Source organism: Hyperoodon ampullatus, assembly GCF_949752795.1.
Source record: "Hyperoodon ampullatus genome assembly, chromosome: 7".
Lineage (NCBI taxonomy): Eukaryota > Metazoa > Chordata > Mammalia > Artiodactyla > Ziphiidae > Hyperoodon > Hyperoodon ampullatus.
The window spans coordinates 17,734,198-17,878,376 of record NC_136920.1 but is presented as its reverse complement, the minus strand read 5'-3'; positions in this window follow the sequence as shown (position 1 = coordinate 17,878,376).

The following is a 144,179-nucleotide window of genomic DNA, read 5'->3' as shown; positions in this document are numbered from 1 at the left end:
ACGATTAAGAGAAAGTTTGGTGTACAGTTGAGGGCACACTAAACAGCGAGCCAGGAGTCTCTGGGTGACCTCTGACAAGCTACCCTCTTTTTAGGGCCTCAGTTTCCCTGACTGTCAAGGAAGAAGTTGGCATTTCTCTTTTGAGTCTTCTTTGCCTGACACACTGAGAATGAATAAAAAGGTGGCCAATGAGGCTAGTCTTTATTCGTTCATGTTTCAAGCTAATAATCATTTATGAAGCATCTTTATTTTCAGCAGCTCAAGTTCCATGAGCTCCGTTATCTGGCCAATGCGGGTATTTGTGTGTGCATTTGCCATCAGCTCCATTTCACAGATTGGAGAAACCCAGGCCTGGAAAGGCGGTATATAGGCAACCTCCTAGCCCATCACTGACCACAGTCCAGGGGGGCAGTTTGGAGCACAGGCTTAGAGTCAAGCAGACCTGGGTCAAATCCATCTCCACCCCTTACTAACTACAGGACCCCTGGCAAGAAGCTTGTCCCAGAGCCTCAGTTTCCTTATCTGTAGAATGGATTAATAATACTTACTGCATAATTGTTGTCAGGATCAAAGGAGGCAATATATGAAATGTTCTTAGCACATGGCCTGGCACCTGGTTAGCAATCAAAAAATGGTAGCTAGCAATACTAGTAGTGGCGGTAACCAGTGGTGACAGTGGTGGCATTGGAATGGGGCAGGAGATGTGTGATTATCCTGTGGATCCTCTTATAGGGGGCAGCTGAGATGAGCAAAATTCTCTGACTTCTGAGGGACTTGCAGACCCTCAGAGACCTGCCACCAATGTCTTTTTGCACGTGACACCAGGCAGTGTCCCAACAGTGATGAAGAAGCCACAGTCTGTGATGGGTGTTGAAGACTCGGCATGTAAGGCAAGAAGAGGTGTCTGGGGTGAGCTAGAGGTCCAGACAGTTGGAGCCAGAGGGACCTTCCAGGGCACCATCCACCAGGACGGCTCCCTAGAGATGTCTGTAGGACTCTCCTGAGAGTGAGAATATTTGGTCCAATTCCCTCCAAAGAGATTGGGAGAAGTGATGGGGGAGGCTGATTCTGGCTCATTCCAGCCTGAGGAGAAGCTTCCCACATCCGAGCACCCACCAACAGGACAGTCTGCCTTGTGGGCAGTGAGTCCTCTGTAATTTTAAGAGACAAGGGACAGAAACCCATCTTAGCCTAGTTCAAGCAAAACAGGAAAACAGTTAACTCACCCACCCTACCCAACGAAAGGCAGGGGCAGAATTATCCTGAGGGTCTGTGGGATCCAGGGATGCGAGCAGGATCAAGATCCTTTGTTTTCATCTCTCCACATTTCATCTTGACCTCCCCTTCCTTCAGAATCCTCTGACAGGTCTGGAGGCCAATCCTGAAGCACCTGGTTTAACAGGAAAGAACAGTCTTCTCTTGGCCAACACCCATGTGCAAAATCCTAGGGAAGGTGCCTGATTGGCCCAGCTTGGGTGGTACGCCAGCCCCTTGGACCAATCACAGGGCCTGAGGGAAGGACTATGTGAGGGTCCGTCTCTTCATGAGAAACATGTGGAGAGCTGGCAGACCCGAGATCAAAGGAATGGCTGTGTGCCTTTACCAGACAAGAGGGGACGCAAGCACTAGGCAAGCGCTCCAAGTACCTCTGAAAGCTGTGAGGGAATTTCTACCAGGGGACAGTTGGCATAGACATGCTGTAAACCCCTTTCAGCTGCTCTCTGGACATCACATTTCATGCTCTGCGGATGGGCACACTGTCCTCCTCCCTGTCACTCCAGAGACTGCAGAGGCAGTATGGGGGTGGGGGGGTGTGCCTGTGGATAGATGACCAGAGGGCTCTCCACAGTGGGAACCTCGGAGTTTTCACAGCAGCGAGTCTGGAGAGGTCCTCAGAGGTTAGTCTGTCCTGGCTGCAGTCACACACCCAGTCCCAGGGAGCTGTGAGCTCGGACTCGGTCATCTGCTCTGCAAAAGCAGAGATGCCTGTGGATGCAAGACCACCTCCCTGCACAGCTCCCGGACACCACCTTCACCTTGGAGTACAGGTATGAATGTGCCCTGGAGCTGTGCGTCATGGTCAGAGCCCGTGCCGTTCTCTGCATCGGCCCTGCTCAGTAGAGTCCTGGCCTTTTGGTTTCATTCTCAAGGACACTCAAGGTGACTCCTGTGAGGGTCCTGTAGGGCCTTCTTATGCTCTGAAGCCAACGGTGACAAATTAAATGAACTCTTCCTCTGGCTCGCCATCCCTCATGCTGGCAAGTGGATGAGCTTTTTATGAGACTGAGGTGGGTAGATAGATGGGTAATTAACATATACAGACAGGCAGGGGGTCATCCCGGGACATATTACCCTGTCTTCATCAAAAAGGTCATGTCATACACCCAAAGCTTTAAGCTGCATTTGTGAGCCCTGGGATGTGATACATGACTGCCCCTGCTAGCTGGATGCACGGAGGGTACCTCATGACACCTCACCAAGGAGTTGGTACAGCTTTCTCCCAACAGGATAGTGAGCGGCTTGGGCAGGCTTTCTTTGTATACACCCTCTTTCTCCAAGTATAGGTCCCAGAGTGCTAGGACCATTCTAAATCTATGCTCTCCAATGGCTTCAGGCTGCACCAAGAGCTCCTGCAGGGCTGGGAGCGAGCAGTGAAGTCAGCTCCAGTTAACCTCCCAGACTTCTGGGACCTCCTTTGACTCTGGCACCTGGCACTTTCCCTTTCTTTGTTCTCAAGTTCAGCCCTGCAGTCCCATGGAGGTAGGCATCCAGCACTGTGTGTGTTGAGGGGGAGGGGCTCTCCAATGGAAGTTCAGACCGCCATATGGACCAGAAGTCTCTCTAATCGCTTCCGCATGGGCAAGGTGGGTGGGGTTTTTCCCATTTTCCTTCCTTCCCTCCCTCCTTCCTTTCTTCCTTTCTTTTTATGGAAGCATAATTTACCTGCAGTAGAATCTGCCCCCTTTTAGTGTGCAGTCCTATATGTTTTGATAAAAGCATATAATTGTGTAGACCCTCTCACAATCAAGATAGAGAACATCTCCATTGCCCCAAAATGTTCCCCACCCTGTGCCCCTTTGTAATCAACAGCATCCCCCTAACCCCAACACGTGGCAACCACTGGTCTATTTTCTGTCCTATAGTTCTGCCTTTCCCAGGATGCCATATGAATAGAATCATACAGAATGAAGCTCTTTGTGCCTGGCTTCTTTCACTTAGCAAAATACATTTGAGTTGTATCCATGTTGTCACGTATAGCAGTAGTTTGTTCCTTTGATTTATTTATTGTACATGTATTCCACAGATTGTTTGATTGTTTATCCTTTCCCCTGATGAAGGACATTTGGGTTGTTTCCAGTTCTTAACCATGATAAATAAAACATCCATGTACAGATTTTTGTGTGAACATAAGCTTTCATTTCTCTTAGGTCATATGCTAAATATATGTGGAACAGCCAAGCTGTTTTCCAAAATGTCTGTACCATTTTGAATTCCCACCATCAATGGAGGAAGGTTCTGGATGCTCAGCATCCTGGCCAGCACTTGGTATTGTCAGCAGAGTGAACTTCTCAAGATACAAATCTGATTATGTCAGAATAATTTAATGTCATTTTATTGCTCTTACGCTAAAGACCTTTACATGTCCTAGGAGACCTTGCCTGACCTTGCTCGGTCCCCTCTCCTGCTTCCTCTGGCCTCACCCCTCTGTGGCCTGTGCTCCACGCCCACTGCCCTTCCCCCAGCATCTATCTCCAGGTGCTTCTTCCTGCCTGGAACCCTCTGCCTTGAATCCTTTACCCTGTTCTTTGTTGGGTTAATACCTTCTCATCCTTCACATCTCAGCTCCAATGTCCCTCCCTCAGCTAACTTTTCTGACCCCTAAACCATATGTGGGTGACCTTGTGGGCTTTCTCATAGCACCCTGTGATTTTTCCATCATAGCACTTATCACAACCTGGAAACACATATTTATTTCTGTGACCATTAGATTAAGGCCCATCTCGGCCTCTAGCCTGTCATCTCAATGGCAGAAACTGTGTCCATTTCCCTTTCTATTGTTTCTCCACTTTCTTGGTCCCATAATGACTAGTCAATAAATATTTGTCATAATTGCGAATACATGACTGGTAAGATTCCCTATAGCTGGGATGGGCCTGGAAAGGACTTCAAACAGTTCATGACTTCTGGCAGGTGGCTGAGCTTTGTGATGTAACAGAAGTTTCCCGCTATCCCAGGGCTCACCACCATCCTGTGCATCAAACACCTAAGCCAGATGAAGAGTGTGTTCTCCATTTTCCTTCCTGCCCAAGGTGGGACCAGTCATCTGGCAGCATCCTCTCCATGCCCTTCAGGGTGGAGCCAGTCTCTACCATTTACAAGTAGCTTTGTTCATTTTCTATCAGGTTTTGTGTTTTATTTTATGTTCTTTATTTTTTATTATGAAATATTTTGACATAGCAAAAATAGTACAGAGGAGAATATAATATGCATCTGTGTTCCCACCCCCAGGATAAGAGAGAAACCATTACTGATACAAATCAAGCCCTCTCCTCCCTCCAGTCCTTATCTTCTCTCTAAAGGGAATCGGGAAAGTCTGGGATTTGATGCTTATTATTTTCATGTGTGTTGTTGTATTTTTCCTACATACGTGAGTATCCATAAACCATTTATAGTGTTTTTCAAATTTTAAAACTCCATATATATATTATTAGATTGTATGCATTTTTTATTAACTCTGGCTTCTTCCCAATTTTATGTTTGTGAGATTTATTCATGCTGTATTTATAGCCTTGGTTCATTTATTTTTATTGGTGTATAATAGTTTATTTTTCCAGTGTACCCAAAGTAGTTGTTTGTTCTCCCGCTGACGAAGAGTGAACTTGTTTCCAGTTTTTGCTCTAATAAATAATGCTGACTTAAACATTCTTGTATGTCTTCCTTCTGCACAAGTTTCTCTAGAATGTACCCGAGAGTGGATGGCAACGTTGTAAGATATGCACCCCTTAAATTATTGAGAAATGCTGTCTGACAAGTTGTACCCATGGTGGCAAATGAGATTTTCCATGGCTCTTCATCTTTGCCATCACAGAGTGTGATCTGACTCTACAGTTTTACTAATAATGAGAGGAAAATGGAGACTCATAATGCGACTTAATTTGTATTTCCCTAATGACCAATGAGATGATCATCTTTTTATCGGTGATTTTCATGCTCCTGAGAAATGTATTTTCGTGGATTTTGCCCACTTGATGGTTGCTTGTTTTTTTCCTACTGCTTCACAGAAGTTGTTCATGTGTCACTGACCCTCATTCTGTGTCTGTCATCTGTGTGACAGATTCCCTCTCCCAATTAGAGATCATCTTTTCACTTTGTGGTGAGTTTTGGCACACAAACATTTTTAATGTTAAGATGGTCAAGTTTTTTCTTTCATGCCTTGTACTTTTTGTGAATTGCTTAAGAAAACCTTTCCTATTCTAAAGTAATGAATACATTACCATATTTTTATATTTTTAATATATAATTTATATATATTTATAAATATTTTATTCCAGAAATTTTAAACTTTTTCCCCCACGTTTAAGTCATGAGTTCACCAGGGTTTACTGATGTGCTTGATTGGAGGTGGGACCTGATTTTATTTTTTCCATCAAGATAATCGATTAATTGACTAGCCTGTCCTTTTCATATTGATTTGCCATGCCACCTCTGTCAAGTGTAAAGTTTCCATATTCAGATGGGAATATAAAGTTTCCATATGTGTTTCTGGGTTCACTATTCTGTTCCACTGGTCCTCGTTTCTATCCTTGCACCTAACACACTGCACTATCTTAATTATGCTGGCCTTATATTAAGTCTTAACACCTGCCAGAACAAGCACCACTAACTTCGAAATTGTCTTGGCTATTCTTGCTCTCCTATATGTATTTTTAGAATCCATTTGCCAAGTACAATGAAAAACCTTTTGGAGATTTTGATTGGAATTGAATCAAATTTAGAAATTAATTTGGAGGAACTTGACATATTTATGATGCTGAATCTTACCATCTCTGAAAAAAGCTTATCTCTCTGTTACTGTGGCCCTCTTTAAATTTTTTTAAAAAAATAAAGTCTCACTGGTTGTTACATAAAGCAACTTGTAAATCTTTTGCTAGATTTATTTTTTGCTTACTTATTTTTGTTGCTATTATAAATGGAATCTTTTTTAAATTACTTTTTCTAGCTCTATTGTGCTAGGATATAGAAATGCATTTTATTTTTGCTGATTGATCTTATATGCAGCAATCATGGGCAAACTCTCTTAGTTCTAATAATTTGTCTGTAGAGTCTTGGGTTTTCTGTGTAGATAATTTTGTTTCTTCCTGTTCAATCTTTATTTCATTTCTTTTTTCTTTTATTACTGAGTGACTAGAACCCCCAATTCAATATTAAATCAAGACAAGGATAGCAGATATTCTGCTCTACTGATGCAATTTATTTTCAGGTTATAACCATAAAAAGTCTATTTGGATTTTCTGTTCTTTTTTTCTTTCTTTATGTTTATTTTACACATTTTGTATAATTGGCAGGCATTGCATTTGTCTTTCCTTTAACTATCTTTTGAAAAAAATTCAAGCTCCTGGAAAAGTTAAAAGAATAATTCAACGAGTACCCATGTACCTTCTCACCTAGATTCACTAGCTGTTAACATTTTGCCACACTGACACCATCTCTCTATATATAAATACACACACGCATGTGCACACACACACACACACACTTCCTTTTTACCAAACCATTTAAAAGTGAGTTGCAAACATCATGGTATTCACCCCTAAACACCTCAGCCTGCATCTCCCAAGAATCTTCCTATTCAGCCTCATCACTTTTACCACACCTAAGAACATGAGTATTATATCAATAACTTCGTCCAACATACAGTCCATCCAAAAACTTCTCCAATTATCCTCAAAACGTATTTTATAGCTTTTTAAAAAATCTGAAATTCAATCGGATTTCACGGCATTTGCCCATTATGTCTCTCTAGTCTCCCCGAATCTAGAGCTGTTTTCCTATCTTCCCCAGTTCTGATTTGACTTGGTTCAACGTTCATCATGCTGCGAACTTCATCCAAGCTATTGCATGTAGCAAGAGCTCATTTATTTTTATTGCTGTGTGATATTCCATAGTGGGTGAATACTCCACAATTTATTTACCCATTTAAATGGTGGACATTTGGGTAGTTTCTGGTATTTTGCTCTTATTAATAGTGTTGTTAATAATATACTTGCACAGGCTTCCCTGGTGGTGCAGTGGTTGAGAGTCCACCTGCCGATGCAGGGGACACGGGTTCGTGCCCCAGTCCGGGAAGATCCCACATGCTGCGGAGCGGCTGGGCCCGTGAGCCATGGCCGCTGAGCCTGCGCGTCCGGAGCCTGTGCTCCGCAGCGGGAGAGGCCACAACAGAGAGAGGCCCGTGCACCACTAAAAATAAAAAAATAATAATAATAATAAAATAATAATAACATACTTGCACATGCCTCTTGGTGAACACGTGCATCTACCCAGGAAGGGATTTGGGGGTCATTGGATGGGTGCACGTCCAACTTCAGTAAATACTACCAAACAGTTTTCCAAAGTAGTTCTACCAATTTATTATCCCACTAGCAACGAATAAATGCTCTGTTTGCTCTGTAGATATTGTCTATCTTTTAAATATTGGTCATTCTGGTAAGTGAGTTATAGTTTCTTATTGTGTTTTAGTTTGCATTTCCTGATAACAGAGTTAAGCACCTTTTCACATGTCTTTGGATCAATTAGAGAAAATTGACATCATTGCAATATTTACATCTTTAATTCATTTCAATAATTTTTCATGGTTTTCAGTGAAAAGATTTTGCACACATTTTATTAAATTTATTCCTAGATATTTAATGTTCTGTGGTGCTACTTTAAAAGGTTTCACTTTAACATTTTTGTTTTCTGTGTGTTGTTGCTGGTACATAGATTTATAATTGAGTTTTCATATTAAAAGCTTTGAATCCAGTGACCTTGCTAAACTTACTAATTAATTCTAATAGCTTAGCTATAGAGTCTTTAGATTATCTACATATGCAATCATATCCTCTACAAATAATGATAGTTTGATGTCTTCTTTTCCAATATTTACATCATTTATTTTGTTTACTTGCCTTATATCATTAGTCTAATGTTGACTACAACACAATGTTGAAAAAGTGACTATAGCATGCATCCTTGACTTACATCTGATCTCAGAGGGAAAAGCTTTCAATAATTCACTGTAGTAATTCACTGTATGGCTGGTAGCATAACTGACGCCATCTTGGGCCCTTACAGCCCTTTCACTAACCCTACCCAGAACTGTACTGTGCAGTAAATCACTTCTCTGTCATCAAGAGCTTTGTAGTTGATAGATATTGTTTAATAATCATTAGGACCAGGTGACCTCTACCCTCTGTTAGTCCCCAGACAGTGATGAAAATCTTCCCTGACATATTCCCGGCACCCACGAGACTAGTTACCCATCTGTAAATCTTGATTTAGGAATGCATGTCCTGTTTCCAAGCACCTACCCCATACCCTAGGTTAACTATAAAACTGTCCCAGTGGCCCCTTGGCAGTGCGGAGTGCAGCTGGGAATGCTTCTGGATCCCTGTCTTCCCGATCCAGATCCCACCCTGTGAGTAAGTTGCCCTACAATAAACTGATCCATTGCTCTATGGAGCTGCCTGTCTCGTTTTTCAGTCTCAATATGCCTTCTCAGTTCGGTGAGCACTTTTCCTTCCCCCTGTCCTCCAACATTCACCGTTAAGTATAATGTTCTCTGTAGATCTTTTGTAGCTACCCTTTATCAAATTAGGAAATTCCTTTCTATTCCCAGATTGCTAAGAGTTTTATTTTTTATTGTGATTATTAATATTTATCAAATGATTTTTCATGTACCTATCAAGGTGGTCATATTAATTTTTTCGCCTTGGATCTACCAATGTGATAAATTACGTTGATCCATTTTTAGATGTTAAAGCAACCTTGCATACCTAGAATCAACCTCTCTTGTCTATGATGTGATGTCCTTTTTATAGATTGTTTTATTTGATTTACTATTTCAAGATTTTTGTATGTATGTTTATAAATAAGAATTATCTACAGTTTTTTTTAAGGGTTTTTTTTTTCAGTTTTTGGTATCCAAGTTTCGCTGGTTTTATAAAATGAGTTGGAAAGTGTTTCTTCCTTTTCTACTCTCTAGAAGAATTTATGTAAGATTGGTGTTATTTCTGTCTTAAATGTATGAAAGAATTCTCCCATGAAGACAGTTGGGACCGAGGTTTTCTTTCTGGGAAGATTTTTTACGAACAGATTAAATGTATTTAACAGATACAGAACAATCCCCAAAATTTCTATTTGTTCCTTTGGTCATTTGGCAAGATTTTATTTTTAAGGCACTTGTCTGTTTCACCAAAATTTTAAAAATTTACTAAAATAAAGTTGTTTATAATGTCTTCTTCATATATTTTTAAGGTTTGTAAAACCTGCAATGATGTCATCCTTTTTGTGTCTTACAGTTGATCCTTGAACAACACAGGGGGTTAGGAGCACTGACCCCCAGTGTAGTTGAAAATCCACTTACAATTTTCAGTCGGCCCTCTGTATATGTGGTTCAGCATCCAGGGATTCAGCCAAACTAGGGATGGTATAATCCCATGATACATATTTATTGAAAAAAATCCACATATGAGTTCAGAACTGTGTTGTTCAAGGGTCAACTATGTCAATAATTTGTGTTTTCTCTCTTTGTTCTTGATCAGTTTTGCTAGAAGTTTAAACATTTTATTAATCTTTTCAAAGAAACCATTTTGGTCTTAATTTATCTCGATTCTTCTCGATTTTGAGTATGCATTGATTTCTGATTTTGTGTTTATTATTTCCATTCTACTTTCACTGGGTTTAATTAGCTGTTTTTTCTATCTTATTGAGATAGGAGCTTAGACCATTGATTTCATTCTTATGTTTAATATACGCATTGAAGGCTATACATTTTCCTCTAAGCATATCTTTGGCTTTATCTCACACATTTTATATGCCTTATCTTTATTGTCATTGTTTTAGTCAGGGTTCCCCAAGAAACAGAACCAATAGGATATGTGTATGTTTATAAAGAGAGATTTATTTTAAGGAATTGCCTCACGTGATTATGAAGACCTAGGGAAGAACTGGTGCTGCAGTTCAAGTCCAAAGGCTGTTTTCTAGTAGAATTCCCTCTTGCTTGGGGGAGGTTAGCCTTTGTTCTACTCAGGCCTTTAACTAAATGATTGAGGTCTACCCACATTATGGAGGGTAATCTGCTTTACTCAAAGTCCACCAAGTTAAATGGAAATCTCATCCAAAAAAACCCTTTGCAGAAACATTCAGAATAATGTTTGACCAACTATCTGGGCACCATGGCCCAGTCCAGTTGACAGATAAGGTTAACCATCATACAATTTATTTTAAAATATTTTCTTTTTTTTTTTTTTTTGCAGTATGCAGGCTTCTCACTGCTGTGGCCTCTCCCGTTGTGGAGCACAGGCTCCGGACGCGCAGGCTCAGCACGGCCATGGCTCACAGGCCCAGCCGCTCCACGGTATGTGGGATCTTCCCGGACCAGGGCACGAACCCGTACTCCCTGCATCGGCAGGCAGACCCTCAACCACTGCGCCACCAGGGAAGCCCCTAAAAATATTTTCTAATTTCTGTTGCTATTTCGTTTTTGACTAATGGATTATAAAAATATATTGTTTGATTACCAGGCAGTTGGTAATCTTCCAGTTATCTTTTTGTTATTGACTGCTAGCTTAATTCTATAGTAATCAGCAAATATACATGTACCTTAAATGCTTTCAATCTTTTGAAAAAATTTGAGGCTTTTTCTAATGAACCAGCATACGGTAAATTTTGGCAAATGTATCACATGTACTTGAACAATCTGTGGATTTGGTCACTGTCAGTTGCAGTGTTCTAAATAGATTAATTGGGTCATGTTTGTTAAGTGTATTTCTCAGATCTTTTATAATCTTAATTTTTTTTTTTTTGGTCTGGTTGTTTTATCAGGAACTGAGCAAAGTATATTAAAGTCTCTTGCTAGGATTGTGAGTTTGTTTCTTCCTATTATTTTTGAAGTTCTATCAACTTGTGTTTTCTACATTTTAAAGTTAAGACATTGAGGACACATAGATTTAGGGCTGTAAAACCTTCCTCGTATATCTACCCCTTCATCCTTACATAATGTCCCTCTATCTGGAAATGCTTCTTGTTGTAAAGTATACTTTCTTTGACCTATTGTCTTTGAGGTATAGTCACATCAGTCTTTATCTGGTTCAAATTTGCATACTGTATCATTTTCCACTCTTTTCATTTAAACGTTCTGTGTCTTTATGTTTAAGGTATATTCTAGTTCACACACTCTCTTGTGGAATTTGACTTCATGTGGGATTTCTAATGTGACTTCCCTACCCCTTGTGTCCCAGGCTCTGTGTCCATCCTTCGCACCTCCTGGCCTGTTAAAACTCAGGCTTTAACCACCAGGAATAAAAAAGATGTTTTTTAAAAAAATTATTTTATTTTTAGATCACATTATTGAGGTATAGTTGACATTTAAAAAGCTGCACATATTTAATGTATACAACTTGATGAGTTTGGAAATGAGTATACATCTGTGAAACCATCACCACAATCTATTTCGTAAACATATCCGTCACCTCCAAAAGTTTTCTTCCACCCTCTATATTATTATTATTTCTTTGTGAGAAGAACACAACAGTAGATGTGCCAAACTTTTAAGTATACAGTACACTATTGTTAACTACAGACACTATGTGATATAATAGAGCTCTAGGGATTATTCATTGTGTATAACTGAAACTTTATACCCTTTGACTAACACCTTCCCCCCGACAACCCCCAGCCCCTGGCAACCACTATTCTATTCTCTGCTTCTATAAGATTGACTATTTCTGATTTTCCATATAAGTGGTATCATATAGTTTTTGTCCTTCTGTGTCTTATTTCACATAGCATAATGTCCTCCAGGTTTATGCCATGTTGTCAGAAGTGGCAAGACTTCCTGCTTTTTAAAGACTGAATAATATTCCATTGTATGTATATACCGCATTTTCTTTATCCCTTTCTGTGTTGATGGATTTAGGTTGCTTCCATGCTTTGGCGATTGTGAACAATGCTGCAATGAACATGAAGTGCAGGCATCTCTTTGAGATCCTGACTTCAATTCTTGTGGCTTTATACCCACATACGGGATTGCTGGGTCATAGGGTAGTTCTTTTTTTCATTTTTTAAGAAATCTTTGAGTAAACACTGACTCCAGCACTTGCTTACCCTCTGGTCAGCATTTTCTTATAGTTTCTGCCCTCTCATTGCTTCCCTGACTTTACTGCCAGATCAGTCATGCTTTTAAAAATATTTTGCTTACATTTGGTTGTGTATATATGTCAATGCCTCTCTCTCACTTCATCCCAGCTTACCCTTCCCCCTCCCCATGTCCTCACATATATACACTACCAAATGTAAAACAGATAGCTAGTGGGAAGCAGCTGCATCACACAGGGAGATCAGCTCGATGCTTTGCCACCACGTAGAGGGATGGGATAAGGAGAGTGGGAGGGAGATGCAAGAGGGAGGGGACATGGGGATATATGTATATGTATAGTTGATTCACTTTGTTATACAGCAGCAACTAACACAACACTGTAAAGCAATTATACTCCAATAAAAATGTTAAATAAAAAAGAAAAAAAAATTTACTTATACTCTCTCACGCATTTTTAGATCTGTACGTACTGAGAAGGGTTCCTCTGAATACTTGTTCCAAAATATTTCCGAAGATGGAAGTCTCTTCTTCATCTATTCTCTAACTGGGTTGTTTGTCATTTTCTTTCCAATATGTAGGAGATCTTTACAAGTACACTTTTATTTAGTATATGTGTTAGAAAAACATCCTCCCAGTATAGTAGTCATCTTTCAAATTTGTTAGTAGCGTCTTTATTTATTTTTTTTTTTGCAGTACGCAGGCCTCTCACTGTTGTGGCCTCTCCCATTGTGGAGCACAGGCTCCGGACGCGCAGGCTCAGCGGCCACAGCTCACGGGCCTAGCCGCTCCGCGGCATGTAGGATCTTCCCGGACCGGGGCACGAACCCGCGTCCCCTCCATCGGCAGGCGGACTCTCAACCACTGCGCCACCAGGGAAGCCCGCATCATTTTTTATAGAGAAAAATCAAACACTAATAAAATTAAATCTGTCCGTCTTTTTCTTTATGGTTTCTGTGTGTCATACCTTATCCAATTAAATACTTCCCACTCCTACATTTTATTTTAATTTTCTAAAGTTTAAGTTGTTACATTAAGATTTTAATTCATCTGGAATTTATTATTGTAGACAGTGTACAGAAAAGACTTAACTTTATTCAATCCAGGTGTACTGCCAGTTATGCTGGCACCATTTAGTAAATAAACTATTTAACCCGTTGAATTGAAATGTCACCTTTCCTTTGGTGGCAATATCAGACTTATTTTCATTGTGGTGCCTTTAGATCTAAGTTTTAATATTTCCTAGGGCAAGTTCCTCCTCACTATGACTTTCCAAAAATTTTCTTGGCAATTCTTGAATATTTATTCTTCCATCTAAACTTTTAAATTATTTTTCCTGTTCCAGAGAATTATATTATTATATTTTCATTGTATTTTATATTAATTTGGGAAGCTTTTTTCTTTCCATGCCCTTCTTTGAAAATTTTTTTCTGCTATACACATATAGTTGAAATTGCAGAATTAATTTGCTTCTGTACATGTAATATGCCGACTCTTCTGTACATCGTTCCATTTAATTCTCACCACGATCTCTGTGAAGGGATTATTGATATCCCCACGTTAGGGTAAAAAAGAGAAGGATAGAGAAAGGGAGTAATGTGCCCAAGATCACTAGTTAGAGTGGGCAGGGGTCCAGCTCTGATATTCTATGTGACATGCTCCCAAGGTGACGTGGGCATCTGAGAATTCATTTCCAGTGGTTTGGGATGCATTCTCAGGGCCACATCTTCTTGTTTGAGTGCTTGGCTTATTAAATGAGAAACAGTCAAAAATCCACTTTGTATAGACCAAAAGATCTACTCTGCCACCTCTTGGGACACTGATTTCATCTTATAGCATAGACCAACTGTCTGCTGGGGTCTAGGCATTCATTCTTTCTTTCTCTCCCTTACTCAGCAGTTATGTGGGGAGATGCCTAGTGCACACAAGTGCCGATATGCATATGTCACTGTTATGGGCACTGTCACATGTCTATATGTCACTGTTATCGGCACTGTCAGAGATCAAAGAAGAACAAGGCTTTGCCCCAGTGAACTTACAATACATCTGAGGACTTACAAATGTGCATAGACAGGTAAAGAGTAAAGTACAGACTAAAACAGCCAACACGGGACTAGCTGCTGGTGTTCCTGGTGAGTCCTCATGTCCAATGCCTAGTAGGTATAACATTTTGGAGAATGAAGGAATGAACCAAATCTACAACACAGGAGACTAAGGGACAAAGGGGATGAAAGGGGTCTATTTTACATCAATGTAAAACAATTCTCTCAATTGGAAAAAGAAGCCCAATCAGGAACACACCCAACTGAGATCAGTTCTGTAAAATCATCTTTAAAATAAAGGAGGGGCCTTTTAGAACAATGTTCTCATGAAGATGAAAGGAGGTGATGGTCTCTGGGCAGCCCTTTCTCTCTCTCTCTCATTACCTTGTCCAGGTTCCTGCCTGAGAAGAGGGCACTGCGTTGGGCCAGGGGCCCAGGAAAGGAGCTGGGACATGTGGGCTGGTTCTTGCCTCCCCCCCCGCCCCAGGCAGGCTGGGTTTCCTCTTCCACCTGCTGGATGACTCTGTTTTGGGGTCAGCACTGATGTTTCTTCTGGTTTATCAACTGCCCACTTGTCTTATAATGAGTTCATTTTTATACTGAGACAGTATCTCCTAACTTAGGACTCCTATTTTTCAAAAGTATGGTGAGTTTAAAGCTTAAAGCAAATTTAGCAATCAGTTCATTTATAATTTCCCAAATCAATCCATTGCAAATTATATTCTTTAAGATCTTAATTGATTTTCCACATAAAAGGAGGGGAATGCTCTGTGGTCAGTAAAGCTTGAAGATGTCAGATTGAAGAAAATTGGTTTCTTTACTGTAGGACAGTTTTAGGTCTCTTAACATCCTCATGTGCATTGGAATTGCAAAGAGGGGGTTACAGTCAAAATTACTTATTTGACCTTGGAACTTATTTTCCCCTAAGTTTCACCATCTTCTTGGGATAGAGTGTTCCACAGGAAACTCTGGTCCAGTCCAATCCTTTTCACAGCTGTAAGATCTGAGCCTCAGAGCAGGGAATGATTTACTCAAGGTCTCTTGTTCACGGGTGGCCAATTCTGGAATGCTGTCCCTGAATCTGGGGCTCTCTCAGTGAAATTGATCATCCTTTCTGAGCCAGAGTGGGCTGAATGGTGGACACAGTTGACATCTAGATTTTATGTGAACTAAATAGAAAACCATGATGGCTTTGTCCAGAGAAGAATGGCAGGATCTGCTAGGTTGGATGGTGGGATTGGGGCAGTGGGTTCACCTCCTCTCTGCGTCCCGCCCCCTCCATCAAGAACGCTTTGTGATGGTGCCACAGCTCTGTGATGTGGGCCTAGAACTCAGCTCTCCAGTTCACATTCCCAGGGCCCAGCTGCCTGAGGCTGGCAAAGACTCTTTTCTGAGGGGGCGAGTGCCCCATGGCTGATTTCAAGCCCGACTTCTGGGAGAATTGATTCTGTCTTCTACTTCCTGTGTGGCAGGGCTCCTCCATCTATTTCTTGCTTCCTACAATGGAACCCATTTTTACTAATATTGAAGAAAAATGGAGACACAGATTGGGTAAGGAAAGCCTAGGCCCAGTTCCAGCAAAGACTGAGTCTTGTTTTCTCCCTGACTTTCTAAGTCAGTTTTGGTGGAGAGGGATACCTGGGATTGGAAAGATGAGATCAGCATCCATACTTCCAGGGAACAGACTGGGCAAAGCAGGGGTTAGAGAAGGGACTAGGATTTCCATTCATGGCTCACACACTGAGCATGGCACGGAGCCTCAGGGTAAAAACCCAAATAGTGTGATTCAGTAGATCCGATCTGATTGGATTCTGATTTCTGATTGGATTCAGAAAACCCAGTCCATGGACTGGATTCTTAAGAGAGTTTGGAACAGAGTCTCCTGGACATCAATGAACCTTGTGCATCGATTGACTTTTGTCTTGGGTATCTCTGAATACAGCTTTTCCTTTGCCTTAGGGCTGATCTAGAGAGCAGCCCTGAGCCCTGAGCCTCGGAAAGTCTCTAATCAGATATTCTAGCAAAGCCCCTGGAGGAGAGGCTCACAGATTACCCGTTCTGCCCAAGCAGGGGACTGAAGGAAGGGTGGAGCTGGGCAAGGGGTCTCGCCACTGGGTGGCGCTGTGAGCTGCAGAGGTTGATTCTGGAGGAAGTCTCAGGCTCCCGCTCCGAGATGGCACCTGGTCTGCATCCCTCATCTGCCATTGTGAGGCTCACAGGAGAGACCACAGTGAAAACGACTCCGCATGGTACACGAGAGCCTCATTCTCACCAGTGGTCGTTGATCATTTTATCCCGTATGCGAATTCCTGGGGCTCTCGGGGTCTAATCTGAAAGGAACATTCTTCTAGGACTCCTATAAGACCCCTTTGCTCCTGCCTTCGTCTGCTTGCCCGGAGGAAGCTGAGGTGGTGCGGGGCCCCCTTTCTCGTAGGAAAAGGTGGGTCATTGCTCTCCCTTCTTCCCTGATCCGTCCTCCTAGCAGGTGACACGGAAGGGGAACCTCTAGAGAAGGGGATGTGAAAGGAAACCTTAGGATGAGGCATAGAAGGGTCCTGGGAAGTCATGGGTGTGGGGTATGTGACCTCGGCCAGGCCCTCCTGTCCCCGTCCTGATTCTGGCCATAGCTGTGTATCCCGCAGACACAGGAGCAAGGCCCCATGTGAGGGCAGCTTTCTGCAACAGTCGTGGCAATATCCCTGCTGCGAGGCATGCGACAGAGGGACCGGCTGTCCTTTGGGGGGCTCGTGATGGGGCTGATCCCGCTGTGCCCCTGTCGGCATCCCGGCTCCTCGGCCTGAGCCTTCGCCACCACAGGCCACTTCACCTCCAGCCTCTACCTACTCCCGGGGCCTGAGTAGCCCTTCACGTAGCTTTGGTTCTCAGTCAGCAAGAGGGGCCTCTCTTCCACCAGCGCGCTTCTGCCTCCGGACCTCACATTCTTCACCTCCACGCCTTGACTTTCCTGTTCACCGACCCCAGCGCACGCTCAGCTCCTAGAGCCTAAACCCCGCCCAGACCCCTCCCATCTCTGGGCTCCACCTCCTCAGCTGACCCCACCCTCTGTCAGGGTCTCAACCTTTCACCGAAAGGAGCCTCCCCGTGGATCTGATTCGTTTGCCTGCCATCACCCACCACCAACCCTCTCCCCATTGCCAGACCCCACTTTGTGAGTCATTCAGGCTGACCCGGTCCCATCCTCTCTGTCCCAACAATCCCAGGCAGGGACCACTCACGTCTACTGGTATTCATTTTATTTTCTTATTTTCTCTAGTCTAGATGTATCTGGGTCCTTGCTGGCCTGGGAGAGTTTACCCCTCCCAAGGGTGACCAATTCTTAGACACAGCAAATGACTCGCCTGTGAGAGTCTGAGCTCCTTCATTGGCACCTGCTCAAACGTCCTATTTTTAAAACACAGTACTTTTTCATAATACAGTCATTGAAAGAAAGACAAAAGAGAAAACTAAGATAAAAACATTCATGGGCTTGTCAAAGTGAGAGCATCCAGTAGACCCAACCCCAAGACTGGCTTACCCAGTCCGTCCTCTCCAAGACTTTGTACAGCTGTACCAGTGGGTAGGGTTGCACAAGAAAACTATGAAGAACACTTTGTTGATAGTGAGAACTTTAGAGTATGCAATACTTCTTGGAATTCAATGTTAATAATATCGAGTTGACACAAGAGTTAGCAAATTTACTTAACTTGGCCATAGTTTTGAAACCGATATGCTTTTGTTTTGAAGCCATATCATTCCTCTGAAAGATGTGAACCAGTTGTGTCAACATGGATGCATATAACAAAGGAAAGTTCTTTTAAGTACTAGTTTTAATTATTGGAAAACTTTTTTTGGTGGTAAAATAAATATAACAAAATTTTTAACCATTTAAAAAGTTCACAGTTCAGTGGCATTGAGTACATTCCCAATGTTGTGCAGCCTTCACCACGATCTAGTTCCAGAACACTTTATTTTCCCTAAAAGGAAACCTCACACCCATTAATCAGTGATTCCTCATGCCTCCCATTCCCGTGACCCAGCATCTGACACCTACTACTCTGTTTTCTGTCTCTAAGGATTTTCCTATTCTAGATATTTCATAGAAATGAAATTTTAAATTATGTGACCTTTTGTGTTTGGCTTCTTTCACTTAGCATGATGCTTTCAATGTTAATCCTTGTTGTACCCTGCATCAGTGCTTCATTCCTTTTTATGGGTGAACGATTTTCCACTGTTTGGATAGCCTACATTTTAATTCATTCATCAGTAATGGATATTGAGGTTGTTTCCACCCATTTGCTACTGTGAACTGTGCTGCTATGAATTTTGTATACAGGTTTTGTTTGAACACCTGTGTTGAAGAGGCTATTCTTTCCTCCACTGAATAGTCTTGGCACTCTTGTGGAAAATCAATTTATCATATATGTATTAGTTTATTTCTAGACTTTCAATTCTATCCCATTAATCTATATGTCATCCTTATGTAAGTACCACATTGTTTTTTATTATTGAAGCTCTGTAGTAACTTTTGAAATCAGGAAGTATGAGTCCTCCAACTTTGTTCTTTTAAAAAATTTTTTTTTTACTATTTGGGGGCACAATTCCATATGAATTTTAGGATAAGCTTTTCCATTTCTGCAAAAAATGATCCTGGGATTTGGAAAGGGATTTCATAGAACCTGTAGATCGTGTGGCATTATTGCCATCTTAATGATACTAATTCTTCCAATCCATAAACACAAGTTATTTTTCCATTTTTTAAGATTTCTTTTAATATCTTTCAGCAATCTTTTTCATTTTTTGTGTACAAGTCTTCCCAAAGATAGAAGAGATGGGAACCTTTTTAAACTAATTACATGAGGCCAACATTATCCTGATATCAAATCCAGTCAAAGGCATCACAAGGAAAAAAACTACAGCTCAATATCCCTTACAAATACAGATGCAAAATTCTCAACAAAATAGTAAACTGAATCCAATAGCATATTAAAGGACTATACACCACGACCAAATGAGATTTATCCCAGCAATGCAAGGATGATTTAAAATATTAAAATCAATATAATACACCACATTAATAGAATGAAGAAAAGAACCACATGAATTAATGCCAAAAAGCATTTGATAAAACCCAACACAACTTTCATAATAAAAACAACCAACAACCAGAAATGGAACTCCTCAACCTACTAAAAAAAAAACCCCACAGCTAACGTCATCCTCAATAGTGAAAGACTGAAAGTTTTCCCTCTAAGATCAGGTATAAGACAAGGATGCCCGCTTTCATCACTGTTATTGAATATTGTACTGGAAATTCTAACCAGAGCACTTAAGAAAGAAAAATAAATAAAAGGCACCCAAATTGGAAAGGGAGAAGTAAAAGTTATTTGTATTCTTTTGGGGGAGGTTTGTTAGTAGCTCTGTTTTATATTTTGCTTTTGTGGTTGAAAGATTATTTCATTAGTTGTACAGCTCTAGGTTGACAGTTTCTCTCAGCACTTTTAAGACAATATTCTACTATCTTCTGACTTCCATTAGGGTTTTAGTGAGGTCCCATGTCTCTATAATTGTCTTTCCTGTGTAACAATTTTTTCTCCCTTGTTGCTTTAAGATATTCTCTCAATCTAAGAGGGTGATCTGTGCTTCTCAGCTTTAAAAGAAAATAATTACACTGGGGAAAGTGGGCAATTTTCCAGAAAAGAGAAAGACCACAGTCATCCTGAACCCATGCAACACAAGGAACACTTGCTAAAATTATACTTGCCTCTTAACTCAAGATTCTCCCTTCAGCCAGGTGAGCAAACAGCTTCTAAACTAAAGCCCAGATCAGGTGAGGTGGGCCTCTGGCAGGCGAGGGTCCCAGAAGCTGGTGGGATAAGGAGAGGGAGTGGTGGACTTTTGCTTTCTGTAGTGCAGTTTTGTGCAGGGCTGGAGATACTACGTAAACGTGCTCCATCAGCCTGGGGACAATGACACCATACTGACATCATCGCTACACGAACAGCACTTCTGGCAAGGACCTCAAACACTAGTTATTGGCAGGGTGGGGTTGTGGTCTCTAGGGGTGAAAACAAGGTCACACAGCAGACATAAAATATTATTATTCTGATGTTACGTCCAGAAGGTGTTTTATGGGCTCAAGAACTAACCCTCTCAGCTGGCACAGAGGGCTCCCCCTGTGCTTTCTGAATACTGTGAGGGCCCCCCTTCTGCATCATTTCCAGCCCAGACACAGGTCTAGCTCAGAGCTCAGGTCTTTGTCCTGTCCTGGATCTTCCCAATACCCCAAAAGTGCCTTGTCACCCATTATTCTTTGTTCTGGTAGTGATGGAAAAAACAATCAGCACCATTTAGTACCACCAGTGTGTCCACACATCACTGAGTCGCTAAGGGGTATTTCCTGCTATGACCCCATTTGTCAGATGAGAACACTGAGGCACTGAGCAGTCACATGGCCCATCAGAGTTGAAACCAGTGTAGCTGTCCTTTCTCTTTCCACCTCTATGGACTTACCCACCCTCCTCAGCGCTGGACCCATTCTTTTTTCTCTATTCTTCTTCAACCAGATGTATCCCTCACACTTGTACACACCCCACCTGGCTCAGCCATGGAACTGACTCTGAGGGTGAAACCAATCTCCTTTCTTTTCAGTGAAAAACTACCTTGACCTTTCAACCTGATGCCTGACATTACCTAATGAGGACAAGCTGCCTTGGGCCTGAAACCAAACAAGATGATGCTACATCCTGACTGCTTTGCTGGCTGTTTATCTCCCTCCTGCATGCGGGCTGTTGTGTAACTTGCACTCCTCAGCTCTGACCAGTGATCACCTCAAGCCTGATTTTAGTGAAGCAAAATGCGGACTTTGCGATAATTGGTGGTTTCTGCCAAAAGCCTGTTTATAACAGAGAGAATTGGGGGAATCTGAAAGCAGAAACAAGTTTGGTCAAGTTGGAGAATGCAGCGTGGCAAGTTGGGCCGCCAGCCCTAGAGGCCTGAGGGAAAGGGTGACTGATCTTTCTACACTGGGGTTTCTGTTCTTGTGTTGGATACGTTTCCACAGTTTAACCTCAGACACAACCTCTAGATGCACAGCAGTAATAGCTCCTATCAACTGAGTGCTTACAGTGTCCCTGGCTCTGTGTTGAGCATGTGACATGCATTCATTTTTTGGTTGTAGTGGGGTGAATGGTGGCCCCTAAAAGCCGTGTTCACATCCTAACCTCCAGAACCTGTGAATATGACCATATTTGGAAAAGGGGCCTTGGCAGACATAATGAAGTTAAGGCTCTCAAGATCATTCCTGATTATCCAGGTGGGCCCTATATCCAATTCCAAGAATTCATATAAAAGACACATAGACAGGTGAGGAAGCCCATTGAGAAGAGAGGGGCAGAAATTGGAGTGAGGCAGTCACAAGCCAAGGAACAGCCAGACCCACTAGGAGCTGGAAGAGACAAGGAAGGATGTTCCCCAGAGCCTTCAGAAGGAGCACAGCCATGCTCATACCTTGATTTTGGACTTCTGGTCTCCAGAACTGCGAGAGAATAAATATCTGTTGTAAGCCACCCAGCTTATGGCAATTTGTTATGGCAGCCCTAGGAAATAAATGATTTCTTCAGTAACTCTGGGAAACGGGCATTGTTATTATCTCCCATTTTGGAGATGAGGAAAGTCAGGCACGGAGCTCAGATAACTTGTCCAGGGTCCCAAAAGTGGGAAAAGACAGCACCAAGGTGAAAATCAGACAATGATGTGCCCAAAGTCGCAACCTGACCCCTGTGGGATTCCATTTTTTCCATCAGAAAAATGAGGATGTTGGAATAAAAGGCTGAAACATATTCTTCCCCCAAGTTTCCCATAAACTTGTATGAAGGAATTCAATGGAACCAGGGAGAAAAGGCTACAAGCTGCTTCGGCCCATGGCCTCTTGCTGCCCTCTAGTGACCAAGGTGATGAATGTCATGGCATCATTTCTCTTGGTCTTGTTTCTAGCTCCACCTAGAAGAGGTAAAAAAAAAAAAAAAAAAAAAACAGCCCACTTTAGTAGAATAAAACTTCAGAAAAGAAATGTCTCTGTGTGCTCTGCCAGGGTTCCCTTGCACATATTCAGGGGCTGAAGAAGAGGGGTCATGTCTACCTCATTAGGGCACACCAGCGCTGAGCCTTGAAGCATGAGAGGAGGTGAGTTGTGGCAGGAAGTGCTGGGTGGGACTGGTGCCCCCCTTCTACTCCTGGGTGAACCTGGGCGTGGTGCAGCCCTCTCAGAGCCTCCAATTCCTCATCTGTGAAATGGGAATAATATCCGCCTCACGCTTGTAAGATTAAATAATGTAAAATGCCTGGCATGTGGTAGGTCCTCAATGAAGGTGAATACTCGATATATTTTGTGTGAATGAAATGCAATCACCTACATGAAGGAAAATGTCACAGTCTAGAAGAAAGGGAGCCATAAATAGTGTGTGAATGAGCAGGAAGCAGGACTGTATCCTGGGGAAAATCCTGGACTTGTCAGGAGCTTTGCAACCTAGATTTATTAGCCCTGACACACACTCGCTCTGTGTCACTTCTCTGGATGCTTTGTCATCTGTGAAATGGAAAGTTGAATAACAGAATCATCTAGAAGGCACTCAGCTTCCAGTAACTGAAAACCCACAGACAGTGACTTAACCCAGGGGCCAAATCTGGCTTACCGTTTGTTTTCATGCAGCCCATGAGCTAAGAATGACTTTTACAGTTTAAATGGCTAGAAAAAAAGTCAAAAGAAGGAACAGTTCGTGACATATGAAAAATATATGAAATTCAAATATCCGTGTCTGTAAATCAAGTTCTGTTGGAATCCAGCCATGCTCATTCTTTTATGTGTCGTTTATGGTTCCTTTCCTGCTACAACAGCAGAATTAAGGAGTTGGCTTGGAAAGCTGAAAATATCTGGCCATTTACAGAAAAAGTTAGCCAACCTCCAACTTAACCAATAAAGCTATTTAATTATCTCACATAAGTAGTTGAAACTGACAGCACTCTGGGTCTATACTCCCACAATTCTCTTGGCCTTTCCTCCTGGTCACAAAGTGGGAACCTCGGTTCCGTGAATCACAATCTACGTTCAAGACAGGAAGTAAGAAGCAGAGGGAAAAGATTTTCTCCTGCCACGTCACTTTTATCTGAGAACATATTTCCCAGAGGCCCTACCATTTGATTATAAGAGGGCAAGAGCACGGGAGAACAGAGAGGCAGTAACTGCAAGAACCTCAGTGAGTGACGGGGGGAGGGGGTGGCTTGAATTCAGAGGATGAAGACGGCGAGATGTGGACAGATTCTGGATACAGTTTTGAGGAATTGCTTCTGGGCTGATTGGGTGGGGGTGGGAGGCAGAGAAAGGGGGGACCAAGGGTGGTACCCACATATTTGGCTTAAACCCTTGGGGAGCTCCTGGGAAGATTGGACAAGTTTTACAGAAAAGGTAACACTTAGGAACTAATCCAAATGCACTTCTTGTATAAGAGCTCTGAGTGTGTGTGTGTGTGTGTGTGTGTGTGTGTGTGTGTGTGTCTGTGTGTTGGCTTTAGCTGGCAGACCTCCTCCTCTCTCACTAGGATGCTCCTGTGCCCTGCAGGTTGGGCAGGAAGCAGAGGGGTGGAGTGGTACTCACCAGTAGGAGGTTGGCACAGGCTTGCCCACTGCAGCTACTTATTCCTACCTGGCCTCACAGCATGCTCACCACATGCCACGCACAGCGCAAAGCGCTACCGATATTAAAAGATGTAATCCTCGGAACAGCCCTATGAGATAAGTGCCATTAACAATTCCTCATTTTACAGATGGGGAAATTTGGGGTTCAGAAAAGTGAGGTGACATGCCCAAGGTGAAACAGCTGGTGGGTGGCAAAGCCAAGATTTGAACTGGGGCCAACGGATTTCAGAGTCTAGGTTTATCAACCATCCCTTCCAGCCATGCTAAGGAAAGGCAGGGCAGAGGGCTGAGAAGTTTATCTTCCTTTCAGCACCTCTAAAAGTAAAGGCACTTGGCAAAGTGCTGGCACATAGTAAGTGCTCGATAAACTATAATCATTGCTGTTATTTTTATTAACACCCAGGAACCAGGCAGGCTATGGCCCTCCTGAGCTCCCATGTTCTGTAGGAGACAGAGGATGCAAGTTAGGGGGAAAATACTGATTTACATCAGATGCCAAATCTTCAAAAATAACTGGCAGGAGAGGAGAGATCAGACAGAATGTGTAAGTCTCTCTGTTTTTCTTTATTTGTTGTCACACTATTATAGTTGAAGAGTGGAAACTTAGCAAGAAAAAGAGCATACGTCTGCCCACATTTTTCTAGATTTACATTCTTTTTGCTTATTGGAAAAGGGAAAAAATAGGACCAAATGTTAAAGGCACGAAAAAAAAATTCAAAAGGCAAGAAATATGGAGGGAACAAAATCAGACTGGCAGCTATGTGGAAATTGAAAAATGCAAATGACATGGAGCTTGTTTCAATTATCTGACACCCCCGTGTTGGAATTGATTCCTGCTGTTGGGAGGGAAAAAATCGGATGAGAAAATTCTGCAAGCGAGATCCTCAAAACTTTGGAGGGAAATTCAATCCCAGACACAAAAGTGAGCCTGAGGGGTGGGTTGGGAAGTGGAGAATGTGGGAATCCGTTTAGGAGGTGAGCTGGCAAGAGTTCCTGCCTCTAGGGTTGATGTCCCTGTAGTAATAAGGATTCACCTCCAGGGGGCCGTGGACTTTCTGTACTGCAAAGATGTGGCCCCAGGGCCGGCCGTGGGAAAGTGAGAGGCACTTGTTGGACCCACACGGAGGGGAGAGAACAGATTTGGAACCCCAAGGCAGGACAGCCCTGGCTGCCCCAGCAGTGCGCTCTCCATTCAGAATGGACTTCAGCAAGGCCTTCTGTAGTCAAAACCAAACCATGAAAGAGTAGCTGTACAAAAGAAAAAGAAAGTGGCCAGTTGGGCAGAAGGGAGCCACACACTTCAAGAAAGCCATTCCAGAAGGGAGTCTGCGGTCAGTGATGTTTGCTCATGAGAAATGCTTTTCTGGGAATGACAGGCTCATTAAGGAGGAAACTGAAATGATGCCATAAATCAGAGGTCAACAAAGTTTTCTGTCAAGGGACAGTTAGTAAATATTTTAGGCTTTGCGGGCTGTTGGGCTCTGTCGCAACAGTGCTGATATAGCATGAGATTAGCCATAGACAATGAGTAAACGAATGACCATGTCTGTGTTCTGATAAATTTATTTATGAACATTAAAATTTGAATTTCACGTTAAGAGAATGAAAGGACATGCCACAGACTGGGAGAAAATATTTGCAAAATAAGTCTGATGGAGAATCTGATATCTAAAACATACAAAGAACTCTTAAAACTCAACAATAAGAAGATTAAACAAGCCAGTTAGAAAATAAGCAAAGGATCTGGACAGACACCTCAACAAAGAAGATATACAGAAGGCAGGTAAGCATATGAAAAGATGCTCAACATCATAAGTCGTTAGGGAACTGCAACAATGAGGTACCATTACATACCTACCAGAGGGGCTAAAATCCAAAACACTAACACCAAATGCTGACAAGGATGTGGAGCCACAGGAACTCTCATACATTGCTGGTGGAAATGCAAAATAGTACAGCTACTTTTGGAAGACTGTTTGGCAGTTTCTAACAAAACCAAACATACTTTTACCATACAATCCAACAATCACACTCCTTGGTATTTACCCAAATGAGTTGAAAATTTATCTCCACAAAAAACCTGCATGAAAATGTTTATAACAAACTTATTCTTATTTGCCAAAACTTGGAAATGACCAAGATGTCCTTCAATAGGTGAATGGATAAGCAAGCTGTGGTCCATCCAGACATGGGATGTCATTGAGCAATCAATAGAGATGAGCTAACAAGCCACGAATATACACAAAGGAAACTCAAATGCATATTACCAAGTGAAAGGAGCCAATCTGAAAAGGCTACATACTGCATAATCCCAACTACATGACTTTCCAGAAAAGGCAAAACTATGCGGACAGTAAAAAGACCAGTGGATGCCAGGGATTTGGGGGGAAGGAGGAAGGATGAATAAGTGAAGGCTATGTACATGTGCAGATGACTTTTACAGCAATGAAACTATGCTGTATGATACTGTAATAGTGGATACATGTCGTTATATATTTGTCAAAATCCACATAATATATATCACCAGGAGTGAACACTAATGTAAACAATGGACTTTAGCTAATTATAATGTATCAATATTGGCTCACCCATTGTAACAAATGTGCCCCGCTAACGCAAGATGATAACAGAAGAAACTGGTAAGGTTTCTTACTGGTGGTAAGGGGGTATGTGGAAACTCTGTACTTTATGCTCAATTTTTCCATAAACTTAAAACTAGTCCAAAAAAAGTGTATGTAAAAAAAAAGAAAAATAATTTAGATTTCATACATTTTCATGTGTCAACATGTTCTTTTTTGATAGTTTTGGAACCATTTAAAAATGTGAAAGGCATTTTTAGCTTGTTCATACAAAAAGAGGATCATACAAAAATAGGCAGTGTGTGGATTTGGCCCGCAGGAGGTATTTTGCTAACCCCATCCCTGTGAAATTGTCTTTATAAAGGTGAGTCTCCTCTGAGAGCTCAAGCCTGAGAGGGGGGGACAGAGGGCAAGGGGAGGAGCCGCTCCCTGACGACACACTTCATGCACGTTATTCCTGCCACAGTCACAGCCAGCCTACAGGCTGGAGTCACCCCCACATGTGAGGGTTTTGCTGACTCAGAGTGACCATGGGAAGCTGGGAGTAGAATGAGCTTGAGCAGGGTTTCCCGAGCCAGGTGGCCTGGGTTTCAATTCCAGCCCTGCCACTTGCTGGCTCTGTGGCCTCACAGTGATGACTCAACTTCTCTGTGCAGTGTTTGCACATCTGTAGAACACAGATGACAGTGGTCAGATATTTTACACAGGTGTGTTGTGCAAATCAGATGGTCTATACACTGTTATAGTATATCCAGCCCCTAGCCCAGTCCTGGCACATAGTCAAATATTTTTGGAAGGAAAGGAGAGGAAACTGTGTAAGTCAGCTATTTCTTCAACAGTGCTGCATAACAACCACCCTCATACTCAGTGGCTTAAAACTAAAATCCTTTATTCTCATACTCATGGCCAGCAGGTCAGCTGCAACTTGGCTGGGCTGGGCTGGACCCCTGACTCCAGGCTCCTGTTTCTCCAGTTTGCAGTGTGAGTTCAGATCTGCACTGTCTCTCTTTCATCTTCTTTGGCCCAGTGGCTACTTGGTGTGGGTGGTCTGCTCTCCGTGTCTCACCTTGGTACCCAAGGGAAGGGGCCGTGGCTACTGGGGGCATGTCGTCTTGTGGCGATCAGTGGAGCATAAGAAGACATGCGCAGTGCACAAGCCCAGTTCAAGGGTGTGAGCACGTCACATCCACTAATAGTGTCATGTCATGTCCATTGACCAGAGCAAGCCCTGTGGCCAGGCCCAAAGTCATGTTTCCCTGTATGTGACAGAAATCCACGATCCATATTCCACAGTTGATGCTGCCTGTGTCCCTGCAGGCCTGGAGTTCCTCAGGTTCAGAGATTGCCTTTTATCTTGAATTCTGCCTAGAAGAGGTTTCCTAAGACTGAGTCCAAGAGGCCAGACACCAAGGTGCTAGACTTCTTATTGCAGGAGGAGAACCAAACTCAGATCTGTCTGAGCCAGGACTGAGCTGGCTGTTCCATAATTTGCACTGAGCAAGAAGGAGGGTGTGGCTTTCTGAAACCAAGAAATAAAGCCCTAGGCAGGGCTGGAAGGGTCAGACGAGGGAGGACAGAGGTGACAGCAAAGCACAGACAGGACACCTGAGTGTCCACCAGAGTCCATCCTTCCTTCCTGCATAGACTGCTGCCCTATAATGGCCCACAGACAGATTCTTCCATTGATTTTGCATTAAAAATAACTTTTTTGGGGCTTCCCTGGTGGCGCAGTGGTTGAGAGTCCGCCTGCCGATGCAGGGGACGCGGGTTCATGCCCCGGTCCGGGAGGATCCCACATGCCACGGAGCGGCTGGGCCCGTGAGCCATGGCCGCTGAGCCTGCGCATCCGGAGTCTGTGCTCCGCAACGGGAGAGGCCACAACAGTGAGAGGCCCACGTACCACAAAAAAAAATTAAAAAAAAAATAATAATAATAATAACTTTTTTGGATTTTCTGATTTCAAAAGCAACACCTCATCTCTGGAGAAAAGTTAGAAAATGCTGGTAAGCAAAATAAAAGCAAGAAAATAAAAATGCATCTATGATCCTACCGCTCAACAATAACCACTCTTTACATTTGCTTAGTGTCCTGGCCTTTTCCCTATGAGCACAATATATTCATATGTTCGTTTACAAAAATGGAATCACACACTGCATCTCCACTGTAACCTTTTTTCCTCATGTGGCAGTGTATAATCAACGTCCTTTCATGTCAACAATCTATAGTCTCATTCTTAGTGGCTATATAATATTCCACTGCATGGGCTGTCAAAAGTTCAGAAAGAATAGAAGCAAAACAAATGAATCACTGAAGTTGTAATTAGTAAAAGTTTATTGTGCATACACCAAACAGACAGTTTGCGAAGTGGGAGCACTCAAGCCAAAATGTGGAGTGAGGCTCAAAGTTATATTGTTTATAAAGCAGCTTATATAAGGACTTCCCTGATGGTCCAGTGGTTAGGACTCTGCGCTTCCCCTGCAGGGGGCACGGGTCCGATCACTGGTCAGGGAACTAAGATCCCACATAACAAGCAGTGCAGCCAAAAAATAAAAATAAATAAAATAAAAATAAAGCAGCTTATATAGTGTGGAGGCAGTGGATGTTTATTCTTCACAGTGATTGGTTACAATATTAGAGTTTTCCTAAAAGAAAGGGAATTGGTTAGTGGTTACCTCTTTTCAATTTGGGGGAAAAATTTAAATTTCAATTATGATTTTCAGAGGCAGAAGCAAGAAGTGATCCAGGTCAAGTTAGCCTCATTTGTCTTGCAAAATAAGCTAAATTAAGCTTTGCTTGTATGACTAAACTGGTTTTGTCTGCTCAGGGAATTTTCAAGTCTGGTCTCTGTGTGTGTTTTCTTTGAACAGAGCATACAGTTACCTTAATTATCAATCCCTTACTATTGAATATTTAGGCTATTTCCCACTTTTCATTATTTTAAACAACTGTGATGAACATCCTTTTGGTTAGGTATTAACCTGCGTCCTCATTTACTTGCCTAAGTTACATTTCTAAAGACGGAGTTACCCAATCAAAGGATATGCATGTTTTTAAGGCTTTGCTGAACATTGCTTAATTAACCACAAGAAAAGTAGTAGTAAATTATACCTCAGGGAGGAATATTTAAGGGGACCATGCTGATCTTCATACGCAGGATTTAGAACAAAGCTTTGCATGTAGCAGGAGCTTAATAAATATGCATGGATTGTAATTTGAGCATAATCAATTCAGACTCTCCCAAGCACCCTCTCTGCAGTTCTGCTGCTATATTCTGTTAGCTCCCAGAGATAGAACAAAGATTTGCTCATAAAAATGAAAGAAAGGGAAGAGGTCATGAAGAGGAAGAGGGACAGTATCACAGGGGAGTGATGCCCTTGATCATTACACAGCACCTTCATTGAAATACAGGTGTTAGTGGTCCAGTTATGAACGTATCTGTTCCAACAGAAATTAGAGTCTAAATTATTTAAAACAGCCTAATGTAACTATGCCAGGCAAAAATCATGCACGTAAAAGTACCGGACTCAGAGGTTAAAGACCATGCACTAAAGAACTACTGCAATATCCAACCTCGGAACAAACATCATAGAATTTCCACTCAAGAATACACTCTCCCTTCAATAGCCAACATAACCAGCCTACGGAAAGCACTTCTCAGAAGTGTGGGTGCAAAAATAAAGGAGCACTTAGATATAATCTGAGCTCACCCTCTAAGCTTTGATTTCTATTTTTTAGACTCATTTTTTTTTTTTTTTACAAATCCTCAGACTAGAGGGCTTGGTTTGTTTTGACAGAAAAAGATAATCATTGAAAAACAGAAGGAGGTTTGGTTCAGCATTACAACGGTTTCTATGTTAAGCCTCACCAATGAAAGTCATGTTAAACTGGATTTATACAAACCCTGACATCAAAGAGAGGAGAATGAAGGAGAAAACTGTATTAAAACATGCAAGAATAATCTTTCTATAAAACCTGACATTTATGAACATAGCTCAAAGAAATACCTTAAAATTAATCTGTGGATTACAGCAATTTGGGAAGAATACGAGAATGAACAGAAGGAGGAAAACAAACAAAATGAAATGTATTGATATTCTGAAGTCTCTTTTCATTTAACAACAAATATTTCCAAAGAATACAGGGCTATCTCAGTTATTAATCATTCTTTTTTTTTAAAGCTACATTCAATTTCAATCATACACAATAATATGAAAAATCCTCTTTAGGATTACCTGCACAAAATTGCAAAGAAAAGAATTATAAGATCATATGACAGTTTCAAAGCTGAATGACTGACGTGTGCACCTAGCAGCAGATAAAAATGAGGGAGAAGGAGGGAATGATTAAGTTTTCAATTTCCCCACAAGGACTTGATGTTAATTTCAATTCACTCATGTGCCTTTTTGTAAAGGATTATTAAAGAAAACAAATAACCTGATGGTTTGATGATATGAAGGGAGAGGGAAATGATTTCCCTGAGGGATTGTCACTTAGAAGCTTGGTGTGTTTCTCAGTCACTCAGAGCCTCCGTTTCTCATCTGTAAACTGGGAAATGACACTGCCTCTCCCCAGTAGGGTTCATGTGAGGATTTCAATAGATGATGGAATGCAAGTGCTGGACACATGGTGGGGACTCCCTGAAAACTGGTGATTTTTATTGACATGAGCGTAGCAAAAATTTATTCTCCAAGTGCCTGTAATAAAGATCATCAACAAGTCTAATTTAATATACTTTTCTAAAATTCCTTTAAATTCTTTGATGTCTACAGTGCAACCAGGGGTAAATTCTGCTCAGAGTGTTTGAAGATGGAAGACATCAACAAATAAGAGTAATTTTTATTGAATGCGTACCACATGACAGGTGCTTTAGATTTTCCTGAAGAATGTTCATAACAACCCTACAGCGTAAGTACTATTATTCATCTTAGTTTGCCAATGGAAAAAATTGAGATCTATAGAAGTTTAGCAGTTTTCCTAATGACTGGAAGAGGCAGAGAGGTTAAGAGTATGAGATCTGGAGCCAGGCTGCTCCCGTTCCCCCAGTGAGGGGAATTAGAAGAGGTGGGGACTTCCCTGGTGGCACAGCGGTTAAGAATCCATCTGCCAATGCAGGGGACACGGGTTCAAACCCTGGTCTGGGAAGATAGCACATGCCGCTGGAGCAACTAAGCCGTGCACCACAAGTACTGAGACTGTGCTCTAGAGCCCATGTGCCACAACTACTGAAGCCCATGCACCTAGAGCCCATGCTCCGCAACAAGAGAAGCCACTGCGATGAGAAGCCCGCGCACCACAACGAAGAGTAGGCCCTGCTCGACGCAAGTAGAGAAAGCCCACGCGCAGCAACAAAGACCCAACGCAGCTAAAAAAATTAATAAATTAATAAGTTAATTTTTTTTAAATGCACGTTAATAAAAAGAAAAAAGAAAAGGTGGGAGTATTTGTAAGGGTTCTCCAGAGAAACAGAACCCATAGGATATATATCTTAAATGCATAGTATATGTGTGTGTATATATGCATATACATATATGTGCATACACATATGTGTGTATGGGTGTGTATATATGGAGAGAGAGAGAGATTTTATTTTAAGGAATTTGTTTATGCGAATGTGGGGCTGAAAAATGCAAAATCTGTGGGACTGGCTGGCAGGCTGGACCTTCCAGCAGGAGTTGATGTTTCCATCTAAGTCAACAGGCACTCTGGAGGCAGAATTCCTTCCACTTTGGGGGACCTCAGTCTTCTTTCTTAAGGCCTTCATCTCATTACATGAAGACCACCACATTGTGGAGCATAATCTGCTTTAATCAGTCTACTGACTTCAATATTAATTATAGCTAAACAGTACCTTCACAGCAACATCTAGACTGGTGTTGGACCAAGCAGTTGAGCATTGGAGTCCAGCTAAGCTCACACATAAAGTTAACTATCACAGATGGTAAGAATATTACCCTCTCAACAGGTTTGGGCAGGATTAAATGAGATAATGCATGTACAGTACTGGTATGCCTTAAGTACTCAGGATCTTTAGTTCTTATGGACAGAGCCTGGCATGGAGGAAGCAGTTCATAGAAGTCAGCTGTTGTTGTTAAGTGACAGAGCCATATTGGAACCTAGGTCATTTGCCACCAGAGCTCCTTGTCAGCCTCTCAACCTGTGCGATCTGCTGTGATAGCCACCAGACAGATATGGCTACCAAGCACTTGTCATGTGGCTGGTGTGACTAAAATTTAAATTGAAACACTAAAGCAGGGAAAACTTTCAAATATGAAAGTGATCTGGGTTCCAGAATATGCTGGCTTAAATAAAATATTCCACCAACACAAAGTTAATTTTGTTTGCTTTTTTACTTTTCTTAAGTGTGGCTACTAGAAAAATTTAAATGACCCATGTGGCTTGCATTATATTTTTCTTGGGTAATAGTGCTCTAAAGACCATGCTCTCCTAGCAACACACAGGCCTCTCCTGTGTACCTAAGTCCTACATAAGACAGGCTAAGCAGACCAAACCCTGCATCAACACATCTTAATTTCAGTGAGGCTGCCCAAATGCATTCTTAAAAATTCCTAACAGCAGCAACAATCACAAAGGAAAAAAAAAAAACTGGATTTTTTTCAATTAAGAGCTTTTGTTCATTAAAAGACACTGTTAAGGGAGTGAGAAGGCAAACCATATATTTGGAAGATACTTGCAATTCATATACCTGACAATGGAATACTATTGTATTGTTATCTATCCAGGATTTATAAAAAAATTCCTGCAAATCAACAGGAGAAAGGAATACAAAGCAACAGAAAAATGTGTTAGAGATTTGAAGAGGTACTTTAAAAAAGAGGATGCTAAATGAGCAATAAACACATGAAATGCAAATGTCAACATAATGGCTAAAATGAAAGTGACAGAAAACACCAAATTCTGACAAAAAGGTGGAACTAAAATTCTCACATACTGCTGATGGGATATAAATGGATATAACCATGTTGGAGGATCTTTTTTTTCTTATCTGTGTTTTCCAATTTTCCTACCAAGAGCAAGTATTCTTCCCTCGTCCCCACCAAAAAGGCCGTAAAATTGATCTTTAATTTAAAAAGCCAGCTTTTCAAAATATATAAAATAATGAGGCAGAGAGAAGAGGGTCTTGGGCCCTGGCGCGCTGGAAGGAATTGTCAGCAGTTAATTGAGCCACAGGGAGACTGAGAGTTTCACAAATGACAAAACACAGGGCCTGATCTGTTTAAAGTAGAGCCTGTGTGCTCCCCGCAAACTGCAGGGCATTCTTTGAGGCCAGGAACCAGAGGGGCTCTGCCAGGGGCTTTGGTGGAAGCAGCAGGCAGTAGGCTGGGTGGTTACTTTCCCATTAAGCCATAAAATAATTTTCTTTGGAAAAAAAGTATGTCTGTAATAAATGCCCCACGGAATTAGACCAGATCACTGAGAATTGGAAATTTGCAAAGCTTTTGCTTAGGCCTTTGATGTCACACTCTGCCCTGAATCTAAGAGTTAAAAGTTATTCTTGCCAGGCAGCTGATTTTGAAGTTCCTCGGAATGTTAAGCAGTGCGTGAAGCCCCGCTGTAGCTCTTGATCAGGGAAATGGAGAGATGATTGTCGTGAACTTAAAACTGGGGCTCTGGGATCAGCTTTCTCTCTGCCTGCAAACCCTGCTGCTTCCAAACTGTTCTGCTCCACGGTTCTGCTCTCAGGGCCTCTTATTCTGGGGCCCACAGGCCGCTAACGTGGTCGTGAAGGGGATACAAGGGGTCTGTGAACGTGGATGGGGGAAGATATATTGATGTTCACTAACTTCTAACTGAAATTTGGCACTTTTGCAAAGTAGGCAGCAAAGCATAGTATATTATCAGTCTCTACTGTCTTCCATAGAAATCACAGATATTTTCCTATCATATTATAGTTGTTGCAGATAGCTGGAAATTAAGTTTCTGCTCATCTGCCCTTCAAAACTGGTTAGAAAACCCACTGTTAGGAATAAAGATGCAGACATAGAGAATGGACTTGAGGACATGGGGAGGGGGAAGGGTAAGCTGGGACGAAGTGAGAGAGTGGCAGGGACATATATACACTACCAAATGTAAAACAGACAGCTAGTGGGAAGCAGCCGCATAGCACAGAGAGATCTGCTCGGTGCTTTGTGACCACCTAGAGGGGTGGGATAGGGAGGGTGGGAGGGAGATGCAAGAGGGAGGAGATATGGGGATATATGTATATGTATAGCTGATTCACTTTGTTATAAAGCAGAAACTAACACACCATTGGAAAGCAATTATACTCCAATAAAGATGTTAAAAACAAAAACAAAACCCAGTGCTAAAACTTGTTATTTAAGATATTAATAAAGAAGCATACATACTATTCTACCACAATTTTAAAAAAGATTTTGATAATAGTACTTCAGTATAACTGTAATCTTAGGTATCAAAAGCATTTAAAAGTATGATTCTGAAGTGCCAGTGAGTTTTGCCAGATGGACAAAGGGGTCCCTGGCACAAAAGAGGTCAAGAACCCCTATCAGGACAAGAAGAGGCGAGATTGATTAGGACAGGGAGAACCAAGTCAAAGGAGCAAGGCAGGGTGCAGGGGCTGGGCTTCGGCTCTGGCACAAAGTTGGATACAGCAAGGAGAAGCATGACCCAGTCTGAGAGAGCCAGGCAAACCAGAGAGGTCCAGAAGAGCAAATAACCTGGAAGAAGGCCGCTCCTGGCAGCACAAAGAAGCACAACTAAGGCAGCCCAGAGGGAAATCTCCCTGCCCTTTAAGGGGCCCTGTGGTCACTTTTTGAAGCTCCAACTTTGACTTAGGTCAGCTCTGGTTGAATCGTGGTAAACCTCAGTTTCTCCATCTGTAAAATGGTAATAATAATACTTGCCCCAACATTTTGTTCATTTATTAATAAATATGTTGAACAAAGAAAGCAGTGTTCTCTTGCCTTCAGCGATTATAATTAGAGGACACTTGGAATCTTTGTAAAAATTTAGGCAGATGGTGAAATGAATTTGGTTAAGGGATCCTATAAAATGCCTCTTGAAAGCTTCCACATCTAGTTCAGCATCTCAAACAAGAAATTCAAACCTGAACCTGCAAAGAACTATATAATCCAAAAATTCTTTAATTTTCAAATATTTTCCTCTGATAAATAGTGCTAACCTCATTAGACTGAGATTTTCATGATAAAAAATCTTGATTGTGGTGTAGCACTATCTCATTGTGGTTTTAATTTGCATGTCCCTAATGGTTAATGATGTTGAATTTTTTTCATGTGCCATCAGTATGTCCTCTTTGGTGAAATGTCTCATGTGTTTTGCCCATTTTCTAGTTGCATTTTTTTTTTTACTGTTCAGTTCTGAGAGTTATTTATTCTAGATACTAGTTCTTTATCACATATATAGTTTGCAGATATTTTCTTCCAGTCTGTAGCTTGTCTTTTTATCCACTTCACAAGGTCTTTTGCAGAGCAAAAGTTTTTAATTTTGATGAAGTTCAATTTATCTTTTCATAGATCATGCTTTTGGTATCAAGTCTAAGAACTCTTTGCTTAGCCCTAGATCCTGAAGATTTTCTCCTGTTTTTTTTCCCCTAAATGTTTTATAGTTTTATGTTTTACATTTAGGTTTGTAATCTATTTTGAGTTAATTTTTTGTGTGTAAGACTTAAATTGAGCTTGTTTTGTTTTTATTCATTTGTTCATTTCCTGTGGATGACCAATTACTCCAGCACTGTTCATTGAAAAGGCTATCCTTCCACTGATTTACTTTTGTACCTTTCTCCAAAATCAGTTGAGTATATTTGTGTGGGTCTATTTCTGGGTTTTTTATTCTGTTCCGTTGAACTCTGTGTCTTTCCCTCTGCCAATACCACTTTGTTTTGATAGTGTGGTCTTGAAATCAAGTAGACTGATTTTCCCCACTTTATTCTTCTTTTTCCAAAATTGTTTTAGCTATTCTAGTTTGTTCTTCCATATAATTTTTAGAATAATCTTGTTCATATGTACAAAAAACCTGTCTGGAATTTTGGTAAGAACTGTTAAAGTTGTATATCAATTTAGGGGAGAACTGATGTCTTAGGCATGTTGACTCTTCCAATCCATGAACATGCTATGTCTTTCCACTTACTTAGATCTTTGATTTCTTTCAACAACATTCTGCAATTTTTAGCACCGAAATCCTCCAAGTTTTATTAGATTTACACCTATTTCATATTTTTGAGTGATTATAAGTGGTATTGTATTTCTAATTTTAATGTCCAAGTGTTCATTGCTAGTATATAGAAGTATAATTGATTTTTGTATGTTTCATTTGACTTTGCAGAACCTCACTTATTAGTTCTATGAAATTTTGGGGGTTTTTTCCTTGTAGGTTCCTTGGGATTTTCTATGTAGACAATCATTTCATCTGCAAATAGTGACAGTTTTATTTCTTCCTTTCTGATCTGTGCACCTTTTATTTTCTTTTTGTGCCTTATTACACTGGTTAGAACTTCCAGCATTATGTTGAATAAGAAGGGTAAGAGTGGACATCCTTGCCTTGTTCTGACCTCAGAAGGAAAGCATTCAGTGTTTCACCATTAAATATAATGCTAGCTATTGGGTTTTGTAGATGTTCCTTATCAAGTTGAAATTTCCCTCCATTTCTATTTTTCTGAAGCTTTTTTCCATGAATGGTTGTTGAATTTTTTTCAAATGCTTTTTCTGCATTAATTGGTGTGATCATGAGATTTTTCTTTTTTAGCATGGCAATATGTTGAATTACATTGATTTTACAATATTGAACCAGCCTTACATCCTTAGAATAAACCCCTCTTGTTCATGGCACATAATTCTCCTTACATATTGCTGAATTCTATTTGCTAATATTTTGTGAAGGATTTGTGTGTGTGTGTATTCATGAGGGATGTTGGTCTGTGGTGTTCTTCATATCTGTATGGTTTTTGTATTAGAGCAATGTTAGATTCATAAGAAGAATAGAGAAGTATTCCCTCCTCTTCTATTTTCTAGAAAAGATTGTATAGAATTTGTGTGAATTATTCTTTAAATACTTAATAGAATTCTCCAGTGAAATCATTTGGGCCTGGAGATTTCACTGTTGGGAGATTTAAAGTTACAAATTCAACTTTTTAAATAGTTATAGAGCATTCAAATGATCTATTTTATATTGCGTGAGTTGTGGTAGTTTGCATTTTTTGAGGAATTGGTCCATTTCACTTAAGTTATCAAATTTATGTGTGTAAAGTTGTTTGTAGTGTTCCCTTATTATCTTTTTTATGTCTGCAGAAGCTGTAGTAATATTCTGTTTCATTCCTATATTGGTAATTTGTATCTCCTCTCCCTCTCTCTCTGTAAGTCTTGCTAGAGGTTTGTTCATTTTAAAAAATCTTCTCAAAGAACCAGTTCTTTCTTTAGTTGCTTTTCTCTATTGTTTTTCTGTTTTCTATTTTACTGATTTTTGCTCTTTATTATTTCCTTCCTTCTGCTTGTGATGGGCTTATTTTTCTCTTCCTTTTCTAGGTTCTTGAGGTGAGAGCTTAGGTTATTAATTGGGGAGTTTTCCTCTTTTCTAATGTTTGCACTTAGAACTATAAATTTCTTTCAACACTGTTTAACTCTGTCCCACATATTTTGATATGTGTACTTTCATTTTCCTTTAGTTCAATGCATTCTTCTGTTTCCCTTGAGACTTCCTCTTTGACTCATGTTATTTAGAAGTGTGTTGCTTACTTTTAAGTGTTTGGAGATTTTGCTGTCATCTTTCAGTTACTGATCTCTAGTTTGATTCCTCTGTGGTCAGAGCACTCTGAATGATTTTTAGTGTTTAAAAATTGGTTGGAGGGCTTCCCTGGTGGCGCAGTGGTTGGGAGTCCACCTGCCGATGCAGGGGACGCGGGTTCGTGCCCTGGTCCGGGAGGATCCCACATGCCACGGAGCAGCTGGGCCCGTGAGCCATGGCCACTGGGCCTGCGCATCCGGAGCCTATGCTCCGCAACGGGGGACGCCACAGCAGTGGGAGGCCTGCGTACCGCAAAAAAAAAAAAAAAAAACAAAAACATATATATATATTGGTTGGAGTGTGTTTTACAGCCAGGATATGGTCTATTTCGATATATTTCCCATGGGCATTTGAAAAAAATGTACATTCTGCTGTTGTTGGCTGGAGCGTTCTATAAATGCTGATTAGATTCCAGTTGTCCTATTGATTGTTGACACAGAAGTCTTTAATTGTGTATTTGTCTATTTCTTTTTGGCATTTGTCTATTTCTCATTTCAGCTTTTGTTTAATATATTTTGTAGCTCTGTTGTTTGATGCATGCACACTTAGGATTGCAATGTCTTCTTGGTGGATTGATCTTTTGCCATATTCTGCTCTATCTCTGGTCATTTTCTTTGCTCTGAAATCTACTTCATCTGATGTCAATATAGCCACTCCTGCTTCCTTTTGATTGTTTGCATGATATATATTTTTCCATCATTTTACTTTCAATCTGCCTGTATTGTTATATTTGAAGTGAGTTTCTTACAGACAACATACAGTTAGGTCATGTTCTTTAACCCATGCTGCAATCTATGTTTTAGTTGGTAGATTTAAATGTAAATTTAGACTATTTATATTCAATATAATCATTGATATGTTAGGGCTTAACATATCGTTTTATTTGCCAGTTTTTGTTTGTTCTTTGTTTTTAATTTCTTTTTCCTGCCTTTTAGGGAGTTACCTGAACTTTGAAGAATAATTCCATTTTGATTTTTCTATAGTATTTTTGATGTCTCTCTGTATAGCTCTTTTAGTGGTTGCTTTAGGTATTAAACTTTATATTTATATTAGATTCAACTGGTGTTATAGTTTTATCTGTTTAAGTGGAGTAAACTTATCATCCTCTGATTCCCTTTACCCTCTCTCATTTATAATATAATTTTCTTAAACATTTCCTCTACATACATTTAGACATAGGCATGCCTTGTTTAATTGCACTTCACTTTATTGCACTTCAGATACTGCATTTTTTTAAAAATTGAAGGTTTGTGGCAACCTGTGTTGTCAGATCATGGTTAGCATTTTTTAGCAATAAAGTTTTTTTTTTTCCAGTTCAAACTCAATATATTTTGCCAATTAATTTTCCCCCTTACATCGCCTAGACCCACATGCAGAGGAGGTAAGAAGTAAGGTCAGCACCTAAATATCCACTTCTCTTAAATATTGTTCCTTGTGGTATTCCTGTTTTCTCCTTCTTTGGGATTCTTAGAGCTATTACTGTCCACATTCTTCTGAGAAGGGGAAAGACCAGCAATAAAGTATTTTTAAATTAAGGTATATACACCTTTTTTTTTTTTTTTTGCTGTATGCGGGCCTCTCACTGTTGTGGCCTCTCCCGTTGAGGAGCACAGGCTCCGGACGCGCAGGCTCAGCAGCCATGGCTCACGGCCCAGCCGCTCCGCGGCATGTGGGATCCTCCCGGACCGGGGCACAAACCCGCGTCCCCTGCATTGGCAGGTGGACTCTCAACCACTGCGCCACCAGGGAAGCCCCCTATGTACACCTTTTTAAAGACATAATGCTATTGCACACTTCACAGATTACAGTATAGTGTAAACATAACTTTTATATGCAGTGGGAAGCCAAACAATTTGTGACTCATTTTATTGCAATACAAACTTTATTGCAGTAGTCTGGAACCAAACCTGCAGTATCACCAAGGTATGCCTGGGTGAGCAGGCATGGGTGAGAGGGCACTGTTTTTTGTTTGTTTCATGTATGGTGTTTGGCTGGAGTAGAGCAGTTACTGTCAAAAGTTTTCCTGTCTTGCCAGGCTGTCCCTTTCCTGCTCCTTTAGTTAGAGAGAGCAGGCTTTTGTTGGGGCTTTATTCTTGGTCTGAATCACTTAGCATTTCTGGGCCACTGGTTTCTTCAGCTCCAATTCTAGGATATGGAGGCAAAACAAAACAAAACAAAAAAACCCAGGTACCTTGTCCCCATGCTGCTTGTTGGGTCTCATGGCTCCTAGTTACTGTGTCTTCTTTCCACATTTCAGAGTCTTCTTATACTTCTTTCATATACAATGTCCAGGGTTCCTAGTTGTACTTTGTGGGAGAAAGAGGGGAAAGTACATCTACTCCATCTTCCTTGAAGCAGAAGTCCTGATGCATTTTTAAAAAGCTGGTCTATGGTTTCACTTTCACAAAAACATTTCCCTGTGAAATAGGGGCAGCATCCCAGTGTCCTTCAAAAGAAATGGAGGGCTTCCCTGGTGGCGCAGAGGTTGAGAGTCTGCCTGCCGATGCAAGGGACGCGGGTTTGTGCCCCGGTCCAGGAAGATCCCACGTGCCACGGAGCGGCTGGGCGCATGAGCCATGGCTGCTGAGCCTGTGCGTCCGGAGCCTGTGCTCCGCAACGGGAGAGGCCACAACAGTGAGAGGCCCGCGTACGGCAAAAAAAAAAAAAAAAAAAAAAAAAGAAATGGAAAACAAGATTGCAGTAGGAGACAAGATGATTAGCAAGGTTTAGACCATCCCAATCCGCCTGCCAAGACATTACACCACTAGCAAAAAGCTAACTCTCTTTACTAGAAGTGCCTCAAGAAAATGAGATCATGTGAACATTGGTGAATTCATCCATTGCCCATACAGACGTCACTTGTCTGGGATCTGCATGGCTATAATCTGCCTTCCCCTGACTTCAGCAACTACTGACATCTTCTCCACTGTCCCCAAACCTCTCAGAGACTCCATTCTCTTCCTTCAGTGATCTCACCTCCTTTTCCCAGGTGAACACACACCCTGAGACCAGAAGTACCTCAACTTTCAGTACTAAACTCCCACTACCCATGGCTGCTATGGCCACTTTGTGTGAATTAGAAAGAAGCACTCTTTCCTTAATAGTCATAGTTACCATTCAAAATTAGGATGACCTGGCAGTCAGTAGTACCTTCTGGATTTATGAAATGCATAGCTTGCTCAACAGCACAAATCCTACAAATCTCCATGTGCCTGCCGCCTTCCATCTTCCTTTCCCAGTTACTGCTTGAGATCAGCCCCTCCACTTGTGCTCTGCATACCCCCTTCTCCTCTCATCCTGCCTTATTAAGGCTCTTCCTCATAAACTACTCTCGGGAGTGGGTCAGTTTGGCCACGTGATCATCACCCACCAAAAGTTCTTGGCTCCTTCTCATTGTCAGCAAAAAAAATTAATCAATTGTCAACCTTAGAAAGAAATGGAAACATTTATTTGAGCCAACCTGAGGATTACAGCCCGGGAGACAGTCTTTGAGAAAGCTCTGAGGGCTGTTCCAAAGAGGTAAGTTGGTAGGCCAGTATATATGTGATTTTGGTGAAGGGATACATGCAATCAAGCACACATCTTGGTAGAAGGTTACTGCTAGTTGTGAAGAACAGATATCACAGTTAATGGTTTTAGTGCTTTGCTAAGTATGGGAAGATGTAAGAAACTGTGTTCATAAAATTTTCTCATGAAAATATCTAACTATCTGAGGGCCAATTCCGCCAGTTTTCCCAGAGCACAAAATGCCTCATCCTGACCTTTGCCCTGAATTCCTTTCAGGGTGTATTGTAGGTCAGTGACTGTAGTGGCTATAACTTGATTCTTGTAGAATTTGATGGTGGGAAACACTCTTTTACAATCCCCTCCCTTTCAGTCTTAATTTCAACCAAGGTTTGGGAGGCATTTTGTGACCAATTTGTCCCACAGAGCTAGGAATGCTCACACCCAGGTCAGGCAAGGATTTCATTGATAGGCCACTCAATGGGCTATTACTGGACTAGGAGGCCCTATTGACAGTAGCCAAAAGCCTCTAGACCACCTGTCTTACTAGTCTGTCATCGTTCAGGAATGGTTCCGTCTTCTTGCTTCTTCCCATATCTAGAGTTACACATTACGATCACTGACCTTATAGGACTATATATTTGGCCAATTGTTTCAAGTTGCCTAGTCATTATTATTTTTATCAGAGGTTCAGTCATGTATTTGGTAATGCATGAAACAATAATATTGTAAAATAGGCAGACTACAAGTAATATACCTAATAATATTAATAAGGTCATAGGTGAGTAATGTTATCTTCTGAAGAGTTACATAGCTGGTGCCAGAAGAAGAAAAACTGAACTTTATGGTTGAGCAGCTATTGCTGCCATCGGGGAGGTATGCTTAATGCATAACGCAGATGCACAATGCACACTAGCTGGGAGGAAGAAGGCCCAAGTGGGGAGAAAAAAATTCATTAAAATTTTTCTTACCTTGCCTTAAAATATGAATTTTATTTCATCATCATCAAAAGTTAAACAAGGTCATGTCTCTCCAATCTTAAGAGAAAGAGAGAGAAGAAAAGAAAAACATTAACATCCTTCCTCCAGTATCCTTCTCATTTCTTCAAAGCAACTTTTTGGAAGGCCTGTCTGTGCTGTTTGTCTCCATTTTCTCACCATCACCCTCACCCCTCAACTCACTCTAAACTGGTCTCCTCCCACCATTCCAATGAACCTGCTCTAGCTAATGGCAATGCCTATTTAGTCATAGCATCTCTCAATCTTCATCTCACTAACTTCTCGAGAAAAATGGCCCAGTCTACTACACTTCTTTGAAGCGCTCTTCTCTTGCTTCTGCAATATCATATTCCCTGGGTTTTTCTCCTAAGGCTACCTGATCCTCCTCTTCTTCTCCTTTAAGTAGAGAAGCTCTTGGGGGGAAGGCTGGGCCTCTTTCCCAAACAGTATTTTCTCCACCAGGCAATCTCTTCCATGCTGCTGCTCCATCCCTACCCCCATGACCAACCTATAAGACACAGACTTCCAGCTCAGGTCTCTTGTCTAGAAGATGCAAACAGGCACACCCCACGGCTGCTGAGCTTCTGCACTAGTGGGTCTCACAGGCTCAACACGTCTAAAACCAAACTATTCCCACAACTCTGCTTCTCCTCCTGTGTTCCCTTCCTGTGTGTGTAACTCCAATATTCACCCAGCTATCAGCCCAGAAGCCTGGCAGTCACCCAACTCTCCACATTCCACAAATCCAATCCACCACTGCCACGGCATGCGTCCCAACTACCTCTCCAAATCTCTCTCTCCCTCTATTCTCTACGCTGTGGCCCTAGCCCAAGTAACCAAAGTCCAAAGAACCTCCAAAGATGCCCCTAGACCAACTGGGGCCTCGTGCTTCAAACCCTCCGCAGGCACCACGTGGGTAATCTTTCCGTGTCTGTTTTAGGGTTTTGTCAGGAAGGAAAGCACCCTGTGGGTCCTGCTCACCGGGTTCTGCAGCACAGCACACTGCCCTGCACCCAGTGAGCTCAGTAAATACTCGTTAGAACGACAGAACAAGAGAATGAGTGTCAGAGGCAGCGCCGCCTCCCCGGCCCTGCAGCAGGAATTCAGTACCTCGCGGCAATCCCATCCGCCACACGCAACGTGGCGGAGACCGCGCCCCGCGCCCGACTTCCGTTTCCGGTGCTGAGCCGGTACCTCTGCCTGTCCGGTTGCCCGGGAGACCCTCGGAAGCTAACAATGCGAGGAGGCTCTGTTCCTTTTCTCTTCTATTCTTGCCTAAGCTCCAGCTCTGCCTGACCCAGCGGCCAGCGGCCTGTCGGTGAGAGGAGGGGCCGAGGGGAGGGAGGAGAGGGGAGGGACGGAGGCGGGGGGAGGTGGCCGGGAGACAAGTCAAGTAAGAGTAAGTTGAAAACTGACCCCGGCACAGGTTATTATCGGGCTGTTGGAAGTGGCAGATGCAATATGCGGGCAGAGACAATGATGCTTAGTAACCAGGACTTATCTCCGTAAAATGTGTATGTACACAGGCCTTAGCAGCCTGAAAAGCATTTTCTTCTCCTTTAAGATTTAAGATTTATTCATGAAATGAGCCAGCCACCACTCACACCTGCTGGTAAATTTTCCTCCTGTTTCTGGGGTCATGTCCAGCAAGAGAAGGGGTCTGTATTGGTTTTCAATAGTGGCCGGCACCGTTCTTCACTTTTCTCACCCTTTGTTGAAATGGCAGTGAAAACCCAAGGGGAGAAAGCACTGTAAAGGGGGCTGAAAAGACTGCAGGAGACCAGAGCCACTGACTTTTATTTTTGAAATGATCTCTTTTACTTGAAGAAACATAAGGATTTTGGCTCCTGAGAGATTCTGTGGGACTTGAAAGCAGTAGACATTTTGCTATAGATGTTAAGAAAGATGGTCACCAAATGAATATCCCCCGACTTGCAGATCTAGTGAGCAGAACCATGATCCATCGTCCTCAGCAATGACCTTGACACATTGGAACGGGCTGCAAAATTCACCCTTTCTTAACTACTCATCACATCCCCACATTCAGTTTTGCTTAGTTGTTTTATGTGGTTCATGGCCTGATTGTTTGTTTGTTTGTTTGTTTGTTTTGTCAGGGTACAGCAGAAGCTCCCAAGTAGCTGAGAAGTTCATGGAATCTTCCTATTGGTACAACTTTCGCTATTGCTTGTGTTATAGCGTGGGGTAAGGGTGAGCAGACATTTCTCAAGCGCACTGTTTATGTACACAGCACGCTGTGACTTGACTTTAGAAAGTCAAGAAAAGTAGGTTTGAACAATTGATGAATGTAACGTAGAAAGGACATTTCATTTGATAGCAGGAATATAGCTTTTGCGCTAATAAAGTGCTTTAAAAATTAGTGTGCAATTTTTAGTAATTAGCATGTAATTTTAGTTATCAATTGGTTCATAACAAACAGACTAATTAGGTACCCCACTCAGTCATTTATCTAAATGAAAAGTGCTGCCAAATCGTATTTGTGGGCATTGATCAAAGCTATGGGAAAAAGAGATTAAGATGAAAATCATGGGATTAAATTTTTAATTAGTTTGCCCCCTGAACAATTGCTTGCTGTGACACCATGATTGATTGGCTACTTATGCCTGCCCAGGAAGGTTGTGGCTCTACTACCAAATCTCTGAACATAAAAGTGTTTTACAAAAGACTGAATATTTTATTCAGTAATCTTTCACTTTATTCCTGCTTAACAAGGAATTGCAAAGGAAGGCAACGTCTGGGATCTCATAGTCCTGTGTCTGGTGATACATATAAAGTATGAGATGGAAGCTTCAGTTAGTTCATTAATATCAAAAACTTAATGTGTCTAAAATAAAACTCTCCATTTCCATTTTCCACCCTCTTCCCCTCCCAGAGTTCCTTATTTTAACCAGTGGTAACACCACACATCAGTGTGCTCAAGGCAAAAACCCAAGAATAATCTTGAACCCCTCTTCCTCTCATTCCACACAGCTTGTCCATCAACAAGTTCAATCAGCTTTTCTTCCAAAACATATCCCCAAACCATCTGCTGTTCACATCTCTACCTTCTAACCCAGGCACCATCATCCTTTACCTGGTTAACTGCAAGCCCCCTTAATCTGGTCTCCCTGTTTCTAATCTCATGACTCATTTCCTCCAACGCTCCCCCCTCCACAGTCCATCCTCCACCTAACAGCCAAAATGTTTGTTTAAAACATATATTAGATTCTGTAACTTCTCTACCTAGAACCACCCATTATTGTCTTCCCACACTAATTGCTGAGCCCTATAAGACCCTACCTGATGTGGATTCATCTGTGACCATTCTCCACCTCTCCTCTCACTGTGATCCACCACACTGTCTGTCTTTCTTCAGTCTGCCAAGTTTGGACCTGCCTTAGGGCCCTTGCACTAGTTATTCCCTTTGCCCGGAACCCCAGGTGTTTGCAGAGCTGAATCTCTCAGCTTAAATACTGCCTCCTCAAATAGGCCTTCCTTCACCACCCAAACTAGTCTCCTATTACTTCCTGTCACATCATCCTGATTCACTTTTATCCCAACACTCCTCATGATGGCTGTCTTCTTGTATCTTTCGTCCTTTGTTTATTGACTAACTCCTGCTACTAATATGTAAACTTAATGGAAGTAAAGATCTGGTTTTTCTTGTGTGTTACTCTATCTCCAGGGCCCCAAATAGTCTCCAATATATGAATGAAAGAATATATGAATGAATGGATTCTGTTGTCACCATGCTGTTACCATCTCATAATAGGAAGGCTGGCAAAGGTCAGGGGACCAAATACCACTTAGAGTAGACCTTAAGACACGAGACAGGCAAGGACACAGAATGGAGAGAGGCAAGAGGAACATTGTCCGAGGTGGGGAGGGCAGGGGATCAGTGAAGGAACATGGAAATGATAGAGTGCAGCTCTTCACATATAGCCTAGAAATCCTAAAATGTGCGTGTGTCTACACACACATACCCACACACGGTCCAGCTTGAAGAACAGCGGCTCTCAGCATCTGCTATGTTGTACCTGTATCTTCCAGAACCTTTTCCTGCTAGAGATGCTTAGGCTACAGTGTCAAAAGAGTCTGAATCAGAGGTCTAGGTAAGGCCCACATGTCTGCTGCTGTGTAATGCTTGTAAGCTGGTCTCCTTCTTGGTCGGGACAATAAGGCTGCAGTAAATACTAGCAGCTTGGAGAAGACAGTGTGCCATCCTGCAGTGGTTCTATTAAACCACCCCGTCGGGTGAACCTAAGCAACTCTCCCTCCATGGACCTCAGTTTTCCTCAAATATAAAATGAAAGCCTTAGTTGGACTCCTGTGTAACTTTACAACTCAGACTTAACTGAAATTAAGTATGTGGGGTCCCCTCCTCCCTGAGGAGCAGGGGGAGCTACTTTTTAGAAAACCTCAAACCGAAGGCTACATCCTAATTTGGTGATTCCACCTAAATGACATATTTTGTCTGAGAAGCACTTTACCACATTATGCCATCTAATATTTATATTGAGAACTGATGAAAATGTCAGGAGCAAATTATGCTGCTATGAAACTATGTGGAAATGGCTCAGATTTATTCTCTGACTCAGGTGGATGGGAGGGGCTAGGGATGAAGGAGAGAAAGTGACTATCATTGGCGCTCAGGTTTAAAAAAATGAGGAAAAAATGGAGCTTAGACTTTAATCCTTTGATAAAACTTTCTCAACCCCAGCTGGTCACGAAATTCTTGGGATTAGCCTTCTCTCTTCCATTCACCCCTCGGTTGAACCTTTTGTCAGTCCTTTTCCTCTTCAAGGCTGTCCTCAACATTAAAAAAAAAAATACTGAACTGCAAACTTTATTCAGATCCAATCCAGGGTCCCACATTGCATTTCATTTTCCATGTCTCCTATTTTTCAGCCTGTGCCAATTCCTCTTTATTTCGTTGTCTTTCATGACCTTGACACTTCTGAAGAGTTCTTGTCCATTATTTTGTAGACTGTCCCTCAATTTGGACTTGCCTGATGTTTTCTCATGATTAGACTGGGGTTTGGAAGTTTCTGCAAGAAACCTTCATAGAAATGATGTGTCCTTCTCAGTGTACCATATCGGGGTCCATGCCGCCAGTATGTTTCTTTACTGGTGATAGCCTTGATCACTTGGTTTAGGTGGTGTCTGTCAGGTCTTTCACTGTAAAGCAGAGAATTCCATTTGTAATTAATACATTTGGAGGGGGGAGAGGTTGTGAGACCCCCTCAGCATTATTTGTAACCAGATTTTCCTTCTATGTGCACATTGGGATGGAGGCGGGGCAGGTGGTGTGTTTTGCAGAAAGCTTTGTTACTATAAGAAAGACCTGTGGCTACATCTTGAGAGACATAAAGGAAAATGTGATATGGCATGTTTCTACTATGTCTGGGGCGGGGAGTGTGTACATTGTTAACTGAATGAAGTTCAGTTCTTTTTATCCATGAGTTCATTCAGCAAATGTCTGTTAATAAAGGCTAACTCTTTTTCTAGTATCTACAAATTGCCAGCAAATGTCTGTTAATAAAGGCTAACTCTTTTTCTAGTAACTACAAATTGCCAGCAAATGTCTGTTAATAAAGGCTAACTCTTTTTCTAGTATCTACAAATTCCCAGGCACTGGTATTGGGCTCTACATCTGTTATCTCAGTTCATACAACACTTTAGAGTAGATATTATCACCCATGTTACAGATAAGGATCCTGAGGTTTAAGGAAGCAAGTTACCCAAAGGCATGTGGCAGAACTGTGACTCGAACCCAGACCTGTCTAACTCAAAAGTGTGCTATTTCCACGACACCAAGCTTGCTCCCCTCCTATGAGCCAAGCATTGTAATCAGCGCTGAGGATACTGAAGCGTTAAGACACGTGTTCAGGAAGAGTTCGTACTCCAGCAGAGGAGGCCTTCGGAAGAAGCACAGAAGGCCTGGGGAAGAACCATTACTAGTGGGTATAGTCCTTTTTTTCTGAGAATCACTGAGCTGGTTTTCTCAGGTCCTTACTGAGTCACAGTAGATTTGCCAGGCTGCCTTCAGCACAAATAGTTAACTAGAGAAGGGAGCTGAGATCGATGGCGTGCTTGCTCTGCTTGTTGCTGGCCGTGATTTATCTCAGCCACCCTATGAAGTGGGTATATTTTCTCCAGTTAGCTCATGAGGAAACCAAGGCTCAAAGGGGCTAAATAACATACCAAAAGTCACCAGCTAGTAAGTGGCTAAACTGAAGTGTGATCCCAGATCCTATGGATTCCAAGGTGTTCAGGACCCCTTGATCCGCCAGCGGGGCTGGATTTCAGCATCCTCACCGCCAGTGGAACTGTGTGTCTGTTGACCTCCTTTGTAGAAAGGATGCTCGTGATCACATCATGCCTGATGGTCACTGACAGCAGTGCAGTTGTAACAAGCATTTTTGCTCAAACCAAAGGATCTTTGTGCAGCTTTTGCTCTTTTTAATTTTTTAATTTTATTTATTTTTGGCTGCGTTGGGTCTTCGTTACTGTGCGCGGGCTTTCTCTAGTTGCGGCGAGGGGGGCTCCTCTTCGTTGCGGTGCGCGGGCTTCTCATCACGGTGGCTTCTCTTGTTGTAGAGCACGGGCTCTAGGCGGCAGGCTTCAGTAGTTTTGGCTCCTGGGCTCTAGAGCGCAGGCTCGGTAGTTGTGGCGCACAGGCTTAGTTACTCCGCGGTATGTGGGATCTTCCTGGACCAGCGCTCGAACCCATGTCCCCTGCACTGGCAGGCGGATTCTTAACCACTGCGCCACCAGGGAAGCCCCGCAGCTTTTGCTTTTTTAAACCACCTCCTCCCACAGTCAATCCATGTCAACAGAAGGGAAGTGGAAAGTGATGCTTCTGAATCATTTGTGACATATAAAATGCTACTTTACAAACAAGCATGCTTCCCCAGGAGGTATGGCATACGGCAAGTCAGGTCTCCCTGCTCCCTGGCTTTTGATGAGAGAGTTTAGTTGCTCCTAGAGTCAATGCTCAATAAATAGCATTTGCTGCTGCTGCTAATAGTTTGTGGTCTTCATGTCACAGGGCATTTACTGAACTGTCCAGTGAAAGAGGGGACAGAAAAGGTCTGTCATTCTCCTGCCTCTTCCATTTTGACATCTCCCTAAATGGTCTTAAAGCGTTGTGCTTTCTATTTTTTATTGGTTTTGAAAATGCAAAAGCAAAGTGGAGTAGCTGAACTCAGTGGTTGGAGAAGAAAAGGCCAGGGATCAGGATGGGGGGAGATCAGTTGGCGAGCTGGCTTATTAAAATTACTCCATTTTGTCTCTACCACATATGGTTCACTGATCATCTTGACTCTGCTACTACTGTTCTAGTAGAGATGATGAGAAAGAATAACCAAAAGATGAGATGGTCAGTGGCTGTGAAAACATACAGGGTTTAAGGAATTAGAAGATGCTCTTGTTTTCCCCATCTTAGTTTGGAATCGCCAGACCAGACCCAGAGATTCCAGACCCAGAGTCAAGGATTCAAGTGTAGGTAATTTATTTGGAAGGTGCAGGAACCATTGGTAGGGAATTGGGGAGAATGAGCTGGAAAGGGGAAAAGGCCAATAAAGGGATGTGTTATCAAGCAAGCTGATACTGTGGTGACTGGAGCTTAATCCCACTGGTGAACCCTGAGAAATAGTGGTGTAGAGCACGTGTCAGATTTATCCACCGTTCCCCCATCCCACCAGGGGACGAAGTGGGGATATTTATGCACCACCTTGTGAATGTCAGTGATTGAGGGCTGCTCCCATGAAATGTGCTGGGCACACAGAGTGGATTCTCCAGCTTGGGAGAAAGCTCTCAGGCAAAGAGATGCAAATGCTGGCAGTCGGAAGTCCACCAGTGTGCACTGAAGTGGAAAGGTTTACGGATGTGGGCTGGGTACCAGCAACATCCACTGTGTTCCCTTAAAACAAAACAAAACATCCAATCCTCCCCCAGCGTTCCCCATATCATTAAACGTACCGCCATTTACTCAGCTTCTCATGCTAAAGACCTTACAATTTTCCTAGATATGATTTTTGGTTTTGTTTTGTGTGTGTTTGTTCTTGCCGCACATTCAGTCTATCCCCAAATCCTGTGAATTCCATTTTCAAAATATATCTGAATCCTACTACTTCTCACCATCTCCATCATCATCTTTCACTAGATGTCTTCTATAGCTTTCTAGTCTGAATTTTTATTTATATTCTCATCCCCCATATGGTACCCAGAGTAATCTTTTTAAACTTAGATCACTTTACTCCCCATCACAAAACCATCCAGGGGCCCTTTTTACTCTTAGAATAAAATCTGAAGTCCTTACCATGTTCTGCATGATCTGGCTCCTGGCTATATCCCTGACTTCAGTTTCTATCCACTCTCCTCCTCACTCACAGTGCTCCAGCCAGATTGGTTTTCTGGCTGCATTCCTACCTCAGGGCCTTTGCACTTGTTCTTTCAACATAGCAAGCTATTCTGTATGTTCATGTCACTCAATCAGTTTCTTCAGATAGTTGCTCAAATGTCACCTTTGTAGTGAGCACTTTTTAAAATACCCTATCTAGAAAATAGACTTTTCTCACTCTGTTCTCGTAACCTGGTTTTATTTGTTTTTTTCTATAGCAGTGATCATGACCTGGCTGATTGTAGTTTATGTTTTTATTTATTGCCTATTCCTGAATTAGAATATAAGTGCTGTCAGTGGGGCGGACTCTGATTTGTTGCACTACTCCCAGCCTGGAGTAGCACCAACACATAGTAGGTATTCAATAAATATTTGCTGAATGAATGGATTAATAACTGTTTAATATCCTGCTGAGATCAGTCAAGAACTTTCAGAACAGACAGCAGAAATTACAAACCTTAATTTGATAACTGCCTGCCTGCATCTTTTCCCCGAGCTGTCTCTAATGAAAAACACACACTCTGGGGCTTCCCTGGTGGCACAGCGGTTGAGAGTCCGCCTGCCGATGCAGGGGACACGGGTTCGTGCCCCGGTCCGGGAAGATCCCACACGCCGCGGAGCGGCTGGGCCCGTGAGCCATGGCCACTGAGCCTGTGCGTCCGGAGCCTGTGCTCCGCAACGGGAGAGGCCACAACAGTGAGAGGCCCGCGTACCGCAAAAAAAAAAACAAAAAAAACCCCCAAAAAAACGCACACACTCTTAGCAGAGTCAGTTGAAGGTCCTGGGGCTACTTCCAATATGTTCTTTCTTGAATCCATTGCAAATCACAACTTGTTCATTTTCCTTTTTGTTTGACTCTCTGAGAACAATAGAGAGAAAATCAAGATAATCAGTGTGCTACATGTATGGTGATGGGGACAGAGTGTAGTCTTGTTCTTTAATAAACTAGAATGCGAAGTTGGTCATTTCTCCAAGTTCCTGGCATGTAGTAGATGCACACTACATGTTGAGTGAATTGACAGTATCATCCCTTTGACATTTCTGCTGCTTGTTCTGCAGAAAATATTTCATTTTAAGACCCACCCTCTTAAAGATGCCAGAAAGTGGGGGGACTTTCTTCATCACTGCCCCCATCCCAGAAAACCCTTAACTTTAGCCACACCCATCTCTTCTCATACATACCACCCCGTGATCCCCAAAATAGTAGAGTCAGTTCTATCTTTTGTGTGTAGTTTAAGACTATTTAATTTAGTCCATTATAAAAATAACGCAGGCTCATTTTAGAAAAGTTTATAAATTTTTTATAAAAGTAAAAGAGAAGAGGGAGAAAAATAACACATTCTATCACCCAGGGATAACCAGTGTTAATAGGTGAATGTATTTCCTTCCAGTGTTTTCTATGTATATTTTTGCACAATTTTAATATACAGTTTATCTCTCTTTTTTACTTAACATCATAATATAAGCATTTATTTGTAATATTCAACCCTTTGTGCACATCTTTTTATTTATTATTATTATTTTTAATTAATTTATTTATTATTTTTGGCTGTGTTGGGTCTTAGTTGCTGCTCACTGGCTTTCTCTAGTTGTGGCTAGTGGGGGCTACTCCTCTTTGCAGTGCGGGGGCTTCTCATTGCAGTGGCTTCTCTTGTTGCGGAGCACGGGCTATAGGCATGCAGGCTTCAGTAGTTGTGGCTCGTGGGCTCTAGAGCGCAGGCTCAGTAGTTGTAGCGCACGGGCTTAGTTGCTCCGCAGCATGTGGGATCTTCCCGGACCAGGTCTTGAACCCGTGTCCCCTGCATTGGCAGGCGGATTCTTAACCACTGCGCCACCAGGGAAGCCCCTGTGCACATCTTTTTAAATAGCTGTGCAGTATTACGTTTCCCTGTTGTAGACCATTTTGCTTGTTTTCTATTTTTCATTATAAGTAATGCTGGGATAAACATCCTTTGACTTGTATCTTTGCTGGCATTGCTGATTATTTCTTTGGGATAGAGTCCCAGAAAAAAAAAAATCACTAGCTAAGGATACAAACTCTTAAGACATTTTGTAAGATTTCATTTTGGTTTCTAAAACTGTTTGAATGTGACTTCCATAAAAGAGCTCCAGAAAAGCAGTTTGCCTCTCAGAATTTACTTCCAGTTTTGAAACGTTTCAGACCCAGGCTGTTTTAGCATTCAGTTTCAATGAGCACAGAAATCTTCTGTAGCCTTCTCCACTGCAGGCCTCTTCCCGCTCTAATAAAATGCAGCAAGAGCATTATAAAAATCGTTCTTTGGTAAACAGCCTCTTTTTGTGTTCTCAAGGATTGTTTTCTGAAGTCTTTCTGGTGGGTGTTGTAGTCATGTCTAGAACTACATGCAGTATTTTTGCATGCCTGCTCGTGACGTCTTAAGGGTTTAGTTATGCTTTTATGTTTTTTTCATTGCCAAAAGGAAATCCAGATTTCATGGCAGTGAAACCCGCTTTTATAAGTCTGTTTGAGTCCAGCCTGAAAGGCCAGGACTCCCTTGGCAAGGACTGCTTTTGGTAACATCATAGGAGTAAGGAGTTCTCTCCCTAAGGCTGGGCCAGCCTGGAAAGGGCCTTGCCAAAGATGGACACTTTATAAATGGAGAGAAGCCATGGCTTTCATAGACAGGATGGGTAGGCATTATATAATATCACGATATCCAGGAGACATAATATCTGGAAGAGCCAAGGGTTCTAGGATGGTTTGGAAAGTTATGGTACAGCCATCTACATAATCTCATGCACGCAACCTTATTAAACAGAATGAACCCAGCATCTCTGTATTGACCTGAAAAGATGTCCAGGCTCTTTTGTTAATTCTAAGTAGTAAGTTGTAGAGAAATATATATGGTTTGATCCCATATTTGCAAATAAAGGCAAAAACTGGGTTCCGGGTAATCTTTTTTTTTTTTGCTGTACACGGGCCTCTCACTGCCGTGGCCTCTCCCATTGTGGAGCACAGGCTCTGGACACACAGGCTCAGCGGCCATGGCTCACGGGCCCAGCTGCTCCGCGGCATGTGGGATCCTCCCGGACCGGGGCACGAACTTGTGTCCCTTGCATCGGCAGGCGGACTCTCAATCACTGCACCACCAGGGAAGCCCTCCGGGTAATCTTTAATATCTACGTGAATCAAAAGAAATATGTGGAGGGGCACACATGAGACTGTTGGTAACTGGCTATTCAGGACTGTGGAATTGGGTCATAGAAGAATGAGGAAACCTCTGCTTTACACAACTCAACTGAATAGTGTATTACAAAGAGCAGGTATTACTTTTATAACTTAAAAAAAAATGATGAAAGCTAAAGAAAGAAAAAAAAACACTGGAGAGGAATGGAATGAGAAGGGAAGTTCATTCAGGAACTAGTTGACAGGTAGGCGCTGTGCAGGGTTGGGATCCCCCTCTTGGCGAGACAGGTGCAGCCCCATAGAAAGGCCAGGCTTCCCAGCAAACTGGGGCTGGGTGGGCCGTGTCCTTCTGATGGCAGCTGTTAGAGAATCGATGGTGTTGGCATTCACCTGCGATATCACACTTGGAAAGGCTTCTGGAAAAAATAATCGGAATGATCCAGACAGAAGCAGGAGTTGCTATCCTTCCTGTGGAGGCTTGAGGGAGGGTGTCTAGGAGCAGAGAGGCAAAGAGCCATTAAAAGCCCCAGAAAGGAAAAGATTGATTCAGCCTCAGCCTCCTAGTGCACTTCCTAGCCATCTGTGAGACGGGCCCCAGGCTCTGAACTGGAGACAGTGCCCAAGCCTTTTATTAACCTTCTTCCCTCGGGAGCCGGGGACGAGGTGTGTGTCTTTGAAGAGTGGTGGCTCAGAAGCGACACGGCTTTCAAACATGATTTGTTTTATATTCTATTTGTGAATTAGGGTGTGTTTACAGTGAAAAAATGATTTAGACGACGACCAGTCTGCTGGAAATATAAAGGGATAATTGAATCTCCAAGTCTATTAAAGACTCTTGTCTTGCATCTTGTGGGATGACATTTATTGCAGAGACCAACCTGGCTCTTGTTTTTCAGTTTCTTTTCTTCCCTTTCTCCCTTTCTGATCTTTCAAAAATTAGATTTTCCCTTCCCCCAATCAGAAACTTTTTGAAAAGCCTCTGAGGAGAGTCAGGACGCCTGAAAGGAGCACATCGAGGCAGCATCGAGTGGCAACTCTGGGAGTTGGCAAGTGCCTGGCACCCTGCAGTAAGCGCCTGGCCAATTGTTACCATCAGAATCTCTGTCACCCCCAGGTCTGCCACCAACCTGCTCTGTTTCCCTGGGCCAATCAGTTCATTTCTGTGGTCCCCCTGTTTCTCCCATGCCAGCGGGGCCCTCGACAGTTAGTAACTCCAGCGAAGCCCGAAAACGCAACACAAGCCGTGCAAAGGCAATGCCAGTGATCAAACTAACCCACCCCGATTGCTCTGTAGAAGGATAATATCATTTCACTGGAGACTGCTCTCAGTAAGTGGGCTTTTTTTTTTTCTCTGAAGAGCCTGGAATCTGTTCCTCAGGGCTGCTAAAACTGGCCTTGTTCTGCGGTCTGATCCGCTGGCCGACCTGTGTCTACATTACTAAAACTGGCCAGAGTCCCTGGCACCGACCCGCCACGTGGGCCGCCAAATCGCAAGGCCCTTTCTTTTGATCAAATAGCATCGCACATGCTGCCATCCAGAAAATGAAAGCATTCACAGTGGCACAGCGTCCAGCTTCTCTCTGTGGCCTTTTGGAACAATTTTGTGACCAGGGAGTGGCAAGAAACAAAGGTCTTTCTATCCGATCTGCTCACCAGGCCAGCGTCAGATCGTGCGGGAGCCTGCACCCCTCTTTCCCTGGTACCATCGGATTGTTATCGCTGCGCCCGTCTCCTCTCTTTGAGTAGGATGAGGCAGGCAGGCAGGCAGGCAGAGGAATATATTTCAACTGCCCTTGACTCTGTTTATAATCACCAACATGAAAGGAAGGGAAAGAGATTGAGTTTATAGGACTGGCTCTTTGTGTAGCCTAATTTATCTCTCTCCGGCAGCAGTGGGCTGAGCAGGTTTCCTTTTTGTTTCCGATGCGGGAAACTGAAATATGAATCTATGTTGATGAGAGAATAAAGGAATTGAAAGAGGCATAAATCTTATCTTCTCGCAACCCTAGAAGATCAGCTCTTTGTGACGAAGGGGATTATACTTCTGTAATTAACTGCTTTGCAGCTCCTGCTGGTGGCTCAGGGCTGAATAATAGCACCCAGGGTAGTTGGATAAAAGGCGGGCAGGCGGGTGCGGCCACGGATCATGAACAATGGTCTCAGGGCTTGACATCCTTTCCCAGTGCCCTGCTTGCAGAGAGTCAAGCCAGGAGATATTTGTCCCCTGTCTAGCAACACTCACAGCAAAGAGAATAGAATTCCAGAACAAATATTTAAAGCTCCTAGAGACCTGTTCCTCTGTAGGCTGGTAGCTGCCATGAGGTACCTTGAAGACCTACGCCAGGTTTTACACCCTTTATGTTCCCACCAGTGCCCGGGACCTGTTAGGTGCTGACTAAAGCTTGGTGAAGGTGACTGCCCCTTTCCCGCTGTGGGATTTGGGGAAAGTTGTCTAATTTCTCTGATCTTCCATATACCATCCACAAAATGCAAGGGGTCTTGTAGAGTTTGGGGGAAGAAGCGTTCAGATCATGATAAACAAATTACTTACCACATCGCCTGGCACATATGGCAGGTGATCAATAAATGCTAGCTATTATTATTACATTGTGGAATACAAATGCGTGGCGAACTCATCACTGTTTACGAGTGCCTTATCATGCAAGGCACCATACGTACCTTGGCGCCTGAAAGCCTCACATCGTCCTTGTCAGGTAAGCAGGATCCCTCCCCCCATTTCACTGATGACAAAACAGGCTCCGACTGGAACAGCGACCTGCTCGAGGTAAAGGGCGGTAGAGGAGACTGGAAGCCGGGTCTTCTGCCCTGGGCCCCTCCTCTCCCCTCAGCACCAGCCTCCCAGGCCCTCAGCCTGTTCCTCGACAGGTTTGTCTGCCCGTCACTCTCCAGACCTCACCCCCCCAGGATCAAACCTCTGGGCCATCTTTTTGCTTCCTTTTTTCCTCCCTGCCGCATACTCGTGTCACTGAGTCCTAGAGATTCTGGAGATGTTTCCAGAACTTCCCCCTACTCAATCCTGCTGCCACTTGTGCTGGCCCAGCACCTGGTCTCTTGACAACCAGGCTTCCTACAGCGAGCAGGCTCTTGAGTGGTGTCTAAGGGAGGGCGAAGCTCCCTTCCCATCACCCCCCACACCAGTGCCAGGTGAGTGGTCCCAACCTCCACTTCCCTGTCCTTCCCTGCGAGGGATCAGCGCCCACAGCGTCAGTTCCACCTTCCTTTCCTGGGATGCAAGGCCCTTCAGCTGACCCACCTGAATTTGTCTCTTCTCACTCGCAGTGAGAACCCCCTGCTCCGGCCGAGCCTGCCTTCGTGTCCATCAGGTAGGCACCCCACGGCCTCTCTGAGGGCTCAATGGATTAGGTCCTTGATAAGGATGCAGATGCCCCAGAGAGGATGCTCCATTCAATGCATAGTCAGTGCTTGACAGAGCCATGGAACAGAGATCATCTCTTCCATCCACCCACGCGTTCTACAGATGGACCTTGAGGCCCAGTGGCTTAGCCAAAGCCACACAGTGAATGAGTTTCAGAGCCAAGTCTCACACCTAGGTCTTCTAGCTTAGAATTCAGTGCTCCTCCATGAGACCAATGGACTGCATTGCCCTCAATGTGATGGCAGCCGCTGGCCAGGGTGACGGCGGGGGCACCTGAACTCAGTCTACACGTGGGCGGTGGACCTGTGTGATTCACCAAAGGGACAGCCTGATGAGGGAAAACGACTGAGTTAGTCCCTGGGGCAGGGCTGTGGTGGGCAGGATCTGGGGGGTGGGGGAGACAGGGTTGGAGACTGAAATTTAGGGAGATTGTCATGGAAATCAGCGATTGTAAGGCAGATGAAAATGCAGCTGTATACTAGTCCGGCAATGTGCTATGGGAACGTAGCAATTAACTTCTCTACTTCGATGGGAGATGGGATCCAGGAGGGCTTTGGGGAAGAAGCGGCCTGTGACTTGGGTCTGAAGAAGCAGGAGGAGGATGTTCAGTGGCTGTTGGGGGCCAGGCATTCTGCATTGAGGGAGCAGCATGGACAGAGGCAGGGAGGCCGGACAGCCTGGGCTGTACGTGGGGAGTAGCACAGCGGGCAGCAAGGGAACCTGGAAAAAAGCAGAGGAACCTGAATTGAAGTTCTGACTCTGCAACTAGTCTGACCAGCTCAGGATCTAGGCAAGTCACTTTATCTTTCTGGATCTTAGTTTCCTTATATGTGAAACTGGCATAACGATATTATCTGTTTCCTGAGGGTTATAGTGAGGATGAACCAAAACAGTGAGGCACCAAATATAGGGCCTGGCACATAGTAGGTGCTCAACAAAAGGCCCAGTATGGCTGGAGGGTAGGTCCTGTTGGAACACAGGGACAAGCAGGGGTTTGGGCAATGCTGTATGTTTTCTTTTGCCTTCCAGTGGGCCCTTTCCCCTCCTTCCAGGAGCTCCCCAGCTGGCCTGGGAGGGCTGCTTGCCCACTTAGAGTTGCCAGGATGTTTGGCCATTCCCGGGTCCAGAACGATCTTCTGGTTCTGTCATCATCCTTAAGCTCTTTCCAGCCTGAACACAACTGGGGCTAGCGTTCCAGGCCTGGTCATGTTAGCTGGCAGAGCCCGTCTTTGGGAGCGACAGCTCTGTTTAGGTAGAAACAGACACTGAAAACAGCTGCTGGCTTCTCTGCCTTGGTAAACACGGGGTAAACCCTGCCACTCCGGGCTTTGCGAGGGGACAGGGAGCACAAGGCAGGCCCTACTCACGGCGTCCTGTGGGGTAGGGGAAGGCCATCTTTTAAGCCAGTGTGCCAGCCTCCTCAGGCTGGGGCCAGGTTTAGGGGTGGGGGTGGGAGGAGTTAGAGACCCTTCCTGCCCTCTTGGCCTCTAGGTGTCAGAGGACTCTCCAGGCACTTCCTGCCATTTAATGTCTGTGGGACTTCAGGTCAATTTTTCAACCTCTCTGGATGGGCCAGTCAGCAAAGGCAATTCCTGGCATGTCCCCGTATGCTGTTCCTCTTTAGTGAGTGGTGGCCAAACTTACCTATGCATCAGAATCACCTGGGTGAGGCTAATTAAACATTCAGATACCCAGGCCCTGCCCCAGACTTACTGAGTCGGAATCCCTGAGGGCAGGGCCCAGGAACCTGCATTTTAATGACCTCTCCAGGTGATTCTGGTACAGGCATCCCAGGAACTATACCTCCATAATCTCTGTCTGAATTCCACCAGGTTCCCTGGGGAACCAGGAGAAAGAGGGAGTTAGAAAGAGGGGCTGACAGGTGATGTCAACACACCACTCCTCTTCACACGTACATCTGCAGTTATGCTTTTTTGGCGTTGGCGTAGAAACAGAAGCTCTTAGATGTATGTCTCCTTAGAACAGATGCTATTAGCGTTCTAGGATATAAAAGAGTAATGCCCCATCCATTAGACTTACCCCATTTCCAGTCCATCCACCCTTCGTCCATCCATCCATCCATCCATCCATCATCCATCCATCCATTCATCCATCCATCAACCATCACTTTTTTAGTACCTGCCTGTTCTGTGCCTGGCTCTGGCTGGGCTTTGGAGACACAGGGAAGAATAAGATCTGGTTCCTGGCCAGAATTCCCCATCTAGATAAATAGACACACAAATCATCCTAATATAGGGGGATCCCTCTAATGAGCAATGTCTCAGGTAGGTACGGGGGTGGCACAAGGCAGGAATGATGGATTCCACGGGCATGGAGGATGGGTCAGAGAAGGCCTCACAAGACAGCAGCTTGTGAGTCGGTCATGAAAGGGAGTGGGAGTTTGCCAGATGGAGAGGCTGTGTGTGAGGGTGTGTAGGAAGGTAGGTGACTCCTATGAATGAAGCCCCTTCACATCCATTATGAGAGCAGAGGCCTCTCTTTGGGCTCCATGGAGCCCACATTCTGATGCTCATCTGCAGCTGCCTCCTCAGTCTCATCTTCTGGCCCTTCAGAGTGAGAAGGAACCACTCTGTAGTGTGTGTTGCAGGCTCATGGCAGCTATCACACAGCGCAGTTGTTGTGGAATTAACAGGCAAACAGCCATCCGAGTTGAGAGGCATGGGATGCTTAAGAGCCTATGTTCAGGTCCTAGCTCTGCCTGCAACTCACTAGGTAACTGAGGGCAGGTCTCTGAGCCTCAGTTTCCCTGTCTCTAAGATGGAAGGTTGGCTTCCAGTTCTGCCAGTTTCTGCCTGGAACATGGCCCCGACACCCTGGCATCAATATACTTGTTAGCAATGACCTTTCTTCCCACTCCAAGCTCATCTGTCTCAGCATATCAGCAACACAACATCTTGAAGGATTAGTGTTTTGGATTTGAGCCCCCAGCATATTCCCTGCAGTCCAGAAGTGGTTTGGCAGGGAAAATGCAAGGTGGATGTATGCCTGAAGGTGGCGCTGTGGCTCCAGTTGCGGCGCTGCTCTCTGGAGCAGATCTGTGTTTTCAGAGCATCTGTGCAAACTGTGCCCGGTTGATGGCAGGTTCTCTTATTTCATGGAGCCCTCACAGTCCAGCATACCCTGCTCATTTGAAAGAAGCAGCCAGGCCAGCTCACTCGGGCCTCCCCACCTCCTGGGCCCCTTCACACATCTTCAAATCTCTCTGTTTCCCTGTGGGTCCTCCCTTCAGGAGAGGAGGAGGAAAGCTTATTGTGAATGGCTTGTGGGCGGAGCAGGGGTCTGCGCCGGTGTTTTTCTGGTGCTCATTGCAGGCACGAAGCCCTTGGTGTGGAGCTGCGGTGGGGTATGTGACATGATTTGTTGTGTTTGGGTCACAGCCTCCTTGACCCGCATCCCGACCCCCGACAGTGGATTTCCCCCGGGGTGATGATATTTTGAAAGCACTCCATACTCTTCCCGCTGCTGCCTTCTCTCCATTCATTTGGGTTCGCTTTTTAGCTGAGCCACTGAATAACGAATCCAGTGGGAGAAAATGATGGGGGAAAGAGGAGAGCGCTGACATTTATAAAGTGCTCGCTGGGTGCCCAGCACCTCCACAAAATAACTACAGCCGCGAATTTTATACTTTCAGCTGCATCACCCTTTCCTCCAACCAAATTCACAAGCCAAACCTGCCACTTAAACCGGACACACCGGGGAGCTGCTCCAGTGGGGCGGGTGGGGCGCCAATGGGCCCTGCCCCTCACCTCCGCGTCCTTTCCCTTCCTCCCTCGCAGCAGCCCCTCTGGTGCCTCCACCAAAGCTGGATCTAAAGCACTGTGCACCTTAATCTGTATATAACTCTTAAGAGGAAAGAGTCCCCTCATTTTTCAGACGTAAAAGCTGCGGCCCAGAAGAGTGAGGTGATTTGCCAGAATCCCATGATCAATAAAAGGCAGACAGCCAGGCTGTGGGCCCAGGCATGCCTGACTCTAAAGCCCCCAACTCTGCCTGGAAGACACTGAGAGCTCTGCTGCCCAAGGAGGAGCAGGAAGGGGCGGTGGCTCCCCCCGCCCCCCCACCGCCCCCGCGGTGGGCAGAGCACCAGGCCAGATACACCAGACGTGGTTGATGCCAGATATCTGGTAAAATGCCTGCAAAGAAAGAACCCAGATAGGACAGGAGGACCGTGGAAGACGGGAAACACATGTGGGGTGGGTTCTGCGACACCAGAGACATGATCGTTCAGCCCCCAGGCACGCTCCAGCTTGGCTGACTTCAGAAGACACCAACGGGCCATGTGCTAGACATTCAGAGTCAAGCTTTCCAGGCCCTGATCAGACTGTTTTGTTCCAGGGCCGCCAGGATTGGGGGCGGTAAAATATGAACTGAATCTCTGTTCCTGCTTTGCAGGTGGAGGGGAGATTGTGGAAGAATAGCAAGATGCTTAAAAAAGAACAAAATGTGAAGTCATGTGTTTGCTTGCAAGTTTTGGTTTGCTTGGAATCTTGTAAGGAGCATGGATTTGGAGTCAGAAATCTATGGGTTCCAAGGTCATCTCTACTGGTTTGACCTAACTTCTCTGAGTCTCAGTTGCCGCCTTTGTAAAACGACATCACCAACAGTGCCTGTGTCTCTCCGGGCTTCTGTGGGGGGATTACATGAGCTCTCGAGTGGGGAAGCATCAAATCCGGGGTGTACAAAGTAAACAGTGGTTCTCTCCCTGCTGTCCTAACTCTTCTCAAAGCCCGTTGAATTGATGGTATGTCCTAAATGGATATGCTTCCAAGGGGCACTTAACAGATGGGTTATCATTTCTGATTGTGGTCAACTGGCTGAAACACTCACTTTTTCACCTTATTATGTGAGATGTGACACTGATCCTCAAAAGTGTCAACATAGAGCCTCAGAGAGCTCAGGATGGTTGACTCCAACTCCTTCATTTTAGGGAGTGGGAAAATGACTTACCCAAGGTCACCCATTGGGTTAGCGGCAGAGCTGGGGCTGGAACCCAAATCTGTTGACTCTCAGCCCACTGCTCTGTCATCCCAGGTGAGAAGGAAGGTCCGCAGGGTGCTCTCTTGATCCCTTCTGGTCCATGATTCCTACATCTGTGAGGAGAATAGAGGGAGGGGTTCACCAAGGAAGACCCACTGTGTTCCACGAACCCTATCATGTGGGGTCATGTGTTGGGGGTGAATGGGGCCTCTGTTATGGGACTGAGATCTGAGGAGCCAGGACCAGTCCTGTCATCAACCAGAGTCAGAGGTGGAGCAGGCTCCTACCACAGGTGTAAGGAGATTGTCCAGCTTGGAGTTGGTTCCATCTCTGCCTCTTACCAGCTGTGTGACCTGGGCAGGGAATTTCTCTCTTTGAGCCTGTCCCGATCTGAGAACCAAAGAGAATAAAAGCATATACCTCATAGGTTATGGTTAAGATTAAACAAGTTAATAATAATAATAATAATAATAATAATAATAATAATAGCCAACAGTTAGGGAACATTTACTATGTGCCAGGTTGAGTTCTAAACCCTTTATATGTATTTGCTCATTTAATCTTCATAACAAGTTGTATTTCACTACTGAGGAAAAAGACTCAGAATGGTTAAGCAGAGTCCAAGGACACACAGTTGGAGAGGCCAGAGCCAGGTTTTGAGCCCAGATGGACTGGCTCTGGCATCCCACTCTCTTAACCACTCTGCCCCTTGGCCTCTCAATTTAGGCAAAGCCCAGTGCTTAGCATGTAGGTCTCCAGAAAAGTCCATCCCTCCCTCCCTCTCTTTTCCCTTCCTCCTCACCCACCCCCTTCTTGTTCCCAAGAGTGGGTGGGTTCCAGAAGCAGTATGCTCTGGTTTCTCAGACATCGGAAGTCCACCCAACTTAACCATTTCACCTTGAATAACTTTTCTTCTCTGTTTTGTTGTTGGTTTTGCTTTTTACATTTTTCTGTTGCTTAATCAAAAGCACAGCTGAACTGCCAGCAAAGCAAATCTCTTGATCCTGTGCTCCTGGGCACCAGGTGAGCCTCTGCTCAGCTAAGCTCCCAGTGCCAGTCAGCCAAGGGGCATGATTGCCTGGCTTCTACTTGCACGCATGTGTGCTAACTCCCAGCCCACAGCCAGCTTCCTGAATACGAACAACCAATTTGGGAAAAAATACGCCTTCTTGTTTGTGGGTTTCTGGCGACACTCGTTCAAGTTCCTGGTTAATATAGAGACCTTGTCAAGATGTCCAAATACTCTTCTTAGCACAGAAACTTGTCTTACCACCCGTATCCACATAGCCCCAAAGAGCAGATGGTCCCAAGCGACAGGAAAGGCTCAGCCACTGAGTCTTCCTGAACCCCGACTGCCCTGAGGCTCTGGTTCCCTTCCAGCTACTTGCAGGCCATGGGCCCATAGAGGATATAACAAGGAAATAGAAAAGAGTGCTGAGTGAGACCAAGCTGCATTGTGAATAAAGGCAAATCAGGACAATGGAGAATCTGGCCAAGCTGTTTAAAGGCCCAAATGTATTGCTTTTTCCAGTGGCCCAAAGGAAAAGCAGTCTGCCTTGGGGATCCGGATCCCCTACTGTCACGGCTGGAAGGGCAAGGTCAGAGACTCCAGTGGACTGGATGCTAAGGTTGGGTCTCGGACCTGCCTCTGAGCCTGCAATGCCAGTGTCAACATTTGTGTTTATACAAATGGTTAGCAGAGCCCCCAGCGCCCTCTTGTCTTCCCATCTCTGCTTGTTGAAACCCTGACCGTGCTTTGGGACCCCTCTCCAATGCCAGCACTTCCAGAAAGACTTGGAACCAACCCCCTTTTCTCCCTTGTACCTCTCATCATAGCCTCATCTCTGACCACCTTCTACCTGGCATTATGGCATCTTATACACCTGCTTTCATTTCAGAGATGCTCATCGAACTCTAATTACATGGCAGAACCAGAACTAGTCACTGGTGATGAGAAAGATACAATCCCTGTATTACTGAAAGAGCTCACAATGCTCACAGTCTAGCTGAGACAGACAAGTCAACGCATAATTAAAAACAGTGTGGAGGTATGTGCAGACTGCCTTGAATGCCGAGAGGCCAGGCCATCTGCCTGGTGTAGGGGCGGGGGTGGGGGAGATCCCGGAAGACTTCCCAGAAGCGATGATGCCTGGCTTACCTCTTAAACGGTGGGCTCCACAAAACGGCAAGGGGATGGGGAAGAGGGAGAAATCGAGGGGGTGGAACAGCACATGCAAAGGCAGGGAGGTGCGGGAGAGCAGGTGCGGGAGAGCAGGTGAGGGAACCCCGATGAGCTTCGATGGCTGGAATGGAGAGTGCCCCGGGCAGTGGCAGGAGGTGGGATCAGGCAAGTGGGTAGCTGTCAGATAACAGAGGACCTAGTAAGCGCTGCTTAGCAGTCTGGGCTTTATCCTGCAGATAGTGGAGCACCATGGAAAGGGCTTTAGGAGGCATGGACCTGGGCAGATCTGTGTTTTTAAAAGACTACTTGGGCTATTGAGTGAAAATGGATGGGTGCAAGGCAACAGGTGAAGCAGGGAGACCAGGTAGAAGGTGGTAGCATTAGTCCGGGTAGGAAGTGATGGCTTAGACTAGGTGGTAGCAGTGGAGGAATGAGAAGTAGAAGGATTCTAGGTCAGTCTAGGAGGTAGAGTCGGCAGGATGCAATTGTTGGCGGGATGGGGGAGGGAGAGAAGCAAATCGGGGATGACTCCCAGAATCTCAGCGCCATCGGCCAGGTAGAAGATGAGGTCTGGGGAGGAAGGATGGCATTTAGTTTAGGGAATGCAGATCTGAGGAGCCAGGGGATACCGCCAGGCGCCTGTAACAGCCCCTTCCTGCTATTTCCCCTTCTCCCCAGGCTGCCCTCTCTGTGGATCTTTCTCAGACTTACTGCCTACACTTACGTTCAAGGGGTAGCCTGAAGTTGGGCTAATGTTGTTCACCTCCGGGTGCCAGAGATATTTGTAAAACGTTACCAGATAGATGCACCCCTGCTGAAGGTGTTCGAGCTGGACCCCAAGGTGCCATGCCTCTCTGGGGTGTTTGAATCAATACTTCAAAAAGAAATCCAGGATAAGAAGGGCACAAAAGGTAGAATGCCACGGTTGTCAGGAGGGAGATTTTGCAGGAGTCCTTCTCCGGGGTCTGAGAACACACTTGCTGGGCTTGGGGGACCAGCCAGGCCTGGGGCCCTCCTTCCTGCATCTTTTCCTATTTGGCCCCTTGTCCAGCTCTGCAACCTTCATATCAAGCCTGCACCACCAGCTTCGAGACCTCAGGAAGATTCTTTGTCCTTTCTGGGCCTGCATCCTTATTCATAAAGTGGCGGAATTCCGCTCTTTTTCTTCCCCTCCACCCATGTTTCTTTTTCCTTCCTTGGTGGTTAAGAACAAGGGCTTTGGAATCAGGCTGATTTGTTGTGAATTTCAGTTCTTTCACTTTCTACCTGGGTGTTACTTTACCAGGGCCTTAGTCTCCTCATCTGTAAAATGGGCACAGGAATAGTACATACTGCGTATTATTACTGTCCATATTCAACGGGATGGTGCTTGGAGAGCTCTGAGCTCAGTGCCTGGGACCCACTGGGTGCTCAAAACCTGCTAAGGTCATGGTCATCATGTCATCACGATTCCCCTCTTTCCTCTCTTCCTCCCTGATATTCTTTGCAAACACTCCCAATATAGGGGACCCACTGGCCTGGGCTGCCAGCTGTCCAGTCTGGAGGCAGAGGGCTGGACTGGACGACCCCCTAGGTCTTTTTGATTTGGGAGTCTGGGATCTCAAAGGCTTGGGAACATTCTCTGTGAACTTTCCTCACCTCGATTCTCGGGGTGATTTGGGAGCTGGCCTCTGTGGGTCTCTGTCTCTATCTAGTTTTTCCAAGTTCCCTGGAGGCTCCCTCCCTCCATCCCCCACTTTTTGCATCCCCTCCTGTGTCTGGACAGGTTAAGGCATGCGCTCTCAATCAGCCGTCCCAGCCCACCTGCCGGCTCCCCAATTACTGGGTTTCTGGCTTGGCTTCACTCTGCATTTCCCGAGAATGTTCTGAGGAACTTCATATAATCTCCCTGCCTGCCAGCGCTCTGCATTTCTAAAACCGACTTCAGAGCAGAGGGAAATGGTTTTGGCAGAATGAGCTTTCACCTTCTCTGTGCCGCCTCTATGCCTGGCAGTTCCTGGTGCCCAGGGAGCTCGGCTCTGTGGGATGCCTCTGTTGATTGCCTTGGTCTGTCGCCCTGTGTTTCAGAGAAACAGAGCCAACAGGGTGTGTGTGTATGTGTGTATATATGTATTACACCACCAGGTATCGTGGTTGGGGTGTGTGTGTGTGTGTGTATACACATATATGTATGTACATATACTAGATTTATTTAAAGGAATTGGCTCACACGATTATGAAGGCGGGTAAGTCCAAAATCTACAGGATGGGTCAATAGTCTAGAGACCAAGAGAAGAACCAATGATGTGATTCAAGTTTGAAGGCTGTCTGCTACAGAATTCCCTCTGGCTTGGGGGAGGTCACTTTTGTTCTATTCAGGTCTTCACCTGATTGGATGAGGCCCACCCACATTATGGAGGACAATCTGCTCAAAATCCACCAACTTAAAAAACATAAATATCATCTGAAAATACGTTCACAGAAACATCCAGAATGATGTTGGACCCCATACCTGGGCACCATGGCCCAGCCAAGTTGACACATATAATTAACCACCACCCCCTGTTATTGGCAAACATGCCAGAGAAATAGTCCAGGCCTCAGGGATGCCTCTCCCCACCCTGTATATATTACAGACCAGGTTCCTGCTTCCCTAGAGGATCATGATGGAAAGGGACCGACAACCAGGCGTAAACTCTGCCTCAGCCAGTCAACACCCCTTGGCCTGCAGCAGATCAGGCCTGGGGCTGAAGGCCTGAGGGGCTGAGGGGCTGAGTGGGAGACACTGAGCATCTCTATAATGTGAATTGGGGGAAGGGGTTTAGGGATGTTGCTGCCCCCATGACCTCATAGAAGTGACCTTCAAACCCGGTTGCATATCAGAATCACCTTAAAATGCAGATTCCCAGACCTCACTATCAAGGGAAATGCCTGATTCAAAAGACCAGGGCCTCTGACTTTTTAGCAAGTACTTAATGTATCGCTATAGAAAATACCATAATGAGAGTAGAGTTATGAGCATCTCCTGAGGCCAGACATTCTCATCATCTCCAGTGAGGCACCTGGTCCAACTCATAATTTCATGCTGACTCAACTTTTTGCCATCTCACTTGAATGACTCCTGTGATAGAGATCTTATTCCCATCAAGGGAGCCCCTTGTGTTTTAATAGGAAACACGTGAAGTCTGGCTTCCCATACCTTCCAGCTGCTGGTCCTCGCTCCAGCTCTTAGAACCGGAAGGAATCTGTCTAATTGCTCATCCACTGGAGAGCCCTTGAGGTATTGATAACAGTTCTCATGTCCTGCTGTGTCTTCGCTGGGTGAAAAATACCCAGCTCCCTCACCAGGCAGTGTCTCTCTCAGTGTGAGGTCCCAGGAGTGGACCCTGCTCAGACCATTGTTTGGCCCCTGCAAGGCCTAGTAGAATAATCACTTCCCTCCTTCTGGACACTACACCCCCATTAATGTGACCTTTGTGTTAGCCTCTCGTGTTGGCCCCATCATGCTGTGGATGGAATCCTCCAAGTCTGAGCCCCTAGCCTGGATCCTTCCCCTCCTCCACTTGACTTAACTGCTCCAGTGGAGAAAAGAGCTTCCTCAAGGGCCTGAGGACCCCAGAACCTTCTCTTCCATTTTGAAAAACACAAATTACAAGATATTCTCCAGGCATCTGAGAGCATAGGGTTTGCTGCCCCTTTGGACTGGCCACCTCTGAGACCAATCCTAGTGCCCTTCATAGAGGAGACAGCACAGTGTAGTAGAAAGCTCATAGCTTTGGGCCAGGTGGGCTTAGGTTCAAACCCCAGCTCTACCAGCTGTGGGACTTGGGGCAACTAAGCCTCAGTTCCTTCATCTGCAAATAGTACCTGCCTCTTAGGACTGTGCTGAGAATTCCAGATAAAGTGTCAAAGCAGCTCAACCAGGGCCTGGCACGTGTAGGTGTTGTAAGTCTGAGTTCTCATCTCCTCTTGAAGAACTTAGTTCTCTTCTCCTTCCTTCTTTCCCCATCAGATCCCCCAGTTCTAGCCCCTAATGCTGAAGAGTCTTATCAAGTAAGCAGACCAGAGGCTCCAGGCAAATCTTGGGGCTTTGGGCACATGGTCCCATGGGAAGGGACAAGCCTCTTCCTTTCCTCTGATCTTGCTCCCTCATTCCAGACCTGAAAAGGGCGACCAGGAAGCCGCTCTAGACCCCCTTCCAGCTCTGCCCATCAGGTCTCCCCACCAGCCTTCCAGTCCTTTGGGACCCCAAGCCCTGGAAGGGAGTGGGGCAGATGTGAAAATCATCTCACAAGCTCCCTAAGACAAGGGAGGACGATTCCTCTTGCCACTCAACCCAGATTCATACCCTCATTCAGCCCTCAGGCATCCACCAGCCCCTCCTCTGTGGGAAGGTACAGGGACACGGAGATGGGAAATAAAGGATCTTTCACCTCAAAATACTAACAGGCTAGCAGGATGGACAGACAAGGAAACAGGTAACTGTCACCCAGGTTGAAAGGAGCTATCCTAGAGACAGAACACACAGAAAGTGCAGGGGAGCTTGAAAGATGGGTGGGGCTTTTCCTGGTGGATGGCGGGTTGGGGGTGGGGACTCTAGGCCAAGGGCACGGCATGGGCAAAGGCCCAGAGATTGGAAAGACCAATCAGTTTGGAATGACCTAAGAGTTCAGCAAAGCTTGAGCAAGTGGCTGGACGACAAGAGTGGAGGCAGGGAGGCCAGTTGGGAGTCTCCTGTGGTGACCCAGACTGGAGGCCACAGGGACATGAACTAGGCCAGTACCTTGGTCCATACGAGGCATTTGGGAACACAAAGACCAGCCAGATGTGGATCGCCCTCTCCAGAGAGACATCCATGCAACCATTCACTCATCAGTCAGTGTTAATGGAGCACGGATACTGTGCCACGCTGTGTTACAGTAGGGAACTTTCCAGGAGAAAGAAAAGGCCTGTACCCCAGGGTATTAGTTTTCTAGGACTACTCTAAGAAAGTAACGTGAACAGAATGGATTAAAACAACATAAATTTATCCTCTCACTGTTCACGAGGCTGGAAATCTAAAATCAACGTGTACACTGGAGTCCTTGTAAATCAGCCATACTTCAATTAAAAATAAAATAAAATAAAATAAAATAAAATAAAATCTAGGTGTCAGCAGAGCCATGCTCCCTCCGAGGCTCTGGGTAGAATCCTACCCTGCCTCTTCCTAGCTTCCGGTGGAGGCTGTGAGATCCTTGGCTTGCAGCTGCATTGGTCCAATCTCTGCGTCTGTTGTCACATGGCGCTCTCCGTGTGTGTCTGTTGCTTTGTCTCTCCTTTTTTTCTTATAAAGACGCCAGTCATGCTGGATCAGGCCCTCCGCCCAAACTGAATATGACCTCTTCTTAATTAACTCCATCTGACAAGACCCAGTTTCCAAATAAGGTCACATTTACAGGAACCAGGGGTTAGGATTTCAATATGCATCTTTTTAAGAGGGGACACAGTTCAACCCACAACACCACGTAACCACAACGTACTGTGACAGCTGCCTTAGATGAGTTGAGGACGGGCTGTGGGAAATCAGGCTAAAGACAGCTCTCAGCAAGCAGGGGAATCCAGGGTGGCTTCCCGGAGGAGGCAGCCTTTCATCCATGTATTGATAGGTAGGAATTTCTTTTTTTTTTTGTCTGCGTTGGGTCTTCGTTGCTGCGCACGGGTGTTCTCTAGTTGTGGTGAGTGGGGGCTACTCTTTGTTGCGGTGCGCGGGCTTCTCGTTGTGGTGGCTTCTCTTGTTGCAGTGCACAGGCTCTAGGGCACGTGGGCTTCAGTAGTTGGGGCACGTGAGCTCTGTAGTTGTGGCTTGTGGGCTCTAGAGCGCAGACTCAGTGGTTGTGGCGCATGGGCTTAGTTGCTCCGCGGCATGTGGGATCTTCCCCGACCAGGGCACCCGTGTCCCCTGCATTGGCAGGTGGATTCTTAACCACTGCGCCACCAAGGAAGTCCTGATCGGTAGGATTTAGACATGCAGCTATGAAGAAAGAAAGGCATTCCAGGCAGAGGGGGATGCAGGAGTGAAAGCACAGAGGAGGGAATTGCAGGGCAGTAATGATGTCACTCCAGTTACACCCAGGCCTCTTTCTGACCCTTCTGCCTGCCCCCCACATCTTGTTTACCCCAAACTGACTCCAGCTCCATCCCATCTCGCTCTTGGCTTTGCTGGGGTTTGGAAGAAAACTGCTGCCTGGGATCATCATGACATCCCTATTCAAGTCCAAACCTGGATTTGTTTTTCCTGAGCTGCAGTTAAGGAAAAAAAAAAAAAAACTCTGTATTTACCAAGCAACAAACCAGTAGGAAATTATAACCTTTTAAAATAAATATGTATCTAATTATAGGAAAGCACAGTTTACTTTTGCAGCACTGTCAGGATTTCCCCTGCGAGCCAAGTCTGCAGATAATGTTCCAACCCCCATGCCCCTGCCCACATCTCGCTGGGCATTAGCCTCAGAAATACCATCTTGGCTCGCCTCTCAGCAAACAGTGAGCCACGCGGTACTGAAATGCCCTGAGCAGGCTTGAGAGGAACCCGGGTCCCCTTTCGGAGCCAGGGGCTTGGCCCCTTGATTAGCTCCCAACCACAAAGCCACAATCACCTACTCCGCCACCCCAGCCCGTCTGGCCTGCCCACAGGTCTCTGCCCAGAACGCATGTCTGCGGTTGGCAGTTTTCCCCCTTACAGAAAAGTCTGGAGTCGCAGGGAGCACAGGATTGAGCCGTCTTGGGGGAGGAGCTCACACCAGAGCTGGTCCCAGGAGATGCACTAGGCATTCCCTCCGGGCCCGCATGCCTTTCGTCTTTAAGTCCACAAACAGTTACTGAGCATAGAATGCCGTGCCGTGTCCACACACGCCATAAATAAAGTCTGCAGAATGCCGAGGGGAGCAGAATATTAGCTGATGTGTCGTAACTGTTACTATTTATGAATAGCTTGCAACTACCACTCCACCCGTGGATCCTGGAATTTGTTCCTTCTTTCAGCAAATATTTACTAAGCACCTATTATGTACCAGGTGCTGCTATACACCTGGCTCACTTCCTCAACTCTTTCAAGTCTTTGCTAACATGTCACCTTCTCACTGGGGTCTCCTCTGTCTGCCGTCTTTAATACTGTCCCCCTCCTACCCCACTCCGGGCTCACCCACCCACCCTTACTCTGCTCGACTTTCTCCCCAGCACTTACCACTTCCTAATATATTAGGTGATTTACCTTTTGTCTATTGTTTTTATCTGTTCTCCCACTTAGAAAGTAAGCTCCCCAGGGCAGGGGTGGGGTGGGCTGGGGTGTCTTGTTTTTGTTTACTGCCATAACCCCACTAGGTCTAGTCTGGGCACATAGTAGATGCTTAGTTAGCATTGGTTGAATTGAACTAAGATCATTGTTTTTGGAGGCAGACCAATCAGATTCAATTCCCACTCTAGGCTGTGTGACATTGGGCTCTAAAGTAAAGCATCCATGGGGATCTAAGGAGGTGTGAGGCCTGCGGAGCCCAGAACACTGCCTGGCACACAGACACATCTCAGTTACTGGTAGGCAGGCTTCTGAGGGTCAGGTTCAGAGTGGGAAGTTCATGGTTCATGGAGGCCTCGTATGTCAGGGAGGCCTGGGTTTGAATTCTGCTGCTGCCACTTCCTAGCTCCGTGACCTTAAGCAAATCATTTAACCTCTCTGAGCCTCAGTTTCCTGTTTGTAAAATGGGGCTCAGACAGCACTCCTGCCACCTCAGAGAGTCACTGTGACATGGCATGGGGTTGTGTCCATAAAGCAAGGCACAGTAACTGGCACAGAGCAGGCATTCAGGCCCACTGGTTCCCCTTTAACTTCTTTCAGAGGGACTGTGGGAAGCCGGGGAGCAGGGGCCTGGGGCAGGGGCGGGGCCACTCGGTCAGGCAGAAGAGGGGCCATTGGCCCTCTGCCCCCTGCCCATCCGTTCCCTCTTGTCCCCCCGCGGTTACCCAGCCTGGACCTGCAGGATGTGCTCCACACGGATGTTTCCACCCCCCCATCTCAGCCCCACAACCTAGGCTCCCCCGAGGTACCCTCTCTCTGCTCACTTTGGCACTAATGGGCCCTATGTGCTTCCAAAATGAGAGGATGGCTTCCGCCACAGGGCCCACAGCAAGTCCCAGAGGAAGAGGGGTCTCCTGGGGAATGGAGGGTTCCCCCAAGATTGGGGATGGAGGGGTTCCCTTCCAGAGGGCTCTGGATGCCTTTGCACCTAAGGGCAGAGGAGGACGGGGAGGGGCTGTTGTTCATCTCTGCAGCCGCCAGTCAAGGAAGGGGGTGGGGCTTGGGCTGGATGGGATTCAGAACAGGCAGGTAGCCATGGCAACCTTCCCTGACACTCCAAAATAGGAGATGCCCCTCTACCTTCTGTGTCTAGGCAGAGACCCAGAGAGGGCCAGGAGGCCGAGGTCAGCCACTGCTCCCACCTTACTGACCTAAAGGGGTTGCCTGTGTGGAGGACGGTCTGGCCTCCCCATTACTAGCACAGAGTCAGGGTGAGGCCTGATGCTTGAACATGAGGCCCCTCAGCAGGCACGGGGAGCGGGAGGGGAGGTGACATCACTGCACATGCTGTAGGAGAGCTGGGAACTTATTTACAATCCTAAAGGTGCACTTCCACCCAAGGCAGGGATGTGCCAGTCACCACATGGGCCTGTCTGGCTTCTCCGTCACAGCTGCCTGCTGGGTACTGACTTGAAAATATCCCAGAGCAGCCCTACTCTGGAGATGATGTGTTCCAGAGTTCAGGACCCTCTTTGGGCAATGGCAGGAAGTAACAGAGGCCAGGACAGTAGATGCACATGGGACAGTAGATTGAGCGTATTGAGCATTCGAGGTCTGGTGGGGGAGACACGGGCTTCCCGTCTGCCTCTGGGCAGCCTGGGTTGAACGTCAAAGCACCAGGTTCACCCTGGGGGTGCTACCACATACTGAGCTCCTCTGCTGGGCACTCTGCTGGGCACTTTGCCTGCACTATCTCAGCCAGCCCCAGAACAGCCCGAGGACGGTGCTGCCAGGAGCCCCATTCTGCAGCCAGTGAGGCTTAGTGAGGCCCGGCCACTTCCCCAGGGCACACCCAAGTGGCAGAGCAGTTTTTAAAGCCCACTCAGCCCACCTCCCAAACCCACTTTACAAGTGAAGGAACCAAGGCCAGGGGAGGCCAAGGCCACCCACTAGTAAATATCAGAGCTGTCAGGATTCTGAAGCCAGGATCCCTAACCTGGGGTCTGTGAACTTGGGTGGGAAAGAAATACAACTTTATGTTCACACACCTCTAACTGAAATTTAGCATTTCCTTCAAGGAGACAGGGAGGCAGGCAAAAACGGGGCCCATAGTACCGTCAGCCCCATCTGGCAGCTCTGTCTCTGCTGGATCATGAGACCCTCCTTGGAGGGTCCTGAGGAAACTTGTCCAGTCTCACAGACAATACCCTTATAAGCGGGGGAAGTCTCTCCACTTCACAAAGAGCCAGTGTCTTTACTGGTCCCCAGGACGTCCCTGAGGGATTGGGACCAGGAGCCCCTACTACAGGCAAGGAGACTGAAACTGACAGACCTTAACAGCCAGTCACAGAGCTAGAAAGTGGTCAAGTCTGGTCATGCATTCATTCCACAAACATTTCATCAACGCTCACTTGGTGCCATCGACATCCCACTCCTGGTAGCTGAAGATCCCAGGTCACCTGCTTCGGGAGCCAGAGCCCCTTGAGAGAAGCTCCTGCGGGCAGGAACTCTTTCCAAAGCCTCTCCCGTTTGCTCTGCTGTGTACTTCCCACCACGGCTATGTGAGGTGTACCGGGTGGGGCCGTTTCCTTCCATTTACAGATGATGACACTGAGGCCCAGAGAGGCCAAGTGCCTTGCTTGCCTGGGGTCACACAGCAAGTGTATGGCAGAGTCCGGACTAAAACCTGGGCCTTCTGGAACCCACATGGGCGCTCTGCAGAACACCAGCCACTTGATTAGTCTCATTCTACAGACTCTGGTTTTTTTAAAGACCTTCAGAGAAGTCTTTTTCCCCGCCCACCCTCCTGGGCATTCTCAGCGCCCGCCCCCACCCCCCCCATCACTGCAGGATTCTGCGCATCTCTCTGCCCTCATCCTCTGCAGGCTCTCACTCCGCTGGTAAGGGCCCTGCCTGAGAGGGGAGGCATGGTCACGGAAGGGGTTAAAATCCCCAGAGTCTCTTATAAATATTTCATGAAAAATATCTGCTGAGATAACCTCAGACTGTTGATGTCGACATTATTGCACCTGCACATTTTAATTGGTCTGAGAGAGCTGGCCCATAATTGGTGCCTGGAAATCGGCACAAACCTGACTTGGTTGTAAAAGGGAAGAGTGGGTTCTCCAGAGAACTGGGCGTTTAACTCCTGCATGGCCGGGGGATGGGGAAGGGCGGGGGAGAGTTGGACAGGGAGAGGAAGAGAGAGGCAGGCCTCCCCCGAATGTGCCAAGCCCCCAGGCTAGTCCAAGCTTCTCACTCTGCTGAGCTCAGGAGGAAAAGGAAAGATGAGCCAGGGGTTAGGAGCCCAGGCTGGGGGCAGAGTGTCTTACCCTCTTCTGTGCCATGATCCCTGTGACTGTTTGGTCAAGGCTGTGGGCTCTTTCTCAGATCAATGTTTTTAAATGTATAAAATATTCATGATTACAAAACAAGCCAATTTTATCTGTTTTAAAAAAAAGTTATCAAACAATTTTAAATTGGGCAATAGCAATGTAAGTGCTTCTTTATTAATGCAGTACATGACAAGACCTAACATCAGGTGTCATAACCACTGTACTTTCAAAGCAGTAATGAGCACGGACGATATTTCAGGATACCTGCCTCAAGTGTAGCGTGACATGAAAATATCTGTGATTTTGACTGGTGACAGAGTCAGAGGTGCTGTTACTATAACTGGTATGTTGCTTACCATTCGCACTTGAAAGAAATGCTCAATTTCAGTTAGAGGTAAGTGAACATAAAGTTGTATTTCTTTCCCACCCAAGTTCACAGACCCCAAGTTAGGGATCCTGGCCTCAGAATCCTGACAGCTATGATATTGACAAGTGGGTGGCCTTGGCCTCCCCTGGCCTTGGTTTCTTCATTTGCCCTTGGGTAGCGTCCTCCCACGCTGACTCTGGCATGGCTGTGACTTGTTTTGGCCAACGAAACAGCAGCGACCTGGACCCAAGCAGGGCTTGAAAAAGCACTTGTATTTCCATGTCCCTCTTGCTCCTCTGCCTTTGTCATACGAATGTGCTCGGCTAGCTTGCTGGAAGGATTTGAGAGACCTGTGGAGAAGCATCAAGGCATCCCAGATCCGCCTACAGCCAAGGACAGCAGGGTCCTCTCCCAACCTGCGCCTCACCACAGAGAACAGAAGAGTCCCCAGCCAGACTGTAGATTGTGAGCAGTAACAAATGGCTATCGCTTTAAGCCACTAATTTGGGGGATGGTTTGTTACGCGTAACAGCTAACTGATACAGTGATCATATCTGCCCCACAGCCACTTTGATCTTTGCACTCTCCTTGAAGAGATAGAGCAGCACCTGGTGTCCTCTTCCCTGTGGGTCACCAGGGCCATTATCCAATCAGAGAGACAGTTTGCCTAGTGGTGGAGGGTGTGACATCCAGACTCAGACAGTCCTGGGATCCCATCCCAGCTGTGTGACCTGCAGGTAGTTACTGAGTCACTCTGTGCCTCAATGTCCCCATTTGAAAAAGCATAGTTTCTTTGCCATAGGGTTGTGGTGAGGATTAGAAAAGACATTGGATGTAAAGTGCATGGCACAGAAGAAATGCTCAAAATGACATTTTTTGTCACTTATTTGTGGTGGTTGGTGATCAATCCTGCCCCCCCAAAGCCCAGATTGTCTGCAGCCTTTGCCAGGACCTCCCCACGTCCCCTACCCCTACCCCAGCAGAGGGAAACAAGCTAGAATCTGAGGCCACATGCACCTGACTGGTGCAAATTTCACAAACACTGCAATTTTTGGCAAGCAGAGCCTGCCAGTTACAGAGGAACAAACCCTTCTGACAGCACACAAATTTTAACCACCGCCAAAGCACTGTCACATCCATGCTCATATTCGATAGCCTCACAAGGCTCCTGGAAGGTGGTCAGGCCAGGAAAGAGCAGCCCCATTTTACAGATGAGGACACTTTGCTCAGAGAGGTTCCCTAACTTCCAGGAGCTAGGATTTGGCCCCAGGTTATCTGGTCACAGAGGGGACCTGCCTCCTGTCCTGGGTGGCTCCACGTGTCCCCCAGGGTCAAGTCTCATTCTCGGAGATGCTGGTCAGAGCTCTGGGATCCCTGGGTGAGGGGCTACACCCTTCCCTTCAGAGTCCTGACGGCACCTCTGTGGGAATATGATTTTATTCCCGGCGGGGAAGGCATCTCTTCCTCTCCCTGAGCCCCTGGGATAGTTAGGGAACTATGGCAGGAGATTTCTTTAGTAAAATCAGGATTTTAAAATTAAAAGCACTTAGGCAGGGTCCTCCCTTCCCACTGGCTGTCACCCCTGACATAGGAAAGCCATCATCTGTCACAAGGCTGGCCCCGAGGAGGTCCCTGCCCTGGCAGCCCGGCACCATAAGGCCCCTGGAGTTAGGTTAGGGATGTAGCCACCATCTCTCCAACTCTCCCCTTTGGGAATCTTAACTCAGCGCCAACTTGCACCCCGGCGCAAACAGGAGGTGTGGAGGAGTTCTCACCAACTCACGTACTTACTCACTCTGGGCCTCAGCCGCTTCTCGACTGAAACCCAGCTCTGCCCTCTATCCACCTCTTCTTCCCCCAAAGTTACTTTTAGAGTTTGCAAAAGAGGCTGGAAGGTTGTCACGGCTTCAGGAATCTCCAAACACCATTTAAAAACAAAAACAAAAGCACAGTGCAGCAAGAATATTAAAGAACCCTGCAGGAAAAGGCTGCCCAGAAACAGCACTTTTGTTGGCCAACCCCCTTGCACGGGTGGGGCTGGGGGAGCGGGGCTGGGGGAACCTATTAAGTGGCTATAGGCAGAATGAACGTACCACTTTGCCATCTGTTCTCTTCCCTCGCTGTCCTGTCATAAGCATTCTGCTGCTGCAGCCCGTCCAATTACGGTGTTTCCACCAGTAGAATTTGAGACAGTCGTGAACAAGTGACTGTTACAAAGACCAGATTGTTTCTCTGAAGGCAGGGATGAGGCAGCAACCTTTCTCCCTTTGGGCTTTGCAAACTGACACCCAGGCCTCACAGGGCCCCTGGAGCTCCCTGTGTGAGGGCAGAGGAAGGTACAGAACCTCTCAACCTGGGCTGGCCAGGTGGTCTAGGGGGGGACTCTGAGGTCCCTCCCTCATCCTCCATTTCCTTCCTTCCCTCCAATCCACTCCTACCTCGGCTGAGGAGAACAAGACGAGCTTCCTGGCTCACATCCTCCTCTGAGTACTGTCCCTGCCTCAGCAGCCTCCCCACCCACACTCTCATCCCCCTCAGAAAAGGATCTCAGCTGCAGGTCTGCCCTCAGGCCCTCACTGGTGAAAGAGCCAGACTGAGCGGCAGAGGCCACCAGGAAGGGCTTGACAGGGAGTTCTCCAGCAGAGGGGGGATGGAACCAAGAGAGGGGGGACGGAACCAGGAGAGGGGGGACGGAACCAGGAGAGGGGGGACGGAACCAGGAGAGGGGGGACGGAACCAGGAGAGGGGGATAGAGCCAGCAGAGGGGGGACGGAACCAGGAGAGGGGGGACGGAACCAGCAGAGGGGGGACGGAACCAGGAGAGGGGGGACGGAACCAGGAGAGGGGGGACGGAACCAGGAGAGGGGGGACGGAACCAGGAGGGGGGGACGGAACCAGCAGAGGGGGGACGGAACCAAGAGAGGGGGGACGGAACCAGGAGAGGGGGGACGGAACCAGGAGAGGGGGGACGGAACCAGCAGAGGGGGGACGGAACCAGCAGAGGGGGGACGGAAGCAGCAGAGGGGGATAGAGCCAGCAGAGGGGGGACGGAACCAGGAGAGGGGGGACGGAACCAGGAGAGGGGGGACGGAAGCAGCAGAGGGGGATAGAGCCAGCAGAGGGGCAATAGCAGTGTGATGGAGAGGAGGGGCACACTGAGGGGGAATAAGAGACAGAGTCCACAGGGCTTCCCGGGGGATTGGAAGCGGGAAATGAAGGTGAGGGAGGAGCCTATGAAGGTCCCCCATTGCCTCGTCTTGAGCCCCTGGAGGACCGGGTTTGGGGGGAGATGTTGAGTTTGATTTCTGACACATTACAGGGAGGAGCAGAAGAGGCAAGCCTCCAAGTACCAGAGCTCAGGGGAGAGGCCTGGAGGAAGGGAGAGCCTGACCCGCTTCTGCCAAGCGATGCCTGGACACTGGGGGGTGGTGCTTGTCGGCGTGGGGAGGGGAGAAGACTAGCTGGGTCTGGAGAAGGCTGTTAGGTCCTCTGCGCTCTCCTTTAGGCCCTTCGGGTCACTGCAGCTCCCTCGAGCTGGCACACATGGGGCAGCAGGGCACTTAAGGCCCATCCAGTCAAGGCCCCTGGCCTCATAACCGCCTTTGTCCTGAGGTCTCCTTAGTCCATTTATCCATCCTGACCTTCAACTGTCAAAGGCCAAAGATTTGGATTTTGGAAACTGCCCATTTGCTCTCTGTTTGCCGAAGCAGCCAGAGCTTCAAGAGGCCCATCCAGACCTGGGCTTGGAGCAACTGACTCCTGAAGTCAGGACTGAGCCCCTTAGAAGGGACGCAGCAGCCCCCGGGGCCTGAGACGCAGGCCCACGCGCCAGGCCTGCCTCTCGATAGGATGTGGGAAGCAGGGATCATGGGGACTCAACCCCACTGGCTGACCTGAGGTTGGGAGCATCAGCCCCATGCATGTGACTTTCTTTCAAGCAAAAGGAAGGAGATTCCTCTGGGGGAGGAGGGGGTTGGCTGGGGAGCCGAGGAACCCTGGAAAAGCTCTTACCTCAGCTGGGGCCTCTGAGTTGCTCTGAGTTCCTTCCCAAACCTCTGCCCCTGAGCCTTCAGGCCATCAGTTTGCTGCTCTGCAGAATTCACACATCAAATATTTTTTGAATGACTTCCAGGTGACAGGTGCTATACTTTATGTGCTGCACACACAGCAGGTAAGAGAATCCTGCCCTCATGGAGCTCATATTCCAATGAAGAGGGAATAGGCATCATACTGCTTATCCCGCTTACCCAGAAACCCCTGAGATCTTGTCCAGCTGCCTCATGTTACAGAGGAGCAAACCTAGAAGGGGAAGGGACTTGCCCAGGGTCATATAGCAAGTCCCGGAACCCAGGCGGCGTGGGTGCTATCCAGCAGGGCTCCCATCACGCCAGGCTGCTCAGAGGAGTTAAAGTAGGTAAAAACACCTCTAGGTCAGGATTGTTCATCTTGTAATTGGAGGAAAGAGGTAGGCTTGAAAGCCCTGGCAGCAGTTGCTGGCTGTCTTCTTTAGCCAAGGACCCTGGCAAGAGGCTATTGGCCCCAGAGTCTAGGGTCCCTGCCCCCTACCATCACTGACAGTGGGGGCCAGGAGGGGCCAGGAGGTGATGAAAGACATGGGCTGGCTAGGAGGCAGAGACAGGCCTTAGAGGGAGTCCCAGACTCCTGGGCCACCACACCAGGTTGGGGCTGAGCCTGGGTCTCTTTCAGCCACTGGCAGGAATGTCACAGGCCAGTTCCTGAGAAGCCTCTGTTTCAGCCCTGAGAGCTGATCTCTGTAGCTGTTAGTAGGAGAGACCATTAGCAGCATTTTTTTCCCTGCTATTGAATTTTTACAGCCCACAGCTCCTCTGAATAGCGTTGTCCCCATTAAATCAGATGTTTTGCCAAAAAAAAGGGAGGGGGGAGAAGAGAATCATAATCATAACCATAAATCATAAGCCACGTTACTGTGAGTGGATGGCTTCCTGGGATCTGTGAATCGGAGGCAGTGTGTGAGAAAGCTTGCTATAATGAGGCAGCAGGGGAGGACAGGTCTTCCCAGGGGGTGTCTGCCACCAGCCTGGTATTTCACACAGCCTTGCTTCTGGATGACTTCTGCCTCAGGGAGGGGCAACACCTTTATTGGAAGACTGGGGGAGGCGGGGGGCAGGGGTGGAAACAGGGAAAAGTGTATCACAAGAGGAGAATGATGTTTGTCACCCCAAACGCTGCCTGATGATTCTATGACGAGGTGGGGTGCTGTCCAGGATCCCCCCCGGCTGGGTTTCCACAGAGCTCGGAGTCTTAGTCCAGGATGCCGTCATATGCCTGTGGGTACCAAGAAAGCCTGTGTGTTCTCATGGCCCATCATGCTTGCTTAGGAGCCAGAATCCTTTATGGATGAGAGAACTCTTATGGGCATGCATGGGGGCTCCCAGGCTCTGCAGCGGCACCTCTGTGATCCAACAAGCCCTCCTCTGAGCATAAATAAATCAACTGCAGGAGGAGGTCTTAGGGAAACTCAAAGAGGAGAATTTAAAAGAAGGCTCTGGATAAACATAAAGTGCTGTAGCACTTGGGAGAAGGCTTGAGCTCTGAGGAAGGGGAGGAAAAGGGTAGTTATATGTTTATGAGCAAGTGGCAGGTCTTATTACTCAGACTTCCGGAAGAGGAAATGGGAGCAGAGAGGTTCAGGGACTTGCCCCAGGCCACACAGCAGCCTCAGGCCCAAAGGCTCCTTATTCACGCAGTCGGGGATCATTCATCTTAGTGGCTTAGTCAGCAAGATGTACTGAGCACTGCTAGGGTTCAGGCCTTGACCTGGGGACATAGAGATACATCCCTGCCCCCAGAAGTTCATGGAACAGCAAGAGAGAAAGGCACAATAGCAATTATTATGTGGCTTAAAGAAATCCATGGTTAATTTTAGATTTATTGCGAGGGTTCACTCCCTGAGGGAATTTTGACATAGCAGAAAAAAATGCTGTATCAGAGGCAGGAAGAAAGATTCTGGGGACAATAGTGGGAGAGATGGTCTGGTGGGTGGGGCTGTTAGGGTGAGGCGAGGGAAGTGGTGGTGGAGCAGGAACTAAGGAGACCCTCCTCTTAATCATGCTTCAGCTTGATCTTCAAAGAGAAATGAGAGTTTACCCGGAACAGAGAACTTGGAAGGGAGCTCCCGGTGGAGGAGAAAGTCTGTGCCCAGGCCCGGAGGTGGGAAAGCAGGGCATGTGCATAACTGCCGATGTTCTGGTGGCTGCCCTGTGGGGTAGTCAGGAGGCCCCTGGGGGAGGTCGGCAGAGGCCACGCTGGGAGGGGTTTTGATTCCAAGGAGTCTGGACTTTATCCCATAGGCAGTGAAGAAGCAGAGACAGATTCTAGGAAGAAACGTCAAAGTGAGGTAGGCATTCTAAAAAGATCCCTCCCCCTGTAGTGAGGCTGATGGTGGCAGGAGGCTTTGGCTGTGTCCAAGCAGGAGGGAATGAGGAAGAGGCTAATAGGACACTGGCAGTGACGATGGAAGATTTCACAGAGACTTTTTTTTTTTTTTTTTGCGGTACGCGGGCCTCTCACTGTTGTGGCCTCTCCCGTTGCGGAGCACAGGCTCCCGACGCACAGGCTCAGCGGCCATGGCTCACAGGCCCAGCCGCTCCGCGGCATGTGGGATCTTCCCAGACCAGAGCACGAACCCGTGTCCCCTGCATCGGCAGGCGGACTCTCAACCACTGCGCCACCAGGGAAGCCCTACACAGAGACATTTTGATGGAATGAATTGACAGGACTTTGGGAGGTGAGGAAGGTAGATTTCCAGCTACCTCTGAGGTTCCAGCTTAGACAGGACCCAGGTGGGTGGTGACAGTGTTAGTTTTTGAGCTTCCTGACCTCTGGCCTGGTCCTGCATGGCTGAACCTCTGTCCCTGTGTCTGTGTCTGTCTCTGGCTAGGAAACCAGAATTATATAAAGATGCCAGGTTGGGGACCAGTAGATGCAGGTTCCAACTCCAGCTTCTCCGTTAGCAGCTCTGCAACCGCAGACAAGTCACTTCCCCTCTCTGAGCTTTTGGGCTCAGTTTCCTTACCTGGAAATGGGAAAACCTGGAGGCAGGGCTGACTTGAGGATCACTCACTGTGTGCTTATTTCAGGTGGGTCCCAGCAGGAGACAGGGGTCTCACTCAAACTGGATAACTGGAGGAGACTTTAATAAAGGGACTGTCCACGAAGATCTGGGTAGGATGCAGGGAAATCTCAAGGGAGAGTTCAGTGCCCTGGGTGACAGTGGTTCCAGTTACCACCCCCAGGTCTGTGTGGGGAGGGCCACCTGGCAGGAGCTGTGACCTTCAGTCTAGGAATGCAGTCGGCCTCCCTTCCCCATTCGGCAGTCTGCGCCCCCAAGAGATTGCGTGTGTGTCTCCCCTTGAGTGTGAGGGATGCGGTGGGCAGCTCCAGCCAACAATCAGCTTATCTGAAGGTCAGTGTGGATTCACAGTCTGGACCCCTGCCTCCTCACCCAGACCAAATCAGACAGAGAAGCCAAGGCAAGCTGCTGATGCCAAATCCAATTTATTCAAAGCTCTTAGCACCAGGACCTGAAATTACCTTTACTCTTCCTACGTTCTGTCTCCCCCTACCCCCTTTTCTTCCCTCCACCTCTTTGCCTCCCGCCCCTCTTCCTCCTCCTCTTTTGTCCTGCTCTCTCCTCTCTCTGCCCTTCTCTCCCAGTCCCCCTCTTTTGACCTCCCCTAATAGCCAACACCTCAAAAGAACCACTCTCCAGTCAGAATTGCTCTTGCTTTTTTGTTCGTTTCTTTGTTTCATTATTTCATTTTTCTTTACATTTCAAGGAACTTGATAGTTTCATTTACTAGATAGATTTATTGCCCTCGCTTTTTAAAAAAAAAATAAATTTATTTATTTATTTTTGGCTGCGTTGGGTCTTCGTTGCTGCTCGCTGGCTTTCTCTAGTTGTGGCGAGCGGGAGCTATTCTTCATTGCGGTGCACGGGCTTCTCATTGCAGCGGCTTCTCTTGTTGCAGAGTATGGGCTCTAGGTGCACGGGCTTCAGTAGTTGTGTCACGTGGTCTCAGTAGTTGTGGCTCACGGGCTGTAGACCGCAGGCTCAGTAGTTGTGGTGCGCGGGCTTAATCGTTCTGCGACATGTGGGGTCTTCCCGCACCAAGGATCGAACCCATGTCTCCTGCATTGGCAGGCGGATTCTTAACCACTGCACCACCAGGGAAGTCCCTTGCCCTCACTTTTAACTCAACATTTGTGGGCTTTGGCCCCAAGGGAGGGAGGTGTGCAGTTGGTACTGTACTGGGGCCCCACAAGCTCTGGGAACCATGTCTAACAAACAGAGGCTCCTAGGACCTCTTGCGGGGTGGAGAGGCTTAGCATTCCATTCGTACCTGTAGTACAACATGGGGACCTGCCTCCCCACGGCCTGGGCCATCCAGTGGGATGGTGGTGGGACTCAGGGATGGAGCAGCTTCTCTGTGTGTGCTGGGGGAATGTGAGCTCAGCCAGAACAGAGGCACTATTTCAGGTGGCCAAGGAAGAAGGACAAGGAAAGATAGGAACGAACCAGATGGAACCTAATATGTCCTAGGCATTGGGGAAGGGCCTTCACATCCTTTGTAGCTCACATTGGCCCTATCCCCATTTCATAGATATTCTCTCCATTTTATAGATGAGGAAAGCAATGTCAAGGGCCGGCTGAAGGCCTGTGTCTGTGATAAGCCTTGCGAGGAATAGGGAGCACGTAGGGTACAGGTCAACAACTTTTTTAGTCGGCATCTACCACGTGCCAGGCACCGGGCTGTGATGAGGAAGACCATTCTTGTCTCATGTAATTCCAGAAGGGAGCAGATGAAGCTGGTGGTTAGCACCCTGGGATGTCAGGGCTGGAAATTTCTCAGGCATCTTCTAGAAGCCCAACTTCTCCACTGAACAGATGAGCAACTGAGGCCCACAGACAAAAAGTGGCTTCCCCAAGCCACATGGCGAGTCTTCTTCCTTTGCTTCTCAATGTTGCTTCTCTAGGAGGTCTGTTCTCCTTCTAGGCTCCCCTGTTTAAAAGTTGATTTTTATTCCCCCATTTAAACAATTAAGCTTTAATACACCAAAAACAGATCACTATCCTCCTAAGGTTTAAAAAGCAAGATTACTCTTTGTAACACAAGCAATTAGCTACCTTCTGGTGTTTCCATACTTCTCTCTCCCCCAAAGGATTGAGATTTGGGGGGTTGCAGAAGACCCAGCAAGTAGGGATGCCAGCCGAAGCTGCTGCCCTGAGCAGGCAACGGGGATGCTAGGGTCTTGGAGCTGGAAATGCTCCAGGAAGGGAGGGAAGGGTCCTGAGGCTGGTGGTGGGAGGCCGTGCAGATGTGGAGAGTTCCTCTTTAGGGGTGCTGGCTTGTCTGTGCCAGCACTGGAACATTCCCTTCAATGCTGTTGCCTGAGCTGCATCACTGCCCTGGTGGAGTAAGGATGGCTACCCACCTCCCGGGATGACGGTTGTGTGAATCAGCTGTAGCAGCATATGTGAGCTCTTCCTACAGAGGACCTCGAAGGGCTCTCTGAGCCCTCTGCACTGAGATGGAACACTTGGATGTTTTTTCATAGTTCTGGAAAAAGGATCCCTACATTTCATCAGATCTTTTTTTTTTTTTTTTTTGTGGTATGCGGGCCTCTCACTGTTGTGGCCTCTCCCGTTGCAGAGCACAGGCTCCGGACGCGTAGGCCCAGTGGCCATGGCTCACGGGCCCAGCCGCTCTGCGGCATGTGGGATCTTCCCGGACCGGGGCACGAACCTGTGTCCCCTGCATCGGCAGGCGGACTCTCAAGCACTGCGCCACCAAGGAAGCCCAGATCTTTTTTTTTTTTAATGGCAGAAAGAAGGAAGATTGATTTTTATGTTTATTTGGTGATGAAATATACACAAAGAGGAATATACAAAGTGTACTCTATACTAGAAAGAATAATGGAACACCTGTTGTGTACCAGTTCTCTCCTTTAAGAAACACTGTCAGTATCCTAGATTCCCCCGGTGAGCCCTGCTTTAACAGTACCACCTTCCTCCCCCAGGAGGTAACTACTCTCCTGATTTTTAAAAAAAATTATCATTCCCTGGCTTTCTCTATAGTTTTCCCACCTATGAACCTATTCCTAAACAACATCTTGTTTGGTCTTACCTGTCTTTGAACTTTGAAGGTGAATATTCAGACTTGCATCCCGAGGGCCACATGACATTGTTTTTGAGATCCTTGAGGTCGTGTGTGAACCTGGACGTTTGCTCCCTTGCTCTATTGTCTTGCATTGTGTAACTCAGCCACAGCTCACCGGTTTCTGGAAAAGAGGGATAGTTCCAGGATTTGACCTTTATGAATAATGTTCTGTGGACATTGTCTTACACGCACGCAGGAGTTTGTGTAAGGAAAGCAACTGGGAAGGGATTGTTGGGTCATGGGGTGTATGCACATACAGCTTTAGCAGACTGTGCCAGATTCTTTTCCAGAGTGTTTTTCCAATTTACATTCCCCTCAGCAGTGGATGAGAGTTCCGTTTCCTCCACATCTCACTGTTGTCCTTACCGTCAGGAATTTTGATTTTTGCCAATCTGGTGTGTGTGTGTGTGTGTGTGTGTGTTGGTAATGTTATTTAATTTGTATTTCTTCAATGATCAGTAAGAGTGAGAACTTTTTGTATGTTTATTGGCCATCCAGGTTTCCTTTCTGTAAAGCACAGTTCTGGTCTACTACCCATTTTTCTATTGAGTTGTATGGTTTTTTTATGATTGATCCGTATTGGACTTTTGGTTTGTTCTTGTATTAATATATTCTAGACACCAATCCTTTGCAGTTGTATGAGTTGCAACTATCTTCTCATACCATGGCTTTCCTTTCGAGTTTATTCATCGTGGTTTCAAAGGGTCCATGACCCCAGGGAAGGTTGAGAACCACTCATATAAGAGGTTCTATAAACAGGAGGCCCATGAGTCAGAAAACCTCAAACCTTTGTTACGCTTAATTGTATTACAACAAATTGAACCAGAAATGAAGAATGTCAAGTTCAAAGCCGAGGTGTACAGCTTCCTTGGAAAGACCAGGCTCTCGGGGCCTGCAGCTCCTGCATAGTGGGGGAGGCCAGCTGGACACAGGGCAAGTGCTCACCTTCACCCCAGATCCTACTGCTTCCACACACTGAGGGTCCTTGGGCTGTGGGTGCTTTCCTTCCACCCTCCTGATTTAGTTGTGCATGTTACCTCTAGGCATTTGCATGACGTTAGCCTACTGCCCCTCTGCATCTCATCCTACTCTGCAGAGCTCCATCTACCCCTGTGGTTGTCCGAATTTCCCTTGTCGTGTGAACACTTCCATTAGGGCTAACCACTTGGAGTGGTTCTCAGTCACTGAGTCCTGAGTAAGAGGAAATTTCACCATATCTTCTGAGCGGGTCTGATGGAGACCTGTGAGGACCTGGCTCCTGAAGGAGCACAGAGAGGAAAGGAGATGCCCAGAATTGGGCCCTGAAAGCACCTCTGCTATGGCAAGTGCTTGGAGATGCCATTTACTGGTGATGACCGGTAACTCAGACAGATGTGAGCATTGGCTTGTCTTCAGAGACAGCCCATCCCCTTGATCTCCAGAAGAAGGAGAAGAGAGAACTATAGTCAGAGATAGCTGGTTTCCTGAATATACGGGGACAGCTTAATTTGCATCTCATTTACATCCATTAGTGTGCTGAAGCTTAAGGTCCAAACTCTGGGTGTCTGAGATAAAATAAAATCATACACGGGCTTCCCTGGTGGCGCAGTGGTTGAGAGTCCGCCTGCCGATGCAGGGGACACGGGTTCGTGCCCCGGTCTGGGAAGATCCCACATGCCGCGGAGCGGCTGGGCCCGTGAGCCATGGCCACTGAGCCTGTGCTCCGGAGCCTGTGCTCCGCAAGGGGAGAGGCCACAACAGTGAGAGGCCCGCCTACCGCAAAAAAAAAAAAAAAAAAAAAAAAAAAAAAAATCATACAACCTGGGCTTCCCTGGTGGTGCAGTGGTTGAGAGTCCGCCTGCCAATGCAGGGGACATGGGTTCGTGCCCTGGTCCGGGAAGATCCCACATGCCGCGGAGCGGCTGGGCCCGTGAGCCGTGGCCGCTGAGCCTGCGCGTCCGGAGCCTGTGCTCCGCAACGGGAGAGGCCACAACAGTGAGAAGCCCGTGTACCTCAAAAAAAAAAAAATCATACAACCTGCTACAAGTGGATTCATCCCCAATATGGGAGGTTTGACTAGCCTGAAGCCAAGTGGGCTCTCTTCTGCAGCTCATTTCTTGAGCACTTACTATATACCAGCTGCCGTGCTAGGAGCTCTCCATACAGTGTCTTATTTTAGCTTTCACACAATTCCACGTGCTGTAGCTACTCAGCCCTCATGTTCAGATGCAGAGGTGGAAACTTGCCCAGGTGACCTAGTGTGATGGCATAACACGGCGGTTACCCACTCACTCACTGGAGTCAGACAGACCGGTCTTGGGATCCCAGCTCTGGCCCTTGTCGTCTGGGTGTTCTTGGACAGGTTACTTACGGTTTCAAGGGTATCAGCCTCCCCATTGATAAAATGGGAATACTAACGTAGTTATTCCTGAAGTTTTGGGTGAGGATGTGATGAACCATGTGGTAAACACAGCTCAGGGCTCCCACAGAACTGTGATGAGAGAGAGAGGATTTAGTCAGTCTAATTCTTGCTTCTCTGGGGTCCGCCATGCCTCCCACGAAAGCACTGTTTTTCCCATTAGCCACAGGTTATTAAAGGCCGGTTTTCTGCCCTAACCTGCCAGATGCCCACACCTCCTCCTCACCCCTCTGCAGTGTCTCATTACCCCGGCAAGGACACGCAGGTGGCTGTGGGCTGGGCGGGCTCATGTGTCCATTGCATAGAGATGCCACCTGTGGGAGGAGTGGGGACTTTTCTCCCTGGTGTTAGTCACCACCTGTCCTCATGGGAGAAACGGTGGAACAGGAATAAACATTCAAGCTTCCCTCGGCATTTTCCATTATCTTTTCCCTCCTCTTTGCAAGCTGCTGTCCCATCAACCTGAGGCCATCAGTGAAGATGTGGCTGCCCATTTTCCTATAAACAGAGTGTTTAGGACCGGCACGATGGGCCCGTGGCGATGATGCAGCACTTCCTGAGTGGTCCCAGACAAATCTAGAAACCGGTCACAGGAAAGCCCTCTCTGGCCTCTTCTGCTCTGCTCGCAAGTCTGACCCACCCACTCTGGGTGGCTGGGTTGATTTCAGCCCCCTGAACCCCTGAACCACCTCTGCCAGGAGAGTGTGGTGGTGAGAGTGGGCTTTGGGGGTCAGACCCCCTGGACCTGAACCCTTGTTCTGCCATTCACTAGCTGTGTGTCCTTGGAAAAGTTACTGCACTTCTCTGTGCTTACATCCTTGTCTGTAAAAACAGAGATACTAATATACATAGCAGGTGGCTGTGTGCATTAAACAAATACGTGGATAGTGCTGAGAACAGGGCCCTGCATGGAGTGAGTGCCCGTGACAGTGATTACTATTGTTAGGTGCAGTGTGTGCAAGAAGCATGGCCTTTACCTGGGTTCAAATCCTGGTGCCTCCACTAAGGTGCCTGTGACCTTAGGTGTCTCTCTGAACCTCATCTCAGCCTCCTCTGGGTTGCCTACCCTGGAGCGTGGTTGCAAGACCAGCTTTGTGGGTGTGGGACTTGTGTAGTCACGTGGGGCCCTGTGCTTGCTTTAATGCTCTGTTCTCACCATCTTGGAATCTCTACTCTTGAGCAGGGACCTCTCCTTTTCATTCAGCTCTGGGTCCTGCAAATCATGTCGCACGTTCCTCCTCTCCCATCTCGTGCCTTGCCTTGTTCTGGATTGGGCCCATTACTGGTCCATTAGGGGCCACCCATGTGCAGAATTCAGGGGGCTCCCCAGCATGGGCTGGATCCTCCCTGGGTTCACCAGGTTTTGGCTCCCAAGGGCACAGGGGGGTTTGCTCCCGTGGGTGACACATGGAACTGTTTTCAGTGGAAACTTTTTGCTTTGGGATTCTGACCTTGGAGTGTGTTGATTTAGGCTATTTGCTGCTGTGGAACCGACCATATATTTTCTGTATATTAGGTGATTTCAAGAAAAGAAAATAATTTTAATAGCACCAATCAAAGCTGTAGAACCCTGCAACTGGTACCAGAGTCCTACTTTACACCTGGGTTTATAGGACAGAAAGGCAAAGAGCGAGGAGTTCCCCAGGTCACTGCTGTGTCCCCAGCACCAAAGAGTGGGAGTGAGGCAATGGGGGGTGGAGGGGAAGTAGTGGGTGGGGCCTCGTCAGAGCAGGCAGAAGTCCTCCCTGACAGCAGCTCCTTAGATCTATACATGTTGTGTAACAGCTGTTTAATCTTTAAGCCGGAACATATTCTTTAATGATAATTATTAATTGTTTAATAGTTAATTCATTCTCATGGTTGAAAACCCATAAGGCACAAAAAGATATGGAGTGAAAAGTCTCTCTCTACTCTTGTTTTCCTTCCTGGAGGCAACCAATGTTTTCAGTTTCTTGGGTACTTCTAAGAGATAGTCTATTTTTATTCCAGAAGAGAATGTATTTATATTTTATACTTGTATATTTATATTCATACATTTCCCCCTCTCTAATATCAATACAAATGGTCACGTGCAATGCCCACTGTCTGTGCCTTGTTTGTTCACAGTAAGTCTTGGAAACAGTTCCTTATCCATCCATATAGAGTCTCCTTGTTCTCTGATATAGTTACACCATCTGTTATAAAGAGGCCCTGAATTTATTTAGCCAATCCCCTAGTGATGGATGTGCAAGTTGTTTCCATTCTTTATAGGCCTGAGTCATTCACAAATTCTGTTCCCCCTCACCCGGCTATTGACAGCGTTTGTTTAAAGGGGCCAATGGTATCGTTCTCTTGCAAACTCTGCCCTGTCATCCAGCTTTCCCTACACACCATCAGTTATAGCTTCAACTGATTGCCAGATACATTTCTTGAAGACACAAGCCCTCTTCCCTTCCTTGTTCTCTTCTATCCATCCTTCCCCTCTTCCAGAAAACGTCTCCCTTAACTGCCACGTTCAGTACCTCAATTTTGTTCCCATAAAACCCCCCCCGGCCCACCTCTCTCCTCCACCACGGCCACTTCCTGAGTCCAAAGCTCCACACTGTTGGGCTTGGACCATTGCAGTAACCTCCTTTCTTGCTGATGGAAGCCACAGAGGGTCACTCCTCTACCTAAAGCCCTTCCATGGCTGCTGGGTGCTCAGCGGATAAACCCCCAAATCCTCATGCTACCCTGTCCCATCTCCTGCCACGCTCCCCCATTTATTATCCACAAATCCCACATGGAGCTCTTTCCTGACTCTGAGCATTTGTACATACTGTGCCTTCTGCCTAGAGCACCATTCCCACCCCAGACACCCTCCTTCACCTCCCCAATGCCCATTCCCTTGAAGTCTTGGCCCAAATGGCCCTTCCTCAGGGAGGCCTGCCCTGACATCCCATTGAAAAGCTGTCATCAGCCACGGTGTTCTAGTCCCATGTCTTGTTTGTTTCCTTACATCATTCATCACTATGTGTAATTAGATATTAGCTTGTGTGTGTGTTTGTTTAACGTCTGTTTTCCCCACTAGAATATAAGCTGCCTGAGGGCAGAGGTGTATGTTTTCTTCACGACTGTGCCTCTTATCCTTAGTACAGGGCCCCATCAGTGTTTGTCAAATGAATGCACATTTCTGAGCACTTGTTCTTTTCCAGGCCTTGCACTCAGTACTGGACATTCAAAGTTTAGTAGTTGAAAGTTGGAAGTTGATTATTACCTAAAAAGAAACCAGAGGGATGTGCACCTTCCTGGTAATATGACCCAGTGTGGAAGAGCTAACTGTACCCCAAAGGAAGTCTGGAAGGATGAGGGGCATTTCACCAGCAAGGAAGAATGGAAAGGGCATTCCAGTGGAGCATACAGCTTGAGCAAAGGCCTAGAGCCTTGAATGTTCACAGCCTGTTTGGAGAAAGTGTGTGGACCCTGTGAAACCAGGACACGGGTGTGTCGTGAGACTGGTCAAGGTGAGCTAGGCCCTACTAGGATGGATGGGTCAGGGAGTTTGAAGATTTTTCTTGTTTTCTATTTCTTTGTATCCCTACCCTTCCTTTTATCCTGGACATATGGTCGAAGTTCAATGAAAAATACTAGACGTAAACTGGTAATACTGGATGTTAGCTCTGTTTTATAGAAGGGAAACCAATGGTCCCAGATTCAGAAATGACTTGCCTTGCACTTTCTTATTCTTTTCTGTCATATTTATTGGAAGTTCCTTGTATTACTTAGAGGAAGCTAAGCTGCTATGACAAAGAAACTCTCTCCCATCCCCCCCACCCCAAAACCCAGTACCATAAAGAACAAAGAAATTTCTTTCTCTTTTTTTGGTAAAGCTTTGGGCGGGTAGATCACCATACTCAGTCTTTTGGAGACTCAGGTTCCTTTTATCTTGTTTCCCCACCATTCCCTAGGGTTGCGTACATTTTCATGGGTGAGGCTGGGTGTCAGCCATGTCCTGGTTGATGCTGGGGGGGCAGGGGGAGGAGATCAAGGAGGAGGTGGGCCTATTGTCTTAAAGGCTCTGCCTCAGATCACTTTGGCCGATATCCCATTGGCAAGAACTTGACCTTACTGCAAAGAGGGCCAAGAAGGGTAGTCTAGCCGGGTGACAGGGTGCCCACCTATGATTCTACTGCTCTGAAGGAAGCAAGAATGAAATCTCGTGGAAAGCTAGCAGAGGGACCTGCTGCAGGAAACTCCAGTTCACCGGGAGCAGGCGACTGGAGGCTTGGCTGGTGAGCGACCCCAGGTCCCTGGTGCTTTCATCACTCAGGGAGTGGAGCCACGAGCTCTGGCCCTGTCCCTGGCTGCCAGGAAGAGGCCACTGGGGTTCCCCTGACCTCAGTCTGCTCCTTTTCCTGAACGATGCTGTCAGAGGTCGGGCCTCTCCTCAGCCCCTCTCCTGCCTGACCACTCATTCCTGGCTGGTGATGGCTCTGGGCCAGACCTGGACCTTGGCCCTACTTCTCCCTAAAGAGCCCCGAGCAGCCAGTAAGCATAGGGGTCCATAGTCTAAGGGCTCCCTGGGACTATGTAACAGGAGAAACTTTTAAGCACTTGAGAAGCACCTTTTAAGATACAGGAATGAGTCATTCATTTCAAATTATTATTATCCAGTGATTAACATAGACCCCTGGACTGAATGTTCGTGTCCCCCTGCAAATTCATAGATTGAATCCTAATGCCCATTCTGATGGCATTAGGAGGTGGACCTTTAGGGATTAGTGCCCTTGTAAATGAGACCCGGAAGAGATCCCTTGCCCCCTCCCACCGTGAGTTTAAAGCTAGAAGGCACCAGCTATGAACAAGGATGCGGGCCCTCACCAGAGGCTGAATCTGCCAGCATCTTGAGCCTGGACCTCCCAGCCTCCAAAACTGTCAGAAATAAATTTCTGTTACTTGTAAGCCACCCAGTCTGTGGTGTTCTATAATAGCAGCCCAAAGGGGCTAAGACAGCCCCCAAAGACTCCCCTTGCCAATACTGCAGTAGCCCAACAGGGGTCACTGTTTGTACCTGAAAGTAATACAACTGCATTTAAAAGTTCTGTAATATAAATCCAAATTGGACTTTTATTACAAATAGTATAACTCTTCATTAAAATTAAAAATTAATAATAGCTAATATTTATTGAGCGCTTACTGAGTCAGGCACCATTTAGCACCTTATACGACAGGGCAATCTCTCCCTTAATCCTTACCACGCCCAAGGGGAGTACTGTGATTGGCCCTGTTTTCAGATGAGGAGGCTGAGGTTTAGGGAGGAGATGACTTGGTCAAGGCCATGCAGTTAGCACAGAGTAAAGTTAAAGTTTGGTCCCAAACCTGCGCCACTCCAGAACCTTAGCTCCTAAGAAGCCTCTATCCTGAGCATCATGGGAATAACTTTCCCTGAATATCTACAAGGTGCTACCTGGCTCCTTGGCCCTCGAAGCCACCCCCCACCCCAGTTTGTCTCTATCCCCTTTTTTAGTTGAAGAGATGGAGGTACAGGAGGTCAAGTACACACAACTAGGGCGTCCTTCTTGTTGGTCTTCCGTTCCTGCAGAGAACGCGGGCTTCCCTGCCTTGGAGGCTGCCTCTCCCATGTGGGTGGTCAGCTTTCTCAGAGGCTTGGAATGCTCCACATCGCTAAGAAGGGAACCACTGGCCACTCTCCTCCCCAAGGAAAGCCAGCAAGCCCTGCCACCCCACGGAGATGCCAACAAATGCTTCTCCCTTCCAGCCCCTCCGCATGTCCACTGCCACCTACCTTGTCACTCTCCCGTCCTCTTGCTGGTCCAGGGCCGAAGCCTTCCTCCTCATCCCCTCCCCTTTCACTCCCCTCCTTGCTCTTCTTCCTCTTCCAGTGGCCCCTGATCTTTCTAAAATGTTAGCAAACCTGCTAATGTCACCTTCTGCCTAGAAACCTTTCATGTTCCCATTCCCTGCAGAGCAAAGCTGCTACCTGGCACCCGAGGCTCTGCACGACCTGGCTTTGCCCCCTTTCCAGGCTTCTGCATGTTACCTCTTCTGCCACCCCCTTCCTCTACCCAGTGGGTGCTCCCCCCAGCTGCAAATATAAAGAGGGGGGCAGAGGGAGGGCCTGTGGGCAAATAAGCTTGGAAGATTCTGTATTCACTACGCCTTCCTGGAAATGAACCCCATCTTCCCCATATGTATCTGACCAGGGAGGATCTTAACACCCTGCAGACCAGCCCCTTTGAACATGCTCCTGTAGCCACATGGGCCCTCCCTACCCTGTACCTGCCTGCCTCCACACCTTTCTCCCGTTCTGCCTCCCCCAATTCCCAGCCCCTGCCCAAACACCCTCTCTCACCCCCCCTCCCTAGTGAAACATTTCAAGGCCCAACTCAAAAGCCACACTCCCCATGAAATCGTCCTGATTTTGCCCCCGCTGAGGGGCTTTTCTCAACCTCAGCACTCGACTTGGGCTTCTCCCTGACCTTGAACTGTAAAGCCAGCCAGGCTGTGTGGTCACATGTGGTCTGTCCTTGTCTCTTCCTTGAACCATGTGTTTCTTTCTTTCTTTCTTTTTGATTGAAGTATAGTGGATTTACAATGTTGTGTTAGTTTCAGGTGTACAGCAAAGTGAATCAGTTATATATATACATATATATGCATATATAACTTTTTCCAATTCTTTCCCATTATAGGTTATTACAAGATATTGAATATGGTTCCCTGTGCTATATAGTAGGTCCTTGTTGCTTATCTATTTTATACACAGTAGTGTGTATCCCAAGCTCCTAGTTTATCGAACCATGAGTTTCTTAAGGCAAGGCTCTGAATCTTAGTCCCCTTTCCATTTCTCATACAGGGCCTGGCACGTCACTGGTGCTCAACAAACATTCCTTGAAGCAGAAATGAAAAAGGAGATGCAACCTGTGAAGGGATAAGACCGTGCCTTCCTCAGCCCAGCCCCAGCCCTGGTTCCCATGGCAACCACCTCCTTAGGCCCAGGATGGCCTGACCTGACTCTCTGAACATGATGGACAGGCCAAGAGGCTTCCCTGGCAGCTCAGGAACAGAAAATGGGGACTCCATCTGTTACCATGACAGGCTCTGCATGTCCAATCGGGTGTCCCTTGGAGAAATACATCATCTGTCATCTGCAGAGTGACAGTAATGAAGGACCCAGGATAAGGCATCCTAGCTGGTAGCAGGCTGCCTCCATCCTTTCCTGAGCTAGGAAGTGGCTGCATTTTTGTGAAGGACCAGAAGGATTGTGTTATGAGGGCCAGCACAGGCATGTGCTAGACCCAGATCCCAAGCCCTGAGCTTTGCGGGGCCAGAGGGCAGTGGGAATGAGAGAAGTAGGCAGGGCAGAGTTCCTGGTCAGCCGGGAGAGCCCTGCCCTGTCTGGAGGGGGCGCCATGCTCAGCACCAGCCAGTGTAGCCCTGTGGGAACAGGCACCCGAGAAAGCCAGAGCTTCCAATTTGTACGTGAATCTCCTGATTTTGAAAAATTGGTTCCAAAATTTTTAACATAGGTGAGAGCCATATATGAGTCATGGGTGAAATAAACAGCATTGAATGTCAGGGTCACACATTCGAGTTTCATTCTTACCAGCGTGTCAGAGTTGGGTGCATGTCGCTCAGGCTGGGAGTGATGCTAGGGGTATAGCAGCCATATGTTAGCGCTACGTGACGGGCTCATCTTAGAGCCACGTGGTGAGTGCCACTACGTCACATGAATGTCTCAGGGTCAGATGTCAGCTCACATGGAGGTGCAAGGAGCATGCCCCTCGGGCCTGCCTGGAGCCAGCCGCTCGTCTGGCTCTCTGCACCCCTCACAGATGGTACCCTCTCCCTCTCGGAGCCTGTCCAGGTGGAGCTGTGGAAGCTCCCACTTTGTCCCTCCAGCCTATGGGGTTGGGGGCCCAAAGCACATCCTGCATCCTAGCCCAGGGTATGAAGGCGTACAGCTCTCAGCCGGAGACTGTAGCACAGACTCACTGGGCTCCTGCCCACTGCAGAGCCCTCCCCCACTCAGCCGCCCTGCCTGCCACGGCCACGCATGACCTTGGGCCCGCTCCCTGGAGAAGATGCCCGACACAGCCTGCTCCTCCAGCCGGCCAAGGAGGGGCCCAGACAGGCCCGCCGCTATTACAAATTATAGTTCACTGGACTGCAGGGGGTGCTGGGAAGGAGGCAGCTGGGGCTGCCCTGGGCTGTCTCTGTCATTTGTCTCCTCCTCTCCCAGTGGTGGGCACCGCCCCAGCAGGCCTGGCTCAGCCTCTGCTGCTCCCAACCAGCCTGGGGGCTGAGTAGATTGGCTGATGTGTTCCCTCACCCTGACCACCTGCCCCCAGCTCCATGCTCGGAGACGAGAGAGAGACACACACAGAAAGACAGAGCTCAGGGCCATGGAACATAGAGGGCGTCAGCTCTGGCTCTGCCACTTACGAACTGTGTGATCTTGAGCAAATTGCTCAACCTCTCTGTGCCTCAGTTTACTTCTCTGTAAGATAAGGACGAAGGTGTTATGACAGTGAAGAGAGCGCCTCTGTGACCACACCTAGCACAGCACAGGCACCTAATAGGCTCAATAAACGTTCTCTTCTGTCTGTCCTGGCTGCCCACAAGCCCGCCTTCCAGGGAGGGGAGGACGGAGCGGGAGAACGCGGGAAAGTCTCTGCTTCCCTCTCTCTGTCAGGTCTTCCCTCCGCCCCCCTCTGCTTTCCTCAGAGCAACAGAACATTTCCATGTCTCAGAATGGACGTGGGCACGATGAACCGCATTCCCGAGTGGCCTCTGAGAGGTGAGCTCTGGAGGACAGGGCTCTTGACACAAGTCTCCACAGCATTTTCCTCCCTTCCCCCTCCTCCCTCCAGCTTCCCCACCTTTGGGCTCATCCTCACCTGATTGCCTTTACTCTGAACCTGCCACGGGCTGGGTTTCCATCAGCTACAGGAGGAAGCGCTACTAGAAAAACCCCAGGCCGAAGCACTGGCTGCTGCTCCTCCCAGCTGGGTGCCTTGGACACGGTCTGTGGCCTGTCTGAGCCTCCCTGACCTTTAAGATGAGAAGAATACCCCTCACGGGGCAGTGAGGAGGGATGATGAAGTGACATTCCTGACGCCCCTAGTTCTGGCGCCTTCTTTCCTGGTCCTTCTGTCTTTGTGCTTCACCCCCAGAAACGCCCCGTTTCACTCCATGCGAAGGCAGAGGGATCCCGCTGGCTGTCAGGCTGCAGCTTCAGTGCCTCCTGACTTCACTGGGGCATCGTGGCCTGTCACAGGCTGCTTCCACCTGCAGGGTGGTGGCCACACTAGTTGTCCAGCCTTGGTTGGAGCCAGTGTCTGGCCCTTCTCGGTTTCCCTGCCCTGCTCAGCCCTCCAGCCCCTGTCACCAGACCTGGAAAGTGACAGGCTTTGCATTGATTTTCTCAGCCACCCCCATTCCCTCCCTGCCCTTCCTCTCCACAGGAACTCACTGCGCGGCAGAGGAAGAGCCCAGAGGTGAAGGCCAGGACGTCCTCCCTTCTCATATGTCCGGCCCTTAGGGGTGTTTGGTCTCTGGTTTAACAAGTTCAGCCACTTTTCTCCAGAGAGTAAGAGATTCAGGGAAAGAGGGGTGGAGACAAAGAATGACAGAGGCAATGAGATCAAACGAGCCAGAGACTCAAAGGAAGATAGAAGAAGGAAGACAAAGCAAAGGGGGGCAGGCGGAGAGAGAGGCAAGTCAGAACAGGCAACACCTCTCTTAGCAGCCACCCCTGGCCTCCCCTGGCCTCTGCCCCCACCAGCCCTGCCTCCACAGCCCCAGCTGACCCGCAGCCCTGCAGCCACCATATCAACTCTGAGAGATGGCGCCCTCCCGGTGGAGGTGACAGCCCCTCGCTCAGCGCCACAGGGCAAAGGCCTAAAACTCAGGAGCTGGGATGAGTAGCCTGGTGGTGCTGGCGGGGGACTGACGAGCTGCCCGTGGGGAGCCGAGGCCCTGCCCTCCTCGCTCCTGGGCCTGAGAAGCCTTTCGGGGCACCCAGGAGCCAGCCTCAGAGTCCTGGCTGAACATTAACTCCGCATCTATTTCCCGCTCTGCCTTCCCTTCCCCCTCCCTCTCCCCTCCTTTGTCTCCCGGTCTTTGATTTCCTATTTGAGAACAGTTCCAGCCTGTGCCACCGCTGAATTCCTGGCCTCTGTAACCAGTGCAGGCTGTTTTGAGCCTGTGAGTCAGAGACCAGTGCTGGTTTTTATGAAAGGCAGAAGGAAAATAATCTGATTTTATAAATGCAAAGCACCGTGGTCTAAGCCAAATGTTCCATGGGACAGCTAACTGCCTGAGATGATATTTTACAGCACTGCATATACACATGAGAGCCTCCACCCCCTTCCCTGCCTCTGGTGGGAGTGTCAAAGCTGCGTGGGTTGGTTGGTTGGTTTTTTTCCTGTCAAAATGTTTCTAGGTCACTTCCATCCTCCCCCACGGAGAGCTCCCATGCAGGAAACGCTATGGATTCCATTCTAGTCCCTCAGCCTCCATAATTAATGGGATCACTGGAAAGCCACCAAGAGGATGCTGGGGGCGAGGGGTCTTATCTCTCTGCTCTTCAGATGGAGAAGCTTCTAGCTGGGTGAGAAGCTGAGCCCAGCCAGGCCCGGGGGCTACTGCTGCTGCCGACACTGATCCCAGCTCCCTATGTGCCCACCTGGGGCTGGCAGTCCTAGGGCCTCTTTCTCTCCCCACCCCACCACCCTCTGGAGCTGTCTCTTCCTATAATTCTCTTCTTGTCGAGTCTATTAGCCTTCTCCAGCAGGCTCTGCCAAGTTCAGCTGCATCTCCTTGTCTAGGTTATATTAGAAGAGAAAGCTCTGGCGTGTTTTCCCCTCACCTGAGGAAAGAGATGCTTCTCTTTTTCAAGACACTCGTAGCCTTTGATGAAGCCCAAGAAAGGCTAAAATGATAATGAAATGCTGTCGTTTGGAGATGAGATTGGCCAAGAGCGCTTCCAGCTGCCTTGTGAAAACAGCTTGGCTTTCCAGCAGAGAGGCAGCCAGGCACAGGGGCCTGCCCTGTATGCCTTTTGCTGGCCTGTTTGCAGCTGGACTCCTGCCGGTCCATTGCAGTAGCCTGCCCATGCAGTAGGCTCCCACTGGTCTCCCTACCGCCTGTTCTCCTTTCCTCCCCCAATTTGATTCTTCTGGCTCTGATCACATCCCTTTCCTCCTCCTAGGCCTTCAGTGGCTCCTAAATTCCCAGTTCAAATACCCTCTCCCCTCCTTCACCAAGCCCTCCTCACACCTTCCAGGTAGGATGGACTACATCATCTATCTGACCACTATATGACTATGTCTATAGTCCAGTACAAAACCCACTTCACTCTTTCTGCCTGGGATTATCATTATCTATATACTTGATAGAAGAGAGATAAAACAGCCTCTGTGAATAAAGGCCCACCATGTGCCAGGTACAGATGGGAAGCTACCTTGGGGACATATGGATCTGGGTTCAAACCCTTGCTCTGCCACTTACCAGCTCAATATCCAAGGGCAAGTTCATTCACCCCTTTGAACCTGCTTCCCCATCTGTAAAATGGGACTAATGATACCCACCTCGTAGAACTGCTATGGAGGTTAAAGAAGGTAAAACTAACGTTCTGGACGCATCATGACTGCTGGATAAATAGTGTCCACACTGCTTTGCTTTTTATTCCTCATAATGAAAAAGGTATTAGTAGTCTGATTTTATGGATGATGAAGTGGTTCTCAATCATGGCTGTGTTTCAAAAACACCTGGGGAACTTTTTAAACTACAGATGCTGGAGACCCACCCCCCAGACGCTTCCTGGGGTTTAGCCCCAGTGTGTTTGGTCAAAGGCCCCCTGTCTGGACAGGATGGGAACTGCTGCCCAAGGTGCTGAAGAAGCAGATGCCCAGGCAGGACCTGGTTGCCTTGGGGGAAGAGCCCAGGAGAGGAGCTTCTTCAGGGGTGGGGAGGACTGTGGGTGGGGCCTGGAGCCTGGGCTTTGGAGTGAGCCCAGGTCAGTCCCTCACTGTCCAAACCATTGATCCAAGGGGATGGAGTAGGAGGAGTCAGGCACCATCTTGCTGTCGTCCCTGGGCACACCCAGCACAATGGGTGTCTTGGGTCTGAGAGGGTGGGTTGGCCTCAGGGAAAGCCAGGCTATCTCACTTGCCCAGAAACAGGCTGGCGACCACAGCATCAGTCTTCTAGTCAAGGAGGGGAACTCAGGAGAAGCAGGAGCTAATTGAGGTTGTCAGGAACAAAGGCTTACTCTCCACTGCCAAGAACAGAAAAGAGGGCTTCCCTGGTGGCGCAGTGGTTGAGAGTCCGCCTGCCGATGCAGGGGACATGGGTTCGTGCCCCGGTCCGGGAAGATCCCACATGCCGTGGAGCGGCTGGGCCCATGAGCCATGGCCGCTGAGCCTGTGTGTCCGGAGCCTGTGCTCCGCAACGGGAGAGGCCACAACAGTGAGAGGCCGGCGTACCGCAAAAAAAAAAAAAAAAAAAAAAAAAAAAAGAAAGGAGAAACACCCCAGGGGTAATTAACTTCTTGCAAGATGGCTGGTGCCATGGGTCTTACAGCTGCCCGGGATCTCACTCCATCTTCTAAGAGGAGATATTGTGGTCAAGAGAAAAACACTCTCAAACAGAAGAGCCCCTTCCTTTTGCCAGTCACATGCTTGTTCACCTGTTCAATCATGAATAAACGTGAATCAAGCGCCAGGCTCTGTGCTGGAGACTGGAAACATACATAGCGGTTATCAAAGGAGAGGATTTCCTGCCCTCGTGGATCTCAAAATCACTCTTTCATTCACTTATTCTTCCAACCAGCACAGAAAACAACTCTCAAGCGGGCCCTTGATGCTACCCTGTGATCGAGTTATTTCCCCATCACGTTCCCCTGTTCCCTCTCCTAGACCCGCCATCTCCTCTTCCCTCAGACCCCCAGCACTTCCTCCTCCATCCCCATCCTCAGCAGAAGGTCTTACTTTGGTTCCCTTAGAAAAGAAAAGCGATCGAAAAAGAGGCTTTCCACAAGCTCCTGCCTCCCATGTACCCACTTTCCAGCCCATGAGCCCGAGGCCTCTGCCTCCCCCTCTCCCCCCATTACCAGCACGGACTGTCCCTGAGTCTAAGGCCACCCCTCTCTGTGCCCCGGGTCCCACCCACTCTGGCTCCCTGGAGCACATCGTTCGGAGATTTTCTGTTTTATCCTCTGTCGCCAATTTCCGCTCTCTGCTGGATCACTGCCACCAGCATACAAACATGCCGTTATTTCTCTCTTCCTAAAAAATTATAAAACATCTCTGGACCTCCCTCCTTTCTCTGGTACTATTCCATTTCCCTCTTCCCCTTTTCATCAGAACACTATGAAAGCTGTCTCTGTGGGCTCTCTCCAGTTTCTTTCCTGCACTCCCTTTAATCCCACTCTAACCAGCTTCCACCCCGCCACTCCAGTGGAACTGCTCTCAGCAAAGACCCCAAAGACCTCTAAGACCCCAAGAGCCACTCCTCTGCACTCATCTCCCTTGACCCGGCAGCAGCGTTTGACATAACTGATCACCACCTCCTGTTGAAATCGCTCTTCATTTGGTTTCCAAGGTGCCACACTTCCCGGGCTTTCTTCCCACCTCACTGGTCATGCCTTCCCGCCTCCTTTGTTGGTTCCCCTCTTCAGTCTCTTCATGCTGGGGTGACTTTAAACTGTGTCTCTTGGCTGACCACGCCCACCTTTCTAACTCCAGACCAGACCTTGTCCCAAACCCCAGCCTCAAATATCTGACTCCCCAACCAGCATCCCTTCTTAATTGACACCTCACACTCGCTACGTCCACAACTCAGGTCCTAATCATTCCCACAGTTCTGCTCCACCCGCAGACCTTCTCCAACTCAGTTAATGGCAACTCTGTCCTTGAGTTGCTCAAACCAAAACACCTTGCTGTTATCTGGACTCCCCTCTTTTTTGCACATTTCACATCTGTCAGGAAATCCTGTTGACCTTACCTCCAAAAGGTACCCGGAACCCCACCAACCGTCCCCACCCCCGCTCCTGCCACCCCGGTCCAAGTCAGCATCTCTCGCCTAGATTTTTATAGTTGCCTCCTCACTGGTCTCTACACCAGTTATATAAACCTCAACCCCAAACCCTGCAGTGGCCCCATCTCACTTGGAGTAACCAAGCTCCACAGACCCTCCCTGGTGCTGGTCCCACGACTGCTTGGACATCCTCCCCCTTCTCTTCTCCTTGCTTGATTCTTTCCAGGTCTATTCTCTCCCTGAGGCTTTTTAAACTTGCTATTCTTTCTCCCTGGAACACCTTCCGTGCAGATGGCTTTTTCTGTCACCACCTTCACATCATCGCTTCATATGTTACCATCCATCTAAATGGATGCCCTAAGCATCCATTTAGAACTGCAATGCCCTCCCCCACGTATTCTGTCTTCTTTCTCTCTTTTCCCCCCTCTTTGGCATAGCACTTCTGGCCATCTAACATGCTATATATTTACTTGTTCTTCATTTCCCTCCACTAGAATGTGGGTCTGTGTAATGTATTGAATTTTGTCTCCCCAAAAGATATGTCCAAGTCCTGACCCCTATAGCTGGGATTTGACCTTATATGGAAACAGTCTTTACAGATATAATTAAGTTAAGGGTCTCAAGACGAAATCATTCTGGAATTAGGGTGGACCCTAAATCCAATGATTGATGCCATATCTGAGAAAAGAGAGAGAGATTTGAGGCACGGAGACACCGGAAAGGAGCCCACATGAAAATGGAGACAGAGAGGAGGTGATGCTGGGAAAAATCAAGAGATTCCAGGAGCCACCAGAAGCTGGAAGAGACAAGGAAGGTTCTCCCCTAGAGCCTGCAGGGGGAGCAAGACCCTGCCCGCACCTTGATTTCAGAGTGCTGGCCTCCAGAACTACGAGACAATAAATTTCCCTTGTCTTAAGCTGCCAAGCTTGTGGTAATTGATTGTATCAGTCCTAGGAAACTTAGGCGGGAACTTGGTTTCGTTCCCCGCTGCATCCCCAGTTTTAGCACAATGCTAGGCAGAGTAGGCCCTCATCACTCACGTGTTGAGTGACTGAACGAACGTCCATTCACCCAGCAAGGTGACGGCACTCTAAGGGAGACAAAGAAGGAGTGGCACGGTGTGCCCCCTCCCTCAGCCTGGGAAAGAACACAGAGCCAAGACTCCTGGAGACCCAGGTTCAAGTCCCGGCCCTGTGACTGAGCAGCTGGAACCTGCACCCTGCCCCCTTCTCCTCCTTTGCAAGATGAAGGGAAAAGCTCTGTATCCCAGTGTGGGTGTGAGAATTAGATGGCATGTAATAGATGCTGCATGAATGTTAGCCTCCTTCCTCCACCCCTCAGGGTCCTCCTCATCTCTGAAATAGAGGAAACACCCATGCTTGTCTGCCTTGGGTAACCGTTCTTATGGTTTTTCATCAAATGCTATTTAATGATATGGGAAATATCCATGCTATATTGTTAAGTGGGAAGAAAGCTGGTTACAAAATCGCCTCTGCATTAGCTATGCTTGTAACAAGCAGGCATGAAAGCACAGCCCATTACCGGAAAGAAAATCTTCCTCAAGAGCCCAGAGTCCAGAATCCAAATTGTTCTTTGCTTTTTCCATTGACTTTTATCTCAGTGCATACAGAGTCCACCTGGCGTGGGCATCAGGGAGCCCTCCTGCCTGCCTTTTCTCCCTCCTCCTCATTTCCCATCGTCCCCTCAGTCTTCCCAGCTCTTTTATGTCCTTCTGTAATGCTTTATAAATTTCTCCATAAAAGTCAGGCCCATCTTTTGCTAGATTTATCCCCAGGTATCTTTCAGGTTGGCTTGCTATTTTCAAAGGAGTCTTTCTTTTTTTCTATTACAGCTTCTTTTGTTACTTTTGTTTTGTTTTTCTGTTTGTTTGTTTGCTTTTTGCGGTACGCAGGCCTCTCACTGCTGTGTCCTCTCCCGTTGCGGAGCACGGGCTCCGGACGTGCAGGCTCAGCAGCCATGGCTCACGGGCCCAGCCGTTCCGCGGCATGTGGGATTCTCCCGGACTGGAGCATGAACCTGTGTCCCCTGCATCGGCAGGCGGGCTCTCAACCACTGCGCCACCAGGGAAGCCAGATCATAATGTATTTTTTTTAATGTATTGCTGAATCCCATTAGCTAATATTTCATTTAGAATTTTCCTGCTTAAGTTCATAAGTGAGACAGGTCTATAGTTTCCTTTTTTGTATTGGGGCTGTCTTGAGGATCTGGTGACATGGCGCTTTGAACATCATATAGCACTCCAAATTTTTAGATATTTAATAATTACCTCAAAGAGTCTCTAGTCTTGTTCAGGGAGGAGGCTCCGCCTGGCCAGAAGGTATATTAGACTGTATATATGAGACAATGTGAGAGGCACCTGGCTGGCACAGTGCCTGGAATTCAACAGTTCAGGATTCACCCATGATTTCTGAGGGTCTTCGGTCCTCAAGAGTCCCATTAAGGCCTGAGAAGCCCTGAGAGTGGGTCACAACTGAGGCTAATTTCAGGATTAGCCGCCAACCCATGAGACAGGGCAGAGAAGAGCTGATTCACCCACTTTACCAGTCCAAGGACCACTTCCACTGGGGAGATAACACATCAGAGAGTGGTATCCTTGGCAACTAAAGGGGATATATGTTCATGTCCATCACCATCATATGGAGTAGGTTTAGGGGGAGAGGGTGATGGCTGAACTCTTTAAACTGATAAACAGAACGTCTTCCGGGCAAGTTGTTCTAACATAAAATCAATAAGAAATATGATTTTATCCCTAGAAGGCATTTTTTGTTCTTTTTGTCTACAATTGTGGCACAGTTCCAGCTTTTGTCCCCAAGCAGCAGTTTGTATGCACCCTGGAAATGGGGTGAGACCTTCTTCTGAGGACCCCAAGAAGGCTGGGATTGTAGAAAGAGCTGGGCATTGGAGTAGGAGACCCAGGTTCAAACCCTCACTCTTCCACTTAATCTCTGTGACTGTGAGTCCTTGACTCTGTGGGTAAAACAGGGATAATTACACTCTACTTCTAGGGTTGTAATAAGGATTAAATATGATAAGAAGAGCCAAGAGTCTGGTACATAATAGATGCTCAGTCAATTACCTCAATTGCCTGGAAGTCTGAGGGCAATTACATGACCTAAAAGTAATACGGAGTGATAGAGGCAAAGCTGTATCCTGCTCCCTCGGGTTCAAACTTGGACTTCCAGCACATTCAGACCAGGCTCATGGGGTGTCTGCATTTAGGAAGAGAATCAGTCTGAGCTGAGGAGGGCATGGCTCCACGAGTTTTCAGCTAATCAGTACCAGGAGGACTCTCAGAGAAAGACAGCTTGGATTTGTGAATTATCAAGAACCATACCAGGATCTGGCCTGTGTATCTGGGAACAAGGAATCCAATAGGACTTCCCAGTGTGAACAATGAAACTTGGATGAGTGGAGAGAGTTCAGTAGACAGCAGTCACTGATACCTTCGGGGTGAGTTCAGAGGGGGGCTTCTCATGCAACAGCTCCATCCACTACCCTTGGCACAGAGACCCATTCCTCCATCCATCCCTCTTTCCATTCTCTCCCTCCCTCACCATCCATCCATTCATCCATCACCCATCTATACATGCATTAACTCATCCATCTCCCCATTCTCCTATCAAATCATCCATCCATCTATCCATCCACCCAACCATTTGCACATTCATCCATCCTTCCATGCATCTGTTCACTTCTCATCTTATGAATAGTAATAATGGTAATAGTAAAACTTATAGTGGCTAATGGTTATTCAGTCCTTTTTTGTGCCAGTCACTGTTTTAAGTTTTTCATAGGGATGATTTAGTCCTCACAGCAAGCTTAAGAGGTCTTTTCTTATTTCCACTTTACAGATAAGAAAACTGAGGCCCAAAGAGAATGATTCATTTGCTCATGGCCCCACAGCCAGGAAATACCAGGGCTAAGATTCAACCCAAGAGGTCTGGCTTCAGAACCCACACACCTAAACACTGCACTTTTTTTTTTTGGCGGTACGCAGGCCTCTCACTGTTGTGGCCTCTCCCGTTGTGGAGCACAGGCTCCGGATGTGCAGGCTCAGCGGCCATGGCTCACAAGCCCAGCCGCTCCACGGCAAGTGGGATCTTCCCGGACCGGGGCACGGACCCGTGTCCTCTGCATCGGCAGGCGGACTCTCAACCACTGCGCCACCAGGGAAGCCCAACACTGCACTTTTAAATGGCCTTAAATACTTACCCACATACTATCCATCCAACCCCCCATTAGTGTTTTTACTCATCCTTCCATCCACCACCCACCTACCCTCCCACTCTATCCACCCAACCCAATGCATCCCCCTCCACTTATCCTCTACCCTCTCACCCATCTTCATTCCCAACCAGTTATCTCTTTCCCTACCTGTGCCATGTACCCACAAATCCATCCATCCACTTGCCGACTCACTTTTACACTACCTACCCATCCATCCATTCAACAACCATTTACTAAGCACCTGCTATGCTAAGTGCTGATGTTTAGAAGTGAATGACAGCCTCTGACATGAAATGGCTTACTCTTTTGTGAGGGGAAACCAGGAGACGAATCAGTGGGGTAGCCCAATGGTGTAAGTACTAAGATCAAAGTGAGCCCGTGGTGCTATGGCTGAATGGGGGAAGGGCCCCAGAACTAGCCTGGGGAGGTCCAGGAAAAATCTCTGAGGATGTAGAGGCTGTTATGGGTGGGTCAGAATGATCTTCCTGGCAGAAGGAGCCTCCTGTGTTTAGGCAGAGACCCAGCTATTTAATGGGACTGGAAGGAGGATGATCCCCTTCTCTCTGTTAGACTGGAGGGGAGAATACCTTCTATGTCATGGGCAACCCCCTCTGAGTTTGTCAGTGGGGTTGGGGACAGGTCTAGTTAGGGACTGGCCAGAATGGGGGGTTGAGCCAGCATCAGAGCTGAGACTCAGGGCAGCTCTCTGAAAGAGAAATCCCAAGTCCAGGGTTCCTTTAAGACCCACTCACTGTTTGGCTTCCCCCAGAGCCATCCTGCATTTGCTATTCTGTGCACTTCCCATGTATTTGCAAGTTCTGATTGAACAAACACTGGCTGGGGCCCTGTGAACCCAAATAATTGTGTGCCTGTCAATGGTACATGTTAATTGGAGAGTTGTAGAGTCTGCGGGATGGGTCACAAGGGAGAAGCCAATTACTCCATGTACCTATTTGAAAGTCTCCCGTTCCTGGAATCCTGACTGGCATTAGAACGCTCTGTATTGGTCCATATTATTGATCTTCTTCCCTCCTCAGTTGATGGGCTCGTTAATGGACAATTACCTTTTTCCCTGTGTTGGGAGAATTGACAACAGCGACCTGAAGTGTTCAAGTTTCATTTGAGCTGAGCTAAGCCTGTACCTGTTTAACCTATAACAAGTCCCAACAGGGAACTCTGGGGCACTGGGGTTTCCAAGAAGGAACCATGGGTGTTGGGAGTGAACTCGGGTCCTACTGGGTGCAGACTCGGGCTTGGAGCATGCCAGGGTCTCAGCCTCAAGGGCTGAAGGACGGAGCGGGGAGCTGGGTGGGACTAGGTGGAGACTGGGGCTGATACACAAAAGCTCCCAGTGGGAACAATTCATATTTGGCTCCAGCGGGCAGCAAAAGGAGGGAGTGACCATTTACCGAGCACCTACTATATTCCAGGCACTTAGTTCTTAACTGCACTCCACATTAATTTTTAATCCTACCGATACACGATGTATCCATATGTGTGCTTTATATATAAAAAAGTAAATTTTTTGCAACCTCCCGCAATTCAATTGTTGCCCGCTTGGGGATGACATTGCCCCCACTGAGAATGTCTAGTGTAGAGAAACTAAGACATATGGACTTGGTGGGGGTGGGGTCTCACTCCAGACGCCCTGGGTCTGGACAGTGGAGCTTGGTCAAGAGTAAAGGTTGGGCCTCTGACTTGGGTTCAAGTCTCCATTCTTTTACTTACTGTTTGAGTTAACGTCTCTGTACCTCAGTCTCCTCATCTGTTAAACGGAGCTAGAAACAGGACTCACCTTACATTGGAGGGTAATGATAATTCAATGAGGTAATGCATACAAATGACTTCAGTAAATTGTAGTCATTACTTCCAGGAGCCACTGGCTGGTGGGACAGATGTTCCTGGCATGTCCCCTGACCTTCAGGGGCAGGGACCATGTCTTATTGATCTCGGTGACTCTGGCCCTGGTCCTTCCTGCTGTGTGAACCATCAGCTCTGGAGCAGGCCAGGCAGCAGGAAAAGGGTCAGGAGCGACAGGGGCTACCCACGAGCACCTGGGGGCCACGTGTTCCTCTGGGAACGCCATGTCCAGCCACCGAGAGGAAATTGCTGTTTTAGCCTCTGCAGATGTCTGAGCAACTTCAGAGACTTCCTTAAACTTCTTAAGTTGCCTTGCCAGATCATCTGCCCAGCTGACCCAAGGTACCCAAGGAGTCTGAGGTGTTTTGCTTGGATGAGGGAAACCCCGTTACCCACTGCCTGAGGGTCAGGGCTCAATGGCTGGGTGTTAGCTGGTGCCAATTCTTCCTCTTAGCCCAGCCAGGAGCTCAGAGACACGGGCATGGGCTAGGGAGCTGACCTGCCTGGAGGACCATGCCTTGCAGCCCAAATCTTACAAAACCTTCCCCTGAGCTTTGTCTTGGTAGGTGGCTGCTTGGGTCTGGCCAACATCTAGGGGACTCTTGCCCATTTTTTAATAGATAAAGATTTTAAATTCAAATTCAGTGAAGAGGCCCTGCCCCTACCCCACTCATGCGGGCCTTCTCCTCCACCATGCAGCCTCCTCTCTAGATCTTTAAGTTTATTGTTACACCATCGTGCAGAAAATCACCTCATCACAAACCAATACAGTAGGCACAAGCCGCAGACCTGACTTGGTTCGGTGCACTGGTTTCCAATTATTTATAAGCTGTTTATCCCTTTCTTCAAATGAAATCTTATGTGGAAGCCCAATTGATATGTCAGAGGAAAAATATCTCTAATGTGTAATAGGAACAGAAATTAAACCATGTGTGAATATTGCATCTCCTCCCATCCCGCGCTTCCTGCTTTCTGGACAGCCTTTCAAGGGCTCTGCTCTGTGTGAGCAATCACTGCAACCCAAAACTGCTCCTTCTCCTTCCCGGCAACTCCCTTCCCCTCCCCGAGAACCACTACGACCCCCAGGACACAATAGGAAAATTCCTAGTTGGTGGTGAGATGGGTTTAAATCCCAGCCCAGCACTCACTAGCTGGGTCACCAGGGACAAGTCACTTAGCCTCTCTGAGCTTCCAGTTAGTCATCTATTAGACAAGGAAAACAATCATATTCACCTACCTCTGTGTTGCCATGAAGACAGAAGGAATTTGTGAATGTAAAAACAAGCCCCAAGGGGCTGTCCTGGGAATTGGAACAACACCTTGTTGAGTTTTGTGTCCTTTTTCTTTTTTTAAGGTTATAGTTGGCAGAAGCAGACCCTCCATTAATCGGGGAGGAAGCCAAGCCCTGGAAAAAAAACTGCTTCTGTTTGGCTTGGGAAAAAAAAAAAGACAAATGCTTTCCCTCCCTGCTCCGTAGAGCCGAGCCTGCTCTGTGCTCTGTTCTGAACATTGGGTTCCTGGGCCTAAAGCTGCTCTGAGTTTCCAATCTGTCCCTGTTCTGGTTTTGTCTGTGCTGCCTGTTTCCACACAGGAGTGGTTCCAGCCACTGTGGCTGTAGCTCGGAGGCCCCTCAGGAGCTTTGCTGGGGTTCAGAGCAGGATGGGAGCACCCGACCACCAGCTGCAGCAGTTTTGGGTTCTGCCTAGGTGTCCCCCTCCCTGGATGCCCTTCCAAGAAGCCAGCCTTCCTGGAGGAGGTGACAGGGAGGCGGCAAAGGGCCCTCATTGGGCAGGGGTGCCCGTGGAGGAATTGAGTCCTGCTGCAGGGGTCCAGGGATACCCGTAAGGGCTGGGCTTAATTCTCAAACCCCTCATAGTGAAGGGGGCTGGGAGAGGGACACCAGCAGGGCCAAATGGAAGCCACTTGCTTATGGCAGTTTGGGAGGGAAGACCCAACAGGGAACCGGTGAGTGCCCAGGGTCTCTCTTGCCAGGCCTGTGCAAGCTCCTGCTAGATGGTAGCTCATTATATCCTGGAATGGCTCGGGAAGGCAAGTGTGATTGCTCCCTTCTACAGATGGGGAAATGGAGGCTCAGAGAAGTTAACCTATGACCCCACAACTAATGACTATGATGGAGCCAGGAGACACTGGGAAGGGGGTACACAGGGGCTGGGCCGGGTCTCAGGATTCCTGTGCCCCTCAGGTCAAGGTGATCTGAATCAGCAGGCCCAGCTAACCAGCGGAAAGTACCATCCATTGCCGCCGGCCATGGCTTACTGAGGCCCGATGGGCTGACACGGGAGAGGCAGGGATGAGCAGAGCAGCCCCGTCTTCAGGAAGAGCACAGTCCAGAGGGTAAAACAGGCCACGGGAGTAAGCATAACACTGTGAGGACAGGGATGTTACAGAGATGTGGGGAGGGCCACGGTCAAGAGGAGCGCTGCCGGGTCATCGGAGGAGGCTGCCGGAGCCTGGCCGTGAGAACGAAGGGAGGACGACGGCAGAGGGTGTTGTAGCAAAGCTCTGGCCCACAGAATCACTGACCACACGGTGTGTCACTGCTTGTGTCCCACGGCCACCCTGCTGGACAGGAACTTTCTTCTTTCCGGTCTGACCTTGGTCAGGGTGTGGTCCTCCCCTTCAGGTCACCACCCCCATCACTCTAGATGTCCAGGGCCCCTTCCCTCTGGTTGGGGGAAGCGTTGGGGATGGGTTGGAGGAGGGCTGGGCAGTCTCTGGGCTCCAGTGGGTGTCACTCCAGACTGGATGCTTGACCAATGGCCTCTGACCCTGTCCCCTGGTGGTTCACACTGACAGGAACAGAAAGGGAAACTCAGCGCTCCTGTGGCTTCCTTGAGGCCCCCTGATGCTGGTGACAGGCCTCCCTGCTCCAGTTAGAACTCACAGTCTCTCCACCTCCCAGTCTCCTTGGTCCTCCCTCCCTCCTATTCATTCTCATGCATGGAGCGAATCTCACTCTGCAAGGATATATCCCAAAATGCCTAAGAGCCAGGACTCTGGAGCCAGGCTGCTGGATTTGGGTCCCACTTATGAACTAGCTATTTGACTTGAGGCAAGTGACTTAAACTACACCTCAGTTTCCTCATCTGTAAAGTGGGGATAATAATAGGACCTACCTCCTAGGCTTGCAGAGAGGATTGGGTACCAAAGCCCACACTTTTTCTGGGACTCCACACTGTCCTCTGGGGGATGAAACATCACAGATGTTATCCCAGGGCAATTCTCAGTGTAGGTGAGACTGACGGTGTGTATCAGGCAGACGATGGTCATTGCAGAGTAGAGGCCCAGGTCAGAGGAGAGAACAGTCCCACTGGAGGGTTTAAAACCTAAAATTCTGGGATGAGGAAGGTACAAAAGGAGAAAGAGATGGAGCCTCATGCAGCCTCAGGGCAAATAATGTAGGATTAGACAGGAAGGGATGAGGAGGAAAGGTGCTCCAGGAGGAGGGACCTGGCTGGGCAAAAGCATGGAGATGGGAAGCATGGGGTGGTACACGGAAGGGCACATACCTGGTCCATGTTGCAAGAGGGTCCATGAAGGGGTGTTCTGCGGTGCCTAGCATAGGTGTGGCCTAGCATGCCAGGCAGCCCCTGAGGGTTCTCATAGCTGATCTCATACACTCCTCATACCACTCCTGTGAGTCCTATTATTACCTGCATTTCATAAATGAGGAAACTGAGCATGCTCAGAGAGTGGAACTCCTTGCCCAGGATCACTCTCATGGTGTCTCTGGTCATGGGTGGAGTCCATCTGTCTGCAGAGCTGGTGACCTTCCCAGCGCCCCATGCTGTCACCCAGGCAATGGAAGAAGAGTCATGAAGAAGGAAGGGGAAGGCTTCCCTGGTGGCGCAGTAGTTGAGAGTCCGCCTGCCGATGCAGGGGACACGGGTTCGTGCCCCGGTCCGGGAAGATCCCACATGCCGCGGAGCGGCTGGGCCCGTGAGCCATGGCCGCTGAGCCTGCGCGTCCGGAGCCTGTGCTCTGCAACGGGAGAGGCCACAGCAGTGAGAGGCCCGCGTACGGCAAAAAAAAAAAAAAAAAAAAAGAAGGAAGGGGACGCTGGCTGGGGGCCAGGCCCCAGGACTTGGAGCCCTCCGGCGGGGCGTTTCAGCTTCATCCTTCTTGTGGAAGGCCAGCCACTCACTGGGGCCTTGCACATTTGGAGTGCCCACAAATATCCATTGACAACAAGGAAACCCAGACTCTCAGCCCTAGATTTTATGCCCTGGGACTGTCAGGGGCTGAACTCTATGTGGTTGTCCTATTTAGCTCCCTATTTTCCTGCCTGCCTGTTGGAAAATTTTCCGTGGACCCACTTTCTCATCTGCACAGCTCACAGTCAGCATATCAGGTGCTGTGCCGTTGGCTGGAGTCTAATCAAGGCTTGACCATGCTGCAAACATCCACCTTCTCTTCTTTGTTGGACCCACAATCTTTCAGAGCAGCAGTTCTCAACCCTGGGTACCAATGGAAATTAACCGGGAGCCTTAGAAAATACTGATGCCCCGGCATTCTGGTCTGTGTGAAGGCCCTGGGGTGAGGCATTTTCAAAGCTTCCCAAGGTTAAGAACATTGCTTTAGAGAAATCCACTGGAATAGTCTGTGGACCCTCTGAGCATGGTGGGTGTACGTCATGTGTGTCCACTCACATCAGCATAATCCACCGTATTAAAGCCCACGAAACACAAATCAAAAGGTTCCTGCTGGCCAGAGAATGGGTCTTTGCAAAACAGAGCTGAGCCTTGTGGACTCATGTCCTGGGGTGAGTTCTAACTGTGTCTGTGCCATTGTGACCTCAGAGTCACCCTGGACCGGCACTATCCCTGCACCATCTCATCCATGCTAGCCAAAGCCCCACTGAGACTTTTATTGTCCATGCTATATTGTTGAACAGGAGCCTTAGATGCTTGTGGTCATGATTTTGAAATATTAAATTACACTGAGCATTAAGGGCTGTGTTTTCTATTAGAAGACAGGTTAATTGCTGCTCTTCATCTTTAATTTTGAGATTTAAGCCGGTTTCCCATTGAGCTCTAATTCGTAATGTCCCGACAGCCCTCCCTGACCTCACAAGCCTTTGATATGGTTTAGAAATCCTTTTATGGAAGCCCCTTTTTTCTTTTGCCCTGCACATTTATTAGATTTGTATTTCCTCAGTCATCTTTCCTTCTGTGGAGATATTTCAAAATCACACTATGTGTCTGCAGGGAACAAATGCCTCCTGTCCAGCCAATGTTTTTTTTACAGCGATTGGCAAAAGAGGATGAAGTGCCCCCATTCACACACACCTCCTACTTGCTGTGTTCCATTTTCATACAGATTTTTAATCCTTTCTTCTGTAGCCAGGCTGAATTTGTCTGTAAATGCACGTGCTCTTAAAATGGTGTTTCTGGAATAGATCTTAAGCAAGCATCCTCTCCCATCACTCTGTTTTACAGATCACCGCAATAATGCTTTTATGTGTCAGGGGAGAGCACGCATTGGGAGGATGGGAACAGGGGTGGTAATGAGCCCCTCTTCCTTGGAGGTATTCAAGCACAGTTTGGAAGCAGCTCGTCAGGCATATTTAGAGGCAAATACAGCCTAAGAACTAAGAGGTTTTAGAGTCAGAAAGACTTGGGTTTAAATCCCTGCCACTTACTGGTCCTGTGACCTTGGGCAGCTTACGAGCCATTTTGAGCCTCCGTTTCCTTGTCTATAAAATGGAGTTAATAATAATACTTACAAAGTTACAGTGGAACTGAGTGAAATAACATCTGGCCCTTAGTAAGCGCTAAATAAATGTGGCTTACTCTTATTAAATATTATAGACAGTAGCTGGGCTTCAGAAGTGGGGGAGGGGTGGGAATAAGGAAGAAATCAACATAAGATCTTTCAGTTATCTTCAATCCTGGAACTCAATGGCCCATACTTTACAAAGTGCTTTCACATCTATAACCTCAATTTATCCGCACACCAGCTCAACAACACAATGGTCCTACACTCACAACAGTCCTTTATCCAGAATCCAAATTCAGACATACCCCTTGCTATCTGCTGTGCCCACGAAACCAGTGCTGTTGTCTCTCTGCTCCATTATACCTCTGCTTTATTATAAAGTTATTTCTTAATATCCCAGGACCGTTCTTAGCTGGGTGGGCCTGCTCCTGGTCTGCTCAGGTTCGCTTTCTGAAGGTGATGCTTACCAATCCAAATGCAGGACTTCGAGCTGTTTCTTTTATTCCCAAGTATGTAGGGCAATCAAGCAGCCCAATAATAATAATACATAATGTTGGATACTCAAAACACACTTGTTTCATGTGGCCGTCTTAGAATTTCAGTTTGATACAAGGAACATTATTATACCATATTCATTAAATCACATGTTAACCTCTTTTAAAAACCTTTTTTCCAGCAATAATAGAAGACAATTTTGCACGAGGAAAGTCATTTGGGGAAGTAGGTCTATTCAATAGGTTTTCTACAGTATTGTTATGGCCCGGAATGACCCCCTTCTCCTCTCCCACACTTCTGTTCTCCCCTGTCATGGTTAATAATATAAAGTTCAGGAGGCCGTTTATATGGGGGCTCATGGATGCAACTACAGGACAGGCTTCCACCAGTTCTGATCAAGGCTGGCTCCCAAGAGAGCCCCTTGGCAGAGAGGCCCTGGGTAGTCAGCCCTTTGCAGCAGTGTTATGCTAGTGGGAGTCTCTAAGGCTCATAATCATAAGAGGCTGGCGGGGAAAGAAGGAAGTAGACCAGGGCTGGGAAGGGGGCTGCAGTGGAGGATGAATGGGGGAGAGTCTGACTCTCCTTAAAGAATTATACACTCTAAGAGTTGGGTTGGAGAAGCTTGAACGTGGATGAAACTCGGATACCTTCTAGAGGGGGACCCCATTTAAAGACACTGAAATCTGCTAACTCCTCTCACCTCTCACATCTCACACACACACACACACACACACACACACCAAAGGAGACAAGCCTACAGGCCTAATCCTGCCCTCAATCTCCCTGGTGCTGACCTGTGGCTAAACCAGTTGTTCTGTCTTCAAGCAGTGCCCCAAAAGCTCCTCAGGGCTCAAGGCAAGGGGTCCCACCCTCTCTCTAACCTGGACTTTCTAGGGAATTCCCTGGTGGTCCAGTGGTTAGGACTGTGCTTTCACTACCGAGGACGCAGGTTCAATCGCTGTTCAGGGAACTAACATCTCGTAAGTCACGCAGTGTGCTCAAAAATAAAATAAAATATACATTAAAAAAATAAGTAAACTGGACTTTCTAATGTATTGTGCACAGATGCAGAAGGAATTGTGAGCCCCTGCCCCTGACCCCATCCTGCCTCCTCATTTTGCACATCAGGAAAATAAGTTCCAGAGAAGTTTAGAATCTTGTTCCAGGCATGTGGCTGAGCCAGAACCAGAATCCACTTCTAATGACACCACAGTGCGCAATCTCACACACATTAGCCCTGTCATAATGACAGCACTGGAACACCTTCCACTGGTATTGGAGGAGAGCTACAGTTTACTGTGTCCTGACAATGTTCCAGAAACTCGTTCTAAACGGTACCCATCCTCTCTGGTAACCCTAACAATAATTCCATAAGGTAGCTATTACCGACCCATTCTATGGATGAGACCACTGGGCTCAGAGATTTGAGGCTCTTGCAGGAGGTGAGCCAGGGAGTGAGTGGTGGAGCTGGGCTTGAACCCGGGCCACCGCCGGCCTCCGCAGCCTATGCCCTTCAGCCCTGTGCTTTACTGCCTGGAGCCTCCGTTGACTTCTCTGTGAAACTAAGTTCCTCATCCCTGTCCAGACTAATTTACTCTTGAGGTTCAAGTCAAAGGGATATAAAAATTGTTGGCAGCATCAAAAGTGCTATAAAAATGTACGACTCTGTAATAATGTCATTATAAAATGTGGACAAATTATTTGGGTTTTTTTTTTAATGCTGTAAAATTCTGTCAGGAATAAAATGGTCTTTGCACCAACCATGTATGAAGCATTATGGGTTGGAGACACATTCATTCAAAACCTTTTATTCGGAACATTTTCTGGGCTCAGTGTTGGGTTAGTTTCCAGGGATTCAGAAATAAAACCAGTCCCAGCCCTCAAGGGTCCTTCGGGGATTACCAAGAGATAAAGCAATAATTACATTCCAGTGAGGAAAGTGCCAGATGGAGGGATGGTCTGGAGACCTGCAAGGGGGTTTAGGGGACCTGACCCAAAGTGCTGGCCAAGAGGGCAGGCTCTGATGTAGATTGCCTTGGATTCTAATCCTTGCTCTTCACCTATTGGCTGTGTGTCCTTGGGCAGTTTTCTTGCCCTCTCTGTGCCTGAGTTTTCTCTTCGATATAATGGGAATTGTAAGAGACAATAATAGAGTCCTATCTCAAAGGATTGCTATAAATATTTCATGAACCAGGGACTCTGGAAGTCTACTGAAGCCTATAGACTCCTTTTGGGAATATTGTTTTTCAAGGCACAGGACAAAAATACACAGATTACGAAGTGTACTAGTTATATTTAAAATAGTATCAAAATATCAAAAACACATTTATAGTTTAGCAATATACATGCTTCTTTATTAAGGCATTAAATAATAAGATGTAACGGCAGGTCTAATAAGCACCATAATTTCGAAGTGATGATAGGTGTGAATGGTATCCTTGAGATGCCATTGGAACTATATAAAGTGATAAGGAATTTATCAGTTATTTCCATGGGTGACCTACAACTGAAGGAAATGCCTGATTTCAGTTAAGATCAGTGAGCATAGAGGTGTAATTTTCCCTTCCAATTTCTCTGACCTCCTGAATTCCAACCAAAGGCCCTGCTGGAGGCTGTGGACCCAGGTGGCTAAGTCCTGCCCCAGGGAGAGCCTCTGGTTAAGGGGAGGAGGGGCATGATGCTGAAGGCCATGCAGGAGGAACTGCAGGGGATCAGGATAGAGCCCTGACCTCAAGGGGCTGCTGGGGAGCAGGGGAGAGCTGTGAGGTCTGGACAGATGCACCGCTCAGTGTCCTGGACTTGAGTTATAGCAGTTGAGTTGTAATTGACATCGCGGGACTTAAGCTTGGTCAGTTTCAAATGCTCATGCACCCACACCATCCTCTACTTGTAATAACCTGGGTGAAGCTTAAGTTTGGTTTCTGCTGAATTTCAGATCTCAACTCCCCCACCCATTCTTTGTGTCACCTTGGAAGGGATCCTTGCCTTCACTGTATCTGAGTTTCCTCATCTAGAAGATCCAAATAATAGTCCTGGCCTCATAAGACTGTTGGAACAATTCAAAGAAAAGCCTCAGCAAGGTGTGTTCTGCATGGTAAGTGCTCCCTGAGCACCAGGTATTCTGTGGTCGTTTGCTACAACAGTCAGAGCCGTAAATGCCATCGGCTTGGTAAAGTGCAATGAGCCACTTCCAGGCAGGAGGGCCTCATGGTTCAGAGCACAGGCTGTGTGGAATCCACCTGCCAATGAGCACAGGCTGTGGTGGAATCCGCCTAAGAATCCGCCTGCCAATGCAGGGGACACGGATTAGAGCCCTGGTCCTGGGAGATCCCACATGTCGCGGAGCAACTAAGTCATCTTAACTGAGCGCCACAACTACTGAAGCCCGCGCGCCTAGACCCCGTGCTCCACAACAAGAGACACCACCGCAATGAGAAGCCCACGCACCGCAACGAAGAGTAGCCCCTGCTCACCACAACTAGATAAAGCCTGCATATAGCAACAAAGACCCAATGCAGCCAAAAATAAATAAATAAAATAAATTGATTTTTTTAAAAAAAGAATATACTTGTTTCTTTAAAAAAAAAAAAAAAAAAACCCACAGGACCTGAACTCCTCCCAACCCAGTTATTCCAGAAACATCTCTCCATGTTGAGGGCAAGCATGCAAAGGCCAGACCAGAATCCAGGGACACATCACATCTCCATCACCGGGACAGCTGGGTTCTCCTTTGGAAGCTGGAACCAAATAGCCTCCCTCCTTGGTTGATCCATTTGTTTTACTGCCATTTCTCTTTCCTTTCTCCCTCCATCACTGATGGTGGAGGCAGCTGCCAAAATAAACTAGGGCAGCCTTCACAGCCAGAAAATACCAACTTCCTGACATCTTTGCTTATCTGCTTGCTTTTCTCTCCGGGTAGCATACTTTTCTTTTTATTCGTGTAAAACCCTCCCATTGGGGACCCAGGGACTCTGGGGAGTGGAGACTGTGTCAGAGACACCAGCTGAGCCCTTAATGCAAAGCAAGCACCTTATGTATATTATTTTGATCATGCAGTTGTCATTATTTATGGCTTCCTACTGTGCGCCCAAGGTGTTTACATATATCACCTTTAATCCTCACAACAATGCCGCCAAGTCCAGTGCCATTATCCCAATTCACACATGGAAATTCTGAGGCCCAGAGGGGCAAAGTGACTTGTTAGTAGGTGGCAAAGCCAGACTTTGGATCCAGATTGTCTAGCTCCAGAGCTGGAGCTGTTTCCATGCTACATGCTGTTTCCATTCCAAGAAAAGAAAAATCTGGCAACCCAGAGTCCAGGTGTTGGGAATACGGCCTGGGTTTGATTGAGCAGGACGGAGCAGGAAATGGACATGCAGTAAGTGGCTTGTGTATTGCAAAAGATGACTTTCTTTTCAATGAATTGGTAACCAAAAGGTCCTAAATTTCACCTGTGGTGTCCAGCCACAGCAGAGAATTTGGCGGACCCGGGTCTCTCCACTCTTCTCACCACCAACCTCTACTCTCACACGAGCATTTCTGGAGCGTCTTCTTGTTCTGCTCTCTGTGCTTAGGCACTTCCCAGGTCTGGGAGAGGAACCCAGAGCTCTCCAAAAAGCTCTGGCTGCAGGGACCACCTCTCACTGTGAAGCACTGGGGTCCAGGCTCCCACCTGGGCATGTCTCTGCCTGAGGCTGAATCACCCAACAAACAGACCAAGTATGGGTTTTGGGCATCAACAAAGGAAGAGAACACTATAAAATACTTTTTATATTAAAAAAAAAAAGATAGAAATATGGGTTTCCCTGGTGGCGCAGTGGTTGAGAGCCCGCCTGCCGATGCAGGGGACACAGGTTCGTGCCCTGGTCCAGGAAGATCCCACATGCCGCGGAGCGGCTGGGCCCGTGAGCCATGGCCGCTGAGCCTGCGTGTCCGGAGCCTGTGTTCCGCAATGGGAGAGGCCACAACAGTGAGAGGCCCGAGTACCGCAAAAAAAAAAAAAAAGATAGAAATAGACCCTAAAAGGGAACATCAGAACTTTGTTTACCATTCTTATACTTATTACAAACCTTTTCATACTGTTGTCATTTGGAATTATGATGAGGAAGGAGGCACCATAATCATCTCAGCATAAGACCTTTAACTAGGACTTCAGTTTCGCCATCCACAAAACGAAACAGTTGTGCTCATTCGTGTTCCCAAACCTGGCTGGGTGTCAGAGTCACCTGGGGAAGTGGGGTCCAAATTTTGGGACGACTGCCCTGGTGATTCTGAGTGAGGGATGTGGGTCCAGAGATCTACCTGTGTCTTAACAAATGTCCCAGGATAATCCTAACAAGGGCAGATCTATGAAACCTGGGTTTGAGGAACATCACAACCAGGGGTACCAACTGTCCTGGTTTGCTCAGACTGAGAGGTTTTCTGGAGTGTGGGACTTCAGTGCTAAAATCAGGAAAGTTCCAGATAAACTGGGAGAAGTTAGTCATCTTAACTGTACCAGATGACCACTCAGGGCCTTCTGGCTTGAACTTGCTGTGAATCTACAATGACAGTCATACAAGATAAATCCTTTTTGCTGAGAGCAGCTGAAGTTGCCGTGTCTTATTTCTAAGGAATCTAACGTGAGATAAAAAGCTATCCTCATTCATGGTGGGATGAGGTCTCTTGACTGGTGCCCTGACTGAAGGCTACAGAGTGAAACCCTCAGGGTTGGGAATCTTTGCTTCCAACACACTACACCCTCCATCCACCACTGCAGCTTCTCCAGCCCTGTATCCTGAGGAGCTCTGGTTCTGAGTTTTCACTGACATCTCTGTATGCAAGGGACACAGGGACAGGAATGGACCCCCTTCGTCTCGCTTTGATTTTTAATTTTGTCTTTTCAGAAAACGTGAGAGTATGTTATCTCATGTAATCCTCACCACAACCCTGCTGGTAGGATTTATTTTTATCTTATAAATAACAAATCTAACGCCCAAATTCCTCTAGTAGCTAGACACAAAGGAGGTTAGGATCCATAGCTTCTCCTCCTTGTAACACAACAAACTCTCCACTTGCCAAGCTCCAGTGACAGGCAATGGTTGAAAGGATGCATATGGAATACGAGGAGGGTTTTGGAATCCATAAAGGGAACTAGAAAATGATGGGGCCTCACAGAATCACTTGCTGCTGATGTTATTTGATTCTTCTAAGTCAGTACTATTGAATAGAAATGTAACAAGAATTTATTATTACATATATGGAAATTTATATTTTCTATTGGCTATATTAAAAAGTAAAAACAAACATGTGAAATTAATTTGATAACATACTTTATTTAACCCAATACATCCAAAATATTATTTCAGCAAATAATTAATATAAAAATTATTAATGAGATATTTTATATTCTATTCCTTTTGTACAGTCTTTGGAATCTGGCATTTCTATCTTACTTTTTTTAAAAAATGTTATTTATTTAATTTATTTATTTTTGGTTGCATTGGGTCTTCGTTGCTGTGCGCGGGCTTTCTCTAGTGGCGGCGAGCGGCAGCTTCTCTTTGCTGCGGTGCACGGGCTTCTTATTGTGGTGGCTTCCCTTGTTGCGGAGCATGGGCTCTAGGCACGTGGGCTTCAGTAGTTGTGGCATGCGGGCCTCAGTAGTTGTGGCTCATGGGCTCTAGAGTGCAGGCTCAGTAGTTGTGGTGCACGGGCTTAGTTGCTCCGCAGCATGTGGGATCTTCTCGGACCAGGGCCCGAACCCGTGTCCTCTGCACTGGCAGGCGTATTCTTAACCATTGTGTCACCAGGGAAGCCCTATATCTTACTCTTGAAAGTACATGTCAACTGAACTTGCCTTACTTCCAGGGCTTAGTAACCACATGTGGTGAGTGGCTTCCATAATGGACAGCATTGCTTTACACCCTTTTTTTTTAATTTATTTTTATTTTTTGGCCATGTCATGTGGCAAGTAGGATTTTAGTTCCCCAACCAGGCATCAGACCTGTGCCCCCTGCAGTGGAAGCATAGAGTCTTAACCACTGGACCACTAGGGAAATTCCTACATCCTTCTTTTTGGACTACTGGACCTAATTCTGCAAAGGTTGCGTTAAAAAATCTTCAACTTAAACTATATTTGAGGGGCAATTCTCCTTCAATCTATAATACTTTTTGCCCTTGTGTTTAGTTGATATGTTATTTGCCACATACATGTTTATGATTATAATATCTTCCCTTAAAACATGTCCTACATTATTGTACTTTGTAGGGTAATTTTAGTCTTTAATTCCACTTTGTCTACTATTAACATTGCGCCACCTTCTTGCTTGCTTGTTTGTTTGGTTTTGCATTTGCCTGATGTCATGTACCCTCCTTCTGAGGCTTCTCCATTCACGAGTCTTGGCTACTCTTAGTCTCTGCTTCTTTTTATGGGTCTATCTGTTCCTCCTTTCATGATGAACTGGCGTTTTCACCTTCCATTCTCTTTCTATTACCTTGGGTATTTGCTTATTTATGGGTTTTGCTGCCTTATAACTTTGGCTCCCCTTGACCTCTCAGAAATCAAATCAACCTCCTGGTTCTGCCTGTGCATTTTCTGCATCATACACCAAACTCCTCACACTTGTCAGGGGCAATGTTAAAGATACTGATTGTCTGGCCCCCTTCCCTGGAGATTCTGTTCTCATGGGCAGAGCTCAGGAACCCATATTGAAGCAATCGTCCAAAGTTGTTCTTGTGACCCAGCAATTGGGGCTGTGCCTGCCCCCAGTCACTTCCCTTCCACATGTGGAAAAGTCTGCCTGGCATCAAATCAGATTGACAGAAGATCTGAATAACACCAAGAAGCAAAGAAGGGCAATCCCACTGTGTTAGATTGTTTCAATTAGTTCCACTGCTCAGTGACTTGTAGCAGAAGGTGACAGCTGTGTTTTTCCTAATAAAACCCCTATATATACAAATGTCTTTTCACCCAGAACCTGCCTATCTCTGCTTAAGTGTTGTTTTGTTTTTAAAATTGCAATATTGGCTTCTGTTTTTCTTTTTTGGGTGGGAGGCAATAAGACTCTGTTTGCTAAAGAAATGGAGGGGAATGTTTCCAATTCTCTTTAATTGAGATGATCTCATATGCAAACAACAAAAAAATGAAGCCTCGATGTGCCGATCTGCAGAATTGAGGGGTAATGACCCCAGCTTAAGACAGAAGGCGATGATCCATTTCATTGTCTAAAGCCATAAGCATCTGTCAAGTGTGGAAGGTTCACTGTGGGAGCTTCCAGAGCTGGGAGAAGGGCTCTCTTCCTTCCATCCTTCCTTCCTTCTTCTGTACTCTAATTCCTCTCACTTGTCAGAGAGGGGAGAGGCCACAGGTGGGTAATGGAGACAGCCAGGTGTGTCCCAAGGATGACCTCTGTGCTGGTATACAAGCCACCACTCCACTTCTTTGGATCTTAAGAAATCTTTGCAGACCCCAGGCCCTCGCCTCCCACTCCTGTGGGCATGGCATCATTAGCAGCTCTTTTTCCAGGAGGGCTGAGTGTTGTGACATGGAATTACCTCCATCATTCCTAAAGAGGAAGGCACTGTAGCCCCTCACATCTGTTGGGGATGCTTGGAGAACAGAGACCCTGAGCTGTGAGAACAGAGGGAGATGGTGTTGGTGTGGAGTGTGGGGTGGGCAGTCACCTTCTCAAGGATTTGCTCTCATAGGCACCCACCTGCCCATCAGCACCAGCAATCCCTCTCATTTAGATCAGAGGTTGGCAAACTTGTGTAAATAAAATTTTATTGGCACATAGTCATGCCCATTTGTTTTTGCATCGCCTACACCTGCTCTTGTGCTAGTCAGGGTCATCTACGTGTCAGGCCTTTGGGTGCCTACACTGTAAGTTCCTATGTACTTTGGAAATCAGACAAAGAGCCCTGTAGTGGAATGTTTCTCTTAAGGCAGAATTTCGACCTCCAGAGCGTGGACACGAGCTGAATTGAGTCGTGGCACTAGAAACCATATGGCTCCCAAAGCCTAAAATATTTACTGTCCAGTCCTTTATAGAAAAAGTTTACTGACCCCTGGCTTAGACTAGACAGTGAACCCCTGAGCTGTGGGGTGAAGAGAGAGGGGGCACCTGAACAAGGACAGACTACTGCTACCATGAAGGGGAGAGAAATGGCTGCCGGCCCCCAAGAACATCTGAAGAAAGGCCCTGCATGACCAGGCACCTCATTTCTCAGTAGGTTTCTCCTCACTGGCCATCATTCTGCTTCTCGAACATACCACCTTGTTCCTACCTCAAGGCCTTTGCACTTGCTTTTCTCTCTGCCTGGAACACTCTTTCTTCAGATATCCACATATTTGGATCTTCCTTGTCACTCAGAGCTTTGCTCAAAAGATTCTACCCCAAAGAGGCCTCCCCAACAGCTGAGCTTGCCCTCAGCCGTCCCTCGTTTATCTTATTTTCACCTTTACCACTGTCTAAAAGTTTTGTTTGTTTATCTCTATCCTCTACTAGGAGATCAACAGGTTTAAAGCTGGGAAAGTACTAGACTTAGGTTAGCTCTCCGTCCCTCATTACTCTCTGAATGGTAAAGGAAAAGGGAAAAGAAAAGAAGAAAATGTATGGCGATATCAGTCACAATACCATGTCACCTATGCGTAGAAGAGAACCTGGCACATAGTACACTTAATAAATTATTGAATGAATGAATGAATGAACACATCCTAGGACAGTGGTTGAGGCTTTGGGCTTTGGCATCAGGCTGCCCCCATTAAAATCTCAGCCATACACTTGGTAGCTGTGTGACTTTGGGCAAGTTTCTTGACCTCTCAGTGCCCCAGTTTCTTCATCTGTAAAATGAGAGTCACATTTTTACCTGTCTCATGGGTTTGCAGGGAGCATTAAATGGCATAGTGCATAGAAGGATGCTAAATCCCTGTTAGCTATTAAAGGTAGGGAAGGTAGAATAAGATGGTATGTATACCTCAAACACAGTAAACACTCAACTAAATGATGGAACCATGATTTCTTTTACCCCCAGCATCAGGGCTGTGGAGAGATTTCCAATTCTGGGCAAGACACTGGTTAGCTATGCAACCATGGACAAGTCAGTGAACGTCTTTACACCTCAGCTCCTGCTCTGAAAGGTGGAACCAATTCCTCTTCCTTACAGGACTGCTGGGAAAAGCAGACGAAGCCATGTGTGTGGCCACACCCTGCCCAAAGCTCTTGTTCAGGGCCTGCTGAGGAGGAGAGTGGGCCGTGGATAAGGGAGCAGACTACTTATTAGCTGTGTGACCCTAGCCAGCTTCCTCGGTGCTCTGAGCCTCAGTCTTCTCATCAGCAAAGTGGGGGCAATGATAGTCACTTCAGTGTTACTGTGATGATTAGATGTCATGAGGATGGTTTCTGGCACAAAAAGACAATCACTCCATGGTGGCCAGTATCTTTACTGCCTTGCAACCTATAAGTGAAATGTACCACATGAATGAAAATACCTCCTGGATATGTTTATCCCTTATCCAATGTCTGTGTAGGAGTAAGTTTAAAGCTCTGGTCCAGAGTGGATGTGAATTGCATCCAAGTTCTCCTTATTGTCAGCCTCTTTTTCACAACTCCTCATGGCAACAAATTTGCTTGGTGACCTTGGGCAAATTGTTCACCCTCTCTGGGCCTTAGTTTTCCTCTTTCTAGAAGGGAAATCATAATACTTGCCCTCTGTGATGATTGATTTATGTGTCAGCTTGATTGGGCCAAAATGCCCAGATATTTGGTCAAACATTATTCCAGATATTTCTGTGAGGGTGCTTTTGGATGAGAGTAACATTTAAATCAGTGGACTCTCAGTAGAACAGATTGCCCTCCATAAGGTGGGTGGGCCTCTTCCAATCAATCGAAGTCCTGAATAGAACAAAAGACTGACTTCCCCCAGGTAAGGGGAAATTCTGCTAGCAGGTGGACTTTGGACTTGAACTGCAACACTGGCTCTCCCCTGGGTCTCCAGCCTCCTGACCCGACCTGCAGATTTTGGACTTGCCAGCCTCCATAATTGTGTGAGCCAACTATTTTTTTTAACTCTCTCTCCCCTTCTCTGTATATGTATGTATGTATACACACACATACACACACACACACACATGCACACATTCTTTTATATACATTCTATATATTTCCCTGGAGGTATGTATATTTATATACATTCTATTGGTACTATTTCTCTGGAGAACCCTAACTAACACACCCACCCTATTCACAGGGTCCCAGAAAATCCATTGAGGAGCTAAGTGCCTCCATGCACCCACACATCCAGGTGTCAAAATGGAGCCATTACAGGCCCCTGCATCTCAGGGCCCAGAGAGGTCCAGGGGTGTAAAGTCCTCTCCAGCTTCCAGCAAAGGGGTACCACAGTGGGGAGGGGGGCTCAGACCTGCCTTTCCTCATCCTCCTAGAGCCTGGAGGGGGCTGCAGTGCCACCAGGAGGAAGGCACGTGGGTCCACCATGGGGCTGAGGGCTGACCTCCATCCTTTTGCCTTCCTCTTGTATTCGTTTCCTGGGGCTGCCTTAACATAGTACGCAAACTGAGTGGCTTTAATCAGCAGAAATGTATTCTCTCACAGTTCTGGAGGCTAGAAGTCCAAAACCCAGGTGTTGGCAGGGCTGGTTCTTTCTGGAAGCTCTAAGGGAGCATCTGTTCCATGGCTCTCTCCTAGCTTGTGCTGGATGCCAGCCATCCTTGCCGTTCCTTGGTGTGTAGATGCATCCCTCCAATCCCCGCCTCCGTCCTGTCATGGGTTCACCCTGGGTGTGTGTCTTCTCTATTTCTTATAAGGACACAAGTCATATTGGATTTAGAGCCCACCCTCAACCAGTATGACCTCATCTTAACTAATTACATCTGCAAAGACCCTGTGTCCAAAGCAGCTCACATTCTGAGGTCTTGGGTTGGCATGAATGTGGAGATGACACCTCTCAGCTCAATACACCTGTGTTGGGAGGTTTGGGGCAATTTAGCCCCGGGACAAGTGGAGAGCAATGCTTTACCTTTGACAGTTCTATTTATCCTGCTTCTTTCCAGGCTGGCCTGGGAATCTGCTGGTGTCTTAAAATGCAGCCCACGCCGCAGTGGAGTCCGAGGGATTGAAAATTAGTTGGAGCATGTGTATCTGCAATACCCACTTTCGCTGATGTGAGGTTGCGGGGGGTTTTGTTGTTGTTTTGGGGGGTTTGTAAAATTACATTAGTAATCCAGCTCCAATCAATAATATTTGTAAAAATGGACATCAGGAAAGAAAACAAAACAAAACAAAACAATGGGAGAGCTGCAGTAGCCCTAGGACCCAGAGGTCAGAGGTAGAAATTCCTGGCTGGAGCAGGAACAGGCATTGGGACCCTTGGGGGCACCCACCTATTCATCTACCCACTGACCCTGGGTTTCAACAGGGACGGAGTGGATCAAATGGGATGTTTCCAATGGCACATGGAAAGTAGAGGGCTGGGCCTGGAATATTAGAAAACCTTTTGCTCCTAGAGAGAAGACTCCTCCATGGGTGAAGGAGGAGGGAATTCAAGATTCCACCTCCCTTTGTCCCATCTGGCAGGTATTGTAGGCACCCGGCCCAGACCCCCTGTGACCTTTTACCCTGTTTATGCAGGAAGATGGGAGCTGGAAAGAGCTCTATGTGCTTCTATGTGCTTTACTTTCCAATAACCAGTGCCTGTGACTTCTTGGAGGACTGCCTGCCCTCCAGCTTCTAGAGCTGCTTTGCTACAAAGGCAAGGAGATAGAAGCGCCTGGGAATTTACATCCTCCAACCTCTCCCTGGGCTGCACTTAACCAGTGGCTGATGGGTTTAGGGGTGTGAAAGCCCTAGCATCCTTACCTAAGGGCGTAACTTCCACCCAGAGGTCCCCTACCACTGCCAGCTAAAGCCATACTCCACGGGACATCGACTGAGGTCACATCCTTGCTTGCTTTCTTCAACTTTCATTCCTGTTTTCCAAACTGTTTCACCTTCTTGATAAATGACTTGCACAGGAGTCCTCATGTCAGGTCTACTTTTGGGGCGCTGGATGCAGACACCCCACCTCTGGAATGTCATTTGAACCCCACATGCGAGGCAGATCTTTTGTATCAGTGACACTGGCAGCCGCCCCTGGGGAGTGATTTGAAGGACCAAGGGCCCCATAATCTCTTCCACGGTGCCTCTGCCAGGCCCGAAATCTCACCATTTGAGATTCATTCCCTTGGAATGTGTCCCTCTCTCCTCTTAAAATGGAGTTACTCCTGGGAGATCAGCTTTATCCCTGGCATTAATACTGCTTCTTGGAGTGGGGTTTCCCAGTAAATCAAAAACCTTTTGCTGTTGCAGCCTCTATGGTGGCACCCGTTGGCCGGGTTCATCCCTCTGGAGTTGGGCCTGGACAAAATTATGAAGGCAGGAAACAGTGCCTTTGCCCCAGCTCCTGGATCCTTCCCCACTGCTTCCTGAGGGCTTATCTCAGCTGCATGAAGGCTAATCCACTCAAGGTTTAAAATAATGGCATGATGATAATGCAAATGATGATAAGGTGTTATTATTTTTAGAGTGTTATTGTTTCGGGGGATGTTTCATTTTAAAGGGGATTTCTGGAACATCAGAAATGACCATGGGACCCAAGGGAAAGCTTGAGTGGTGGAATTCAGGCACTGTGATTCCCAGATGAGAGTAGTTTGGAATCCTGCCCTGTACCCTTCAATTACTGTCAGGGCAAGTGCGGCTGCACTGTACAGCCTCTTTGCACAAATTAGGAAAAATATCCCCTCTGCGTAGGTGAATTAGAAAATGGCACTTTCTGGGGGCAGACACAGCTCCAAGGGTACACAACTTGTGGGTGAGCACAGGCCCCACTTACTCCTGCCAAGTGCCTTTGTACAATGCACAAACTGCCTGGCCGTACAAGGTGGCCCCAGGGACCTTGACTAGTAATAAAACCGAGCAGGACCCTGTAGGGCTCCTGGCCACAGAAGGTTTTCTGTGTCCCCTGCTCCTTGTTTGTAGGAAATAGGCTTCAAGCTTCCATGACCTTCCCTGAGTTCCAAGGGGCAGGTTCAAACAGTTGCTAATCAGGGAAGGGAGGGGAAGCAGAGACAAGGGAGGGACAGTCTAGAGACAGCAGTGCAGCCTTGGGGCAGGGTCCCGGTTCTGCTTCGAGGGATACACATAACAATATCTTTGAGCTCTTCTGCAGAACTAAAACCCCCAACAAACGAAAGATGTTAACTACTTGATGAAGCATTCTTCATTCCAGAGAGAAGGTCACAGTTTGATAACCTTAAGAACCACAGAAGCTCGTAAGGAGACCACCTGAGACCAGATTAAAGGAGCGCAGGCCCTGCACGCACCCTGATCCTCATCAGTGACCCCTCCCTTGAACCATTGCTATAAAACTCCACACCAAATCACCCCCAGGTTGGGACACACAGTTTTGAGAGCATTAGCCCCCTGTGTCCCCCTTTGCCTGGCAAAGGAATAAAGCTATTCTTTTCTACTTCCCCCCAAACTCTGTCTCCGAGATTCAATTCGGCTCCAGTGCACAGAGGCTGTGTTTCGGCAACAGGAATAGTAACAGCCAACGTTTAGTTTACTCTGAGCCACCACTGTGCTAAATATGCTGCTTGCACTCTCTTCTTTACCACATCAATCTTGTGAGGTAGATATAATCTGCATCATCCCCATTTTACAGACGAGGAAGCTGAGCCTCGGTGATGTTAAGCAAATTGCCTAAAGCCACACAGCAAATAAGTGAAAGGTTCAGGCTTGAGCTCCCATCATTGGGTGCCACAGAAAACGCCTCCCACTCAGGGTATTTCAGAAGACAGAAGAGTGGTAAAGGGCAATGAGACACTGGCAGCAAATAAATCAGCAGAGAGGGGGAAGTGTGTTGGCTGGGGGCTGCGGAATGAGGCAGGGTGGTCCAGTGGCAGGCATTGGCCTGGGGGCCAGGAGGCCCAGGTTAGACTTTCAAGTCTGCCTTTTACCAGCTGTGTATCCCTGGGCAAGTCACCCAGCAGCTCTAAGCCTCATATCTGATATCCTCATTTGTGAAAATAAGCGCCAGGGAGGCAGGTCTCCAAGGATCCTTGTAGGCTCCCACCACCCTCCCACCACCACCCCTGAGAGTGATTGCAGAGGAGCAGGGAGTGGGCCAGCTGGTCCGCAGTGTGCCGGATTCGAGGAGGGCAGGGCAGGGCAGGGTCCCTGCGTTATCAGCCCAGCCTGGGCTCTGCACTCCCAACCTACCTCCTGACCATTTCCATCCTGACTCAGGTCTATTGCTGTGTCCTGAATACATCCAGCAGAGCCACTTATCAAACACATGCAATTAAGGCCACAGTTGCTCAGATCTATTCCAGGAGCCAAGCAGAGCCTGGGGGTGAGAAGGGGAGGGAAGGAGACGTGGGGAGGGGTGAGCTCTGAGCTGGGCTGAGCGAGATTAAGGAGGCGCTGGAAAAGAAACACAGCATGAAGCTCGTGGAGCGCTGACTGTCCCAGGCTGTTCTGCGCGGACTACCGGTGCTGACGCTGTGAGCCTATTATCCATTTTACAGACAGGGCAAGTGACTCCCAGAGACATCACGCAACCCGACCAAGCGCCTGCAGAGAGGGCAGAGGAAGCATCTGAACAGAGGTGGTCTTGTTTTGGGGGTGCGCTTTAAACCATACTGGGGCAACCAGAGAGTAAACTAAAACTTTGACTGAGCATTGGCCTGGAAGACACTGAGACTAGAGATGTCAGACACCAGGGAGAGTGAGGCCGAGATTTCACAGAGGATAATTTTGAGAACTGGTTCCATGATTCCCGGGCTCCTTAACCAGATCAACGGTATAAAGAAGGGAAGGAGAGAGGGCAGAGATTTCTTAGGATGAGACTGGTAAAAAAGCTACCTCCATTCTTCCTGGGCCACCTTGATCTCTCTGTGATTGCTGTCCAGGATCTACGTGTGTGCGTGCACTTGTGTGTGTGTGTTGTGTGTGCACATAGGTGAGGGTGAGTTAGTGTGTAGGCAGGTGAGGATTAGGTGGGCAAACACGTGATTGCGTATGAGCATGCGTGTGTGAACCTTTGTGTGAGGGCTGATATTTGGACACATGTAAGCAGGATTGTGTGTGTGTGTGTATGTTTGTGTGTGCATGCATATGGTGAGTGTGTTCACTGCAGCTCTGCAGAGCCTTATGGGAGATGACATTTGAGGCTGCGGGTGTTCCCTTGCAAGCTTCCTCAGATTCTCCCTTCCTCTCACTGACTGGCCTGTAAGATGCAGGAGGAAACGATGTTGTTTGCCTCGGGGAGTGTCCGCGTAGCCCTGCAGGCTGGCCCGGGGAGGGTGTTTTTTTTTGTTTGTTTTGTTTTTTTTTTTTGCAGTACGTGGGCCTCTCACTGTTGTGGCTTCTCCTGTTGCGGAGCACAGGCTCCGGACGCGCAGGCTCAGCGGCCATGGCTCACGGGCCCAGCCGCTCCACGGCATGTGGGATCTTCCTGGACCGGGGCACGAACCCGTGTCCCCTGCATCGGCAGGCGGACTCTCAACCACTGCGCCACCAGGGAAGGCCCTCGGGGAGGTTTAGCAATCACTCTCTGCCCTCCTCTCTTCTGCTCACCTGCCCCCTTGCCCAACCAAGGACCATGCATGACCATTGTGAAAGCCCCCATGGAAACCAGAGGCTGCACCTGGACAGAGGAAGGGGAGGGGCTCTGGGATCCGACGGTCCAGTCTCCCGCTTGGATCAGACTGGGCTCCAGCTCACTCGCCCCAGTGATGGGAAGCTCGTGTCACCCTATCACCCACAGACAAGCCCGCCCATGAGAACACCTTTCCCCTGAGTAACCCCAAAGCAGTTGCCCTGTTTCTTCCACCCATGGGTCTCAGCTCCTCCCTCCTTCCTGGGTCGACATTCCAAGGCAGCCAGATTGCCCCTGCTAAGCCTTCTCTCCTGTTCCACGCTGCTTCCCCTGAGATTCCATTCATCATTCCTCACCTGAGGACGTTAGGTCCTGCGGCTCCTATCTGGGTCCCTCTTCTGGACACTCTGTGCCTAAAAGTATGGGGTCCATATTTGAACCCACAGCTCCCACTGTAGCTGACCAGGGCAGGGAGCAGGTAGAGGGCACTCCGTTCCACCACCAGGGCCCTATTTAGTTAGGAACCCACCTCTAGGTCCACGGTTTTAGTAGCCACATCACACTGTTTGTGCTTACATTGACCTTGGGGGTCAAGAAAAACGACCAGATCATTTCAGGTGGAATTCTGCCAAGCTGGCCTCACCTATACACCCTAGGCTTGTTCCTTGGATCATTGATTTTTTGGTCTGAAAGGGCCTGACTTTACATTGATTACTGTTAAATTTCTTCTTGTTGATTTTGGCCCAGTATTCTGCCTAGGAAGAGAGCTTTGGGTCATAAATCGACTGTATCAAAATAACTTGTGCTTTCGAGGTTCAGATGAACACATCTTTTGTGTCTTCATTCAAGTGTCTGGCAAAATTTTTGGACAGGTTGGAACTTGGGTAATGTTTGCACTGCAAGTCCACACAAACTCCTTGGGTTAGGGCTGTTCAAACCACCACAAACCGGCACTATATTCTCTGATCTGCTAGTCACCCTAGGAAAAGGGAGGAAATGTTTCATTGGGGCAAACTTGACTTTGATGAGCCCAGTCTGGCCCTTGGACCATGTCATATTATTTTCCGAATGCTCTGGGCTTTCCGTCTAGTCAGGCAGTCTAGGCTGTTTCTGTCGCGATCAGAATTCAGTCTTCCTCCTTCCCTGCTTTTTTCGGCAAACTAAGGTAGCTTTGTGCCTCTCTGGTCTCCTTGGGACTTTGTCATTCTCCCTGATTCTTGGACACCCCACAGGGTCTTGGAGGTCTTTCCTGTAGAGAGTAACCATGTAATTTTTCAACCAAAAGAGGTAACTTTGAGAGTGTATCAGTTATCAATTGCTGGGTAACAAACTTAGCAGCTTAAAACGGTAAACATTGATTATCTCAGTTTCTGTGGGTGAGGCATTTGGGAGGGTCTTAGCTGGGAGGTTCTGGGTTTGGGTCTCTCATGAAGTTACATACAGGATGCTGGCCAGGCTGCAGTCATCTGAAGGCTGGCCTGGGCTGAAGGACCCATTCCCAGGATGGCTAACGTAGCTGTTGGCAGGAGGTCTCAGTTTCTCACTACCTGGGCTTCTCTGTAGCGCAGCTCGACTTACCTCATGATGTGGCAGTGGGCTTTCACCAGGGTGGGTGATCCAAGAAAGAACAGGGAGGAAGCCACAATGCCTTTTGTGACATAGTCCTAAAAGTGACACACTGCCACTTCCACCGTGTTCTATTCACAAGAAGCAAGACACTAAGTCCAGTCCACACTCAAGGGGAGGAGAATCAGGTCCCACCTTTTGAAGGATGGAGGGTCCAAAAATGTGTTGACAGATAAAATCACCACAGGGAGTGAAAGGAGATACTATCTAATCACACCAGGATGATGGACTTGAACCAGGACTGTCCTGTACAAAGCACATTTGTTCACCCGACTCCTTCTCGACCTCTCAAACGTTCAGAACATGAGCCACAGTGAAAAATCCATCATGGCCTCTTCACATATACATATATAACTGAAACAAAAGTTCACAAAGCAGCATTTAACCTGGCCATGTGCATTTTTAGGAGAGGAAAAAGTGTTCCTTGCCCCTCTGAGGGTCCCTGGCTGGATCTGAAAGTTAAACTGACAAAGACAGATTAACAGGAGAAAACCACACATGTTTATTTCATGTAAGTTTTATGTGACACAGGAGACTTCATAAGGAAAGGAAGACCCAAAGAAATAGTCCAACCTATGTATTTCTATGCCGGGTTTGATAAGGGAGTAGACAGTCGTTGAGGACTGTGATAGGTCTAGGGAGTGTGAGGTGATGTAGTAAACAGGGAGACCTAGCAAACTTTGTTTGTTAGGACTCTTCTTGGTGATCTCCTTTCTTCAGGGATAAGAACGTTCCTTTCCTCCAGATACAGGAATGGGCACCTCTCACATGAGGGTTTTATAGCCTGTTCCGGGAAGAAGGCGGAGGAGGGGTGTCAGAGTGACCTTTCTACTTCAGCCATTGCCTCAGATTCCTTCAGCCTAGAATACGCAATACGACAAGATGCCTATTTTCAGGTAGTGTGTCTTGAACCCCTTCACACTGAAATCTAAAGCATTCTATTCAATTTAATTTACTTATCTATTCTACTCTGTACTTTTTTTTTTTTTTTTTTTTTGGCTACACTGCACAGCTTGTAGGATCTTAGTTCCCCAACCAGGGATTGACCCCAGACCCTTGGCAGTGAAAGCATGGAGTCCTAACCACTGGACAGCCAGGGAATTCCCTGTACATTCTTGAAATATTGCTTGTAGCCAACTAAATTTATTACAATTCACTAACGGTTAGGGACTCAGTTTGAAAAAACAAACCACTGTGCTAGACTGTGCTGTGTGTGGGTGCAAAGCTGCTTCCATTCTCCATCTATTTTGGAGCTCTCTATGGGTCTGACCCAAGTTTCTTAGACTACATTTTTTTTTTAACCTTTCAGATCCCTCTTCCTTCAACACACGTATGCACACTCTCCATCTTTAGCTCTATGGAGTCATTGAATCATGAAATGTCAGCGTATGAAAGATACTCTGCACCAGTAATGACACATGTCTCCTTGACAATACCCTGACAGACATTACTAATCAATCATGGTACTGTCCCATTAAGCTCAGTGTCTACCTAGGAATCCTTCCCAACTCCAGGTATCTCATTTTTTGTGAAACAAAACCTGTTGTACAAACACTTTATTTGAAGCTCAGAAGCCAACTCTGAATCCCAGAGAGATGCAGTGGCTTTTCCAAGGTCACATGGCTGGTCCGTGGCCAGACAGAAACTGGCAGCACTCCTCTTTCTGGTGATCCCAGGGCTTTCCTAGTCTTTGCCCCTTTATTCGCTGTCTTCTTAGGCCTCATTCTCCTAATCAGCATCCAGCAATCGCTCACCAGCTCATTCCTTGCCCACCACCCATGGACCACCAGTTGTTCCACGAGACCCAGACCCTTTCTAGAGAGAACGTCACCTGGGGTTGCCCTGCATGGTGCTACAGTCAGGAGAAGAAGCTTTGTTTGGGATGCAAACCACAGCAGGAAAGAATCTGCTCATGCTCTGGTGCAGCTCAGCCCCTGGAATCAAAGGGCAGGAGTCCCCTCTGCTACCATTACCACCAAGAGGACCCAGTCCAGGGCCACACGTTGTTTTCTGTGACTGCTCACTCTCTGGTGCCAGCCCAGGCATCAGCTTAGCGATAAAGACATGAGCAGACTCTGGAGGATCACAGGCAAACTTCCACTTATTGCTGCATGGAGAGCACTGTTACTGGGGTGCCCAGGGCACTGCAAGAGCAGAAAAACAACATTTAGCCCAGAGGAAGAGACATCTGAGAAAACAGGTGAAGGTTTTGAAGGCTGGAAAAGTTACTCTGGAGTAAGGGAACAGCAGCAGCAAAGGCACAGAAGCACAAGGGAACAGTGAGTTCAGGGGAAATACAGTCATTTAGTATTGTTAGAGAGTGTGCGGTAAGGCTGCAGGGCATGGCGGGGGATGAAGTTGTTACCCCAAGGAGACCTATTCTGTGAAAAGAGACGGATAAAAAGGAAATATATATATGTGTGTATTTTTTACATTTATATGTAAATATAAAAAATATACCAGGTGGTGGGCTTCCCTGGTGGCGCCGTGGTTTAGGGTCCACCTGCCGATGCAGGGGACACGGGTTCGTGCCCTGGTCCGCGAAGATCCCACATGCCGCGGAGCGGCTGGGCCTGTGAGCCATGGCCGCTGAGCCTGCGCGTCTGGAGCCTGTGCTCCACAACGGGAGAGGCCACAACAGTGAGAGGCCCACGTACCGCAAAAAAAAAAAAAAAAAAAACCCAGGTGGTAATAGGAGCAAAGCAAGGTTGGGGACAGAGCTGGGAATGCTGTTTTTGGATGGGTGGTCAGGGAAGACCTCTCTGAAGAAGGGACATTGGAGCAGGGACTTGACATGTGCAGGAGCGAATCTGCAGATCCTTGGAAGAGCATTCTAGGCAGAGGGAACAGTCAGCAGGGATGCCCAGAGGTGGTCTTGTGCTTGCTGTTGGGTTCAGGGGGCAACAGAGAGGCAGTGTTCATGTATTGTGTCCTTTCTCATCTGATCTCATCTGGTCCCTGTGACCACCTGCAAGGAAGGCCACGCGAATGACCCCCTTTTCCCAGACGAGGGCGGTGCAGCTCCAGGGGTTAAGTGGCTGGTCCTGGGCCATGGAGTGAATTTAAGACAGAGGAGGGCCCAGAATCCAAGGCTCCAGACACTTGGTCAGGGGTCTTTGCAGCTCAAAATGGCCTCCTCTGCCAGCTGTGGGCTTGGGCCCAGCAGAGCTCAAAGCAGGACAGCTTCCCAGCCTTCCAGGGGCCAGGCTTGTGGGCTCTTCCGTGAGAGCTGGAAGGTTCCCTGTGCTTGGTTCTAGCCCTTCCACAGCCCAAACTGGTCGTTTCAGGGGTGCTCATCAGAGGCTGGGGGTCAGTAGGATTGAGGGAAGCCAGGCCAGGCAAAAGCTGTGCATGGTGTCCAGAAGCTTTACAGGATGAGGTCTGCACACAGACCATGGTCTGCCTCTGGGACCCAGGCTGAACCCAAGTGCTTCTCTCTGGGGGTTGCGGGGGGGAGTATTGGTACCTGTGGGTGGCATCTCAATTCAGCCTTGATCAGGTGTATGGGTCCTCAGCATGGAGGGCTCATGATGGAGTTTTCTTTCTCCTTCCTTTTCTTGTTTGCTTCTTTTAAAACATCAGGACGGGGATGGGGTGGGGTATATAGGATTGGATGATAGTTTCTGGGGGCCCGGGATTGCTGGCCCTTTTGTGTCCTGCCAAGGCAAATGCAATTTATAGCCTTCATCACCCACCACTGTACTGAGCAGCAAGAGGTTAAGAACTTGGGCTCTGATGTCACACAGACTTGGGTTCAATTCCACTCTCTCTTATTGGCTGCTTAATTGTGAGCAAGGAAGCTGCAATTTTTTCACCTGTAAAAGGGGGTAATCAAGCATCTTTCTCATGGACCATTAGACAGTACAAGCAAAGCCATTAGCACAATTCCTGGCACGTGTAGCCAGGGGTATGGAACACCGGTCATAGTCAAACTTGGCACACAGGGCCCCCTGCTTAGCCAAACTATCTGAGTGAAGATCAAATGTCAGTTACCCTCAGTCAGGCCAGGGTGAGCCTGGCTGAGTGAGACTTAGGCCAGGATGTTGTGGATATTGGTGGTGCCCCATCCAGATCCCTTTTTGGGGCCCGTGCCCCATTGCTCATTTACTGTGAGTATTGGCTGCCAGTGGTTCACAGATGTCCCCTAATCTGGAGACTCAGCCTTGACCCAACAAGAGCCAACGGCTGAGGGACACGTGAATACAACAGGCCAGCTCCCTTGCCTCAAGTTGGGACCAACAATGTGGTTCAGTTTGTACTACAGAACTCCCCACAGGATTAGGCTAAAGTGAATCTCCAGCTAAGACTTGCCCTGCCCTAGTCCTCTCACCTTGCTTCCCTTCTCTTTTCCCAATTAGTCATATGCACTGAATCGCTGCCTCAGGCTCTGCTTCCTGGGACCCAGACCCAAGATATAGGCTCTCCATGATTCAAGTCTCAGAAATGCCCATTGCCTTAGAACCTCGGGAAGAAGAGCTCCCCTACCCTACCCCTTACCTGTAAACTGGTTTCCATCCCCTCCCAATCTCCCTGCTCCCCCAGAGGACCTCGTTTCACCAACTTTCCCCTCCCTGCCACCTTCACCTCTGCTTGACCTACCCCACCTGTTCCCCACCCAACTCCCATAGCAACAGCACTCATTTCCCTCTGAGTAACTCCCAAATCCTTATGGCTGCCATGTTTGCCCTCTCTCCCACCCAGCCCCACTGTCCCAGCTGCCTGCTAGGTGCTTGCACGTGACTGTCTCACTCCTGAAAGCGCTCTAAAATTGCACTCACTATCTTTCCACAAACCCAGCTCCTCCTCCTGGCCACCGGCTGCTGTAAATGGCACTCCTCTCTCCAGCTCTCCAGGTTCCAAACTTGGCTGTGTCCTGATTCCTTCTCTTCCCTGCTCAGCTGCCAACTCTCTCACATCTGCCACCACCACCATCCCCACCTTCTCCCAGCCACCAGCCTCTTTCCATCAGCCACCTCACTGGGCTTAAAACAATCTTGGCAGACACTTGCTAAAAACTTACTACATGAGAGACTCTGAGTTCTCTGTGTTTATGAACTCAATTACTCACCATAATGGCCCTTTGATGAATTATTATCATTATCCCCATTTGATTGATGAGGAAACTGAAACATGGAAAGGTGAAATAATTCACCCAAGATCCTATAGTTAAAAACTGGTTGTCTTATTCTGATTTCCCCAGAAAATAACTCCAAGTAAAGGCTTCATTGCGAGAAGTATATTTGGGCACTGAGTCCAGGAAACACTGGTAGGGGAGTGAGGGAGTGAGACAGGGAAGGCAGGCAGTAAGAAATATCTTAGCAAGCAAGTTACTACTGTGGGAACTGGAGCTTAATCCCTCTGGGGAACCCTGGGAAACATGCACTAGGGAGCTGAGGTATTGATATACCAATTTCTGTTAGTCCACGGTTGAGGGCTGTTCCTGGGGGCATTAAGTTCCTGGCATTCCTGGTACAGGTGGAATGTGATCCAGCAGTCTGAGAAAGCCCTAAAGCAAAGCAATACTGGGGCTAGGAGTTGGGAGTCAGACCTATGCAATCAAATGTTAGGGCCAAGGATACAGGGCAGGGAACCAACAGTGTCCACAACAAGGGTAGAACTGGAATCAAATCCAAGCAGCATGGGTCCAGGGCCCATGCCTTTAACCATGTGCTCTGCAAGCTATGATGTGGTGGCCTGCCTCTCTTAAGCCTATCGCATGCCTTTCTTCTACCATTTTGCCCATTAGCACCAATGTATGCTCCTGCCCTCATTTGGAGTCAATCCTCTGTTCAAATCCCTTTAGTGGTTCCCATTGCCAAATGGCTAAAGAGTCATGGTTTATCCCACAGTCAACGTCACCCCAGAATGCCCCTCACCTCCTCAATACGAGCCTATGTCTCGTTCCTCCCTGCAGCATGCCATATCTTGCTCTCCCAGCCTCTGAACATTTGCTCATGCTGTGCCTCTTCTTGGGATGCCCTGGCTCCATCACTGCCTGTCCAAGTCCTACCCCACCATAAGGCCTCTTGGTGTCACACACCTTCCAGAGCCCTCTTCCTGTGAATGCAGTGGCTCCTGTTGGCCCTTTTCTAAGAGCACCTGTGTGTTTTGTGCCACAGCTGTGGCACTGTGGTCAAGCCCCTTGCCCCAGCTGTTAAATTGTTAGACACTGAATTGCTGAATCCTCACTCTGCACCTGCTGTGACCCTGAGCAAGTGAGCTCATGGCTCCAAGCCTCAGTTCGCTCACCCAGAAAATGGGGAAATAGTCATATTTACATCAAGAGGTAGCTGTGGGGATTGAATGAGATAATCCATGTAAAGGGCTGACACATAATATATTCCCATTAAATGGTTACCATTATATTTGGTAAGAACCTCCCCCTCGGCCAGGCCATTTTCTCCCTGAGGAGGGGACACCACCTCTCAGTCAGTCCTCTCTTTATCCACCATGGCACTTGGCTTTTCCTCCCAGCTGCTGATGGATCACAGTAAAAGATATACTTTATGTCCTGTCAGATCTAACACACCCTGTCTAAGCCCTCCCTTTCGTTTCCCCAATCCTTCCTTCATTTTCTTCTTTTTTTTAAACCCCCTCATTTTTCTCCTTAATATTTATCACTTATAGACATTATATTTATTTCCTTGTTCACTTACTGACTGCCTCCCCAGACAGAATTTAAACTCCCAGATGACAGAGGCTCAGGATGTTTTGTGCACTGCTGTATGTTTGACGTCTAGAACATGACTAACTCATAGCAGTAGAAAATATTGGTTGGATGAGTGAATGAATGAAAGAAGGAAGGAAGGAATTCGGTGAATGCCCATACATGTTCGCAGCTACAAGCAATCTCTCCAGAGAGTCTGTGTTATTTTCTTCCAGGCCAAGGCTGCAGACAGTCAAGGGTTAGGTCCAATTCCTCTCCCATCCCAACCTTGGCTTGAGGGCACTCATCCCTGGGGGTTTCTCCTTTGGCGCTGGGCCTCTTTCCATGCATTCTGTGCTCCCTCCAGGCCAATGCAAAGGGAACCCCTATCTTTGTTCTTAGATACCAGCCAGGCCCATAAGGACACTGTAGGAGAGGAAGAGCGATGATAACAGAGATGGACGTCCACAGCTGTCACCCCTTCTGCGTGGACCTGCTCCTCCCTCCAGCTCCATCTCAGTTTCTTTCAGGAAATTAGTACTGGAGGCAGAGTCCCAAGGGATCTGAGCTCCTGGGTGCCACATGCAAGGATGATTCCACTAGCTACTGAATCAGGCCCATCGGCCCCCACCCTTGGGAGCTGGAGGAGGGAAGGGTGGCAGATGGGAGTCTATGGGCAGGTGTGACTCAGTCTAAAGGGCCCCAGCAGAAAGAGCAGCTGTTTCTGTGACTCAGCAAAGAGCTGGGGTGTGGTGGGGGTGTGAGGGCTGGTGTAGGCCGGGACTGGAGCTGAGCAAGGGGAAGTCAAGGGCTGTGACCCACCTCATCCCACACGTAGCGTGGCATCCAAGTAGACTCCTGCTCGCAGGAGATGCCCCAAGGGACCCCACAGCCAATGGGCTCCATCCACAGTTCCCCGTGTGCCTGTTGCCTGCCCCAAACAAAACCCAGCCTCGTTCCAAGTCCTCCAAGACTCCTGTCCTTCACCTCCTCTCATCTCTGCTCCAGCCATATGGGACCATCTGAGTTACCAGAAAATTCCATCCCTTCCTTAGCTGCCAAGCCTTTGCCCACGCTGTGCCCTTCACTTAGAAGTTTCACCAACACCCCCACTCCTATCCAGCTGATGTCATTCTACTGCCAGCCCTGCAGATGCTACATGGCACGTGTGGCTTATGTGCCCCTCCCCCATTCACCTTGGGTCTGCCTTCACCCTCATGGCCTGCCTTAAAATGTAGTTTTTATTATTATTCAGGTATGGGGAGGCCAACAGATCAGGAGATAATTGCCTTTGAGAAGATAGTTTGTTACTTATAGATCCCAAGAGGAAGGGGCCTGCCATGCCACGGGGGACCACATGGGGAAGCGTCAGGGTTGGTCAGGAAGCAGAGGCAGGGAGAGGAAAACATGGGCAAGAGCCCTTATTGCGGTTTCTGGGAATGAACAGGCAAGGCAGGGTAGGTAGGCTAGACTGAATAATTTAATCGGGCTCTGGAGTCCAGGATCAACAAGGCCCCAGATGTCTAAGCATCAGAAACACATGGTTAATACAAGGCTCTTACCCCAAAGCCAGACTCTCCAGAGGGCAGCAAACAAGCCATGGTTGAGCCCCAGCACTGGCCTGGCAACTGGGGGATTCTTGGCAAATGTTGGATGGATGAGGGGCTGCTATGGACCAGGCACAGTGCCACCACTAGGGAACCCAGCAGTGGATAGGAAGGCAAGATACCTCCTCTTAAGGATTTTACCTCCAGTCGGCATGGCTGACAACAAACTAGCAAACAAATAAATAAACAAGAGAACTTCAACTACTGGAAAGTGCTGTGACAGAAATAAAACACAAAGTTGTAATAGCATCTGGGTGGCATGGAGAAAGAGGGACTCCATTAGAAAGGGTGGTCAGGGCAGCCTCTCTGAGGAGGTGACCTTGGGGCTGAGACCTGAATGTTGAGAAGGAGTCAGCCTTGCAAAGATTTCAGGGCAGAGTACTTCAGGAGATGAATCACTGAATGAATGAATGAATGAATGAATGGAAGATCAATCTTTCGGTCTGGATTTCCCACCTCTTTACAGCTGGCTGTGGTGCCTTTTGAGGCTTGAATGGTGTCAGTGCCAGAGTCTCACATATTAAATAACTTCCATCAGTAGCAGGAACATTCCACAGGGTGACCTGGGCCCTGTGAACAGACAATTCCGGGCCTCAGAGCAGGACACCATTTAAACCAGCTTTGCTCATTGACCACTCATCCCATTCACACTGGAGCCAGCAACCTTCTTGCCAAACTTGTCCCTGATGAGAATTTAAAGTGGTTGATTTATAGCCCAGGTGATGGTACCTCTCACAGGGGAGCATAATCGCAGTCTGTTCAATTACTGAGGCATTGCCCTGCCATTGGACACTCAGGCCAATCCCAGACCACAGATGCTGCAAGCCCAGCCCTGGTTGCAGACCCCTGGGCTGCCCAGAACCTTCCAACAAGGCTTCTTTGGCAACCAGCACCAGAAGCCCACCTGCAGGGGAGCAGCCATGGTGGCCCCCCTGGGGCTTCTTGTAAATCTCCAGTCTTCACTGGGAGAGCTGGGCTGTCCAGCCAAGTCACCTGGAGTCACCCTCTGTGGCACTTGGGAGGTAAAACTGTGGTTGGCAAATAAAAGTCAAAGGGAGGAGGCACTGTGATTAAGCTGTCAGTCGGCAGGCAGGCGGGATATAAATAGTTTTAACAGGCCCCTCTCCTGCTCTGGGTGCTGGAAAAGCCGGCTTGAGATGTTCATCACGCGGGCTGAAGGGCTGTTTGAGCGGCTGTCTGGGCTCCCCACGGGCTGCGGGCCTCCCCACATCAGTCTCAATCACGGGGTTCTCTGCTCCCCACTGGGAAAGCCCCGGGGAGGAACCCAGAGCTGCCCGCTTCACCTACAGACCCAGGAATATGGATTGTGTGCAAAGACAGGGTGCTAGGGGAAGCTGAGAAGGGCAGGAAAGAAATAATTCATGAGCACCTACTCTCTGCTCAGAGAAGATAAGCAACTGCCCCATGGTCTTAAGTGTTGGACTTGAACCCAAGTCCTTCCTGCTTTTAACTCCCATGGCTTGTTTCTATCACCATCTTCTTTTCATTCATTCATTCATTCATTCGTCCGTTTTTCAAATACTTCTTGAACACCATAGGGAGTGGGAAAAGCACAGATTTCGGAGTCCAGATACCCCGGATTCAGAGCCCGCTTCTCCACTTCCTGGCCAAGGAGCCCAAGGCAAATTCTTTGCTCCTTATTACTCCAAAAAGAATTATGACACCCTCCCGTTGTGAGGCGCCGCTGAGGATTAGCGCGCATGCGTCAGGATCGCCGCGGTGTACAGACGGCCCCCGCCCCTCTGGGGCATTGGCTTAGGAATCGCACAGAGCCAAACGAGGTGCCACAAGACTTGCCTTCAAAATTCTCTGGCTGTAGAGGGACAAACACGCCACAGCTGCTTCTATGGTGGGCAAATGGGAAAAGTTCTATGTGGAAGCATAAGAACGCGCAGCGGGCAGTTACGTTTGGGTTGGTGAGGGAATTTTCACGGAAGAGGGGGTATGTGAGTCCCAGCAGTGGGGTAGAAGGAGAAGGGACATCCGGGTGGAGAGAACAGCATGGGCAAAGGTGTGGAGACCTAAAGACTATCTGGGGACGGTAAGGACAGAGTAGATCGATGTCTGGTGGACAAGGGGACCAAGGGAGAGGTTGGCAGGGTCTGATCAGGGGTCAAGACAGGCTTTGGTTGTTACAGACTTTGGTTTTTAAACCAAGCTTTGGTTGGTTGGTTGTTTATTTATTTATTTATTTATTTTTGGCTGCTCTGGGTCTTAGTTGCTGCACGCAGGCTTTCTCTAGTTGCGGTGAGCAGCAGCTACTCTTCGTTGCGGTGCGCCGGCTTCCCATCGTGGTGGCTTCTCTGGTTGCAGAGCACGGGCTCTAGGCGCGCGGGCTTCAGTAGCTGTGGCTCGCAGGCTCTAGAGCGCAGGCTCAGCAGTTGTAGCGCACAGGCTTAGTTGCTCCGCGGCATGTGGGATCTTCCTGGGCCAGGGCTCGAACCCGTGTCCCCTGCACTGGCAGGCGGATTCTTAACCACTGCGCCACCAGGGAAGCCCGAAGCTTTGGTTGTTAAAGTCCTTGAAATTTATCATCTGGGCACAGGGGAGCCAATACTGGTTTTTGAGGACAGTTGTGACATGATTTGGCCAGAGTCTTGGGGACTGCTTTCTGGGGACAGTGTGGAGGATGAATTAAAGAGGCTAAGATGGGGGGCAGAGACCAGCTC